The following is a 144,179-nucleotide window of genomic DNA, read 5'->3' on the forward strand; positions in this document are numbered from 1 at the left end:
GAAGCCCTTAATTTTGATTACTGCAAACACTCCAGTCAAAGGCACTCAGCAGGTAGCTATGGCAACCCTGAGATAAGTTGTCTAAAATATACCAGGTAAAATAATGAGGGGATAATAATATGGTTTTAGTTCAAATAAACTATTAAGTGTGAGTAACAGTTTTACATTTAAAAAACACACCGTATTTCTGGGCTACAAATTAGTCATGGTTCAGGGCCCATTGTTCATCTCACTGCTGTAGGTGGTCTCCAAAGAATACTGCTAATATATGCTTCCTGCATTTGTTAACCCAGCACTCAGCAGGAAAAAAAAAATAAATCTTGTAACTCCAAAAAATAAAACCATTAAAGAGAGAAGAGACAGGGGAGAGAACTCTGGTTAGAAAGATTACCCATGCAGAGAGAGCTATAAGCCCTTCTCAGAGTCTGGCCTAGCTAATTTATTGTGAGTGTGCTCTTAATATCCCTTTTTCCTCCAGATCCTCTCTATTGGACCCAAATCAAAACTAGCAATTAGCAGCTGGGTCATAAGTGTTGTGCAACACTCCAGATGGGACAGTCACTACCCAGAGAAAACTTATGATTGAAATAACTTGTTTCAATAACTTGTTAAGATTTCTTAACTTGTGGTAAAGGAAAGGAGAGCTGGTCACACACAGGGCTAAACAGACCTGTCCTAACATGAAGGAAGAATTTGTCTTTCAGACCTGGCAATGGACACAAGGATTTTTGGATCATAAATCCTGCAGCAATCTTTGCAGCTTCTTTAGTTGTTTCACCTTGAAACATCTGGTACATAAAAGATTATGATGTCATTTTTGTACAAACTCCTGGCGCAGTACTGTCTGAAGCAGACATAGTAAACAACAAATTATATATATATATATATATATATATATATATATATATCCCTTTTGGGTATCCTCCAATATTTCAAGCTATATAGAAAACACAGATAATAAGCAAAGGTCCTTTGCTGAGTTAGCTTTCCTTACCAACAACAAAATATAATTCAGTGTGTTTTAGGTCAATGGAGCCAGTCATGTGAGGAAAAACAGAGTTCTCCATAGGGTTGCTTTTCGAAATGCACTTTGTTATTGATTTTTTTGTTTTTCAGAGGCTCTTCCCGACCAATTTAAATTCCTTCTCCAGGAGCTCTAAGTATCTCTGGATGCTTGTTTTTGTCAGGTATTGGCTCTGAAAGAAATTTGCTTTGTATCACAGCAACAGTGTCTTAAATAATGCAGTTTGCCGTGTTTAATCAGCCATTACCCAGGGCAAGATTTTGCAGGTAGGAAAGGGAGGAGAAGATGGAACTCCTTCACCCTCTTCCAGGAGCAGCACAGAGGGGGCAGATACACTTCCAGCCCTCTCCAAAGCCCAGCAATGTTTCCCTTTGGCCTGGTGGGCTTTCCTGCTCTTTCCCATCAGCTGTGCTTCATTAATAATCCTGCAGTGCCTTGGATTTTGCAGCATTCTCCTCCCTATTGGTATTTCCTGGAGTTTCTAAGGCATTTAAAGATGAGGGCTCCTCACAGGAGTGGTCTCAGGAAAGCAGGGTGCTCTGTCAGGCCTGGGGTGAGCTGGAGATCAGTGCTCCTCACCTGTCTGTCAGTCTGGGCTTCAGACTCCCTTTTCTCATCGAGTCTTACCCCTCTGTGTTTGACACAGCACAGTCTGGATGTCAGGCAAGATGATGCTCAGGAGCACAAACAGTTCCTCTCCATCTCCTGCTCTCCTTTATCATTACTTGCCTTTTTTTGTTTTGCTTCCTCTGATTTCCTCCTGTCGCCTCCATGCTGCCCCTTGGGCCACAGTGAGGCTTTCTCAGCCTCTGTCACAGGCTGTTGAAAGGCTGTTCATACAGCCAACAAAGAGAGGCAGAGATGAGGTCTGCTGTTGAATTTTAATTCTCTTGTTGGCTGGAGACAGGGAATTAGCCAGTGAAAGTCGCTGGCATTGACACTTTCCTGCTGCCCAAGTGCTTAACTGGCTGTTTTAACAACAACTGTCCAGCCATGCACTCCAGCCTCCCAAATCTGATTGTGCTCCATCTCTCTCCCCCAGCCCTGGGATGAAAACTGTCTTGGGGTGCTTCCTCTGCCTTTGGGTGCTGACTCTCCTGGCTGTAAGGTGTGCAGGAGGAGACTGGGGCTGGCATGGCTGACCCTACAGGAAATGCTAAAAAAAAACATAATAAGTTTATAGTTATTATAAAAATATAAAAACTTGTAATATAAAAATTAATAATTGTATCAAATATAAAATATTAAAATTCATACTTAATAAAATAATTAATTAAATAAATATATTTACATTTCTAAATATATTTAATTAAATAAATAATAAATTTAACAATTTGAGAATATAGAATTCTTATAAAATACGTAATTTTTATATATAATCAAACTTAAAATTATAAAAACTTATAGTATTATAAGTTTATATGTTTTTATTAAAAAAAAAAGCATAAATAGTTTATGTTTACTGTGGCTATTATTCACAAAGGCTTATTTTTGTGTTCATGTAAACCAAGAGCTACAAAATAAGGGGTAAATGAAAGGAAGGCAGATGGGGTAGTTCTGGAACTCCCCATAACATTATAATATTCAAAGCCATAAGAACACCAGCATAGAAAACTCAGGTGGAAAATCCTGCCCCCAAGGCTCTGGCCAACCCTTCACTGGGACTTGTGGTGAGAGGCTGCAGGTCTGGGAGAGAGGCAGGCTGCAGGACTGTCAGTGAAAGACAAAAAGAACTGTAAACCCCCCACAATCCCATGTCCGCCTTGCTCATTTGTGCTCATTCCTGCAGCTGTCAGGTTCTGAGGAGCAGCCTGATTTAAAGGGGGTGCTGGGAAACTGGCAGGTCCTGGTCCCTTCCCATTTCTGGACTATCAAAAGCATTGAGCTGCTGCACACTGAGAAGTGCAGGACTGGGTTTTATTCTTGACAGCAATGTCTCCCTGCCTCATGTCTTCTGACTTGATCTGGGTTTTGCCTGGTTTCTGTAAGCAGGGTTGTATTGTATCATCCCCTTTTTTTATTTCATGGAAGGATGCTGTCTCACTAAAACCCATCTTCCTATTAACCTGTGTTAGTAAACTCAGTGCCTCCAAATTTTTCTGAAGAAGCCAGGGAGTCATGCTGCTTTCCCAGGACAAATCTGTGCTCATCAACACCAGCAGTCACTGTAATATACTTACTTCTGAGAGAGTTCCTCTCCCATGGGCAGCTCTTTGACTTCTCACAATGCTTAACCTGGGCTTGCTTGTGCAAAACACATTGCAACAAACATACAAATGAAACACAGAAAGGAAGAAAAAAAGTGGAGCAAAAATCTCCTGCCAGCAAGCCCAAAACAGAAATGAGGAAGAGCTGAGCTGCTGGTTTTTCAAGAAGAAAGGCAAGTGAGAGGTGACAGCTTGTATACTCAGATGTGGAGGTGCGCATCTCTGTGGGACAGAGAAGATTGAAAATAAAGGAGTGTTGAGAGACAGGTTGAATTTTCTAGGCTGTAGAGCAGGATATTGCACAGAGACTGTCATTACATCATACATTGGTACTGGATGAGATCAGTGGACCAAATCCAGAGCTGCTTTGGGTGAAGATAGCAAGCCCTGCATGGGTGCTATGCCTCCACACTGTGCTTTGTGCAGCAGAGGGCTTAAAAAGAGAATTGAAAGAACACTGCATGTTTCATCCTTTCCTGCTGAAACACAGCTTGTCCATGTCTGTTGTACTATTCCATGCAACAGTTTATAAAAACCAAGTAAGGTAAACACTGTTGGGTACCTGTGTGAGCACTTCAGAGAGGCAAATTTGGGATTCCCTGTCACCTTGAAATAGGGCAAAAGATTACTCAGTCCAGCCGATGAAAAGGTGTAACATTTTAAATTCTTTTAGATTTTTTTTTGTGATATTGATTTTAAGTAAATGCAAGCTCTGTTTAGCAGGAGGAAATAAAACAAAGTGAGAAGAGGATTTGTAAAAATATCTGAAGCATCTCCATACTGACTGAAATATGAAATGTAGAAGAGTTTTGCCATGGTGTTGTAAATGGCCTGGGCCACTGCCAGCTGATCCAGAGAGGTTGTCCTGATTGCTCTGCCTGGAGTGTCCACCTGGGGTGGATTGTACCAGTTTGTGTGGTAGTGGGTGCTATGAACCACCATGACAGTGGTCTAGTCATCCCTTGAAGCGGCAAGAAGGTTTTGTGTGTTCAAAACGTGTCTGTTCTGCTAAAAACCTGCCCTGCCATGGAGGTGAGGTTTGTGGCCAGTCTGGGGGGTTGTGTAAATGGTTTTCCAAACTCCCTTTCAGGCCTGGGTATCAGCAGTGAGCCTTGTTGTGCTAGAGGATACTGGATTTCATCACAGTGACCGTGGGTCCTGGAGCTCTGCCAAGCAAAAACAGAATTGAATTTTAAGGTGCTTTCTGTGATAAAAGCAATTCTTTTGGTCAGGCATTGCCTGCCATAAATCAAGGCGTCTCTTGTTGCTGCATTCTTCTGGTGCCAGGAATGAGCCAAACCTGTTGCTGCCTTCACTCTCTGCCCAGCAGCCGTGCGTGCACACAAATCTACATGGACTGGGGAGCTCAGTGGAGGTGTCCAATGTCCCCATCTATCAGTGCAGTGGGAGCATTTAAAGGATGCAGTTTCATGTCTCAGAGCACTGTTAACAAAGGAAGTTCCCATAAGATAAGCCACCACCACAGGAACTTGAGGTAAGCACAGACGGCAAAACAGGAAGGCATTAATTCCAGGCCTAACATTCACACAGTGGCAAGTTGTGGGAAGTCTATCCAAGCTGTGGAAGCAGCATCCATGCTCTGTGGAAACCCAGGACTTGGATGTATAAAGTGATGCCCCCAAAGGAATGACTTAGGAACCCCCACTACCAAAGAGCAGGGTGAAGAAGGAGCAGCAGGACTCTGCAGGGATCCACATGATGGTGATATCTTCCTATTTAATCTTTCTGTGTCTCTCTCTTTCTCTTCCCTCCCCACCCCCTTCCTCCTACATCTTTCTATCTCTCCACCTCACATTTACCAGTAAATGAAATCCATACTATTGACTTTGGCATGTGGTCTCTTTTGTACCTTAATTTGGGCAGAGACATCCATTATCACTGGACCATAACATGCAGGTGGGAAGTGTGTACAACATCCAGGCCAAGCAGGATCCTGAGCTAAATCAGGGCCCCAGTGCTGCCCTGGTGCTTCTCAAAAAACTCAAATGTGCTCCATTCTCTAGCAGGCCATGAGCCTTTTGATTCCTTTTGACTTTGAACCCATCTAGGAAATGGGAGAAATGTTGGATAACGGAATTGTAGAGCAGTTTGAGGTAGACTGAAACTTTCAAATGTCATCAGTCCAACTGCTTGGCAGTGGGCAATCTCCAACTACACTGGGTCACTCAGAGCCCTGTACAACACGACCATGAATATTTCCAGTGATCTCTGGGTATTTACACTTCACTGATGTTCCAGAGTTTCACTGCCATCATTGTATATAACTTTCTTACATCTGCTAATTCTATCCTCTCAGTTTGAAACCATGGTAATATAAAAAAGATTCAGATGATATAGGAAGCAGAATGAGGAGGCATTTAATGTTTCCCAAGTGAGAAGTCTCTAGGGAAATGAGGAGAAAACTACTTGAAAATACATGCTGAAGTGTTTGTAGCTAGAGCAAAGCTTAAATCAAGGCGTTCTCCATTTTGGAAGTGTAATGTGGACAGATTTCCAATACTTTAATGAAGAGGAGCCTATTAGCAATAGCCCATGCTAGCAAGGGCAGTGAGTTTTTTGGTAGTGGTGTGAGATGGATAACTTTGCTGCCTACACCTGACCTGACATTGTATAGAGTTCTTAGATGCAGCACTCAGATATTGTTTTCCTGATGGAACTCTGCCCCGTCCAGTGAGGGGCTTGTGTCTGCTGCTTTGTGCTTCCTTTTTTCACTCCTAGCTGATGACAGGTTCCAGCTGACACTCTGTGGATAGTAGAGTAGGAAGAGGTTCCTGGTGCACTTTATGCCCAGGAGCTACATGAGATGATAAATTAAGATGTGCTGTGAAAACCTCATCTGGATCAATCCCAGGTTTCACTTGCCACATTTAGAGGTGTAAGGATTTCTGTGTGAAAAAATAGCTGCTGATTTAGAGGTATTAATGTTATTAAGTGTCTGGTTAATTAAGTCTGCAGGGTGGTAGGTGTAGGTGACTGGGAGATCTTATTTGGCTCTTTTTTCTCTTTTTGCATCTTGGCAAATGTACTTGTTCAGTGTAGAAAAGCAGCATTTCTGTGGCATATCCTGTAGTGAGTGCAGTCAAAATTTTGTTTGAAAGTGTCAGTTGTCGTGTTTCTCTCTGTGTGGCAGGGGAGATTTTGATTGTTTGAAGGAGAACTCTGGTTAGAAAGCAGCAAAGAGGTGCCTTTCAGTTAAACATCAGGAACAAAGATAAATGTTACCCATGCTGGTCTCTTTAAGACATAAAAGTAAATTAAAGCATAAATCTGACCCCATTATGGACCTATAATAAATCTGGTGATAAATCAGAGGCAGCTGATAATGTGAGGGTAATGCCTGTTTGCAATACAATCAGCACATGATAATAAAAGATAAGTGTCCTTTTACAAAGCAATGATGAAGCAGGTCTGGATGCCTTGAAGATCACCTTGTAAAACTGCTGGGTGAAAGGAAAAAAGTGCTTGCTATGGATCCAAGGGAAGTGTCAGTCACACTGGAATATGTGGAAGAAACTGAACTGCCTTGGCATGTTCAGCAAGGCTGGCATGAGGAACAGGGAATCTGAGCTGACCTCCCCAGCTTGCAGTTCTGAATCTGCCTTTGAGAAGAAGAATCCTACCAAGCAAGAAGGACAATGGCTCTCTTGCAATGCTGCCAGATGGAACCCGTGCCTAAAAAGCAACTGTGAAACCCTCATAAAGCGTGTAGGAAACATAAGCATCAGTTGTGAGTGGGATAAGATGAAGTAAAAGCAGTAACTAACAGCCAGGGTTAACAGCCAAAAATTTCCTGTCACTCTATAAACCTTGGTCTGGGCAGTGGAGCAGTGAGCAGGGCTGCACAATTATAGCCAGAGTGTTCTCAGCGTTCTCAGAGCAGCAGAGTCAGATGAATACTGCTGAGCTTGGGAAGCTGCTAATTAGCTTCATTTCTGTAAATTTCCATCCCATAAGCTGTATCCTCAGCTGCTGTTCCCACTTAGCTCAGATATAGTGTATGCAGTGGAGTTCTGAGGACTTGCATCCAAGACATTGTCTGCTGCCAAAACGAAAGCAGGACTCCATCATTCATAGATCTTAAAGCTGGATCAGCTTGTTATGGCTCTGTATCATCCCCTTGAATAATAAATTCAAGCCTTGAAACTTTACCCAGTGATTTCTCTATCTGGACCCCAGCTCCTGATTTAGTTAGGATGGATCCTTTACCACTGTAGACTTAACAGTGGCTGTGATTCTGCTGTGTCCTAAGGGAAGTTCCTGAGTGATTGATTTGTATTCCTTTCAGATATGTTCAGCTTTCAGTGTTGAACTGTATTTTGCTTTTGCTTTTGCTTTTTTTTTTTTGAGATGGGAGAATTCACACTTCTCAGTAACTTTGATAACCTACACTGATGTAATTTAATACAGAGAAGAGCTCTGGAATATATTTCACACTATAAGGCATCTGTTCCAGAGCTCTGAAGGATTTTTCTTTCTTTTCAGAACTTTTCTCCTTTCTTCTCTATCTTGAAACAAAGACGCAGTCTAAAAGCACTGCTTTGTTCCTATTTGTTTTTTTTTAATTTATTTTTTAAATTTGAATTTATTTCTTCTCTTCTGTAGTCAAAAATTCAAATGAAGGTGGCCAAATTTTTTGCTGGGTTCTGTGAATCAGAAATATTCTTTATGAGCTCTTTGCTTTTCTCTGTCTTCTTTTTGTCATGGTTTGCAAGACACTGTCTGTTAGACATCTGGGTCATTGTTTTCCCTGTCCTGATCCATCCATTTTACTATCTGTCTTTGAGGCAGGCTGGCACATTACCAATGAAACCAAATATCTCATTAACAGCTTTGACAACAGGATAATGGCCCTAGGTTCTTCTGGAGCAGATGGAGATTGAATTGCTGCATGAGATCCAGTGATAGTTGTTCTTCATGGCTTTATGCCCTGAGATCCCACTTAGTAGAGAACAGCACCCAAGAGAGATGCTCTGATCAGGGAAAGGTCTTATGCCTGGGTTTCCTTTCAGAGGTTGTCTTCCCTGGTCACCAGGAGTGTTTGGCCTTGTGCTGGGGGCTGTGTTGTGGCCTGATGGTGAGCAAGTGGACATAGGGCTGGAGAGCATCTCCAGTGCCACGGTATCTGCTCCATGCTGAGATCCATCTTGTGTTCACTCTGGAAGGCTGATCCGGAACAGCCTGACATTAAAATTATTGAAAAACCCACAGGAAGAGTTCATGTTTCATTTACAGCTCTGATCAGACAAACTGTTTCTTTCAGTTTCCTCTTGTAAATAATAGGAGTAGTAACTGTCTTCTCCTTGGAAATGTACTGAGAGGGCTGGAAAAGGCTTTAGAAAACATAGACTGTAATGCATGAGGAGTTGACAAGCATCCCTTGATCTGATTAGACATGTTTTGAGCAGATGGATTGGCTAACTGACCTCTGGAGGTCCACTCCAATATAAAGTGTTCTGAAATTCAATGAATATGAGTCATCTGAGGCTGTGTTGCTATTTTAACATGCTTGTCTGTTTTCATTCTAAGACTGGCACTTGTATTTTCTGGATTCACTTAAGCAACCGCACCAACATTTTTAAGAGTTTTGACTTCTTTTTGTCCAAGTGCCAAAGCAAGCCAATAAGGATCAAATTAACAAACAAACAGGTAAGATATGCTCTGGGGCCTCGCTGCCAGCTGATAAAGCTGCCAAGGTGCTCAGTGCTCTGTGCCCTGAACCTAAACACGGCAACAGAGGGAACCTTTGGGAGGTGGGTTGGGAGAGATCAGCCAGCTCTCTTTGCACTATCGAGTGCATCCCACCAGGGCACGTGCTCTTATTGTGTGCCCAGTTGGTTTTGGCATTTTCTGACCTGATCCTCTTCCACCTTGCTCCAGACTTTCCTGTTGGTCTCCAGGGTCTGGCATTTTTGAGATTGATCTTACTAATAAAGGCTGAAGTTAAGAGGGCATTCATTCAACACTTCACTTTTTTCCATGCCCTGGGTGGCCAGGTCCCCCATCCCATTCAGCAGCAGGACCACATTTCCCCTCAGCTTAAACAGTTTCCATACATGAAAGTTTGCATTTCTAATATTTCTTCTTCTTTATTTATTTATTTATTTATTTGTTTGTTTGTTTGTTTGTTTATTAATCCTACGGGTGAAACTTTTCACATTTCATGTTCCCAATGAAAATTAGGTGCTTACCTAGAAGAACAGAAAATTGTTATCTTGGAGTTAGTGGACTTCAAAACAAGGGACTTCAAAAAAGAAAAGCCTGGGAAGTACACATTTGGTCATGAGATGGCAGTCCTGTTTGTGGAGAGTAATTTATGCTATTTTTAAATGGCATTTTGACTCAATTTTGCTTTGATTGTAAAATTCAAATTCTTCTGGGCTTATCCTGAGTTTTAACAGGGAGATAACAGTTTTGAAGGATTTAATCTTCAGTTCCTGTGCACTAATGCAGTGTGTTGGCTGGGGATAGAATATTACAAGGGGGAATGCATCCTGCATGTCCAAATTTCTTACTTTGAACTGTTATACATTTTTCTTGAAAGCTTATTTATAAGTCTTTGGGTCAATAATTTAAATGCAGATGAAGCTATCTCTTTCTAGCACGTCTGATGATCTCCTCTCCTCTGCCTTCTGCCTTCCTTTTTTTTTTTTTTTTTAGCATTCAATGTCTATTACAAATTAGATTCCCCAGTGAATATTTGCTTTATCTTCACTCAGAAAACTTGCTGTTGAAAGAAAGAAACTGTAAATAACTCTCCATCTTGGGCACCCTGGCCAAGTGCCTTATAGCATTTTTCTCTTAGAATTTAATTTGTTCTGTGATTTAAGGTGCAGCATTCACACTGAGCTGAGAAGTCTCTGTGCTTCCTCTCATCACTGTCTTTATCATTGTCAAATGAGCACTTATGGTGTGCAGTGAGACTTCTCCACATTATTAATAACACTTCTGACCTATGGGGATCCTGCTTTTTTCTGGCAGGGGAAATCTGTCTGGGATGGCCTAGGAGGAATTGCAGCTCTTTGTGTTTGCAGGTGAGCATCAGTCAGTTTTATGCACTCCAGAGCTCTGCACAGCCCCTGCCCCCTCAGCCAGCTAAGAACACAAAAGGCAAAATATATTTTCCAGCCTGGCTCAATCTGGAGCCTTCAGGAGGTGTAAGTGGGCCATTGCAGGGAAAACACTGCAGTGCAGCTGCTTTGAGCTGTACCTGATGTTCAGAGGGATAAAAACACTTAATTAGCACTCTACTTTCTTTAGTTTCTGTGAGAATCCTATAAACCAATTTCAAACTGCATCTTTGGGCTGACTCACGGGCCAGCAGACTGACAAACAGCCAGGGAAGATTTGAGGGGTCTTTTCATAAGTCACCAAGCTCAATTTCTATAACTGAAGTGTGCATTCTTTTTGATGTGTGTGAATTTTTTTCATGTTTCATTAATGCAACCTGCTTGCAAGAGAAGAGTACATTAAAATGCTGTTGGAATTCAGAGGTATTTATCATGTTTTCAGGTTTGGTTTTTTGTTTTTTTGAAAGCTGAAAAAATTATCCCAGCCTGCATGAGAGTCTACTGTCGCTGCCTTTTAAGTATAGCAAACTTTTTTTAGGTATTTAAACTCAGCAAGAAATTATTAAAATAAGAAGAGACCTGGGTTACAGTGATGATTATGTTCAAAATTCCTACTGTAAACATTGTGATGAATTTTTAATCAGCATTTTGAAAGCGGAGGACAACAACTAACTTTAGTGTGGTGAGCCGAACATTTTAGATTTCTGAGGGAAGATGTGTGCCATGTGTTTTAGAACTCCAAGGGATTGGCTGTAGGGCAGCTGTTTGTTCTCATGGCAAGTGTGTGAAAAGAAAAATAAGCTTTCAGCCCAGGGATGCTTCAGGTTAAAAGCATGCAGGTTTAGCTTGTGAAATCCCACTATTCAGCTGCCATTTCAACCTTGCTAGCCCATATACGGGAAAAACATCCTGGACAGCTTTTCCCCACCATGTGATTTAAGATCCATCTTCTGGCATATCCCACCCACCTGATGAACAGCCCTGTTCCCTTCCCAGTCCTGATGAAATTCTCTCCTGAATCTTCCAGCCCTTGGGTTCAAGGACAGGTTTTGCTGCCCTTGAGAAGATACAAGAAGACCCAATTGCATGCCAGTCTGTGAGACACATGACTGGTATAAGACCTTTAGGGCCCTTTCAGCATTTTTTAATAAAACCTCTTCATCTCCCACAAAACAGAGAGAGCATTCCTGCATGTGCCCTCAGCGGTGGTGAGGTGTTGTCATTCACCAGAAATGATTGTAATGAAGAGGTGATGCCTGACACTGACTGTGGGGCAGGGAACATGTTTGTTTCTGCACATCCCACTGCAATTTAGCCTTCCCCGAGACAGAAACTCTTGTTGGTGTCTGCTGGAAAACACAGCCTGCATACAGTAATGTTGGCTGCAGTGTGGATGCTGGAGAGGGAAATGAGACTAAGCTTGATAGGAGACAGCTTGATGCTATTGATAGGAGATGCCAAACAGGCAGCTCATGAGACAGGGCCAAACAAGAAATCTCCCTTGGCCCTGGTTGTGATGTCAAATGAGCTGACATAAACTAGGCATGGTCCTCTCAGTACTAAATTCCTTCTGCTCTTTCACCACTTCTCTTGTCCAGCTCTATGCCAAGGTTAATTCTGAAATATTTGAAGAAGAAGCTGCTTGCCTGTATGGTGCCTATTTTTCCTTCCACATGCACTGGTTTTATTCCAGCCTCCTCTGGGCTGCTCCAAGTAATTTTGGGAGTTGGGGGCAGTTGTCAGCAGTAGCTGCTCGTGCTGCTGGAGAGCTCAGTCAGCTCTGTTTGCTGCACCTGTGTTGCATTTGTTGATGAAAGGAGAACTGCAGTGTTATTGCCATGGTGACCTGGATGATCTTGGGGGACCAGCTGGCCCGGAGGAATGACATAGATTCTAGGATTTGTGTGCAATGACCTGTCTTCTATCCTCCAGAAAGCTCCTGCCTGCATTTTTTATCATGGAGATCCTGCTCTCTTAGTGGAAGGCTATAGGTTGCTATTATCCTCCTCTCTCCTTTTTGTAGTTCTTTTTTTCCTTTTTTTTTTCCCCTTTTCCTTAAAAAACAAAACAAAACAAAGAAACAACAAAATCTTCAAAATAATGCTGTCTGGTTGTCTCAAGATAACACTGCTGAACTCACCTTGGCAAGCTTCACATTAAAGGACACTTTTGGCAGCTTCAGAAAAGAAAAGAAAAGAAAAGAAAAGAAAAGAAAAGAAAAGAAAAGAAAAGAAAAGAAAAGAAAAGAAAAGAAAAGAAAAGAAAAGAAAAGAAAAGAAAAGAAAAGAAAAGAAAAGAAAAGCTGCCATTTTTGGTTGGTTAAGCTCCTAAAATGCCCAGGTGAGATTGCAATGCTGTTTTTTAACATTCCCTGAAGGGGCTGGTGCTATTTTTCAGGACATGTACTGCCCATCTTACAATTGGTAGCAGAAAATTAACATGCAAATGTCTCATTTGGGAAAAATTGCACATTACACTGGCTAGGAAGCTGTAAATTAGAAGTAGCACAGCCCATTATTCCCAGGCCTATTTGTGTGTCAGAGTGCACTGCTAAGGCTTGATTATCCTTTCCAATCTCCACTACCTGCAGCAAGGAACTGTGTGTGAGGGCTGGGTCTGGTCTGGATAGTTCCTGTAGCATTTTTCCTCTGTCTTTGACAATTCCATTATTTCTTGATCTCCAGGTGCCAGAAGATTGCAATTTATCCCAGAAGTGATGTCCTCATCACAGCATGAAAAGTCAGCCACATGCCATTGACTGGTAGAGAAGGATTTTTGTCTTTCTGGCAGTTCTTGCCCTGTGAGGCCACATTCAACCCTAGAGCCATTGCAACTCCCACTTTGGGTTGCAGTCCCTGTTCTAGAAGTTTCTCCTTTCTAGACACATAACTATGTATATTTAAGCCAGTTCTGACCCCTCCCACCCTCACTGACCCAGATATCTTGGTATCACAGTCTCATCTCATCAGTCTCTGCTGAGCTGCTGAATTTGCTTCATTTGCCAATTTTATCTACATCAACTCCCAGAGCACGACTGAAAGCAGCAGAGAGTTCTGGGCACAGTCCTGCTCTTCATGCCACCTCACCAGGGCTGTGCTGGTTTCCCCTGACTGGTTTCTTCTTGATATTTGTCAGGTAGGCAGTTCTTAACCTGTTTATTTCATGCTTTATTGATGCTACATAGTAGAACATTTTAAACCCAAATATCATTTCATAGTAAGTCAAAAGCGCTCTGATGATCTAAGCCTATTACATCTGGACAGTTCCCTTTATCAACAAAATTTGTAATCTCATCACAGAGTGAAATCAGGTTTGTTTGACAAGGCCTATTTTCCATGAAAACAGATTGATTTGCCTTGTATTCCCTTTAATTCCTCAGAGAACAGATCCTGTAGGGAGATTTCTACAGCAGTGTCCTGGACTGATGTTATTTATCCCTTTCACTCTGCTTGTGGTTTTACAGTTTTGTCGAACTCTTGCTAGCCTGTACTGTACTGTGCTGTGCTGGGCTCTGCTGCTGTGCTAAGATAGAAGCAGGGATTTCTCAGAAACCAGAGTCCCAGCTGTGCCTCAGAGCAGGGGAGCAGGGGATCCCATGGGAAGCGGCTTGAAGTGAAAAGTGGCTTTTGGGTCTTGAAGAACAGCATCCTCCAGGTGCAAGAATGAGACATCCTGATGTTGATGACCCACAGGGAATCCAACCAACCACATCAGCCAAGACATAGGAATCATGAAGCAGACCAGGAAATTCTCTTTATCTTCATCCCTTAAAGAGAGAAAGTTTATAAATGTCCTCAGTCTCCTGGACTGCGCAAGCCAGAAAAATCCAGATGAAGGATGGGACTTTGATGGGAATCAATGCTTTAAATACAATTTCATACTGTGTCACTTCAGTTTGCTTTTTTTTTTTTCTGAAAGGAATCCAATTTTTACCCAACTTAATTAATGGAATAGTCTGATGTGTTATAACCCTTTCTCTTTGCTGGTGGGCTACCAGAATTTCCACAGCCTGGGGAGGGAGAAAGGCTCAGAGCAGAAGGGACATAAGAGGGGAATGTCTTGCAGCAGTGCTGTGCTGGAGGCTGGGACTGCTGTTCATGCAGGGCTAAAATGCTTTTGCTGTTCAAGTTCACGCGTGGCTTGATCAGGTGGGCTGGGTCAGAACACCTCAGAGTGCTGAGATCCTGCCAAGCTACAGAGGTGGGAATGTGGTAGATGGAGAGGTTCTGCCTCCTACAGGTGGCCTCAAAGTCAAAGGAAGGTTGGAGAACATGAGGGCATTAACAGTATATTTTATTGTGGGTTTTTTTTACAGTGGAGTGGGTTTGACTGGAAATTTTCATGGCACATTGGCTTACGTGTTGCATAGGAGTAGTAAAGCAGAGGAGGAAAATGATGAAAGGTTTCACAGCACAGTCTGAGTGGCTCTGGAGTCTGCATTTTCTGGGTTTCTCAGACTGAAAAGTGGAAACTCAGCATGTCTAAGTGTCAAAGGGGGACATTACAAACTTCTGGAAGTGTCTGCAAGAAGGTTTGCAACCCAGCTAAGCACCTCATCCAAGTAGGCTCTCGAAGGACTTCTTGTGACTCTCAGCACTAAATAAAAACCTGCTGGGGAGGCAACTGCAACAGTAAATCCCCACAGCAATCAGAGCTGGTTATTCTTCATCACAGGAATTGTGACAGAGGCGTGTGGTGTGAGAAGAAATAGATAAAGATGAAAAAACTTCTCTTTTTAAAAAATTTAAATGGTATGTAGAAGGTAACTTTACCATTCCTTTGTCATTCTTTGCTTATTTTATTTGGCATCTACTGTCCATTCATCTTCACTTCAAGCTTTATCCTCAATAGCTTCATTTCCCTGTGTCTTTTTTTTCACCTTTAAGAAACAAAGCATGACAGAACCAAGATGAAACCAAACCTCAGTAACTTTGCAGCCACCAATTTTGGAAAACATGAGTCCTTAATATTCCTTTAGCATTTAAACATAAAATTAAAAACTAACCAAGGGAGTCCAATTTGTAATTTGAAATTAAGTTAGAAAATTAAATGCAACTTTTTTGGCCTAGCTTTTCAGCTGTTCCATCAGAGTCATGTACTAATTAGTAGGAGCTGTAAAACTCTGTTTCTCTATAAAACCATATAGTTCTATTAGCTGAAGTTTTAAATTATACTTATTGCTTCATTTGCTAAAAATACATACATATATATATATATATATGTACACAGATACACAGAAAGTGTGATTATTTCAAGAAAATAAGTTAATTTCTCTGTAGCCTTATATTCCAACACAACTTATGTGTCCTAGGAGATAAAAAGATTGACTCCTGTGAATGGATTTTTACAAAATAATGTAGGTATAGCTAGCCACTGTCTTAAAGAGTAAAAAGAGCACAAGTGAATCAAAAGAAATATTTTAAAGTTGTCTGCAAGTGTGAAATGTTTGAATTTTTGAATTTTCAGCAAAAAAGGATGCTCAGAAGCTCCCTGCAGTTTTCCACACAGAACCGATGGCTGAAGAGATCCAAGCCATCAGGCAAATTGATGTTTCTTTTTTCTACCAGATTGGCAGGTGTTGCTCACACAAATCAGCTTCTCCCCACCTTTTTGCCACAGGAGGGAAGGCTCAACAAACAGAGCTTGTCCTCTGCCCAAAGGTCCATGAGAGCTGGTGGCAATGGATCCTTTTCTGTTCTGCTGTGGTTGGATGGAACCCAAGGAGAGCAGGAGAAAGCCACAAGCTCTCTTGATGAGCAGGACAGACACTGCTTCCCAATGCCTTTCCAGCTAAGTGGAAACTGATCATGGAATATTCTGTTTTCATAAGAGAGGGGCCAATTTTTTTTTCCAAAGGGCTAAAACCTTATTAAAAAAAACCCAAACCCCCAAACCCAAACAAACACAAAAAGTGAAAAACAAAGGACAAAAGGTATCATGGTTTAAACTTTTTCTCACCAGGCACTCGTATCCTGGTTTTGTGGTTTGAGTATTTGGCTATCCAAGCTCCATGCTGGTGTATTCAAAACTTTCTTATGCTGGTGGCATTAAAGGCTTTTTTGTTGATGCAAACCACAACAGTGGAGAAAATCAAAGTAACAGAGGAAGAAAGATAGAAATTAATTCTGAAGAAAGGAGTAAGGCATAGAAAGAAACAGGAGATGCTGGTATTTCAGCTCCTGTCTGTAGCTGAGCATTTCAAATTCATAAGCACTCAGCTGATATTCCACAAACAGAAGTACATTTCCTTTCACTCAATTTTTGAATTCTCCAGAGGTAACAAGTGTTGCAAATAGTCTCTGGGTTTAGTTCTATTGTATGTGGTGAATGCATACAGCACACCCACGATGAAGCAGAGAAACTGAAGTCAAAGCAGTATCTAGTTACACATTCAAGATGTATCTTCTGCTCCCTCCAATATATTCATTACCTGGTATTGTTCCACAGCTGCTTTCATCAAGAGACAGTGTACAATAATAGTAAATTGGCATCTATAGGGTTCTGCAGAGCTGCTAAATCCCTCAGCATCTGCTGAAAGTCCTTTGGAAAGGGTGAGTTTCACCATTTCTCAGCAGACTTGCTGTAGATGGAGCCAGTGTGGTAAAGGCTGTTCCACTCCCAGGAGTAGCTGGAAATGCACTGTAGCTGTTGCTTTGTCCAAAAAGCTGTGGTTAGAAGGGGAAGCACTGACGTGTCCCATTCACCTGTGGGTGACGGCTGCTGGGCCCCCTTGTCCCACACCTGGGTTGGGATGGGAAAGGACACCTAAACCTTGGGAGAACTGGAGTCTGGGACCTCAAAGAAAAAGGATTGCCAGGGAAGATACAGAACTTATAAAGAATAGTGCCTGCCTGGAGTTTGGTAATCAAAAATTTTTGCAAAAAGACATCTTTGTGAGCACCAAATCAGTGAGCTCATGAATCACGTGTGAGGAACTGGGAGAAGACTTCTGCCCCTGGCCAGTTTTGGTTGGAAGGTGAGTGCATGATTTGCAGGGTGGCTGTTTTTAGGTATTTTAAGGGTGCTGTCTGGCCACAGCTCCGCTTTTCATGGCAGAAGGTCTCATTAAGTAACTCCTGGTGGACTGGTGATAGGGGTGAGGCAGACAAACTGTTGGATGCACATTTGGCTTTTCCCAAGTGAGGAGCAGCAGGAGTAACCTGTAAGCCAAGAGAGCCTGGGAGCACCTGCTCTGAGTTTCTGCAGGGTGTTTTGCCAGGAGAAACATCTCCTTACATTTGTCTCACCCCTGACCCAGCACCCAGGCCCATGTCTGCCCCAAATATCACTGAGGGGACACGAAGCTTTCTGCCAGCTCTCTGTACAAGGCTGGGAAGTGAAAGTAAATCCTGCACCTAATCCTGCCCAGAAGTATCCTCATGGAGGGAGCTGTAGAGCTTAAAAAGGTGTTCAGTCACAGCTTTTCTTGTTAGAAATCCTTCCAGAAATAATTCTTCTGACACACCTAGGAGCCGTGACTCCCATTCATTCAACTGAGAGCCCCTCCCCCTTGAAGAATTCCCCATTTTCCAAAGGCTGGAGAAAGAGCTTTTTTTCTCCTCCAAGACAGGCAGATCATACAGCTGAAAATAGAAAATTGGTTCATATTAATATGTGAACATTTTAATTTATGCATCTGATTGATATTATTCCGTAATTAAATTATATTCCCATGGTGCGTATAACATCAGGGTTGTAGTAATACAAATAATTAGTAATTAACTCTAATCAGATCAATTAGCAAATGCCAGATTCCAGATGAATAAGCTGACCAACAGTGTCTGTGGTGAGGAAAGCCAAGAAAGAAGGAAGAAAAGATAATTTGTGTTGATGGATAAGGGAGGAAGTGAAAATAACAGGAAATCCATTTTCAAGTGAACTTTCCTGCCAAACAAAACAAGAATGTAACCTTTAAAGATGCTCTGGGCCATGGCCATGGGCCTGCAGCTCAGCTGTTAGAAGACATTTCACCCTGACCTCTCACACCCTGTCCTGAGTCCCTCCCAAATGCCTCTTACGTTGTTTTGGTGCTGGACTAAAAGAAGGGCCAGTCCAGAAGCAGACACAGGGCACCTTCAGCCAACAGAACATTCCTCAGCTGAAAAGTGATGATGGCATGCCAGTGTCTTCCTCAAAATGCCAGTGGCACCTTGGCCTGGGAATTTAGGAATGGATTCCCACTAATCTCCAGGCAATTGCAAGGGGGCTTAGGACAACTAACACAAGGCCATGGAGAATTTCTCTACACAGAAATGAAATATAAAAATCTGTGAATGGGACTTCCTATCTGAGAGGTTAATACTGCAGTCTGAATAGTTTTTATTGGCTCAAACCAGAAAAATATTGTGTTTTGCCTGTTCTTTCCAAAAAAAAAAAAAAAAAAAGAAAAGGTGTTTTTAACAATTTTAGTTTGGATCTGTCAAACAAAGTCAGTTAGAAAATTCAAGATGTGCTCTTGCCAGCTGAAATGCACTTGGACCAGTATCAAATATTTCAGACAAATAATTTAAAAATAAAGTACCTGGTGTTGCATCTCAAAAAAAGAGAAGAGAAGAGAAGAGAAGAGAAGAGAAGAGAAGAGAAGAGAAGAGAAGAGAAGAGAAGAGAAGAGAAGAGAAGAGAAGAGAAGAGAAGAGAAGAGAAGAGAAGAGAAGAGAAGAGAAGAGAAGAGAAGAGAAGAGAAGAGAAGAGAAGAGAAGAGAAGAGAAGAGAAGAGAAGAGAAGAGAAGAGAAGAGAAGAGAAGAGAAGAATAAAACAGGAGAAAAACACCTCTGCTTGGTCAGGATTGGTCAATGGACTTTTCTCTCTTCCTCTCACAAAGGGATACTTTTAGATGAGATTTTTGCCTCCAACTGCATTGGAACAGACACAGAAATATTTTAATGTATATATCTAATAAATCTCTGTTACTATACCTTCTAGCCAGACACACTCTGTAGTTAGTGCATTTATCACCAACAACCATGGGCTGCTTTCCCTTTGCTATTTGTGAATCTGGGTTCTGGATGTTCTTACAGAATTCAGCCAGACCTATGGTATCAGTAAATCACACTATTCATGAATCTGTCATCATGAAAGTTCTTGTTGAGCAGGTCCAAACTCATAGTGCTGAGTTGGTAATAAATGGAAATAAGGTCCAGCTTTACCTTGTCCCTCAGAGCTCTGAGTGCCACCAAGATTTATTTTATCCCGAGTTTCTGTGTGCTTGATTCAACTGGTGGTTGCTTGGGCTTTTTTTTTTTTTTTTATGTTTCAACAAGCCTGCTTGAAAAGTACTGGTTGGAGTTCACATTTCAGACTGTTCTCAGAAATGACACTGATAGGTGTTATCTTAAAAGAAGTTATCTTCATCTTGTATGTAGATGTTTTGGGTTACTTACTTGTGATTCAGTTTTGTGGGTTGCCACTAGTTACTGGCAATTTAGTAATAATACAAGCTGTTGGTTCATTAAGCACTTTTTGAAAGAAAATCTATACTAGTTAGCCTATCTTGGCTCGTTTGAGCATTTATTTTTTTGTTGTGATCACTCTTGCCTCTTGAGTATGTCTCAAATGAGTAGAAAATAATGAGTACACCAGGACTACGGCAAGCCTTCTAAAAACATGATGGATGAAGCAGTTCTAGGATGGAACAAAGAAATGTAGGTACTCTAAAGTCCTATACACGGAACACCATCTTTAATTTGGAGATTCTAGATGGCAGGATGACTCCAGTGAGATGACAGACAACTTAGATGAGCTCTGAAGGCTTAGCAAAAGATGGTGATTAATTCCATGGCCAAGCTGGATCAAGGCCTGCCTTCCTATGTGTTCTTTCCATTGTAAAACAATGAGGAGAGGCTGCTGAGGATGTGCCACTACCACTTCCATGCACAGCCACCAGTTTGAGCCAACTAAGTGTCAGCAAAAGATCCACTGGGCAAAGGTAGATGGAAGAAAAGAAGCATCAAACAGCTGACTCAAAAATAGAGCAGGGAAGTAGCAAAGTCCAGCTCTCACAGCCTACTGTCCCCTCTGCAGGTGATTATTGAGCAGCATTGTTATTTTTATTGCTGAAAATTGCAGCCTGCTCCTTGATTGAAAACAAAATTGATTTCCCTTTCTCTTTCAGCGTTTCACATATGCCTGAATGTGAGTATGGATGTGTATGTGTACAGGCACCTGTATATATGTGTATGAATGTGTGGATGTGTATCTGTACCTATAGGGCACTAAGAAAGCAGGAGTCTGAAGGAGGGGTCTGAAACACCGCTGAGTGTTCTGGAAGGACAAACTGAATTTGTATGCAAACACCTGATCTTGTTTTGGGGAGGGACGGGTACTGTAACCCATCTGGTGAATCACTTCAGATGCTTTTCCTCTGCTCAAGCTCAGTCTGTTACTTGCAAGGAAATTCTTCAGAGGGAGGGTTTTGATCAAAGCAATACAGAGTTATCAGCCAAGAGAAGGTGGCTTTCTTCCCAGCCACATGGCACTCTGGCTGTGTGCATTCATAAACTGGATGTAGCAAATTACAGATTCTCTCCTACCTCCCACCTCAAAACATCTCTCTCACAGAGCCTTTTCCTCCCCTTCGCTTCCTTCTGCAGATCCTGAAGTGTAGATCAGCTGGTTATGTGGACACTTGGACATGTCCAAAGAGGGAAAAGTGGTGGCACAAAGGAGCACCACCCACCTTCTGACAACTGCTTGGAGCAGGTTCTCCAGAGCTGCCTCATGATTAGTAAATAGCAGACATATGTTGTGCTCACCACACAGCCTTAAGCTTGTAACAGTGTTGGCAGATCCTGCTCTCATTCCTTTGGCACCCCTGTGATCCTGATGTCTGCAGCACTGAGTCACACCATGATGTCTGGAGCAAAACCCAATGTTCTTTTGTGTGCAAGGAAAGCAGGACCACGTGCTCTGGTGATCTGATTGCCTGACCATGCTTTGTTGAGTGTGTCACTACAGCAGCATCTGTGAGCAAAGCCACGAAGCTAGCAAAGAGCATCCTTTGTGCTGGCTGATACTGAGAGATGATGGTGTTGAAATGGGCTGGGTTGATTTTATCGAGAAAACTGACACAGCTCTTGTCATGCATCTCCACCTCTGCCTCCTATCTTGGATTTGAAGCTCTCTAAGCCAAGGATAGGTATTTAGATTGCATCTTGCCCTGAAGAAATCCCTCAGGTGCAGCCCTTCTGCAGATTCTCATCCTGTGGTCTTTCCTTGCTCAGACAAGTGTAATGATCTCTGAGACTGGAGCCACTTCCTGCACAGACAAGGCTTATTGTGCCCTCAGACTGAGGTTCCACCACTGGCTGGGGCTTTCAGCAGCCTGAGTGTGTGTTCTCTGATATGTAAAACACAGGGCACTGTCTCTTTGTGCCCTTTCTCATATCCTCTTTACAGCAAAGTTCATATGCACTTAATTGCATTACATTTTTGGCTGCCTTTGAATTTCCTTTGCAAGTCAGCAGGTGGCATTTCCCAAATTGTGAGAGGTGTGTGGCAGCCAGCCCAGAGAAGGTGGCTGTCACTGCCTCTGCTGTTCCAGCCTTGGTGTACAGTGATGTTCCCAAGCTATGCCCTCTTGTTTCCTCAGCAGGGAGCTCTTGCAAGCTGGCTCTGTGCTGGGAATTGCCTGGATGATGGGAAAAATTAATTTCAGACTGAAGTATAAAAATGCTCAAGGCTAGGAGATTCCCAAATGAAGGCACAAAAAAATCAATGGAGGTACCAGGGAGTTATGAAATCCTGTCAGATGACAGATGCAATATTAGTCTCTGACCCAGCAAATTATTTGCTGAGTGTCTCTGTTCCCTTGAACTGTGAGACTTTCACAAAGACAGATTTTTTTCTTCCCTCTCAGTGAGTTTCCAGCATTCCTCATGTGTCTTTTGAGGTTAATCCACAATGACATGCTACATTATACAGTTAAGTTGGAGCTTTCTGACCCTGGACTTCACAGTTTTGGATTTTTCCTTGCAGCTGATCTTAGGTATCACAACAGCTTGTCATCTGGTTAAATACACCAGTGCCATTTATTTAACACCTCCTCATTGAGCCAATATGGCAAAAAAAGATCTCACTTCAGAAAGGCTTCTCTCCTTTGGCAGAGAGCTATTAAAAACTGAAGAAGATGTCCCTGTACCCAGTCACAAGAGCTCACTGCATGGGGACCTTTCCAGCCCTTCCCCAATTACAAGGAGAGAATGAGTGAGGTAAAGTGATGCTGTCTCAGAGAGAGCAGGTGTTGGTGGCAGTTTCTTGTCTAAGTCTATGCCATAGACTTAGATGATTTTAGGTGATTGTATCTGCTCTGCCAACCAGAGGTGTTGCATGACAGCATCACTTTTCTTGGGAAGACACAGGACCCTGTTCAACTCCTCAGTGACCCACAGCTCAGACAATCAGCAATCTGGACCCCTACTAAGGCACAAAAGCAATCACTGGGAGCTTTATCCCCACTCCCATCTGCACTGAGGCCCAGGTCCCCAGCATGCAAGCCCCCTTTAGCTTCTTTGCTCATCACCCTGGGCTGCCATTCCAAGTGCCAGCTCCATGCCATGCTGTGGGTTGCTCCAGGATGTGAAGCACAAGAGCATCAACTTTTGGCCAGGTGATGTTTCCAGGAGTGCTCCTTCTATGCAGGTCTTTCACACAGTGCTGCTGCTCCTGTTTGCTGTTCACTGGAGGGTCCTGGGGACAAGGAAAGCTGAACTCCCTGTGTTTGGAATACTATTTTTAAAGCTGGGTGCAAAGGCCTCTATGGTATTTTTAAGGCTGCCCTTGTGGGAAAGTTTTTTCTAGCTTCAGAACTGGCTTTTGCCTCTCAGGTTAATATTCAGTTAATATTCAAAGATCATAAGGCAGAGTCCTCAACCATAACATTGGTTTTAAAATTACATTTCTATTATTGTTGTTAGGCTTGCTTAATGACCTTACAGTACATGTATTTGTTTTCTAATTTTTTTGATCTTCAGGTAAACTTCAAATCAAGGCCAGGAAATACTAGCTCCTTTCCCTTTAAGTGAATAATCAGTGGTTTTTTTTATTCAATACCATGTACTCCAAAGCTCAGGCTTTATGAGAAAGACTGGCTGATTTCCCACAAATCATGCATAATACATATGCAGAAGGGACAAGGAGTACATTGCCAGTCTCCAGACTTAGTTTGTAGCCCAACAATTTGCCATCCAATGAGGATGGAATCCCTATCCATGGCAGGGAGGTTAGATCTAAATGATTTTTAAGCTCCTGTCCCACTGAAATAATTGTCTGGTTCTGTGAATTCAATGCCAAAAAAACCTGTCAGTGACTACAACAGGCTTTTGTGTCCAGGGACAGCATGAGATGGTCCATACAAGCACCTCTCGAGGTAGCTGGACTGGGTGTCCTGGGCCAAGTTTCACTCAGGCTAATGCTTCACATCTACCCCCCCAAAAAAAGTGTCACACAAAGCACCAGTAGCTGTATACCATGTATTTTAATAAACAGTATAGCTACCAGAAAAATAGGATTGCATGTGTTTGTTCTCCCCTGCTAAAATGAAAAAGAATTCAAACCAAAATATAGGAAACATAAAACAAGAGAAAAAAACTGTCCCAGAGCAAAGATGGCACACAATACAGATTGGAGGAAAAGGTCTTTGATGACATCCTTGTTTAAAGAAATCATGTTTGTAAAACACGAGGCAGTTGAATAACAAAATGGTCATTGATTTGATTGGTTTTCCCCTCTCTGTGTGTATATATATGTAGCTACATATATATGTCTATGCTGATACACCCTGGGGTGGGACAAAATGGTAAGACAAAAAAATAATTGACTGCAGGGAAATCTGTAAGACAAAAAAACCCAGTTGAGTGTGGGGGGCAAGTAAAGAAGAAAATAAATGTATCATTTCAGTCAGTGAAGTAAGGACAAGGCTCAATTCCCCTACAATTTACCACTGCTCTGCCTTTTGGGGAACAAATTTGTCTCTCCATGGCTATGCTGCGTCCCTGATGCACAGCTGAGCTGTGAGCTTCTGATCTGAGTGGTATTCACTGGTCTGTGTATGAGCAGGACCCCAGAAATGTATGAAGCATTCCTTTCTCTGGTTAATTCCCATGCTTTACTGTGTTTTTTAAATTAAAAACTTATTAGTATTTCAGTTTGCATTTTTCCCCAGGTTTCTTGCACTGACTGCTGTGCAGGTCTCCACAGCAAGGTGGAGCAGCCCAGATGAGCAATAATGCCACAGTAAAGTGCTGTTATCACAATGTGACTGGATGGAGGAATTAATTTTACAATGGGTCTCATGTTACTTCCAAATTGCACTCTGTCTGCAGAGCCGAGTCATGCAGTTGTAACTTCAGCTGTTCTTCACTGAGTGGGCCTGTGGGGCACACCTTAATCCAAAAACAAGGAAAGGAAGTAAAAATGTTTTTCATTTCCTTTTCTCCTTCCATGGAAACCTACCCCCAACAAGAAGAGTAGGCAATACCACTCTACGCTGAGGTGTCTGATTCACTCTTAGGCAAATGAGTCCTGCTTTCAAAAGACAAAACAAGCCATGTTCTTCCTCTTGTTTTTATATTGCTCTTTCAGAGAACCAGTCGCTGTCCATGCTTTCCCAGATCTCAGTGCCGTGCTTAACAAGCAAATTAAGCACAAGCTCATGCTGGCTGCAAAGTTCAGGTGACCAAGAAGGTATTAAGAGAACAGTTCAGTTTGCCAGATGCTTGTAAACACCATATTGAAAAGAAGGCAAAGGCAAAACACCCTTCTCCACACATCCCCCGTCTTCCTTACTTTTATTTTTTTTTCTTTTCTTCATTCTTTGTCTCTCTTTTGCTCTGTCTTTCCCTTTACTGTACAGGGTTTGATGAAGATAAGCAAGACTTGTGCATCACAAATGGTGGAACTTCCCCCAACCCCTCCAGCTTCCCACCCTACAACAATGCACAAGCCCGCCTCATCCTGTACCTGCCCCCAGAAAGTGTTTGTCTCTTTTTGGAAAACCACGCAGTCTGATGTGCTGGGGACTTCTGCAGTGCAGGAGCTGGGCTGGCTGGTTCTTCCCCCTTTCCTGAGGCTCATAGATGGTTGTTTTTTGACAGGTAGGCAATAAGAGCCACAGCTACCCCGACGTAGATGCCAGTTCCGATTGTGATGGACAGGACAGCCAGGAAGAGAGCTCGCCGGGAGCTGGAGCTTGCGTGGTGGAAATCCCCCTTGGCTACTGCTTTGTTTGTCTGCAAGAGATACAACAACATCAATGTCATATATTTATTAGTTTTACCTGGAAATAAAGATGTGACTCTTAATTCCTTGGCTGAAGCAGGATCCTGGGATGTGGCAGGTTAAACTGGTTGTCAATCAGACATTTTTTAGTCAAATGAGGTGATTTGCACAATTGAGATGGTGATGGAACCAGCAGCATCTCAAAGGAGGGTGTCATTTTTATGGACCATGGTGTGGTACCAAGCAGGGACACCTGGCAGGCAGTCAGAGATCTGTCACCTACAAGACAGGTCTTGTATGAGCAAATCAGCTCCGTAAGTTCTGGGACAGACTTTGTTCCCTCATTACAACGAATTGGAATCCTCAACAGTCTAATTGTGTCTCCACAAATGATCTGTTTGCTGGGACATTTTCTTCTTCAGTGCCATCTACTACTCTATTTTGTCTTTGGGTTTTTTGTTGGTTTTTTTGCTACTCAGACCAGTTTGCAGCAGCCAAATGACAAGCTTCCACACACACACAAAAAAAATAAGATCGGCCTTTCTGCCAATGACTTTATTAGGAGAACTGTCTCTTCTCATTCATCAACCTAATTTTTTAAGCATAATGCTTTATGAATTTTTCAGGCAGAAACAATATCAAACAATACAGGCGAGGCTGCAGGCTGGAGGGAGCTGTTTCAAAACATCAAGATAGAAATAACACAGGTTTGCACACCTGCTGTCATGTCCTTTGGTTTATGTGGGGAAGACGTCCTGCTCACTTTGCAAAGCCTCTCAGCAGGGCAACCAAAGATTTCATGATCTTGTCTGGATCCACCAAAGACTCGAAGATCCCTTCTTTAAAAAATGCCAGGGACTGTGCCATTGGGATCGTGTTAGGGTCTCTTAAAAAGTCTCGGCAAGGAAAGCAGAGAAAGCTTTAGAAAGAGCTGGTCCTTCACCTCCCCTCAGAGACTTTCCTCATGCACCTGCTGCCCACCACAGAACCAGTCTTGATTTGGAAGGTTCATGTTTACTGAAGCTAGACTGAGGTAAATGCCCAGCAATGAATATAACAGAACTTCTGGATAAACCGAAGTTCAACCCTGGAAGATGAAGGGAAAGTTTAAAAATGATAGAACATTTTCAAACTGGCATTCCTGAAATGTCACTTTATGTAACGGAAAAATCTGCAACATTTGGGTTGACCTCTTTTAAATGAAACTTTGTAAAGTTTTAAACCAGCATTTCTTCACCTAAAAATAGACGGGAAGTCAAAGGGAAAAGAAACATTTGACATTAGTCAAAATGTCAAATAATCTGAAAACTTGACAGTATATCTTGATTGCTTCAATAGATGAGGTTGGATTTACCAAAAATAATTAGTTGAAAGACCCAAAAGGATTCAGAAGGCTGATTTTTCAAATAATAGTAGCCCTTTTCCTGATCGAATCTTCAGCACAGCAACAACCCTGCTCAAAATGAACAGGGCTTTTTCCCTTGACAAACTCTTTGAGGACAGCCCTGACCTTTGTGAAAGGATTGGATCTATGGTGAAAATCCAGTTTCTTGTTAAAATGTTCACCCAGCCAAAAACAGATGTCTTGTATTAGTCATGTGCTGCCATGAAGTTTTTGAATTATGCAGCTCCAGACATTATGATATAGAGTGATTTTTCTTGGGGAACACACCCGCGCCTTCACAGAAATTCCAGTTTCCAACAAATTACCTAATCTGAGTGCATTTTTTTTCCTCTTAACTTAATGCATATTTTGTGATTTAGGAAAATTAAATCCCTCCTACATGGAATTTAAACTGTAGACTGTATTGGTAAGGGCACACAGGAAGGACAATCTTACAGTTCTTCTTTATTCCAGTCAGAAAGAATTGCATTGAGATGGAGAAACCAACCACACAGAAACCAGCTTTCATCTGTGAAAGAGCAGTCTGAAAGAATTTGCTAAGTAATAAGAAAATTCTTTGATGCTATTTCCTAATTAGCAAAACCCTCACATTACTACTCAATGTCATTATATGAAAATTATAGCATTTCTGCAGGTTTAAGCTAAAAGGATCTGAAAATACTTACCAAACAAAATGCAACTGAAGCCAAAACTAATAGTTTAGCATCTAGCAAATCATGAACAGTTTTTCTTGATCTCCTTCTTTTTTTTTTACAGGGATCAGCTCTTTGGTGGTTTTGATCACTTTGAGAAAGTCCCTTGTTTTTGGGATGAATTCAACCATCCCATTTCATGGCTGACACAAAGCAGTTACTTCCTGCTGACTTTTCCATGGAAGATGTCTGTGGCAAAATCCATGGAGTCAAGAAATGTCTTATGTAGATCAGAGAGCCAAATCTCATCAATATGCACCACCTTTTCCATAGCTTTTTTTCTGCAACATCTGTTTCAGATAACAGTGTAGTCAGGACTGGTGCAAAAATGAAGACCCAAATGCTCTACCAACAGGAGTTTAATTCACTACAGACTCATCAAGCTACATGTCTCAATAACAAGTGTCTCAACTTTTTCTAACATGCTTGGAAGTTGCTGCAAAAATTAGTGGTTTTTCTGACTAAAACTGTGTTGTCTGTGGAGTGTTATAGTGCTTCTGTCCACTCACCACTTCCCTTCCCTGGCAAGGCTGTGGCTGGCAGCCAGACAATGAATGTAACATTTAATGCAGTCTTTGGATAGGGGCAGGGACACAGGCTGTGATGAATGTTGGGTGCTACGAGGCTGAAAACAGGGATTTTTGCAAATACCAGCCACCAAACAATCTTCTCTTTAGGGGCTTTGGAAGTAAGCCAGAAAGGTGAGGAGGGGTGGGGGAAGAAGAGGTAAGGAGATCTGGAAGGATTGTCTTCTTTTGTTTAACTAAAAAAATTAATGTCTTTTTAAGAAACACTTTCAAGGAACTGAAAGTGGAGGTTGAAGTTGAGCTTCTGCAGACCATTTCCAGGGTGTCTCTGGGCTGCATGTTTTACTGGCCAAGAGAAGATGAATAATGTACCTCCAAGCTGCAAGGCTAAAACATTCTGCTGCATCCCACAGTGACTCATATATCATACTCTCAAAATACCTTTTGGTACACAGTATCTGGAAACAAGAAGCACACTGATCACAATTATTAATCTTGCCTCATCTCCCTGAGGCTGGGGAGCAGGATTGGCTCCATGCAGGAGGCGAAGAGATTATCCTGACCCCTTTGGTCAGGTGGTGAAAGGATTTCTTTTCACTTCATGGGAACAAAGAGCCAGAAAGGCCAGGGATGCACAGGCTCCATGCAGCCACTGGCCAGATTCTGAGTTTTACTTCTTCAAGTGATATGCAAAAAAACTGGCACAGAATGAGGAGTAGCTCATATAAATGATGCTTCTGGTCCTGTATCTTCTATCTTTCTTCTAGCCAAACTCTCTGTCTCTTCTTTTCAGCTTGCCTGAACTTGTACTTCTGTTGATTGCAAATTTTTGGACAGTAATTCCACCTTCAGGCTTACACAATTTATTTCCACTGATGGTGAGAAAAAGACTCCAGAGTTTTAGCTGAAGACATGGATGGGTGAAGGGTGAAGTCAAGATCTGGCTCTGGACCTTGACAATGCCAGCAGGAGAGTGCCAGTCAGCTGGGGAAAGCATGGAGCTGACAGACACAGCACAGGGATTGGGACGTGGCAGATTCATTTTTGGTCCTGAGGAGAGCATCAAAGGGACTATGCAGTCCAACCAAACAGCTCCACAGGCAGAAATTAAGAACTAAATAAAGGACAAATTGTTCTTTGCTCTTCCAGGCATTTGAAAATTCCATTATGCCCATGGTATAATGGAAAGTTCAGCCTGTGGTGGCAAAGAGCTCTTCCAGAAGTTTCTGCAATTTCTGCTGGAATGATGGCCCAGGGAATGGACATGAACCTCAAACAGACCTCCATCTGGAACTTACTGAGGAAACAATGGGGAGCAGGTGTCACCTGAAATGCAGGCACTTCCAAACAGAACCAAATAGTTTAAGTCCCTCTGTAGTTTAATCTGACCTCTCCTCATCCAGCTTTTCAAATGGCATTTCCTGCATTGTGAGCATCTCCTTTTCCCTGCAATATCATGTTAACTTCCTGCCTTTACAATTTCCTGCCAGGCTCCTGAACAGTAATGTGGCAAGTGAAAAGCAGTGGCCTGAGAAATGGTACTTCTACTGCCACCAAAGAAAATGATGCTGTGTTTGTGGAAGGAGATATGCTGAGAACAATATTTATCTCTGGAAATCCATGAAAGGTTCAAGAGAATAGAGTGTGAATGGGGGGATGAGGGTGTAAATGAAGACCAGCATGAGTTTGTCTCTTTTGCCTGTTCAACTTTCATATAATCTGGGTTTCAGCCATTGGACCATTTTGGTGTCAAAGTATTCTGCTGGAATTTGAAAACAAGGCATAGGCAAAGATATGATTCAGCCCCTGGCTGGTGCTGCCTGTGGCATTTGATTGTGTCTTTGAGTAGAGATAAAACTATAAATGTCCGAGTGAAAATTCAACACTTGGAAAAAGAGTACAATAATGGGAACAGCAGGCATAAAAGACCTGAATGAACAGAATGCAGAGAGATGTTTTTAGACAAGCTCCACAGCAACAGCTGTTCATTTGATTGCACTGGAGAGAATGAGACCTCAGCCTGAAATACAAAGGCAATTCTTTTTTCCTGGCATATACAGAAATTTGGATGTTTATGGTAAAGAAGATGATTTTGCCCTTCCACTTTGCTTCTAGCTCTCAAGCAGATGTTTTGTGATGAAAGAGAAGAAAATTTGGAAAAGATGACAGCTGGGAAGCCCAGTTTACACATACAAATTCAGAGACTTAAAAGTCCTTGCTGTTGTGCAAAGTTTTGCAAGTTATTCACAATCTGTTATACACAAATATGCCTGAAGAAAGAAAGTCTCCTCTCTGCTTCACAAGGAAAAGCAGGGCTTTTAGAACCCTGTGATGACTTTGTTAGGGCTCTGCTAAAGGCCCTGCTAGAGGGAGGTTCTGGGGAAAGCTGCTTTCATCTCTTTCTACCTCTAACTTTTTACTTAAGGTTTCCGTAGAGAGCAGATTCTCTTTGTCCCGATCCAAACCTACTGCTCCTCCCTGCATTATGTCCACAGTACTAAATGAGAGGGAACCAGCCCTGTCTTTTTACATTCATAACAGGTCTCTTCCCCCCAGCATGAGTCACACAGCATGGGAAAGGGTGGGGGATGCTGCTCACTGCTGCCAGAGAAGATCTCAGTCCTCGATCCTCACCTCCCACCCTTGGAACAGGCAAGACTGATGGGAGTTTCTGCCTTGGGCACCCTGAGCCACATTTTGGGGAAGAATAAGGTAAAGACAATAGGCACAGTTTTAAAAGTGTCTCTGGGCTGGTTTCTCCTCCTGACAGGAGGAGATTTGATCAGAGAATTAGTTCATCAGTTTCCTCACCCACAGGTGTCCCTCCAGAGCTGAAAACTAAATCTCTGGGAATTATAAAGTCCCTCACCATATTAATGATTTTTGAGATAAGACTAAGAACTCTTGAGATGAGATTCACTCATTTGTTGATCACGGTAGTTTTCCCAGCTACTTTTTTTGGTATTACAACCACGCATGATATCCCTATGTGTAATCTGTATCACACTTTTTATCTACTCCCAATTTCATGTGTTGAGGACTTTCAGAACAGCACTTTCTGAACTGTAATTGGCAGAACTGGTTTCCTTAGGAGAGTTTGTTTTTTCCTAGTGCAAGTGGTGAGCACCACACCAGTTATATGGAATTGTCCCTGCAGGGCTGTTCCTGGGAATATCATTTGCCAAACCAGCCTGCAAAGCCTGCAATTCCTCTGGTCCTCATCAATGTGGTTTCATTTTTCTAGGAAGGAGATCCATCCGAAGCTATTTCCTGAGAAACATTTTGTAATTTGATATGTTAACTGTAAGGGTAAGAATTTATCAGGCACTGTGGACTCTGCAGCACCTGACATTGAATGTGAGGTAACTTTTTCATCTCCGTTTCTGTTTACCTTGTATGAACTCAGCTTTTTGAAAGAGTCACCAAAGATCGAATGATGAAGATTATCTCTTTCATGGGAAAGCCTTTTCCCCATTTCCATTCCTCTACTTTCTCAAAGTCTGCAAAAAACCCAGCAATGGGGAAAAAGAAAAAAATGATCAGATTTTTTTTTTCTTGCATTACATTTTTTTTTCTTTAAAACTTAATCCTCTTTTCTCCCTCTCTCTTGAAGACACAGCATAAGTGATGCAACTGGCTTTAGCAGGCAAACACGAGTAGCTTCATGGCCAGAGGGGAGATTAACAGGGAACAATAACCATACTCCATGGATTGTGTTGAGTGGGATATGAGAAAAAATGCCTGACAAACAAATATTGAGAAAAAGTTGTTCATAGGTTCTCAGCACTTTTAATGCATCAGAAAAAAAAAATGCTAAGGACAAGGAGAGCCACAGGCTGTAGGTGTTTTAACCATCTCTTCACTAGGCCAGAATGTTTAGTCAATATGCTTTATAACTGGAGAGGACACCAGATAATTAAGAGCTTGGTGATCCTGCACCAGGCAAACAACAACAGGGATACATCCCACTTAGACTCCTGTCTGAATTAACACTAGCAGGTCACCTTCAACTTCCCTGTGGCCAGCTGTAAGGACTTAACACAGTTCCCTGTCTCCCAGCACTCTCCAAGGCCACGGAAGGAACTTGTCATAAGATAAGTCACCACAGTGGCAACTTGAAATGATCACACGTGGCAGAAATTTGTCACAGGAAATTCCAGGCCTGAAGATGTATCTGATTAGGACAAAACTTCCCCCTGTGGCACGATGTCAGAGAAGAACCAACTGCTGATCCACATATAGCTTTAAATGATGGGAGTGGCATCTGTGCTCCATGGATACACAGAACTGGGAAGGTGAAAAGGTGGAATCCCCTGAAAAACAACTCTCTGGGACCCTCCCCCCCACCAAGAAGGGTGAAGAAGGACCAACAGGATGCTTCTGGATCCACAGGTGATTACCTTTCACCTGATCTCTCTCCCCCTCATCTTTTCTATTTCTTTCTATCTCTCTACCTCATATTTACTATTAATTACAGTCTGTATTATTGACTTTGTCATGTGGTATTATTTACACATTAACTCCAGCAGGGGCATCTCTCACCCACTGGATCACAACACTAGGAAAAGCTGGAAATTTTCTCCAAAGGTCTGAGACCAAATTCCCCTTTGGATACAATGGAAGAATTGTTTTTTTCGAAGTGGCTACAAAATGGGGCTCGAAAATCACATTGTTCCTGAGCTTGCAAGATCCTCTAGAGAGAATCTGTGTCTTTTACACACTTCTCACTGGAAAAATCCTGCAAGGAAAGGTAGAGGCTTCAGCAAACTCAGGCTTCTGTAAGGTATGTGGACTCCACTAAACTTTTATTTTAACATCAGTTAGAGAGAAATCTAAATCACAGGGTCACTAGGACACAGAAAGTGTCTACACAGAATATTTGCTGGTTTAATTGTATTGCTTTAAGATGCAAATCAGTTTGCACTGAGCTTTTTGTATCAGCCAACTCTGCAATACCTCACTTTGCAGGGTATGAACAAGGCTCTTCTTCCTTGCAAAGACTTTGGTTTTGAAAAGGTGCAAGGAGCTTTACTAATGTGTGTCAAGAAGAAAGTGACTCAGTTAATCTGGATCTGGTGTTAGAAGGATGCACTTGACATAGTAGGAAACACTGAAGATAGATGATAATAGGAGAAAAATAAATAGCAGGAAGCCCTAAATTCAACTCCAGAAAACTCCTGGTGATCTAAAGTTCCCAGAGCAAGTAGGAAGTGCCAAAAACTTGGCACCACAAAGCCCAGTCCACAAAAAAAAAGAGTAGGACCCCAGGAGCTTCAGTTCCTTCTGTTTGTATCCACAGACAATCCCTAAGAGGAGCAGCACCTGCCTGCTCTCAGCATTTTCCTGCCTCCTGACCTTGGCTCCCAGCCAGACAACAGCAGCAAACCCAGCTGAATGTCAGAAAATCTGTGTTTCAGGTGTCTCAAAGCTCTGGGATTCCCTCTGAGCAGTGACAGAGGACAACCCTGGACAAAACTCTCTCTTTCTTGCAGACACTTAGGTGTTTGTTTTTTTAATTTAAAAAAAAAATTAATGTGTTCTCTTTCTCTTCTGATGAAAATTATTAACAACTCCTTCCCATATAAAACAAAATATCTAGATTTTCTCAATTAATTTAATTGCATTAAAAATACAACTGTGACATTCCAGAAGATAAAAATGCAGAAGGAAAGTTTTAAAACTTCTAGAAGAGAAGAAAAGAAGAAGAGAGAGACCATTTAATAATTTTTTTAAAGTTTAACTCTACTGAAGATTAATCAGAGATAAAGGCAAGGGACTGAGATGAAAATTTTCATTTCTTTCTGACCAAAAGCAGAAAACACAGTAAAAAATATATTGAACACAAATGAATGCCATCAGAATCCTTTTATAACTATGGAAATTAATTTTTGAAGTTTCCATACAAAATTCTGAACTATTTTTTGCTGCTCTGAGCTTTTCTGTGTTTATATAAATATATGTTAACTAAACCCTGCAGATGATAAGTTTCTTTCCAATTGAAAAAAATGTTTGTTTTGTTCTGCTTGAAAATGTATTGATATGGGATGATAAAATATTTCCAAAATATTTTAGGACACCTTCTGATACAATAAATTTCTCAAAGAAACTCTTTTCTGAAATTATATATATGTGTGTGTGTGTATACAAATATACTAATATATATACAAATCAACAAAAATTTGGTGCATAAATTCCTATTTGGGTGATTCAGCATTCAGTTTTTAATTGCTTTTCAGTAGTCATCATGTTTCTTCTGCATAGATGTGATCCTACTGAGGAATCAACTCCTCTTGATAGGGCTGGGAGGTTTAAGTGAATGAACCCCTGGGAAGAGATGTTCTGGACCTAGGGGATATTCTGTCTCTGCTGCTGCCTGCAGACTTGAGGATGTACTTTGGAAAACACAGAGCTGAGAAGGGAGACACTAAGGAAATTATTCCTGTCCAGGATGCTCATTCTGTGGGGGAGACCTGGTAATTGCATTACTTAGTGTGATCACTGCAGTACAAAGACAATATCTGGCATCCTTCCTGCCTAGTCTCCAAAACCATCCTTGGATGAGGAAAGAAAGAATTAGGAGAAAGAAGTGTTCCGTAAACAGGCACCATACCCAGACACCCATCAGCATCTACCAGCACCAGTAGCACTGGCTGACAAAACTGGAGCACGTGTTCTGGAATCTCTGGATTCAACTCCATACTCAGTCTAGGAAGATTCAACAAGATCCCATTTTTCACAATGGGAAAAGTTCACCAGCTGACCTGGAGCAATTAATTGCGATGCGTCACCACCGCCGTTGGCATGGAAATGGAAAGTCTAACCTTGTGTTAAGCTGTCAGCACCCTGAAATTACTGCTCTGCCTTTTCTATGACTCAGCAACTGCAAGACAAGAACTCCATGTTCTCCAGCAGAAACACATCCCAGAGTTGTCATGCTGGCAGATACCAGCCCCAAATCTCTTGTAAACAAAAGCCCTCCCTCCTACAACTGCAGCACTTAGAGGCAGGCGCTGCTGGGTTTCAATGGGCAGGGTTTGCACGAGTGTGGGTGTCATTCAGGGAGATGTATCTCTTCCCCCACAGAAGAGCTGAGTTGTAGGTGTGCAGAAGACAGTCAGGTGTGCAGCTGCAAGGAGCCCAGCAGCACCAAGAGCCAGCCAGAAAGGCTTTGCCCATCCTTCCACTGCACAGTGAGCAGGGCAGAAAGCTGGTGATAGATAAGTCAGGGCAGTTCTCCAGAAACAATGTTGTTGAAGAATGAGTCACCTGCCCGAGTACAAAGAACAGCTTCTCCCAACTGTTTGTCTGCCTGCATCACAGGGAGACCAGAGAGATCCCTCACTGCAGGGAAATAAGAAAAAGAGTAAATGAGGGAGCCTGGCAGGTCTTGTAGCACAGAGCTGCTGGTTTAAGTTCCATGATTTCAAGAACATCCTGCTAATGTGCCTCCATTGTGCCTGAGTCAGCTTCTATTCTTGACTCCAGAAAGAAAGTAAACTGCCTCGAGGCACGGATCTCCAAGGATTCTCTAACTCCAGTGCTCTTTTTGTCCAGCATCTCATGACAATCTCCAGCAATGCTCATGACATTGTTTTCTCCATGCAGCCTTGCTGCCTGGATCTCCTATTGCTGTACTAAGAGAAAGGAATAGGATGCTCTAGTGCTGCACCACTTCCTACATTGACACTCTGGGACCACTTCATTTTTGCTTCCCAGGGCCCCAAGTCAGAATATTTACTGCTTTGATCATAGCTGGTGGAAGAAAGTGGCCATCCCAGGGGTCTCTTCTCCCTTTAACAAGCTGCTTCACAGGAGCTGGGTTTTTCCTTGGTGGAAATCCATTAGCACACAAACATAAGTCCTCATTGCCCAACAGGGAGAGCAGAAATTGCTAACAAGGATCTTTCTTCATGCCTCTCAGTAGTCATCAACAACCTGCTCAAGTTTTTTAATATAAATTTTTTCCAGTGTTTAAAAACAAAACCGCAAAGTCTGCTTCTTTTCTCTTTCCCTCTCATTCTTTTGCATACATATAGGAAGTGTCTCCTCATCTGTGATTTAATTGGCTTGGATGTTTATGCCAAAAGAAATGAATAACAGGAATCAAGAGCTCTGCTCTCCAGCCTGTTGGCTTGTCTAGCAGCAGGTGGGTCAAGCCTGAGCAGCAGCTGCTGCAGCTCCCTGTGTGCAGGGCTGTTTGTCTGTGTCCCTGCCTGCACATCCTGCACTGAGGGGATGGCTGGGGAGAGGCAGGAATGCACAAACACATTCCCTGCGGGAGCGGCAGATCCATATGGTGCACTGTGTGAAGAGGGATAAAAGCCTCGGCGGGACACCCTGGTTGAACAGAGGACTCATCCTGCCAAATGCAAACCTCGGGAATCAGGGCAGGCCCCCTCCTCAGGTTGAAAGGATTTTGCTTCTCGTTATTCAGTCCCTTTCTTTTAAGGTATGGGGAGCAGGGTGTACTACCCTGGGCATCTGGCAGGATGGCAGCATCTAGGAAGGAAATACACTTCCACACCTAAGTGCCTTTATTTGGGCTGTCTCATGTTCAAGATCACTCCATCACACACAGGCAGGAAAAGGAGTGCTTCAAGTTTGCTTTTGCTTTTCCTGCAAAACCCAGCTGAAGACTCTCATTCCTTGTTAAATACAGGATGTCACTTTTCCTGACAGTGATCACATGCCAAACTACCACACAGAAACGTCCATCTATCAGCTGAGACACTGAAGGCACACGAGTCACGGGCTTCACCTCAGCCTGGAAAAGCCTGGGAAAGCTAGGAACCAGAGTGCCTTAGGATCTGACAGCTCCAAGGATACATATCTTGGATTTTCTTGTGCCAGGGTTTTCCCAGGACCTCAGCCAGCTGGGAACAGATGGAAGGGGCAGGCAATGCCAAGCTGCTTTTAAAATCCGCCTCCTGTGTGGGTTCCTAAGTAAGAGTAGTGAAGGAAGATCTGCTCTGCCTCTGGGGACCAATTTCTCAGAAGTTGTTCAGAGCGATTTTTACTTCTTGTGGAGATAAACAGACCCATCTGATTCACTCAGTTGCAGTTTTACACAAAAGGCTATGGAATATGGTGGGCCCCATCCACAGGTGGCAGCAAGTCAAGCAAGGTGAGAGTCTGGATGCAAAGATATAAACATTGTGGATGCTAAAGTATCTTACACAGTGCAGAGGTGGAGTCACTCAGTGAAGCCCAAAACCTGTCCTGGTCTGATGAAACTGTTGCATTCATCCACCAGAGGATTTCAGCAGGGAGTCAAGCAAGTGGAAAAGGATTTGATGATTAATTATTTCAGAGTTTGCTTGTTTGCTTCTCCTTCCCCTTCCCTCTGTCTTTCCCTGTCACGTCTCCATCTCACTGGGCTAATACAAGTTTCATGACTGAAACACATCCTCTCCAAAGATATTCCACTGAAATATTCAGGAACAACAATTTTAATTATTTGCTCAGTGCTTAATGACTTCATGGCAGCTACTCTGCCAGAGGCCTAAAACAACTGTCTGCCTTGGTGACCGGCACTTTCCCATTTTCCCCTTCTTCTCCCTCTCTGCATCTCACTTTTTTAAAATTGTAAGTCCTCAGGGATAGGCTGAGGCATTTTTCTTAATATTTCCAAGGTCTTTGATTTGTGGAGCTCCTAGGAAAACAGGGACCCTTTTCCTGGACAAGTGCTGGTGGCAGTAAAAGAGACACAGGTTTTATCAAGAGCATCCTAGTGACACAAAGTTAACTGTCCACACTTCTCTCTTCCACTGGAAAATAGCAGAAGGCCCCAGCACTTTTTGGAACAAGATGCAAATGTTATTACAGTGTGGACCTCTGAGACCCTCTGTTGCCCTTCAGTTCAGAGAGGAGATTCTAGCAGTGGCAAGGCTGCCAACCCCAAAAATACTCTAAGGTAAAGATACATTGCACTTGTAATTACATTTCTATCTCCCTCTACAGAAAAGCTGTCTGCTGCTGGAGGAGGTATTTCTGTGTTGCAAAAGTAGTTATTCCTGATCATTCAGAGCGACTCCTTGGTTTATTGTGCCAACAGCAGCATCATAACTAAAACACGCAGAGATATGAAATCACTCTCCCAGGACACAGCTCCGCCACTCCTGATGGCAATGGTTCTGCAGGACTCTGTCCCTGACTCCCTCAGCAAATGTCTCTGTGACATTTCAAACCTGCTGCTGAGACAGATTTAAGACGTGCTCTGAGGTGTCTGTGTGCTGGTGGCTGAAGAAAAGTATCCACTTGATGATACCCTTTCAGGGAATGTCAGCAAATATGTCCCACAGGCAAGCACCAGCCAGAAAGAGGGCCTTCAAATGTCCAGAGACATCTGGGGTGATGGGGAAGAAGTGGAGTGACAGGAAAGGGGAAGCCTTGAAGCCAGAAAGCCTCCTGACATCTCTGGGAGGTGGTGTGGAACAGCCACGGCTGCAGGTGATTTTGGCAGCCCTGGGCAGCAGGACAGATTGGCAGTGGTGGGCACTAAAGCTCTGTGTGGGACTCCAGAGTAAGCTGGATGTGGTGCTCCATCTTTTCTCTGTGCTGTCTCCCCTTTTGGGCAGGACTGCAGGCTGAAACTTCCTTCACCAGCTCAGTATAAGGGAACATGCCAAAGAGCACTGGGACAGGGAAAGAGGATGATAAGGTGAAAGATAAGAGACCCTGCTGCAATGAAGAGTCAAGAACAAATAGTTGGAGAACTCAAAGTGCAATCTTTAGTGGCCTTTAACTTCTCTGGAATTTGAAATTTCTTGTCATTTTTATGTTTTATTCAAAAATCTCCTCTTGGCAAATTCAACATAATGTGAAGGTCTTTTCACAACACAGAGTGGGCTGGCAAGGGTGCTTTGATCCAGAAAAGCACTGAGAACTTGGTCAGATCTGACTTCTACCCCATTCTGCAGCAACCTTCCCAAACCCATGGGAATGTCAGCACTGAGCCTTTCTCTGCAGCACCAGGGGCTGGTGGTAGGTGTGGTATCCTGCCCTTGCCTTGATCCTGATTAATTGACCTATGTTTTGAGCCAAATAATTTTTGCTTCAGAAGAACTGAAAATAATGGCAAGAGCATTTGAAGAAGTGGCGCTGCTCCTGCCAGTGTCAGCTGATCCCCGTGCGGAGCGGAGGTGGCATTCCTGCTTTGCAAATGGGCCGGAGCTGCAGCTCTTCTCACTGCTAAGCTGCTTCAGAAACTTTCTGCAACAGCTTTTTTACACCCACCCACGCAGGGAATGACACGCTCCCAGGGCTGCATGGGGAACTTAGCAACACTTTTCTGCTAGAAAGACGCACAGGTAGCAACAGCAGCCAGATCTGACGCACCTCTCCGTGCCTGCGCCAGCTCTCCTCCCCACCTTCCGCTCCACAACTGCAGAACACCTTGTCAGGGGTCTTGCTTCAAAGAATATGATCAGCCCTATGCATCCTTCATCTCAGAGTTCATGTCAAGGGCCAAAGCACCATCTCAGGTCACACAGCAGGGCCAAGCTCTGGGTCCCCCCAGCCCCAGCCTTGAGCCTGGGTTACCTGCTCTTCCTGTGGTTGGTATTCCACCATAAATGGGTGGAAAGGAAGCTCTTCAGAGCAAGGACACTTGGTGACAAGGCACAACTACAGCTGGGAAAGGATACAGATGTGGTAAAGCACCAGCCTATCCTGCACTGGGGTTTGTCCATGTCCTTAGTGTGCAGTGGCACAGAGAGACTTTCTCAAGTTCCTCCCATGAACACAGAGGTGAGGACATCCTCCCACAGCAGACAAAGGGAGAGGCAGAAACAATGTGCACCAACTCTTTTAAGAGGTCTGGGTAAGTGTGGCTCACAAAATCCATAGAATTCCCCATTATGGACTCTTCTGAGAGGCAGCAGGAATAAGATATCCTTGTGGGATAACATAAAAAATAGCAAGAAGTTTGAGGAAGAGGAGGGAAAGGCAGACTTTGCATTTGTAGCAGGTGTTACAGACCTCAGTGGGACATACCTGAGGTGGTCTAAGGACAGAACACCTCCAGACAAGTTTGTTTCTGTGGTTCCATTTTATGACACAAAATCCTGTGTTCAAGCTACTTTGCTGGTATTGAAGTAAGGATTGACCAGAGTATTCTCATGACAGATGTCTTGCTATGAATCCTTGGAAATATAATCTCTAATGCTGCCAGGCTTGGAGGAGAGACCTCTCTTTGGCATCCAAAAAGGCTGAAGATCACTGCTTGCTCCATTAGCAGTACTGCTGCTCCTCAGCAAGTCTGAGGCTGGAAAAATGAGCTTCCATAACATCTAAGAATGGACACTTGAAGGGACAGTAAGTTTTCATCAGTGGGAAACATACCCTGGGAAGTGTAAAAGGGATGAGAAAGTACACCAAGCTATTTCCTCCAAACAGTCTTCTAGTCTTCAAGGAAGGTTGCCATGGAAAAAGAACAATTTAGAGATCTCAGACCCCTTTTGTTTGTTTTGTTACTTTGTTCATGCCTATGTGCAGAGAAGATCCCAGCAGAACCATCAGGCTGGGTGACATAGTCAGTGACAGATCTTAAATATTAATAAACAGATCTGCCTTCTGTAATTTGGAGCAACCTTCCAGATAGGGGTGCTCTGAAAGCAGCTGTCTGCTTGCATGATCTGGTTGAAGAGGATGTCAAAACGATGTGCAGGATCCAGAATTGGCAAAAGAGGGTGATTAAAATAGCTGTGACTGCTGGCAGAGCACAGACTGAAAGTGCTCCTGTTCTAAGTGGGTAAGTTTCAATGGAGGAAATAGCTGTCAGCTGACATAGATATAGAGCCCCAGCATCCCAGGAATACTGAATCCAGGGGGAAATTTTCACAGCCCTTTCCTCACCAGTAAACTTGCGAGGCAGAACCTGACATTTACAGAAACAACCAGCAGGGCCTGGCTGGGAATTTTTTTCTCCATGTTTTATGTTTGTTTGCCTGCATTATGACATTTGACGGAATGGGACAGCTCCCTGTGAAAATTTTCTTGGGAATGTGTAAAACTGTTCTGAGAAAAGGAGAATATTTTGGTTCCAATTCTCCACTGTGTCTCAAAGGCAGCTTCACCAGGATGCTCCATGGCCAGGAAGTTCTAGGATACTCCTGCAGGGACTCCTACCACCACTAAAGAATACAAATAAAAGCCAGGCTAGCAATTCTGTGTGGAGACATGGGGTCTTTTAGTTGAAGACTCGGGTTTCCTTTTGTTTACCTTTGAATAGTGTGTTCTCGTTGAGGTGTTGTTTGTTGGGTTTAAGTTCTTTTTTTCTGCAGGGAGGGGAAAAAAAAGGAAACATTCTGCTTTCAGACCAGTCAGAGCCTTTTTGATTGCCAGAAATGTATCAACACAGCCTCTTAGAATGAATTTGTAACTATTCTTGGACAGTCACTTTAGGTTTACTGAGTATTAAGAAACCCCTGAAAGTCTTCTTCCTTCTGGAGGAGACTACTGATTATTTTCAGAGTATAGGGGGTGTTAATAACATAAAGCAAAAAATAACTAAATATCAGTCTAAAAATATGCAGACCTAAAAATGCAATCCTAAAAAGCAGTAGGGTCACCATCTAGGAAACTCACCAAAACATTATAAACATGACATCAGACAAAGTGAACACAAACACAATACAAATTGTGACAGAGATCTCATGTGACTTCACCAGCTAAAGGACACGAAAGTTGCATGAAAAAGTGAGAAATCATACAAAATGGACATTATACCTATATTATACTATTATACCTATAAATTATATTTTAATATGAATTATATTATTAAATTATATTTTAATAATATGAATTATATTATTATACCTATATTATACTATTATACTATTATACATATATTTGCTTTCGCAAAGCATGCATACAATGTTTCATGGATATCAAGAATAATTCAGAAGGAACCAGCCTGGAGTCTTGATCTGTCCCATTACTCAGAAACAAAGTATAGACCTTAAGTAGAAAATTAAATCCTAGAGTCTTAAATGAACCCATTTATGGGAAATGGAGACCTCTTATCTCATAATGCAGGTTTTCCAGAGCTGCAAAGTGATTTCCAATCATCAGTCCCACCTCTTTCCCATTTCTTCATAAAAAAAGCATAGAAATGTCAGAAGTGGAATTTAATCCTAAGGAATATCTCTGAAGTTTGGACAGACTTCCTTTCTAGGGTTGAAAAATTAGTTGTTTTGGTTTTTTTTTTCTCTCATGTTGAAGAAGAAATTAATGGTGGGAGAAAAGAAGCTCCAGGTATTTGCTGCCAACACTTTTCTGCTCTTTGAAGAAATGAGCTACTATTCAAGTCAGAAAAGCAGGCCTACTCACCTGCCTCTGTGCCTTGAAAGAATGTTGGTGCTACATCTTCTAATAAAGTTGTCTAGGAGACACAGACAGGACAGTACTCACCAACCCCAAGATCTGTAAATAAGATCATTGGGAAAAGACTGCAAATGCACCAGATATCAAAGTAGCTGGTAAACTAATTTAAGAAGGAGATTGATTGCTGCTGTGTGAAATTAAAAATTACTATGCTTTTTTTCCCACTGAAATTAGTCACAGAGAAGAGGCATGTTAATAAAACAGTTCTGGTGCATAGCAAACAGGCATAAGGAAAAGTAATTAAAAGCTTGTAGAGATCTTCATCTGTGTCTACAAAAGCTGAAAAGCCATACCTGGCTGATCATCTAAACCTTTTGCTCATCTCTGCCCAGGTGAAGTGATACTGCATTTCAACTTCTTTACCTCTAGAAAGCTTTTTCTGAAATCAAACCCATCTTCCTGGACTGAGGGTGTTTTAGTCATCCTGAAGTGTATGGAGAAGAATATAAATACTTCCTGCCCTTCCCATGCTTGGAGAGCATTCCTGAATTTCTCACTGTTCAGCTCTTCTCCAGCCTTTTTCCCTGCTCTGCTCTGCAGCATCAAGGAGCCTCAGCTGCCCTTCAGACATTGAATTTAATGATCCTGGTAACTGTGCCACACAATAGAAGTGTGGGCAAAAGGAGCAAGGAAGAGTTGGCACAGGCAGAGATGTATCGTGCTGAATTTTACGTCAGGACCAGAAGGTTTTTTTATTAGATGATTTTCTTCTTTATGGCTCCCAGCAGAGCAGCCAGGGCACAGATTAGGTTGTAAACCCATACAGTGCAGCCTGTATAAATCACAAATATAAAGCCTTGTGATATTCCCTCATGGTGATCCAGCACCATCAGCCCTGTCAAAGCCATGGGAGCCCATTATTGCTTTTGGTGGCATGTCTCTACAGAGATAAAAGAATGAAGAGGGGGCACAGCTAGTGGAAGGGACCAAGGGTACTGGGCATTCCAAATACAAGACTAATACATCCCAAATATAAAGATACTAACTCAATAAATTTTATTAGGCCATGGCAAAATGGGTTTAAGAACTCAAGACCTTTATTCCTAGCTGGGATCTTGCACTAGAAATGAGATCCCTGCTCCTAAAAGTACAAAAATGAGCCTTCCACATACATCCTGACACTCAAGGAAGCAGATTCAATGGCTATGAAAGATGCTGTTTGAAGATGTTTCACTAGGGAAAAAAACCCCCTGTTTTGTGAACTAATGAGCAGCCCAGGCAGCTGAAATGATCAGTGGCACATAATTTCATGTCAAGAGATGTCTGCCTCCTCAGAGCCGTATTAATGGAGTCCAACTGGGTGTTGATATGGTTATCCTTTGCTGGTAGGTAAAGAGAGATTTTCCACAGGCAGACAGGCTGCAGGCTAATGATCCTTCCTTGCTGGGGCTCAGAGGCAGGGAGCTCTCCCAGAGATCCCTGTCACAGACAGCTAATCAGGGAAGTCAGGGAATCCACGTGGAGGGGGGGAGCAGCTGTCCCAGTCCCTTCTGCTCCAGAGGGAAGGATTAGTGCATACCCACAAGCTGCTGAGGCCACAGTGAAAGTGTTCCTGGGAGCTGAGCAGGCACATGTTATTGGAGATGGATTGGGTTTTCACGTGCTGCCCTGTGGATAATGATTTCCTGTGGGTTCTCACCATGTTAGACAACACATGGGCCATAAAACAAGTTGAAAAAGTAGCTGTCCAGCAGCGTAGGTGATGGTGTTTGCTCATGCAAAGCTACACTGCCAGCTCTGACAGAACTGCTCTCAGGACAGGCAGAGCACGCAGGGTTTTCAGTCAGCAGTGGCAGCAGAGACGTGACAACAGCAGTAATGAATGTGCAAGGAGAGGCAGAGAGGATGGCTGGCTTGTGTGTGACTGCAGCTCCTGAGAAGTCACTGATGTGTGTCCCTCAGACTTTTCTTAGCGGTTTCAGGGTTGGAGGATGTCAGGTTCTGTAAAAGGGTGTGATACCAGACCCCTTCTCTTCCACCAGCTTTTGTTCTAAGGCCTGCCTTTCATGTTCTGAATTTCCAGCAGATCACCCTTATTTCCAGCAGTATTTTTTACCCCTCTACCTGATGTCCCCAGCCATAGATGTCTCCCATCAGGGATGCTCTAGGGCTTTATTGCTCACAGTGACTCATGAAAGCCATTAGCTCTGAAAAGTAGCGCACTAAATGTGAAAGGAAATCAGCAAAACAACACATGACAAAGCAGTTGTGAGAAGTGATGTAAGACTTACTCGGTGCTACATGGCATTGAATTCATTCACATTGACTTCATGGGCTCTGCTTTCACACCCAGGGTGATGTACAAAAATGAGTAAAGTGTTTTTTAGTACTCCCCACTGCTTAAGAGGACATTGTGTCTCTCTCCAACGTAGTTTCCTGTTTACCATTCTGAATAAGAACTCGGTGGTGACAGACAGATGGACAAAATTAACTTAAAGTCCTTGCCATGTGTATGATGTCTATGATTTCATGAGTCATTTCAGTCAGAAAAAGAAGTGATGAAGCATTCGGATGGAGCTAAAAAGACATGACATCATGGTTCTCTTTCCTTTCTTTGGAATTAGTAGTAAATTAAATTAAGCTCAGCCATTTATCATCAACAAAAAAACCCTTTAATTTGCTTTCTACTAAATACATGTCCCCTCTCTCTGAAATCAATCCACTAGAGAAAAGTGAGAGGCTTTCTCCTGCCTATGCAAAGCAGAACAATGTGGTCTTTGAGCCATTTATAGAACTTCCATCATCAAACACAAATCAGCAATATCTCCACCATATCTTCATCCAAACACCAACTGAAATACTTAACTGCAGCCTTTAGCAGCAGATCTTGTTCTGGCTGCTTAACTGAGCATCCCTTCCATCTGGGTTGGCTGAAATGCCCTGGTGAGATTCCCTGGGCATAGCCTGTTTATGCCTTTCAGAGTACTGCTGTCTCTGGCTTGTTTCTTTTTACCGCTAGACGTCGGGATTTTCCTTGGCACATTGTAACTAACAGTGACACAGTTTTACAGGATTCACCAAAGGGCCCTTGAGCTGATAAAAGTACTCCCTATGATTTGGGTGGGTTACAGGGACAAGGTTCAAGCCCCCTCCCTGCAGGCCTCTCCTTTTTCCACTTTTGACTTTTCTCCTTTATTTTCTCCTAGAATAGACTCCATGATTCTGCTGTGCATGTGGTGAACAGAATAAATAGAAAGCCACCTTGACAGAGTTTACAAGTGGTGGTATTTCTACATTTTACCATTGATCCTCAGGTTGCAAATTGCTAGGAAGAAAGATCTTACTTGACACAATTAGAATCACAATATCTGAAGCTTTCAAACAAGGCTGATTGAAGAAAAATTGCTCAAGTTTCGACAGAACAAAGTCAGATATGGTAAAAATAAGAGACAATGCCCTTGGGATTTAAATATGGATTTTGACTGTGGGGGATACTGAATGTGCTGAGAAACAAGAAATTTGTGCACTCAGCTACACAGAGAGAGACACTGATTGTCACAGGACAACGTGGTCTGCACCACATTTAATAAAGTGAATCTTTCAAGCATGTATGACATCCTGAGGACACATCAGGAAAGGCCCAGGCGACGCTCAGGTGAACATGCTGAATCCTTAGCACAGATAATTTGGACAGTCTTGGGACCAACACTGTGACAAGGTCCCATAAGATCACAGTAGTTCTTGCTTTACAGTAGCTTCTGTGTAAACCAGGGCTCCTAATTAATTGCTTAATTAGCTACAGCCTGTAGAAACCTGCTCAGAACATTGCCATCTGTGTGACAAGGTCAAGGAATGAGGACACTTTTGGGACAGTGACTGAGTGTGGTGTCTTGAATTAAATTCAGAAATCTCAGGCTGGGACAGTTACTATTTAAGTTAGTACAAAGTCCCACATGTCTCTGGACCAAATCCCACTTCCTGGGTTATCACACCTGTGAGGATTTGGAGTGTGCTCTCTGCCATTATCAGCCCTAGGACCACTGCCAGCTTCTGCAGCATATCCTCGTTAGAGCAAAGGGAACTGCTGGGAGAAGCTACTTGGTTTGGATCTGTGGAAAGTGAACTCTCCACAATCTCTTCATCAGATCAATGAGCCACAAAAAGTCCAAATCCAAGTCAGACATGGCTCTCTGAACAGAACTGGGAAGAAAAACTACCTTTCTTGCTCCCACTACTAGATTTCTACCTCTCTTGGTAGAGACAGTAGTTGTAAGTAAAGATCCCTCATGGTGATACAGCTCATAATTTTGGGACAGACAGAAACATCCGCTGGCCACCATTGGAAATGAGAATTCCAGGTAACACCTGGTTAGAATTGCACCCTTTCTCCTGGATTTCATGATGATAGCAGGATGAAGAATGGGGTCAAGTAGACACTGACAAGCCCATCTTTCCTAGAGGACGCTGTAAGACCTTTTGCCTTTGGTCTTTGCCTCTTGGAGGAAGCTGAGTCCTCCTGCAGACGTGTGGACTGCCAGGAGCAACGCTGACTCTTCCACTCTACTTAGAAATGCAAGAATCAGCAATAATGCAGCATGTGGGAATCTCCTTGATAACATCTTGTTTTTATCACAACCCATAATGAGTGTATTTAATACCAAACTGGCATGGGGGAAAGTTTTCCCAGCATGAAAAAGCTGATTTTTTTTCACCCCAAGCACATGAAATTGTAGACTGGCTTTATTACCAAGAGTAACAATTTTATCACCAACATGACAAAGATTTCTTGATAGGTATATTTGAATATTTTAGATGCAAACTTCATAGATGCAGGTAGGTCCTAGTCCATTTCTTTTTAGCTGGTTCTTGTAGTTTGTCCCAAAATAAATATATAAAAATTTTATCTCTTTCCTACTGCTGGGAAATCAGTCAATGCAATGAAGAATTACCATTGTCTGGGAGGCATCTTTTGGTGCCTAGGTCGCTAGATTCAAATCTTCAGAGAGTTACTCTGCAGCCTATTTGAAAGAGATGTGTAGATGGAAATCAGAAGTGATCAATTTCCTTTGCTGTGCATTCAAACAAAGTAGTAATTCAGAAGCCCTCACTAAAAGATATGCTGAGAGATAGCAAGCTGAATATTCAAGATTAGAATATAGCCCTGGGTCTCTGGTACATGATGTTAGTCTTTGATAAGAATATAAAAACTCTGAGTATGTTGCAGATAAAATGTTAACCTTAATCCTCGAAAACATCCTCATCCATTTACTGCTGCATACACTGAACTTCAAGTGAGAGGGCCTCCTTTCACTAATCTTGTTTTTTAAAGGGTGCTGCCACAGCATGAGATGAAAGGAAGGTGTATTCTGTAAACAGCACACAATGAACTTCTCTAGATGAACATGCTGTTCTCCTCGCCACAGCAGACTTCAAAGCAGATCATTCACCACCTTGCACATGAAGACCTTCAGCAAATCACAAAGCACCCAAAACCTTTTGGCCTTCCTGACAATGGAACCAGACATTGGGATGGCCAGAAGGAAGGGACCACGTTCCATTCCCAGACCAGCAAAAAAAGTCTCTTCTTTTTTTTTCTCATGCCTCTTTCAGCAGGGCACGCTTTGGGAGGTACAAAATAATGTGCACTGTTTCTGCCCTCAGACTGTGAACATGCTCCTTCTGTCTCCTCTCCTGAAATATAATTCTTCCTGGAAAATCTACCTTTGCAGATGTAGAAAAAAAATTAGGTACTTAGCTGAGATAAGTGAGAATTACTAACAAAAGTCCCAAGTCCATTTCCATAATCCTGCTAACAGCATCCCTGCTCTCTAAATTTAAAAAAAAAAAGCAAAACACTAAAACCCCAGTGCCTAAGACTAAAAAGCTCTTTAAACTTAGTCAGACGTGCCTAAATGTCAGGGAGACTGAAATCCTGATAAACTCCTGTGGAATACTTATTGCCCTACTCTTCTTCAGATGACTCCACCAGACAGGACTCAGAATGAATTTGTGACCACTCCAGGCACTTCCAGCTTAGTGGCAGCTGTGGACTGAAACTATTCTCACATTCTCATAAAACTGTGACATAACAAGTCAATCACAAAGCAACAAAAAGTAACAGCAGGATGAAGACAGTGCCCTCCTGGCATCAGGATATTTTATACCCTTGCAGTGTGACTATATTGACATATCTCTGGGGCTGTATCTGGCTTAGCGAAATGCGTGAGGCATAAATAACCAGCAAAGAAAAATTCATGTACAATATTTGTTATTGTGCAGGATACTCTTGAAAACAAAAAAAAAAAAAGATCCCTCATCTCCTCAAATACTTCAAGTTGGTCTCTCTCCTATCTCAAAACTTCCTTGTAATTAAACACCTGCATAATGAATTAAACTCTCCAGGGAATGCTATTTGCCAGCTACTTTTTCAATTATTTAAAATTAGCTTAAGGGCTAAAGCAATCAGGTCATTCATTAATTTAATTCCTTTTTGTAGCTGTACTTCGTGACTTGGAAATAAAACTACAAGATCAAAAGGACAAAGAGGAATGAAGAGGAAATTATACAAGACACTTATAAAGTTCCCTGGCCCATGACCTCACCCAGGATGCACAGTCTCTGCTGGTACACAACACATTCTGAATAGCCATTTTCTTGTGCAGACAAGCACTCCTCTGGGGACATCTACCCAAAGGGAAAAGCTGGCAGGAGCAGTGTCCATGCACACGCAAAGCACTGGCTGGCAGCCATCTCCCACTTGGAAAGATGAGAATTGGAGATGCTGGTAATCCATCAGCCCCACTTCAGAGTGGCTACCTTTGTCTGTGGAATTGCCTGGGGGAAGAAGGGAAGAGATCCTCTTTTACCCAATCCAGGATTAAGCTTTCCTCTCTTCTCCCAAAGGACCAGAAGTTGCAAACTTCATGAATGTGTTAAACCACACCATAAGCTTTTTGCAGAGGCAAAGGATGTCACCCAAATGCCCTTAATCAGAGACCCTTAGTCTATTTCTCAGCTGCTTTTCCAAGCACAGGAAAGCCAGCACTCTCACAGGGTGATATATGCACCTGGCTCCTTCAGCAGGCAGCTTCTCTCTGTGTTGTGGCTGGGAACAGAAGCCTTGCTATTTTATCTTCTGCCCGGCAAATCTGTCACCTGCCCGATGGGAAGTAAGGGGAAGAGTGTGGGCCAGCAGCCAGCTGTGACCTTCTGCAAGAAGTCCATGGCCTGGTGACCTCCCAGGGCCAGGGCTCTCATGTGAATACAGTGGCCACACCATCAGCACTCTGCCATCTCAGCAAGACAGTGGCACAGAGCTCTTCTAGAACAACTTCTGCTGCAAAAGACCTTTGTGAGGAGGAGCTCAACCTATTTTCACTCATTCCTTGCACAAATGGGTTTAATTGTTTTAATCACCATCACCAAACCAACATCACCTTTTGCAGCAGAAAAACCACAACAGTTCAGAAGGGTAAAAGAGCATCTGGGTGTGCCTGTACTCACATGCACAGAGCTGGACAAAGAACTCAGGGATTTGCTTCCTGAGTGAGCAGCACAGAGAGCTCAAACCTTCGTGTGACAGTCAGCAGAGACTGGGCTGGGCAGCCCCAGAGTACACCCAGTGTCCTTTACCCAATCTGTGTGACTCAAAGCAACAGCCCTGCTTAAGCAAAAGAATTGTGTGGCTTGGTATCTGGTCCAAGACAGCAAAACAAAGGCCTTTTATTTCCATTAAAGCTCATCATCTTTAGACAGTTCTTTTGTCCAAGTATTACTTGGACCAAGAAATAATGCAGTGTTGAAAAATCTCATGAAAATGCAAAAGCCTCCTGTCTGCTTCGATAGCATTGCTTCAGCTTTGCTGACCAGCATATCCTGCAAGTATAGATCTTGGCATGTCACTGCCAAGTAAAGAAAAATATCACATTTTTTGGTTTTCTTTTGCCTTTTCTTCTTTGATATAAGAGGTTGCTGCATCCCCTGTACAAAAATATGCTCCTGGCTGTGTGTCAAGCTCTTTATAATAGACCATATTCATTTTTTTGATGCAGTAAAGTGAGACAGAGAGGAAAAAAAGCAGGGTGGATGGAAAAGAGCAGGGCATCACCAGCCAGTCTGGTGGAGTGTGGCACATCATCCTGCTGTTCTGTCTCCTTGTTTTCCCTGTTGATACGAGGACTATGAGCCACCTTTCTAAGGAATAAACAGCAGATAACACTTGGCTGCTATTTCTCTATCCTCTTCTTTTGAAGCTGTATGTCAAAACCTTATGCCAGAAAAGCAAGGACAGGGAAATCCATAAATGTATGCTGAGCACTGAAACTCTGATAAAAGCTAGAATTCACATTGTTTGCTACCTTCCAGTGGGAACATGAACATTCTTTCCTTCTTTTCCCCGGTGACTACTAAAATATGTCAAAATACATATTTATTTTTTTTTCCAAAGCCCCTGTCTCTGAAAACCAGATGAAAAGTAACCAAATATTTCAGGAGTCATCACCAAGAAAGACAAGTCACTCTTTTTTTCCCAGTCACGTATGCTTTGTTTCCTTGTGAAAACTGTAAAAAATCCTTTACCCGGTGAGACAATGCGAGCAAATAATTACAAAGCTTTGCCTCCCCGCATCCCCCTGCGAGGGAGGTAATTACAGCAGGGAGTCAGCGCAGCAGACGGGGAGCGATTGCTCCCTTGTGCTCGGAGTGCAGCCTGCTGCCTGGCAGGTCTCACCTGCTGCCGGGGGGAACGGAGGGCCTGGAGGCTCTCTGAGAACCTGAGCACTTGGAGAAGTGTGCAGAGGGAATTTTTTCAGGTGTGTGTGTCTATGTCAGTGACACAGGGCCTTGGAGGGAGGTGTTCTGCGCGCTCCTGTTTCTGCCTGTAAGGGAGCAGGCATAATGTGAAGCTCATTCATGCCATCAAAGGCTCTGCTCCCTCATAATGAATTTCTGTTTACAGTAGAGAGGGAAATGTGTGACGTGGTATTGCTCTCTTTCCTAAAAATAAAACCAGGGAGAAAAAGAGGACTCATGCAAGACCTTTCAAAATTGTTACCACCACCCCCAGCCCAAGCAGAAAGCCTGACAGCCCCTGAGAAATCATCTGACAAGTTCAGTGGTAAACTTGACAAGACAAAAAGGATATATTTTTAAAGTTCTTTCTTTGATTTATGAGGCTTCACACTTGCCTACAATCTACAAGGCTAAAAATATCTTTGGAAATAAAAACTGAGGAACTTGTAAGACTCCAGAGGGTGGAGATTTATAAAAAAATAAACATAATGAGGTGGTTTTTTTGATCACACACTGTTTGTGAGGAAGAATTTTTGGTGAAAGACAATTTACTTTCCTCTTCCCAAAAATTTCCTTGCAAAATGCACAAAAAACTCCTTTGATTGAGCTCTTCAGTTCAATCTCAGCTCATTGACTAATGGGACAATTCTGGAGAAGCAAATGTGAAAGAAGACAGGACACAGGGCCCCATCCTGGGAGTGGAGCTGAGAGGAGCACAGGACTGGGCAGCTACAGGAAGTGTGGGAAAGACTCTCGTGGGAAGGAAAATACAAATAAAACCAGAAAGGAAATAATTGAACAAGTGGAAAGCACACTGATGGCCTCAAGGCTCTCCATTTTTCTGAGGGAAGACGAAAAGCAGAAAGTCTCAACATTGCTCAGGGTAAGATCACCAGATGACATCCTGCTTGGAAAACTGGAAAAAAAAACATTTTGGACTTCCATAAAGTGCATTTCTGAATCCACTGCTCCTCCCTGCTGGCTCACCTGTGGATGCACATCTTCATTTCCACCACAGAGGCAGACCCTGAACAGCTGCACCCCTCAATACTGAGGCTCTGCAAGAAGCCCCAGGTCAGCAGCACATTGGCAAGAGTCTTGGTGGAGAAAATAAGTCCCACACAGAGCAGAAACATCACCTGCAGGAAAAACTTGGCTTTCATGGAGCACAAACTCCCCCAAATTCAATCATTCTGCCAGTAAACAGTACCCCTGCTGTCTTACAGCATCCAACATTGTGTAATTGTTTTGCAGCATGACACAGGCGTATGCATCATGAATGTGCTGGCAGGTGATGCAGGAATAAACAGAGCACCTATGCCTTTGGAATGAGCTGTAGTGCAGATACATCTGCTGCAAACAAAGGCTTAAACTTCAAAGGCATCCCACACCTAGAGCAGACCAGATTTTTAAAAGAAAATTCACTGCCAGTGCTGTATACTGCATCAAAGAATCCATTCCCCATCTCTGAATTTCCTATGTGTCACAGTTTATTCCCAGATGGCCTTTTTGGTAGAACTGCTCAGAAGACTTCAGAAAACACACAATTTTCAAGAGCTCAAGCAACTGCAAAAAAAGAGGTTTGATCATGAGTACCAAGAGTTGATCTTTAGCTATACTTCTGGCTTTTGATAAAGAAGGGGGAAGGTTAAGACTATTCTTTTGAAATAACAAGTGATCAGAAATGTCATCGAGGAGTTTAAGTTGAACAACCTATATAAATAGAAAGCACAAATATGGTTTATGTGTGGAAGTGTGAGCTGATATCACTGTCAATATTAGCTTAGCAAGGTGCACGGTTTTGATGGTTTTTGCCAACTATCTCAGCAAGTTCTCAGCCACAGGAGATTTGGGCTTAATGTCTGTTCCATTTTTCCCCCAGAAAATGCCAGTTTGTTGGACGTGGGGTTTTGCGGAAGAACCACTTTTTTCTCGTGTTTTCTCAGGGCTGTGATGGACCTGCTGAATGGGAAAGCAGGGAGAGAAAGGAGCTCCCTGGGAGCTCAGGGAGACGACAGAGAGATGTGTCTCTGCTGGACTGGAACAAGCTGGACCATCTTTCTGCAAGAGATTTGAAAACTGAGTTTAAGCATCCACATTCAGCTATTCTTCATCATTATACTAAATCAAAAAAACCCCAAGCTTTTGTTTTCAAATGCCAAAATTCTCCAGCATAGTACTAACATTTTTCCCTGTATTTATGCCTTTTCCACCTTGTGTATTCTCCCATGGAAGTCAGAGGTTCTTACAGATGCATGCTGGACCCTGGGATCGATTCACAGATGGATGCCCTGGCCGTTATGCACTGGTTCTGAGCACATTTAGCTTCTCAGCATTATTGCTTTTTAGTATTAATTACATTGGGGGTTTTTGTATTCGTTGGACCATGCCTTGCTTTCTTTGCTCAGATAAAACTATCTCACAAACAATCAAAACTCAAACAATCAGAACTTGTTATTTTCCACTGGACAAACACTAATTGTCTCACAGGTTTCCCAGCTCAAAGACAGACTGTTCATTTGAAGGAAAAAAAAAACAAAAAAAAAGCAGTTCTTTATCTCTTCTTGGGTTTTTTTTTTGATCTTGAAGAGTAGGATCCTTCAGATCTGAAGAGCCTGCTCTGGTTTGACAAATCAGCAGGGCTGGTAGATGTTTAGTGCAGGCAGATTAGAAAGACAGCTGAGAGGGTGAATGTGAAGGGTGCTGTGGAGCAGAGACTGCAGTTTGCAATAGGCACTAGAGAGAAATATAATCAAATGTTTCCTCGCAGTCACTGATGAGGCTGCCAGTGTGGCGCCTTCTCTGTCACCCCGCATTATCTGCCATGCTGGGAAGCTCAGTAATTACATTGCAGACACTTATGGAGACATACTTGTCGAAACAAATGATGGGCACGAGGTGATTGCAAGTTAAGCAATGTTAAGACTGTCTCGTGAAGGAAACAAACCAAAACACAGCCACTTCTTTGGTAAAAAGATATTTGCATATTGAAATTTGAAAGGAAGAACTGACTGAGCAATTTTTTTCCGTGGGAAAGGAAATGGTTTCTGGAAAGCAAATTCACATCTGCAGAATGGAAATTATTTTTCTACTCCTGGAATGATATTCTAAATTATCAGCTTGGGACAAGCAGATCTGTTTTCCTAACGGGAAAGCCAAGTGTTTGAGCTATCAAGGGTGTTTTTTATTCAAAAGCCATGTCCACTGAGGATTTTTAGCTGGGCCTATAACCTGACATGGAACGTGACCACTGCCAACTAAAAGCTAAAATATTTTGCAGACGCCTTCCTCAGCAAAGTATCTCAAAAGGCAGCCACCACTACCACAGGGACATATCCAGGTGGGGAAGATGCCACCCCCTTGAACTGCCTTCCACTGTCCTTGAGAATGGCTGGCAGGAGATGTTTTAACATTACCTCATGGGACAGGTAAAAGGCAGCAATTCCCAGTGGCCAGAAGCAGCAGAGCATGGAGAACACAGTGAGGCCAAGATGATCCCTTGGGGGCATCATCAGGAAGTTGTCTTCACTCTCAGTGTCACTGGAGTAATCGCTCTGGAGCAGCAAAAGAGAGAAACACAGGTGTGCTGTTAATAACATTATTCCTTTTCCTCTGCCATGAGCCAATCCCCTGATCATTTGCCCATTTCTCCTACTCCATCACATCAATGGCCAGCAGGTCTCCTCTTCCTCACCCACTGTGTCACAAACTCCATCACTGTTGCATGAGCTTGAAATCAAGAAAAGACAAATGTAAAGATATCATTGCAAGGAACTGAAAAGGGACCATGAAAGGGAGGGGCTCTCTAGTCAGATGAACGAGGGTGAATATTTCCTTTCAAAAATAGAGGAGAAGGAGAGGGAGAAAATCCACAGTATTGCTGAGACTTGAAATTGTGCACTCACTGGAACAGGTGAGATACAAAACCAAAAAACTACTTTTGATTTTCAGGTTTTTGGCTGAGTTGTGTGCTGGCATAGTATCTGCAAGACCACCTCACTGATAATTCAAATTGCCTTTTCTTTCACATAAAGATGAAATGGGGAAAAGATTCCTCAAGTAACTTTGATCATGTGCTGAACTACAAAATTATCAGTGATGCTGCCTCCCAAAGGCCAAGTTACCTTACTAAGTTAAATTATCAGTGATGCTGCCTATGAGTTCCCAAGAGTGAGAGAATAATCCTAATCATAAAATCCTGACCATGCAGACCAGAAGGTTATGAACCAGAAGGGTGAAAAAGAAAAGTTAAAAATCACAGAAAGAAATCCAACAGCAAATGGTACCTCTTAACTCTTCCAGCTAAACACTCTTTTCTCCTAGCAAACCTTCCTTTCTAACATTCCCTCTTATAACAGGACACCTGATCCTGAGCTTACCAAGACATCTCCTCTATTCAGAACCCTCCTTGACACTGGGATAATTGATATTTTGGCTACCTAGTTCTCTGTCTTCACTTATTCCTGGATCTGCAAGAGCTGCACCCTGACACTGAAGAAGCTGAATATTAGTGTTGTTGAGAAGTCAGAATTACATTCATCAGTTAGCCTTCCCTTCCCTTCCCTTCCCTTCCCTTCCCTTCCCTTCCCTTCCCTTCCCTTCCCTTCCCTTCCCTTCCCTTCCCTTCCCTTCCCTTCCCTCCCCTTCCCTTCCCTTCCCTTCCCTTCCCTTCCCTTCCCTTCCCTTCCCTTCCCTTCCCTTCCCTTCCCTTCCCTTCCCTTCCCTTCCCTTCCCTTCCCTTCCCTTCCCTTCCCTTCCCTTCCCTTCCCTTCCCTTCCCTTCCCTTCCCTTCCCTTCCCTTCCTTCCCTTCCCTTCCCTTCCCTTCCCTTCCCTTCCCTTCCCTTCCCTTCCCTTCCCTTCCCTTCCCTTCCCTTCCCTTCCCTTCCCTTCCCATCCCTTCCCATCCCATCCCATCCCATCCCATCCCATCCCATCCCATCCCTTCCCATCAGCTCTTTGGCACCATTTCCCAAGTTTGTTGGAGAAATCAGGCATTGGAAGGCAGAATGCCACAGGAAAACATCTACACAGGAAGAAACAAGAGAAGCCAACCACTCATAAGATGCATTTAAGATGCAGTTTCATCACAGCCTGTAAGTGCCTGAGTAGATAATTTCTGATCAGAGGCAGCTCTTTCATTCTGTAGAAAAGCTGAAGTGACTGAAAGAAGAATAGAGGAAGAGCAGACACAAGGTGCAGATTTTTCACAGAGATGGTGATGAACACTTTTATGCAGTTGTAATGGATTTTCTATTAAAAAAAGCCTTTTCTTAAATCAAGACCATAAAAGCTATGTGCTTTACCTCAGCAGAGACATTACAGTTGCTCTGCAGACAGCCTGGCAAGCACACTGGAGATGTCAGACAGCAGGGTCTGCTCTGAGCTACAGCTGCCAGTAACCTCTGATGGATAATCAGGAAACAGCCCTTTTCCCTTTTCCCTTCAAGGCAACCAGTTCAGCAACATGCACACGCTGCATACAAAACTAATTCCTCATATGGCCCTGTGGGATCTGCCTTCAAATCCAGATGGTCCAGTGGTCTGGTTTGACAAAGACAAACACAATGCTGCTCCAAGTTAATATGTGCTCTGTTTCCCTCCACACAATGCCTGTTCCAGTAACGTAGTTAAACATCATGACCTGCTCTGACCAGCACTCTGCATCCTTCTGCTCTCCTGCAAGTGTTTTGAGTTCACCTCCATGCAGCAGATGCTGAAGGCAGCAGCTGGATTGGAGCTCTTCCACCAAAGGCTGTAGTTTATCACTGCTATGCCTCCACATACTCACTCATCCCTGAGCAGCATCTTGCTGATAATTTCTTAAGAGGTGATGTCTCTAAAGCCTGTTATTTATTTAATTTTCTCTGTCCATTTATTTCTTTTTACAACTTTGAGTTTTGCAGTTGATTCCCTTTCAGTTTTAAAGGAATTTAAAAGATCCATAATCCCCTATCACTGACCTGCTGAAGCTCCTCTTGTTTCCCCAACTCCCAGTCTAAAAATTGCCCTGTCAGTCAGACAGCCAGCCTTGCAGAATGGGCTCACAGAGGACTCTCCTTGCTTGGAAAACTTTTCACATGTAACTTTGCAACACCAAAATGCAATGGGCAAAAAACCCTGGATGTAGCTGCCCAATCTATTCTTCCTCCTTGAGCCCAGGACTTTGTGATCACCCTTGTGATGTTTTCTAGACACCCACAGCCAGCTTGCTGTAGCTCCTCAGGAACTGGCAACCATTCATTGCAGACAGCAGTGAATGGATCCACACTAAAACAAGCTGGGGCAAGTGGAGTGACCCTTCATGACTGTCCCCTTTCTGCTTCACAGCTGACACAGCAGTCCTCAAAAAAGTGTGCCAAATATCCCTCTACAAATGACAGCATGCAGCTCATCCAGATCTCCTGCCACTCACAGGCTGGATCCCAGAGACATCGATGCAGAGCTTCAGTCTGAAAATTCAGGGAAGTGATGATGAGAAAAGGAATTGCCACAGGACCTGGCTACTATTAACAAGAAGGTGACTTCCCAACCATGCTCTCTTCATCTGGAGCTGGCTAATAGAGGTTAATATCCCTTGTCAGGGCTCAGTATCTCCAGACTTGAGTGGCTTCTCCTTCAAAGGAGAAAAACAAATCAAATGCAAAGCGTAATCATGCTTGTAATCTGTTAATAATGTGCCTTTGAAGGAGCTCAGAGATATAAAATGTGTCCTATGGGTAGGATGACTCAGTGCTGTGACTGCATACCTGAGTGCCACACCTCTTAGGAGCTCACACCTGGGCACCACACCTCTGACAGCACATCTGTGCTCTTCTGAGCATATGCCATGGGACAAAACCACAGATAATTACTTTCCCATATTCTCAACACAGCCCTAGACGAGCTTGGGCAAGGTATTTATGGTGCTGTTTTCCTCCATTGCCCAGGTGCAAAACAGAAAAAACACTGTGCACCCAATTCAGAGGAGAGCTGTGGTGGCCAGTGAATTCATCAGTAAAACCAGGCTGCAAGACCCTCTCTTTGCCCTTGTTGCAGAGCTCTCTGAAAAGGGAACTCTGCCATACTCAGCCCCACAAGGGGTGTTCAAACACGCTTTCTGGATAACTACAGCCAGGGAGGGCTGAGGACACAGCCCAGTGCAGGACCACAGGCTGGAAGCATTGACAGAAAGCATGAATGATGTCATGGGGCTTGATGGGCATAAATCTCCTCAGGGTCTTCTCTTCATGTTACAGAAAAAAAGTGCCAGGAGGTGCTTGGGAATGTCAAGAAGAGTATTTGGATGGAACAGGATCCAAATTCTGTCTCTACAATTTCATGCTCAGGTCCAAAGGATGAGTTTTCACAACAGAATCCAGCAATTTCTAGTGGAAGAAAAAGAAGAAATTTATACCTTAAAAGCACTACATTTCTTTTCTTCTTTCACTCACAGAACATTCTATTTATTTTGCATTTAGAGATTGTTTCAGACATTGCTGGGTGCTGGGAAAAAAGTGAGAGGGTTTTAAGAGAGAGCTCCAAGGTATTCTTTTATGTGACGTATATGAATAATTTAATTTGCTGCCATGAATAGCTTGGGTTTCTCTAAATAAGCAATCTACCTAGTGGCTAGGAGGGAAACTAGCAGGAGTATAATATGACAAATGCTATTTTTGGATGAAAGATGGCACATGATCTCTAACAGGAGGGTATTTCATCTTGTAACTCATTTCATATTTCACTGCCGCCACATTTGACAAGTTGTCTGTCTATTAGTTGTGGCATAAAGAACTCATAAGATATTTATAAATTTTCCAGAGATACCTAAATAGGGAATCATTTGATTTCAGGGATGGGCATGGAAGAGAGAAGTTTAAAGCCCTGACAGAATGTGCAGCCTTCTGTTTTCATGCCTGGTAATTGCTGGAGCAAAGCAGGGCTCTATATGCTAATGAGAGCTGTTTCTGAGATGTTTTTCCCTCCAGACAATTATGATTTTTTTAGGCAGACTGAACAACACTCCACCAGGACCTGAGAAGCACTGCTAGTAAAAAAATCCCAACAAGTAAGTTGGTTAAATGTTGCTGCAGGGTACAACCCATGATTTGGGTGTCTCCTGCTCCTCTGGTGCATCTCCCATGCTCTTCAGAGTCCTCAAGCTTGGGAAGGGAAGGTGTCTCCTTGCCAGAAACTTGTCCTAGACATCTTGAGTTGGATAGACCCATCCTGAGGAAGCTGACAGCTAGCAAACCGTGAAGCTTGGCTTGGTCAATTCTTCAAACCAAATCAATCCAAATCCCTGTTATTTTTCAGAACCTTTCTCTGCTGGAGAGTTTTCTGCCAGAGAACAGCTACCTTTCTGGTTATCAAGAGCCCAACTCTTTTCAAAAAGACAATCATGTCAGAAGCAGTCTGACCTGCAATAAAACTACTTTTTCCATGTGTCTTTCCTGAAAGCACTGCATTGAGATGGGGGGGGACACTAAAAAGGAGAAGACTGATTTTTTGGCATTTCTAAGAAATTAAATATCTGTCCTGAAAAACCCTAGGCAGGCATTCTGGTATGAGGCAGGCAGTGCCAGGGAGACATGGGGGAAGTGCAATGACTCACAACCCCATGGCTGGTGTGTCTCCCAGAAGGCATTTTACAGAGATGCTCAAGCTGGGAGTCCACTTGCCTTGCAGTGGCATGTGGAGAACAGGAGGTAGCCCTCAGTTCGCAGGAGAAAATAGCTCTTCTGCACAAAGCTCCCCTCTTCGTCAATGTTTCCAAAAAGGGCCTAGTTTATAGAGTTTTCTCCCAGAAAGAAGTGCTGAAACAGACACGAGCCCTGGTCTACTCTGACACTCTGCAGCTTCCATGCCTTGATGAGCTGTGGCTTGACAGTCAACATGACAAGATACACAGCAACGTCCTGTGCCACCCTCAGTGGCAGACTCAAACCCTTGAGGACTCTCACAGGGGGCCAGCAAAATTTGCACCTCTGTTGTGTCACCCTCTTCCATCTAACTTCTGCTCCCAGTCCTGGTACTCACTCTTTCCCATCCCATCTATTAGTAACCTAAAAAAGCATTTGATTCTTGATAGCAACTGGCAGGGAAAAAATTCCTTCTAGTGGGGCACACTTGTGCTGTGTGATTCAGGCGCTGTTTTTGTATAGTTAACAGTCTGGAATGGTTCATCACCTACTCAGTGACTGCTTGTCCTTAGGTAGTGTTCTTCCATTCCAAGAGTCTCCACACATGAATTCAGGTCTCTAATGAAGCTGTGCTCTAGCCAAGCCCAGGAGGCCCTCAGGCATCTGGCCACACAGACACAGCCTCTGCCCACCAGCCTCTGTGAACCAGAAGAGTAAAACACAGCAGACAAGGCTTTTTTTTCTGTCTGGTGCTGTCAAATTCATCTCTCCTCTCCTCCACAACCAGCTGCATCTGCAGAATTTGGACCTTCCTGGAATGGAAGCTACTTGCCATGCTGAGCTACTTCTTGCTGAAAACAGCTGCTCAGCTGGTTGATCCTTTGGGATCATGGAAAAGTTCATGGAAAAGTATGAAAATCATGGTGCTGGTGCACAGGGCTGGCCAGGGAACACAGCAATGGAGACAGACCCTGGTCTCAAAGCAGAGGCTTAAAGCAAAGCAAGCATTTCCAGATAAGGAGGTCCTTATCCAAAAATGTCTGTTTTTCTCCTCCCCTGTTCCTAGTGGAGGAGAAATTTTGATGGAGAGGAAAATCTGTGGGTGGTGTGTACTTTGTGAACATCTTATTCTGAGCACTTTGTACACATAGGTCAAGATGGTTGTCCATACACCTGTGTTTGCTAGCACAGTGTCATCCCAAAGGGTCAAATGAGACAGGGAATCTGTGATTCCAGATGCTCTATAGCCCTCCAAGAGCTGCCACGCTTCCCCTCAGGAGGTCTGTTTCCAGAGAAACAGGTCAGAAAGAAGAAGCCAGGGAAAAGGGTGCACACACTGTCAGAGCGAGTTACCAAAATTTACAGTCTTGTTTCTCCCCTTAAGATCAGGGGAGGATGAAGTTCTACAGCTGGTTTTTAAGACACAAATGTTCTCTGTGAAAAGCTGATCAAGTTCCTCCAGTACCACTTTGAAGAGGTTTTTTTCCTTATGCTGCTCATTTTCCCAGCCTTTTTTTATCTCGTTCTCCAAAAGTTGGCTTAAGAATGTTCTTCTTGACTTGAATTGACAAGAGGGAGAATTTTTTTTTTTGCTGCCCGAATGTCAAGCCAGATGTGTCAATAACACCATGTGTGCTGCAGTCTACTACTGCATGAGAGAAACTGAGGGCAAAAAGACAGCAACCAGGAATTTTGTTTTGATTGAGGAAATTATACTTCCCACGGTCAATTCTGAAATTCTGTGGAAGGGTGTGATTTGAGCTAATATTCTCACATGCTTCAGAGAGAAGCTTTCTGTCTCCCTGTGGAGGCATTGAATACTGCATTAATGGCATGCACTGGGAAAAACACTTCCCTCTTCCCACCTTATCGACACAGGGAGAAAAGAGAATAAAAGGGAAGTCAGGTTCTTGCTGAATTTCCCCTGTGCTGATCACAGGGTGAGACACTGGTATTACAGGAGGTGAAAATAGAAAATTTAGGGCTTGTTAGGTCTCAGTTCTAACCAAAAATCACAGCAATGGAGAAGCACAACCAGTGTCCCTATCTCAGCTGGGACATTCATGCTTGAAGGTATGGCTTTGCTCTAGACAGCCAGAGGGTCTTTGCTAGGTTAGGAGTCTCTGACCAATGGTGAAGTTTTCAGATCACTGGCATTATGTTCACCCTCCATTCCCACAAACACTGTCAAACACAAATCCCTGCTACACTTGGGCTTCTGGTTAAAATTTTAAAAATTGCATCATTTAAGAAAGAATGAAGTTGTTTCCATAGTCTTCCCTGTTACTTTACATTGAGCAATCAATGAGGCATGGGACTCCAGAAGAAAACATTGTATTTGTGTCTAAAAAGTGTTTTGCTCCATCAGAAAAATATCATTTATTTCAGAGACATGGATTCACTGCAGCTTGAAACCCAGAGACTTCTGTTTCTGCGTTCACTCCAAGACAGAAATGTTTTGTGTTTGAGCCAGTAATTTAAAACATTCTGCTCAAGTCAGGTGAAGGCAAGAGATGATGTTGGCCTGCTGAGTAAATGGGCTCCATGCAGATAGACAGATGCTCCCAGCCCCAACCTTACACAGCATTTAAGCACATGGCTCTTCTGTTTCTGACCATCCCCTTCAGAGGCAGAAGGGAAATGCTAAACTCCATTAGGGCCAGTGGGAATTTTGCCATTGGTATCCACAGATCTGGGACCTTACCCAACAAATAAAGATGAGCAATCATTTATTGTCCTAGTTGGAGGAGAAAGTGATACAGCTGACCCAAAAAGCAGCTGATCCCCTGCTGTTCAGCTCTAGGGGGTTGTACACTTAATTTCAAACATGCCCTCCTCCTCCCAGCCTTCCCTAAATATCCCAAGTGATGTCTGACCTCTAGTTCCTGGAAATCCTCCTCTTCCTCCACCTCATAGGAGAGGGTGTGGATCTTGATGTCATCCGCGGAGAGGTCGATGAATTTGCTGTCAGGGTACTCCAGGCTGTCTTTGGTGGGCGAGCGCTCCTCGATGAAGGTCGTCTCACAGCACTCTGAGCCCAGGCTCTCGCCCCACGAGCGCAGCACATTCTCGGAGTAGAGGATGATGTTGGGCCTGTAGTGAGACTCCACTGTCTGCTGCAGCATGCTGGGGTCCAGGAGCTGCTGCACGGGGTCGCTCCTGCCGTTCTCCGGGCATCTGGGAGAGGACAGGCTGCCCGCTCTGTGGCTCTGGTACTGCGGGGTGGGGTACACAGAGACCAGACCATCTCGGCTCTCTGCCACTAAGTTCCTTGTGTTAATTAAACCATTCCTTTTCCCAGCCTCAGTGATCTTACTGTGCATCAGCACGCTGTTCTGCTCAACCAAGCCATCCATGCTGGGAGGTGTCCAAGGCAGTGGGACCAGTGGCCTTTATTTTTCTGTGCCTTAGAGCTCACGCTGGCTGAGTGGCTCCCATTTTCCTGATGTAGAAAGGAAACAGAAACAAAGGTAAGGACAAAGGCAATGAGTTGAGGGACTCAAGTCAGCTTGTCTTCCCTGTAGTCTCAAGAGAAAACAGAGCCCCATAAATGTGCGTACCCTGACTTAGGTCCCCAAATATACCCCCACTCAGAGAGGCAAAGAACACCTGCCCCATATCCATGGGATGTAGAGAAGCAGAGGAGGTGAAAGGTCTTGGTAGTGACCCCATCAAAGAATGGCTTTGGTGCCTGCTCCAGCCTCCCATGGGTACACAGCTGTCATCCTGGGGACTACATCCCTTTCCTCTAAACACTTTGATAAGAGATAAGGAAATAAAAAAAAAAAGACCAAACCACCACCACCAAAAATATTTCCTAAAAGAACCATTTTCAGTTCTCAGAAGTCTGCAACTGCAAAAAAAGATGGGCAGGTGCTGCACTCATCTGTCGGTGTCTGCAGCCACCCTTTGCCCTTGGCAAGTGCTTTACTATCCTTTGAAAACCCATTTTTTCCAACCCAAACACTTTCTCACAAGGCTGCTCATTTTTCTCAGGTGTAGCCAAAGGAAAATGCCTTTTGAAATACTGATGTATTGGCCGCAGCAACAGTAAATTCAGGAGTTTGTTTCTGGGCATGAGCATAAAAATTACAGACATGCTACTGGCTTCAAAGTTCTTCATATTAGATCCTCTAAGATCAAGTTAAGATCCCATTAATGTAGGATTTCCGTCCCCATTGTGCTGTCTGGAGGAAACCAAGAATGAAATACACAAACACATAAACATATGTAATTTTTTTACTCAACGCTTTCTCTCTGTTTCCCTTTTATGTCAGACAACCTCTAACAGAGGAACGCCTAGCAAAAACCTCATATTATTTCCTCTTCAGACTTCAAATACCTTCAGTGTCTCTTTTGGATGCAAGAGGTATTTAAACCACTTCTAAGAGCTGTTCTAACACTGCCAATTAAGCAAGAAACCTGTTTAACATACAAGAGAGCTTGACCCAGAGTGTTGACATGTTTACATTCACAGCACTTGGTTTAACATGCAGAAGCCTCATTTTATTGTGTTGTTGAGTAGTTCAGTGCTTCTCTTAAGTGAACCAGCAAAAAAGCTACAGAAGAGAGAATCCATCATGGTGGGATCCCATGGTGGTTACACGTGTAATCCAGGCAGCAGGAGCATCCTGCTGGGCCTCCAGCTGTTTGACCACAAACCTTCCACTTCTTCCTCCCACTTCTCCCAAAGAAACTATACAGAAGTACATCCCCACAGGCTGAAGATGAAAAATGCTCATCAACTAGAGAGTAAATTTTCAGGCTTTGCTCAATTTCTCCTGACCCAGCTTGGAAAACGTAAGAGGCCCCATGATGTGTAACATCAATCACCAATCCCAAAGCCAGAGAGACTTCAGCAAAAAACTGCAAACCCCCTTGCAAGCATTCTTATCCCTGCCACCTGTCAAGCAAAGTGAAATAGTCAGGAGGAATATGCTACAGATGTAGCAGAAATTGGAAGAAGACTCACAAATCAAACAAATGCCCCCCTGAGAAATGCATGAAGAGGTCAACACTTCATCACTGCATCAGTGGCTGGAAAAGTTGGGTCAGGCCTTGCACCTCCATGTGGTCACATCATTTCAGCAAAGTCTGGCTTAAGCAGCACTCGGGAAAATGCCATTTTAGGCCAGTTTTACTGAATGCCTTGGAGCTGCATTGTTGCTCATTCCTACCACAGATCTAAACATCTACATGGTAGGTCCTTACCTTCTGTGCATTTAAACCACTCTTGTAAACCAATATTGCAGACTCTGAGTGACACTTTCCCCTTGGCAATGGGCAAAAAGTGGGGAAAAACATCCAAAATGAGGCAAGGACAAGACAGGGAGCATCCTTCCTTTACAGAGCTCCTCTGGTAACAGGGATAATCCATTGCTCAGGACATCCTCCCTGGAGTCCCACATAGCAGTGCAGGCAGCATGCCTCAGAGAAGGTCAGCAGGGAGACGTGGATGGCAGCATGCAATCAAGGAAAATGGTTTAACCCCAGGTGCATTTTAATCTGTAGCTGGCTGCCTGCCTTACCAGAGCCTGACCCAATGTTCTTGGCCCTGCAAGAGTATTGCTTAATGGGAAGAGGCTGATGAGACTCAGGCCTTTCCAGTATAATATATTAAGAAGGGAGAAATGAGAAAATAAATAATTATATTAGTAATACTCCTGAAATGGAATCCCCCAGGTTGAGATGGAGGTTTGACAGAGAGTGGTATATGGTCACGAGTGATACTTAGGGTCAAGAGGCAGCTGTGCTTCTGCAGTGGCTCAGAGTCTTTGTCCTGCCTGCAGGGACCCTTTGGACATGGATCTGGCCACTCTACTTTCAATAGGGGCTTTCATGGACATGGCCTGGGCCAGGTTCACGTGCCTGTGACTCACAGGTACATCCTAAAATTAAGATTGTTCCAGGTTTCCAGGTTTCCTGCAGCCCAGAATCCCCAGATGGCAGTGCCAGAGGAGGTAACCTCTGACAGACCACCTGAGGAAACTGGAGGGTGCCTTCTCTGCAGGGAGCCAACAATCAAAAGAGAAAAAAGTTCTCATTACCTATGACCACAATGAGGTTTCAGAATGATGTTGACAGGAAAATTAAATGCATCAGAGCTCTTGAAATAAGAAAGCCTTTCAGTCTGCTCCAAAATGCATAGTTAATTTTAATTGGTTAGATTCAGGTTTCTTCTGTCTTTGCATGGTTTTAATTGTCCCACAAATCACTCACTGGCACTGAGGCCAACCAGAAATAATTCTCCATTTTCACACTTGAGACTGGAACCAGAAGGAAAAGCTAAGTTCAACTTATTAACAGATAGATATATATAATCAATGTACCAGCCTTCAATCTAATGTTTACTTTCAGGTTAGACATTTTTACCCCTAGTCTACCCCATCCTACTATAAAAGGTGAGCCCATTAATTATTTTAACCTTCACTCTTTCCAAATTCTTGGATTCCCCCCTCCCCCTTTCTTATTTTAATAAGAAGCTGCAAGCAGTGCCAAGATCTTTAGTCTGCAATGCTGTGGTTTATTAAGCTATCACTCGTGTTACAGCAGAGCCCAGCTACAATGAGGAGCTGCACTGAGAGCCACGCTCTGCTGCGTGTTCTGCAGCCTCCTGCTATGATGACAGTGCCTGACAAACTAATTAAGCAGAGGGTGTGAGACAGAGAAATGCCAGCTGTAGGGAGGGCAGGGAGAGAACAGCTAAATGCTGTGCCCCAGGCTCTAGCAGACAAGGAGCAGAAGCCAGCTCTGTTACTGCCCACCGTCCCAAAACTCCTTTGCTCTCCCAGGACCTGGCAGGATGCTGTTTTCCTCCTTTTTCTGGGGGCCTTTGCACAGCTTAATGGCTCTTTAGCCTTCTGGAGACCCTTGCCAGGTGCCCAATGTCCTGTGTGAATAAGCAGTTGGGAAACTGAATACAAACCCGGTGAATTCTGAACAAGCCATACAGTTGAAACTTGGGGCTATGGCTGAAAAGCCCCAGCGGTCTCCTCAGAGCAGACCAGAAGGACACTCATCCACACAGACCAAGCATCACCAGCCCAGCAAATTGGCTTATTGGCAAGAAAACTGGAAGATGAAGGCAAGTGAGGCTGAAGGCAGAGTCTCCATCTGCTGTCAAAGCCTGAGGCTGTACCCTCTGCCATTTCTGCAGATCTGGCAGGTCATCAACCAGGAAAAAAGGCTCAAAACTCATGTGCTTCTGCATGGGAGTACTGGATATCAGCAAAAATCTTTTCCCCATGAAGACAGTCAAGCACAGGAAAAAACTGCCCAGGGAGGTTTTGCAGTCACCATCATTGGATATTTTGAAGATCCAACTGAATGAAGCTCTGAGGATTGTGGTGTAATCCCAGAGCTGACCTCTCTTTGAACATGAAATAGCACTGCCTACCTTCTGAGATTCCATCACCTTGATTATTCATGATTTGAATCCCTCTGATCCTTATAGATTCCCACCTGTCTCCCATGCTCCCCAAAAGATATGTGCTGCTCCCAAATCCCTGTCATTCTAAATCTCCAGAATGGCAAGAAGTAGCAATAGGGACCCTTTGAGCCACCAGCAGAAGCTGATTCAGGCCCAGGATTATCAGATTCAACAAAATGCCCCTGGGTTTGAAGCTGGTTTCCCCTCTGCCAGTGCAGAGAAGGCACAGGGGAGAAAGCTCTTTTGAAGAGAAGTCAAGCTCCACAAGCTCAAGAAGCCCCACATCAAGAAAGGAAGTTGTAGATTTCCTGGCATGAGCTCTCAGGTAAGAGGGAGTTTCTAAAGCACAATGCAATAGGCTTCCCATTGCTTTGAGGCATCCCAGACATTTAGAAACTGCGACAACAAATACAGACCTTACACATGAGAGAAATCACAGGCAATGTATGGATCTGGAGTGTTGATTACAAAGTGAAATATTTAACAAAATGAAGGAAAAAAAATTATTTTCCACTTGTATTTTTCTTCTTTGATTTAGCTGGGCTTATTAAAGTGTTTTAAGGGAATGCTGTATTTCAGCAGTTGGAATTCCTTTTACCCTATTAAGTAAACTACAGGGAGTTTCGTAAGGCAGTGCAAGTAAGTCACACTGGGAAAATTAGGAATGCATGCATTAGTGATAGCTAAATGTTTCATTGCTAATAGTGGAATTAAAAAGACCTCCATGCTATTTTAGTATTACCAATATGCAGCAAATCTGCTGTGAGATGTGATCTGTCCTCTTAAAAACGAGGAACTTGGAGAATGGTGAAATGCCCAAGGTCATGTCAAGACAGAGCTGGAAATAAAATCCAGGTCTCTTGATTGCCTGTGCAGAGATATATGTTAAAACAATTACCATCTGCATATCTGCCTGAATAATTGATTGCTTAATTCAGTATCTGAACTAAAGAATAGAGTGGGGAAGAAAGAAGGAATTACCTTGCATTGACCTAATATATAATAATGTTATTCCTGCAACAAAGTATTTCCTTTTGACCAGATGGAAGCATTTTGCCTGAGCTAAAATGAAATGCAAGGTTTCATTTATTTATTTATAATTGAACAAGCTGGCTTGTAATTCACTATGCCTCAAGTTGCCTCCAATAAAAAAAAAAAGAAGACACAATTCAGACTTTTCTAGCAATTCTCCTTGACATCTTAAAATTTTTCAGCCTTAATTCTTAGTGGGGTTCAGTCTGAAGTCAAAACTTTTTTTCATTCACTGCACTTTCCAGATAATAAATAACTGACCTGACTAACAGAATCTTGCTGTGGTGTAAATAACACTGGCTGTTGTGGAAGGCACCAGTGTAAAAACACCTTGACACCTGTACCACTTCTGGCAATTACTCTGCAGAGTGAAAGCAATCAGAAGGTCTGACTGTGTTTTTATTACTGTGTTTTCAAGAGGATCCCCAATACTGCAAACCAGGAGCATCATACAACCCCAAGCGTACCCAGCATCACCTGTGGGCTCCCCACACCCATTTTAAAATGGGGAGATTTGAGCCATGAGGAGCAATTCTTAAAGACCTTCCAAAAGAACCTTGAGAGTCTCTCCCACAAATACCAACATCACAGCATTCCCTGGCCCTCTTGGTCTGCCTGCTGGCTGAATCCTGTGCCTCCCCTTGAACATAGAATCCCTGTTTGACTGTGTTTGTGACCAGGCTGGTCCACAGGCAGGAACATCCAAATGTGGATCCAGGACTGGCCCTACTACCTCACTCCAGTGTCATTCCTGATGGGCAGCCAAGCCCCTAGAGAGCCCAATTCTTGCCCACACCCTGCTCATCTGGCTCCACTTGTTTTCCCACACTGCATGCAGGAAGCAAAGCAGGAAAAGACATTGCCTCACACTTGCTCTGTGTGTAAACCCCCAGTGCTGTGCTCCAGGCTGGACTTGAGGTGTTCCTGAAGCACAGATGGAAAATAAAGAGATGACAGAACAGGAAGACAGTGTGGTGGTGCAGACTTGGTGCAAAATGGGAATTTCTGTACCTCCTGCCCCAAGAAAAGCACCCTAGGGCTGTAAGCTACTTTGCTAGAAAAACACTGTAAAATTACTAGAGCCAGTTTATCTGGGCAAGGACGATTAGAGTAAACAGATGCTTCTGGGGCCATAAAATCAGCTGTGCTCTATAAGACCTATAAAAATTGCAGAGGCAGGGCTATACTGTGGGACAAAAGCTTTACAGAGTAAGTGATTTAGCCATGGTAAGAGTGGTAGCTGGAGGCAGACAGGGCAGGCAGGGGCAGACGAAGCAGTAGCATAAGTGGGGCATAGTTTGACCTTCACAGACCTTTCTTAACCCTACACTCACCCCTCCATGCAGAAAGAAAAATTGAAGTGAGTAATGCTGATGCCTATTAGACTCAGGGCATTGTCTGAACATGAAGAAAAATCCTGCCCTCTCTGTTCTCTGGGAGGAGAAGGGATATAGGACCTCAGGGACTTCTGGATGGGAGACACAAGCTTTGGGCTGGCAGCATATGCACACCACAACCTTGCCTCCATGATCTTGTGAGCCACATGCAGGTGGAAGAAGGGAGATTGTTCTGCTGCAAAGAGCACAAGGATAGGAGCTGGAAGATGGGTGGGTGACATGGGGACACCACCAGCTGGAAGAGGACTGGAGAAGTCATTGCATGTTGCAGGCAGCTGCTGTGGGAGATGTCCTGAAGCAGCACACGGAGCACAGCTGTCCTGCAGGACCAGGCTGGATGCCTTTCCTAGGTCCTTGCTCTAGGAGCTGAACTGTTTGATTATGCCCCATCCCTGGAAATTTTCAGGTTGGATGGCCCCTGAGCAACCTGAGCTAGTGGAATGTATCCCTGTCCATGGCATGTCATGTAGTTTGGAACTACATGATCTTAACATCCTTTGCAACCCAAACCATTTTATGATTCTGTCCTTTAACAAATACCATGTCAGAGTGCTTTGCTCTCCGTGGGGAGTTTTAAGGTATCTGAGCAGTCAATCAAAGCACACAAACCCCAACAAAATTCCACTAGAATTATGCAAACTTGGAGTGAAGAGTCAGCTCATTCTTCTTGTGCCTCAGTGAAGCCTCAAAGCGTAAGGACAGAAATACAGCACAGATTTGGAGAGTTATTGGTAAATGAGGGAACTTTGCACATTCAGTTTTTATAGAGACACACAAATACACATCCACAGGGATGCCAGGTATAAAACTGGCACTGCTAAAGGCATGCATGGACACACACCACTCATGCACTGCACCACTGCTTCAAAATGCAGTCTTTGCTTGTGCAGTGAAAACAAACAGTTTGTCACTCTTCTGATTTTACACCACCAAATTCAAATCACAGAATCTTTTGATTATTAGGTGCTACAGGTTAGACCAGCTCCATGTGAATCCTCAGGGTCACAGGCACCTACATCTGAAGAGGAGCATTTTGCTGCGATCCCCTTACTCAAAGTAGTTTCCAGCTTTTTGCCAGAGAAAGGGTATTCAGAAACAATTGACATGATAGCTGGGGGATATGTATTCAGACACTTACACACAGCCACTATTCATGTTTGTCAAAGCAAAGCCAATGAACACACAGAGTATTTTTCTCCTGTGCGCACCTCTGCAGTTATTTTCCATTTTTTTCCCCAACTGCACCATGCAAACCATAACCTGTAAAAATTCAAGTCTTCAAAGAGAAGACAACAAAATTTGAACTCTTAATAACCACATATGTAATCTGCAATCTTAATAACCACATAGTGCTAAAAAACTCTACTGGAAGCATTTTACGGCTGTCTGCAGATATGGATTTGCTGTAGAAAGACAGACAAAAAAAACCTTATCCAAACACATTGCACATTTTCTCTAACACTGTCCTGATAAGGAAAAGCGTTTTTAATCCTGAGAGCATCCTTCCCCAAGTTAAATGTGTTGTGGTGGTGCCTGTGTATACCAGTACTGCATTACATCTGCATTTGTATAAGGAAGAGCCCTGCTCCGTGTGTGAGATTTATTCTAGAGAGTGTGGCACCAATGGTGTGAGACATCTGCCTGCCTGCTTAATGAGAGGAGACTTCATTTAATTGCTACAAATGCATTTATCCTACACACACCCTGGCATGACCTGTAGTTACCAAAACTGCCAATAAAATGTCACCTTGTCCAGTAAAATCTGTCTTTGTCTTAAGAGTGAGGCAATTTGAAATTAATACAGACCATCTACCTGCAGCTACTTTAAAAGATGACAGTTAATTAACTATAATTAAAACTAAGTAATTTAAATGCATGAATGTAGGAAAGTGTGTTCTCTGCTCTGACTGCCTTTTAAAATACACAAATATCCCTCTCTATGTGCCAGTTAATGCATCATCTTGAATTTAAGACGATCACAGCATCTTTTAATTGTTGCAAATGCTCTATTTACACCAGATTAATATCGAATTAATTGTAATTTGAATATTTAATCTATCTGGAAAGTTTAGATTTTTTTTCTTTCTTTCTTTCTCTTTCATTACACACAGAGGCTACAGCTTCCCTCCAGTGATTTTGAGGACACAGTTCAACAGATTGCTCTCTGGAGCAACTCCTGCCAGTCCTGCTCCATGTTTTATCCGGTGGGGAGGGGGTTATACCCCCCCCCCCCACCAGTCCCACACAGACCCTTGCACCTTTCCCCCTACAGCACTCTCCTGACTGGGGAGCGCTACCAGTCCTGTCCCAGGAAGGCTTGTACTCCTGGAGTGTCAATTCCAGAAAGCTCTCAGTGCATTGCCAGCCTCTTCCTACTGAAGACCTGACCCCTTGCGGGATGCTTTAGTGATACCCGGATACCCCATCCAGAAGGACGTGGCAGGTACGGGGGACTTACCCAGTGTCACCCCACTGCCACCGAGAGCGGGGACCACTGCTGTCCCCCTGCCTCAACCATCCCTTTCTTCAACTTATCTGTCACTGCTCTCAAGCTAGAGGATGGGAAGGAAAAGAAATTCAGTCCGGCTCCTCTCCGGAGCAGGATAGCGAGGGGAGCGGGCATCTGCGGCTGCCAGGAGCTCAGCATCTCCGCTGCGTGCCCCCGGCTCGGGCTCTGCCCCCGCATACCCCTGCACAACCCCTCTCCCCCTTCCCTGGACTGGCAGGGCGGACGGGAGCTGGGAGGAAAGGCTCTTCTGCCACAGTGCGCTAGATGGGATTCCTCACGGGGAAGAGGAGGGAAGGGAAAAGGAGAGCCCCGCGCGCACTTTCCCTTCCAATGCTCCCAGTCTCTGGAAAAGCCTCTCCTGCCCCCAGACCCAGCCGGGTAAGACGGGGCATGGTAATTTGGGCTCTCCGCAGGGCATCGGGGAAGCACCTCTGCGGGCGGCCCCGCTCAGCCCCCGCGCTCCCCTGCGCTCCCCCGGAGTCCCTCCGCCGCGGCGGCTGCGGGAGCCGCGGTGCCCCCGCCTCCGCTGCCTGCTCCGGAGGATGCTCCGGAGGCTGCGGCCGAGCGTTTATTTGGCGCATCGCTGCCCGGAGGGGACGGGACCGGGTGGGCTGGGGGGTCACTCACCTCCCTGCAAGGTGACCCGCGGCGCGGCGCTCCCGCTGGCCGGAGGGGCGGCTCAGCGCCCGGGCGCCCCCCCCGGCAGCATCCCCGCGGCGCGGAGCGGGCCCGGGGCTGCACAGCGCCAGCCGAGACGGGGCTGCGCCGCCTGCACCGCCTCGGCGGCACTGTGGGCTCGGGAGGAGGAGGAGGAGGAGGAGGAAAAGGAGGAGGGAGGGAGGGAGAGAGAGAGAGAGAGAGGGAGGCAGGCGGAGGGAGAGAGGCAGGAGAACGAGCCCTGCGCGGCAGCGCGGCCAACTTTCCTTCTGCAGCGCAGCAAGAGCAGGCTCCCGTCCCTCAGTGTGTAACCCCCGCCCCGGGTGAGTATGGCAAAACCCTCCCCTCTCTGACCCCCCTCTCCTCCTCCTCCTCCTCCTCTCTAGGCCTTCTTCCCAGCCGGATCTCCTCTGTTCCCCACACATCGGAGCTCAGCGGGCACCGCTCCTCTCGCCCCAGCCCGGCTGCCCCCACACCTTGCCCTGCCGCCGAGGCACTCCGGGACTGCTCCCCCAGCCACAAGGGCACTGCCAGCACCCCGGGACAGCTCCTCAAGAAGATGGGGAAGCTCCAGCAGATCTGGAGAACTTTAAATGTGTTTTATTTTTTAGCGTAATGATGAGAGTACTGGGCTGCATCCCACGGCATTGAGGGGTGTTCCCCGCTTTCCTAATAATCCTGCGTAATAAGGGTAAGCAGTGTTCATTCACTCCTCTTTCCATTCCCAACAGGCCTGCTAGCCAAGTCATTTGCCTAAAAGCTTCTCAGTCACCACTTTCTAGATGCTTCAACATCCACAGCTCAAAATGCTGTTGGGAAATCACATGTCCCGTTTAGATCATTGCTTCCCTTTGCCTCTACAGGGAGAGAGACACCAAGATGAAAAACCCTGGTGCATTCTTGTTGCCTCTGCATCTCTGGGTTACAGCTTTTTTCTCACACTGCTTGTTTATCATTTGTTATTCATACTCCCAAAAGAAGGCATGCCAAATCTTCACTGAAGGAGAATGTTCAAGGTTTAAAGCACACGTTAACTAACTTGAGCCCATCTTAGGGTCTTTCTGCAGCCCTGTTTTCTGCTCTTCCACAGAATTTTATTTGTGTTCCAAACTCACTTTTTGATTAGTATATCCTAGTGGTATTCACAGAAGATTTTTCCTTCTAAATATCTGGCTCCTTGTTCATTCCTGAGTTGATCAGGACTGCAGGGATATTTTATATGTTAGAGAAAACAGTTTCTTCTTTAATGTAATAGTCACTGGGAGACAATTCATACATTATCAGCAGAAAGAAATAGCCCCAAATTATGATCACCCTGATTCTCCAGAGTGTTTTTCACCTTTACTTTCTTGAGAATAGAAGTCTCTAAATCACTGTCATTATGCCTTTACCAAGTAACACTTTTAGGCCTTTCCATTCTACTTGTAAAGGGACATAACTTTAAGGGGCCTTGGCTTGCAGCCAAAGGTATTTCAGCTCCTATAGTGCAAATTCATCAGTCATCACTGCTACTGGTTGGAGATACCAGCTGGTTTGGATGTATGGTGAATTCCCGCTGAAATACAATTTTTTGTGACCAAATGTATTTGTGAAAAAGGGGGAAATCCAGATTTGTTGGGATTTATTTTTTTTAAGAAAAAATGTCATTTATGCAGAATGGACTGGGGAAGGGATTTCTGGATCATCCAATCAAATTTTCATGCTTCCAGGCAGTTTGTTTCCTTGTGACACTTCCAAAATATGAGTTTTTTTTCATGATATTATCAAAGTGAGATTCAGTGACATCAGGGAGCTAATAATTTCCTCCAACACTGTTCTTCTGCCTTTACCATTCTCCCTGCACCAAATTAAGCAAATTCTTCCCTCAGTCTGGGAAGACCATGGGACTTTGTGTCCATGAGGAAATTTGGCCTTATTTGGTTTACTTGAATTTTGAAGCAGAACCAAGAAAATCTAAGTAGAGGAACATCACAATCCAACAATGACAGGGATTGTAACTGTTGCTACAGACCAGGACATACTTCTCCCTTTTTTATTGTCAGCCTCTTCTCTTTCCCAAAACCATCAAAGAACTTACCAATACACTAATTAGCTCATAATTAGCTAGTGTTAATTATGCCACTTTCCTATGACCTGTAGTCCTGTTCCTTTAGATGGAAAGCTGATGATGGTGCCTGATTTGATTTTGATATTTGCAGCTCACTAGTACCCTGCTGACCTTTGGAGAAAGTTCTTCAAATAGCAACAGAAGGGGGCTTGTGGTGGGGCAGGTGAACTGCAGCAGGCTCGTTTGTCATTTGGTGGTTTCTCTTCAGGTGCAGCAGCATCACTGAGAGTCCTCTTCAATACCAGGTTGTGCAATGCATCCTTAATGCATTGTGCCGGCACATTTCACAGCTCTTGTGGCAAGAAACTGGGGGGGTTCATGCTATGTGTCTAGCAGTGGTAACTAACCCTTTCTTTTTGTTTCTAAAGGTGCTTTCCTCCTCAGCTGATGGAGATGCATCTCGGCAGGAAAACTCGTGTGCAGACAGAAGCACAAAGTGCTGCTCTGACAGGGAGCAGCACAAAGAGATATTTGAAAGGGGCAAAGGTGGGGAGGAAGAAAGTCCACCTCCCTGATGGCTCTTGGAGCAGGGCAGCCCATGATGGCTTGTGAGCCCCCATGGACCCTCAGCTTCTGTCTGTGAGGAGCTAGGGTTTTGGGAGCCATCAAGGCAGGATGTCAAAATGGAAATGCCACCTGGAAGCAGAAATGATCAGAGATGTACAAACAGCTTTTCTTACAAAATGGAGGTTTGTAGGAGTCAAGGAAGGGATGAGACTTTTCAGGCACATATCACTATAGCTTTAGGGAAATCATTTCACCACAAGTCGCTCTGAGCAGAGCCATTACAGGGCTAGTGCTGACCCAACAATTGGCCAGTGCCTTCAGTGGGAGCACCCTAAGGAAAAGCACCTGCCTGAGGAGTCACACAGTCCTGATCTTTGGTCCCCTGGGTGTTCTGCACCACAGTCTGGCAGAGCTTTTGGAGACAGAGCTGCTCTGAAAGCCTCAGGGCCAAACCACATGGGAACCAGCACAGTGTGAGAGCAGGAGAAAGTCCTGGTCTGGAAGCCACACATCCAATGCTGCAGGAACAGAGCTTTGTGGTAGCCAGCAGGATTTGAAGAGAATCATTAACTGGTGCATCTACTGATGTACTAAAATACTCATGGGAGCATCACATTACACCGTGGTCCTCAGCTGTCCAAAGCCAGAATCTAGGATATGATGCATGCTCAGGACACCACGAGTAAGAAAGTGGAAAGGCAGTGCCTTTTAAGTGCATGGGTGGTCTGTAGGAAGAGCAGCAGCACCACCTATCACTGGAGAGGGAAGGAGAGAGGATAGACCAAGTGCTGCTCCTCCTGCCTGTTCTCAGTACAAGACTGGAGTCCAGGTTTTCTACATCACTGCAGAAAAACTTCCTTCTTCTAGCAGAAGAACCCAGCTTAAATCTTTCACTGCACTCCTTCTGCTAAATCTTTTGTGGTGCACAGCTAGCAGAAGGAGATGGAGGGAAAGGAAAGGTGAAGGTTTTGGAGAGGGGTTGAGAGCTGGAATTTACAGTGGTAATGAACCAGAATAAAAATAATAACCATCAGGTCTACAATACTCAAAGAATTTCTCATCACTCAGAGGGTACATCTAAGCCCCGGGACCCTGTGCTCCAGGTTGTGCTTTTGTCTTGTGGGTTCTGTCAGTCAAAAATCCTGGCACCAGAATTATTGGTATGGTCTGAACCATATGTAGCTTGACTATAATTCAGAGTGGTGGAACAGAGCAATCAAGAAGTAGCCCAAAATCTGTAATTTCTTCTTGCCAAAAGCAAAAAGAATCTCTCCATGTAATTGGATCCAACCCCAAAGGCATAGCCAGGAGTGCTTTTAACTTTCTGAGAAAGAAAAATTGGTTAGTTGAAATGGCTGAGCTGTGTGGGTGCTGAGGTTCATGTTGATTTGTTTGCTGGTAGTTCTGAAACCAGAATAAAAATGAGAGTTTGGATTAAGCCAAGCTGAGCACGTTTTTTTCTTATTCTGTATTCACAGCAAATCGACAAGCAAACGATACAATTTTTTGGCTGAGTGAATGATGTAGCTTACCTCAAGATCAAATATTTCATTGCTTTGAACTCTTCTTTATAAACTGGATATGCATACTTACTTGCAACAGAGGAAAAATCTTAACACCATCTCTGTCTGCCTAATTAAACCAGAAGTGGTGGCTAGATATCATCTGCCAGGAGGATGAAGGAGGTCTTTGCATCTGGTACTAAATTAATTTGGAGAGACCTGTTAGGAAAAGTGGGACAGCACTAACCCTTTATATATTCCAGTCTCTAGAAGGGGTTGTCTGTATCTCCTTTGCCTTACAAGCTGCTTGAATTCAGCCAAAGCAGCCCAGTTTCTCGTATGTCCAGAAACTGAGAGACGCAGAGGCTCAGAAAAAAACCTGCACTGCTTTTATTTTGCCATCTGTGCTTTGCCTCACTGCGTACAGCTCTTGTGTTTGAACTTTTTGGGATTCTTCCAGGAAGGCTTACAGCAAGTTCTGGCACCAATGCCTTCCTGTCCAAAAGGTGTCTCTTTGACCAGTATGGGCACCTCCAAAGGAGAGGGAACTGTGTCATTTTTGTGCTGCCTTGCACTGGCCTTTGGAGGTGGACAGGAAAGGCACAGGTTAGTGCTAATTGAGATGTGGCCATCTGTCAGACAGAAAACATGCCAAGGCCACCTTGTGACTTTTTTATAAAAGAAGGAACCAGCCACTGGTGAAATATTTATGCTACAGACGTTGAACCAAGTCAGCCAAATATCTGAGATGATAAAGTTCCTCTTGGGCGTGATTGAGGATCTCCTGAGTTATCTAGCATCTCAGCTTAAATGCCTTTTCATCCACAGTAAAACTGCTTCGTTGAAATCAGACACTTTACTGGAGCTGAGTGCCATGAAATTTGACCCATTATGGATTGTTCAGGCACACAGTATGTAGGGACCTGTCTATAAACATGATAAGAGACACTACTTTCCCCAAAAATCTCATACTTTAGGTAGCCAGGACAGTAAAAGCAGGGGTTCGAGGCACTTAGTCCTGTAGGGGACCTCAGTCCTGGATTTATATCTGGGCATGCCGATGGGTTAAGTTGATTGCTGATGGGTAAAGTTAAATTGAATGGATTTCAGATTGTCACATTGAGTTGGTTCACACCCTTAAAGAAAGATCATTAGGCATTGGAGAAGCTCTGGATCATCCAGGCAGTGCCAAGGGACTCAACACAAGTCATCTGGGGGAGATACGACACTCTGGGGCAGCAGCTGGAAGCCGGAGGATGCTGAGCTGAGCCTTCTGTGTGTGATTCCCACCTTGGCAATTATGATTTAAGGAGAATGCCAGGCTCTTTTCTTGCTGCCTGCAGCCTACACTGTGTGGGTGAAGCCCCACAGCTTAGAAGCCTCAACAGCAGCTGTGCACAAAGGACATGATGGGCTCCAAATTCTCCATCATCCTTCAGATTTAAACTAGACAGTGCCTGTCCTGTAACATTAGAAAAATGCTTTGGTGTTGGCAAAACCGAAAGAAAATGCCTTTTACTTTCTGCACTAACAGGCTGGGAAAATAAAGAGGAGTTCAAATTTCTACTTCCAGTCTCCTGCTGCATCTCCCCTGGTAAGGACACAGTCCCACTGCTCCTCAGGATGCCTGACAAGAGCCTGTAGACCTGTTAAGGTATGGAGGCAGTGACAAGACCTGGCCTCAGTGTTTTCTACGTGGACAGACCATGGAAAACCACCAGGCACAACAGGAGAAGGTCCTGAACATAAGAACAAGAGTGGGAAGCTGATGAGAGTTACAGATAGCTCCATGAGAAACAATCTGATTTCACAGGTGGGGAGAAGAAAGATACTGACATGAAAACTTGTGGAAGGGCAAAGGTGAGGGGGCAGGTCAGAAGAATAGCACATCATGGTTTGTAAGTACTGTAGCCAAGGAAAAATTGTTTGAATACTCTCCAGTGGCCCTACAGCATTTCACTAGATCCACTAAAAGAATTAATCCATCTGGCTGAAAAATACCTAGCTGCCAGGAATGCTCATTGAATTAACTGATTGAACTGCAGAGGGGAACATAAATTTATCTTTCTTATTAATTTCCCTGTGTTTACCTGTCTTTTAGATATGATGAGTGTTTGTTTATTTTTTCACATGGAGTAACTTAAGACAGAGGACAGTTTTTTCCCAAAGCAAATACCCTAGAGGTACTCTGGAGAGTTTCTGCATGCCCTGTGTGATGCAGAGAGCGCAGGAGCTTGTGTTCCTAGTGCATGAACTCCCAAGATGGCATTCTGCTTTGACTATGGAGATGTTTGGAGGCAGGCATGCCTGCCTTTTCCTAACCTAGCCAGAATTTCCAGGCTCAGAGCACCAGAGCATGGGTTGGAATGTGTACAGAAAAGTTCCTCAGGAGGTCTGGAGCCTCAAAGACCCTTATCATTCTAGGGAAGTATAAACAAACAAACAAACAAACAAACAAATAAATAAAAGCATGATCTTGAAAAGAGGGTAGCTTTTTGTCTCTTGTCCTGCCTGTTCACGGGAATAAGTCTGGATCCCAAACTCATTTTCCTTTTCACCTTACTCATCAGTGTCCCAACAATTCAGATCTGTTTTTCCCTACAACAAAGGGATCACCTACATCTCGTGGTTCTCTGCTGGTCTCTTTGTATATTAAAATATATATTTGTATATATATCAGAGTTTTGAAACACCTTCTCAGGAAAGAGATCTGTAGTGGAAAAGGAAGATGTTTTCCACGTAGAGACAATATTAAAGGTAGACAGGAACACGTCGGGGCTCTGGTGTTCAAGAAAAATCTCCCAGCTGAAATCAGTCAAGGGTTGTGCTTCCAAATTAATTGCATGCTTCTGTCCTTAGCATCTGGGCATGGAATCAAAACTGATGAGCCAACAAAGCAGCACTGAGCTGCTCCTGAGAGCAGTCACCATCAATAATGAGAAATACTAGGAGAAGTACTCTTTGGAATTCAAATCACAAGGGGCATCTTTTAAAAGGGAATGCAGGAGGAGCAGAAATACCATGCACCATACATTAAGTGTCATGCATGTGACAAAATCTTCAGTATTGCTCTTAGCATCATAAAATTTATTCCCAGATTATTAATACCATACCAGGGATGAAGTAATTAAACTGGCAGCCCATTTCCTCTGAACTGGAGGCCAGGCCTTCAGCTGGTGTAAATCTACAGCTACACTGCAGTGACTTGGTTTTACAACCAGTTGGGAAACACAAAGAGAGAGCTGAAAAAGAAGTAGAACCCTTCATCACTCCGTGTTGTCGCTTCTGCCCCAGAGCGAGGGTAAGCAAGCAGGGCTCACCTGGAACCGCTCCCAGAGCACACTGCAAACAATCTGGAAACAGCTCCCAGCAGATTTAACAAATTAAATTTGGAAGGTTAAATATTTAATAACATGCAGTGGTTTCTTCCAAATGGGCACACCCTGAATCCTATTCCTTTTATACCCAAACCTACCAGAAATACTCACAGATCTGTTATGGCAGAAACGCTGCATTATGTGGGCAAGAAAAAGCTGATTTAGAGTTCATCACCCTGTCCTCCCTTTTCAATCCCTCTAGCTGCCTTCCTGGCCACATTTGAACACATTCCTTCAGTCTTACCCAAATTCTTAAGTTCCTGTGGTATCCCAAACTGCCAGAGATACCAGACATACATCATCTTATTGTATGGTTGCAGAAAATGTGTACATGTTCAACAGCCACCTCTTCCAGATGAACTTTTTTGGCCTTTTTTTATTTTTTTCATTTCTTACATAGAGGTTTGTACTCTTCTTTAGTCAAGGCTGAGTTTCGCAGGCACCATCTGGCCCTGAATTTTTCCATTAAAATTGCTTTTCAGCAGAAATTCTTTGAGGTTTTGAGGGGTTTTGTGGTTTTGCTCTGTCTTTCTTTTCAGAAGGTGTTTGTTCTCATTGAGAACTTTGGTGGCTTCCAAAATTAAAATTTAACCTTTCTTTACAACATTTAGGTGTTGCAACTCCTCACTTTTTCATTTATGGAAAACTGCAGTGTTTAAGGGTGTGTTTTGGTTTGGGGCATATTTTTGGAAGAAATATCACAACTTCTGATTAAGAACCCTTCCATATTTCACAGCTCTTTCCACATTCCACATGGGGCTATCCAATTAAAGATACTTTGGATGAATAACCCAATATTTTGGAGTCCAAATATCTGTATTTTTAGTGCTAGATCATTGCCAATCTTCTTCTTTCTTTGTCTATTGACAAAATATCACTAGGTTACACCAGTTTTTATGGCTGTCTTGGAAATTTGTCTTTGCTTGATTAGTACTAATTCTCTTTTACAATAACTTGTCTCCATTTTAAATGCCTCTAACCTGCAAGCAATTCATCTACCAGCTTTATCCACCTCTTGTAACCTGCCTGTTTAATAAATCACTGGAATCACTGGGACAGGAACCTTCCTCTCCCTTACATTTCTGTGTAACCCTTACAAGGGAGGCAGAGAAAATTTAAGTTTTGGGATTTATACCAGTCACTGCTTCATAACTGATGAATGATAATGGTATTGAAAAGTGGCTTTTCCCTCATTTTTCAGTCCAAAAATTTCATTTTCTCCAGGGAAATAGAGAGCAGGGTCCCATAGGGGAATTGTCTACTGATCATCAAGAGGAAAACTTACAGCAAATTATGCTGAGCATATAAAATGCAGAAATCAGCCCAGGCTGCTCAAGATAGTTGACAAGGCAGAGCTACTGGACCCAAATTGCTATGTCCAGCATGGTTCTAACCTCAGAGATGGTCAGTCAAAGCTTTGGGTGATAATTCCAGTCACTTCAAACTATTGGAATTTCCATCTACAACATACCTACAGAAAAGGCAAGGAAGGAGATGTTTGCATTTTATGTAAAACAGCTTCAGCTGGGCTGAATTGGCATGGCTGATATGATTAGACTGATATTCATTAGGTAAAACCCTAAGGATCCTATGGCCCATGATCCTATCCTAGCTCTACTTTTGAAAAGTATAAATCATATGAACAGTTGGCTTTACACTTAACAAAAACAGAAGTGTGCCTACAATCTCAGTTTTTCGTATGCCAGAAGACTTGGTTGCAAACTGCAGAGGCTGTGATTTCAGGTGGTTTAGTAAGGGTTTATGTTTGGTACATCTTTCTTCTCTGTCTGAACACATCTTCTCTCATCATTATCATTACTTCATATTTTTGTGGACAAGGCTAAGGAATTTCAGTGGAATAGTCCTCTGGTATGCAGTGAAACCCTAATGTCTCATTTTTAGGGCCAGTTAAACAGGTGGGATAAGAAAGTATTCAAGCATCTTGGAAAAAATCCTGAGCAGATTGTTTTCTTTGATCCCTGAAATCTGAACCTTCAAGGAAAATGTTCATTGCAAAGCAAATTTAAAGAATGCTGAGGTGCTTTGATGGACTGTGTGCCTTGGCCTTTCTCCTCCCACCACTGCTTTGCTGCTAGACAATGTTATGCCTTGGCTTTTTCAAACACAGATTTTCCAAGAGTCTCAAGCATTACCTGGATTATTCTCCTAAAAATTACTCCCTAACACTTCTGTCTTGGGTAGGACACAATACTTCTCTCATTGAAGGATCATGAATTTCTCTAATTCCCTTGGACTTGTGGTCTGCAGTTTGCTCCACAATGACCCTTGAGCACAGTTTTGCTCCAAATGTAGTCATTGGGGAAGACTACTGTGTTCATCTCCAGCCTAATCCAGTTGGTCCTCTGGCATTTCAGTGTTAAAGCAAACTTCACCAAAGGAGGTAAGTTAATTTTCAACTGTATGTTTCAGTATTTCCAGCTCTTGGCTGACATCAGAATTTCAAAGAATCACAGAAGAGTTAGTCTTTGAAGGGACCCATAAAGGCCCCATCCAACCTGACTTCAAAAGTTTTCAGGGATGGAGCATTTGCCATCTCTCTGAGCAACCTGTTCAATTTATTCCTCATACCTAATGAGAATCTCTCTTAGGGCAGATTTATTCAGAGCTTTATATTTTCTAAGGGAGAGTAAAAATCACCTCAGTGACAACACAGGCTTGATGTGTGCAGAGAGGCTTCAGAGGAGCCTCAGGTCCAGCTGAGATGCTGCTGATGGACATCAGAGGTAAAGGCATTACTCCAGGAATTAATTTGGCCCCTGAGCAGACTGTAGTATGCTGGCACCAGCCCATTCCAGGCTGGGAGATGGTTTCCACCGGGACACTGAGAGCTGTAGCTCCCAGCTGACCCTGCGTTTGGGCCCAGCAAGAAATGCAGGGCCTCAGAGAAGCAGCAGCTAGAGCACTGTAACCACAGCCACAGCGCTCTGTCAGAGGTACAGACTTGTCCCCACTGCTGGCTGAAGTTGAGCTGCAAGCTGAGGGTGAGGGCCCTGCTGTTCCCTGGAGTCAGGACAGCTCTGCCCAGGGATGGGAGGCTGTGCCAGAGCAGCTGCCTTCTCTTCCTCGTCCTTCCCACAGGTCCTGTCTGTCCCAGGATGGATGCTGAGCAGGGGTAAGTGGAAACACTCAGCCAAGTGCTAAGTATTTCATGCTGTTGCCTGATTGATTTTAAACCATGCTTACTTGGCAGCACCCCTCAGAACCCGTCACGTAAGACTGGACGTGTTTGTTCCTAACGCGGCGCTGGGGCTTCCAAACCCCTCAAGTGCTGGTAACAGCTGAAGGGCCTGCACATAAAACCAGTGCTGCAGCACTGCTTGGTTCACGCCAGCTCTGCCCTCCAGCCCTGGGGCCCATGGTGAGACAGCAGTGCCACTGTCCCCACAGGGAGACACCGCGGTGGCCAAACCTGAACTGCTCAGCTGCCGTCCTTCCCCTCCAAGGCTGCTCGAGCAAGGGACTTCTGTGTGTCCATACTTGTGTTTGTGGCCTCTCAATGCCTTCTTGGGTGTTTCCCCACCTCAGGGAGCTGGTGCTCGTTTGCTTTTCAAGTGGCAGGTACTCCACTCCACTAGGACTGGGTGAGTAAGAGCATTGCAGGACTCCTCTTGGGATTGCAGAGACCTGCTGTTGCAGGAATCTTAAAAATCACCTTCACATGTGATAAGGAGTGTTTCAAGCCTGTTTGTACTCAAAATTATGTTCATTTGGGGAAAAAAGGCCAAGTGAAGAAAAAACCTCCGAATATCCCTTGTCAATACCACACAACTTCATTGTTTTAAGTTTCTCCTAATTATCTACAATAACACAGAAGGAGAGAGACAAGCTATGCAACCCTGGTGAGATCAGTTGTTGTCTTGCCAGATTTTCAGAAAGAGCCTCTGAGGAGTCTGAGAAAAGAGAAAGGATGGCATAGCAAACACGGCTGAGTTTCAAAACAGCAGCTTTGATGTGTGAGAAGGGAAAAGCTTATTTCTGGGGGGAAAACAATGTACTTTTTGTTGCACTTTTTTCACAGTCCATTCAAAAGGTGAAGGGCCAACCATTACAGCCAGCAGCACGGGCCAGCATCTCAGCTGCAGTGGATGACAGAGTTTATCAATCAGTCCTTGGGGTACAGCTGCTTACACTTCCCAGCATTCTGCCAGGAGAAGTGCCCTGGCCAAACAGAGATGTTGGCAGCCCTCAGCCCTTTGCACAGCTGCAAGGAGGAAACAACAGAGCTTTCCCATCCCCTGGAGCAGTCCACAGCACTCTCTGTGCATTTCTTTTAGGTTTCTAGTCACAGTCCCATCAGAGCTATGGAGAAACCTGGAGCTGCTGCAGGCAGGGGAAGTTTTGCTCTTGACCTGCCCATCTGCCTGTTGTCATTACTGGTCTGCTTGTAGCCTGGAAAGAAGAACTCCAAAGAACAACTGTTTCCTGCTGGTGACATGAGATGCCATTAATTTGTGCCATGCTGGAGGTTGAAGCTCCCTGGCACACTGTAAATTTGTAATTGGCTGATATCTCTAAGGGAAGCCAGACTGGGCAGCTACAATCTGATGGCACTGCCTAAAGGGAGATGGGGAAGGGCCAGGACTTTCTCTTGGTGAGAGAGCTTTGACTGCTTAGAAGATGATGAGGAGCATGGGGAGGCTTCTTAAACTTTTCTCAACAGCTCATTTAGGTAATTGAGACTGGTGCTAGCTGCATGCTTAAGCAGACCATCAATCTCAGCTCTGTGTGCCACCAAATTACTGGCAAAAGGGGAGAAGATGGGCTAGGCTGCAATAATAAATCTGCCCTAATCATCACATTAAGGGTTATCTTCATGGTATTGCTGTTATAAATCTGGTTATAAAGAAGAAACTAAATAAGGAGCATTCTTGTCCATGTCAGGAAGTATTTTCTGAGTTTTCTCAGTATGCAAAGAAAGGCTGGGCTAAATGTATCCATTGAAACATTTCAGTAGGCAGAAAAGTAATTTTTTGACAAGATGAAAATTTTCCCACCTCATTTGTGTTCCTTTTTATTTTTACTTCGTATGCTGTATTTAGCAATAAAGATTTTCAGTCAATTTATTTCCAAATCAGTTCTTCCTAATGTTTGCTCTTTGGGGGGCTCAGTCTTCTGGCCCTCTTGGTCCTCAGCTGGTGGCTGAGGGTCAAGGGATAGCAGAGTCTTCAGCACTTCTCTGGGAGGGGATTAACCCCAAGCAAAAAAAAAAAAGTATCATTTAAAAGCAAAGGGAACCAAGAATAAAATGAATTCATATTTAAATATCTGAGTTGTACTGACTGGTGATGCCCTTCTGCTCCCCAGGGGCCACGTTAGAGACCTGGCCATGTCCATCTCTGTGTGGTAGTCCAGTGAACAGAACCCAAGATGTCTCTTTGGGCCCTGCAGACAGGGGGATGGCAACTGCTGTCAGCCCAAAACTTGCTCTGAATTATCTTCCAGGTGCACCAAGCTGGGTTTGGCTTGGGTCCCTCAGTAGCAGCCTAAGAAAGTGCTTCCAGCTCTTTTCCAACTCCTGGTCCTTCTACCCTCTGGAGCGACTTGGAGGAGAAATGAGGGAAAACTATTAGCTTCATAAAGCTGTTCCCTTCACATTATTATTATTATTTTTTTAGACATACACTGTTGGATTTTTTTATTAAGGGTGTTTGAAAAGCTATCCTCACAAAAGAAAGAATGTGGAATAAGAACAGCTCCAAAGAATGCATTTTGCATGCTTTCCACTAAGACAGCAGGGTTTGTGCTTAGCTGCAGGACCTGTCTGGCATTGCCTCCAGCAGCATCTGCCGCAGGTAGATGCCTGGAGCAAGAGCTGCTGACTGACTGAAGCGGCCAGGAGAGCTGGAGAGGATGCTGTGACTGCAGAGGGCTGATGAGAGTCACCTCATAGAGGGGTCAGATAGATAAATATCCGAATTTGATTAATATTCTGTTTGGTTAGTAATTAAATAGAATAGCTATTCCCATTGAGTATGAAGAGGCAACTTACTTTTAATTTTTTTTTCATACTTTAGGCAATAGATATGCCAGGAAAAGTAGCCTGATTGCATGAACTGGACTCATCCCAGAGGAATGGAAGGGGCAAAAGAGGTTTATTGTATTGTGGGGTGGAAGTAGTAAACACAAGGGCAAGTGGGATATGTCAGAGAAAAATCAACAGAACATCATAAAGTAATGTTCTTGGGAGGATTCTGGGTAACAGGGAGTTTTACTTGGCCTATGGTTTTTTGGAAATACAGTAAACAAGGACCCTCTACAAAGATCCCTCGTAAAATCAAGAAATGTTTTGACTCCCTAGCACAAAACTCCCCCTATCATGGCTTTGACATATTCCCAACAGCAGCATGAGGGATGAAAAGAGAATTTAGTGGGGCCAGGGCACTGCCATTTACCCTCTGGGCATGGCCCCTGCTTATCTATTGTCCCCTTGCATTTATGAACATCCTTGCATCTGCTAAAATTGTTCAGATCTGCCCATTTTTTCTTACAATCCTGTGTGCCCCATGGGACAGGTTCTTCAAAAGGCAAAAGAAAGACCAGGGGTAAGCATCATCCTGCCTCTTATCAAAACCTTTCTTTTATGTGGGATTCTTGTATATACCTCCTGAACAACGTGGAATTAAACATCCCATCTTACAGGCTGGCTTTAATTTTCATTTAATTTACTTGTGATCCTACAGCTTCTCTTTTATTTCCAGTGCAGTGTGTCCTGAATACATCTGTTTTATTAGTATGTCCTGCTCACATAATCCCACAGTCTCCTGATCACCTTTGTCCTAAAGAATTTCACGTTCACAGCCTGTTTCTTGTGGTACCAATAAAAAACCATCTTCATCCTTTCTTTGAGAAAGCACATTTTGTTTTCCACCTTCTTCTTAAAAATTAAAGAAAAAAAAAAAAAAAGGAGAAAGGGGAGAAAAATACAAATTCTCTTTATGACATTTTCTTTTTCCAACAGTTCCATCGCCGTGTGCCACATCGGTTGTCTTTCTAATGTATCCCTGCAGCAGGATTATGCTGCTTCACCAAAGTCTGGGCCTGTCAGTTCCCCACTGTTTATACAGTTATCATTAAACGTTCCTGTCATATCCAAACCTTGTTGTTTTTTTTATTCTCTTCATCTTTGCCAGCACTGTGTAACCCACTCTCACCTCGGCACATGGCCATTAACACACAGAGCACGGCGGCTGCTGTTGTTCTTCTCATTATTGCCATAATGGCTCAGGGAAGAGGAGAGAAGCAGCTTTAGGCACTGTGCAAATAACAGACAATCCCTGACAAAAAAGAGAAAGCTCTAGTGTTGTTCAAAATAATCGTGAAATCATTCCTGTGAGTATCCCCACTCTTCCTTTAAAATATTAATTTCTAGCCATTGGAAAGCTGCTATTAAATGCAATGTGTTATCCCTCTGTTTTTTTGACAGAGTGTCCTAGGTACAAAGGGGTGGAGCTTTTAGCCCTGTCTATTCTATACCAAGCACTCTCTTCAGGAAGTGTTTTCATTTGTTTGGTGGTGAAGACCCACCTCTTGTGGGTAAAAATATCTCTCTCTTTTGTACACTCTTTTATGAATATTGTGGTTATTGTGATTTTTTCAGTAAACTTGGGCTCCAACCTATAATTTCTCCCAGTGTTCCTACACTATCAGAAGGGGTGGAGGGAAAGGGGAGCAGCCTTGAGTGGGTTTAATTTCTCAGCTGGGTTTTAAACCAGCCCACAGAGCAGACTGTTGTGCACCATTCCTAACTCAACACCTCACTTTGCAGCCACTTCTAGTAATGGCATTGGAGCCACAGCAGGTGAATCCCCACAGCACTTCCCTTGCACTCTTTCCTTTCTCCTTAATTCATTTGGGGACTTTCCCATATGGAGCCATTTTACAGAAGTTTGGATTGACCACTGTGGCACAGAGGAGCAAGATCTGGGGCCTTGGATGGTAGCATAACAATGGGCTGGCACCCAGGACAGACCTACAGGATCAGTAGTAAATCATTAAAGAGGAGGGAGCATAGCAGGGGGCTGGAACCAGATGTCTTTAAGGTCCCTTCCAGCCCAGACCGTCTTTTACCATGGTTCTGTGATTTCTCAGTGTGGGAGCTGGAGGACAGAAGTGGAGGTGAGATCTCCCTGGCTCTCAGAGGGGCAGACACCAGAGCAGGATCTCCTAGTCTTGGACAGCAGGAATTTGCTTCCCCCATGCCCCCTCACATCCCTGCTTCATCGTCCTTCTGCAACACATCACCTACCTACAGAGCAGGCCAAAGTCTTAAGTCTTTTCCACCCTAAACAATTCCATGACTGTGATTGTATGACAATGGACATTCAGGAAGGTCCCCAGTCTCTCCTTTCCCCTGCTAATAATTCTGAGAGGTTATTGCATTAAGGCTGTTTGAGTTTCGTGTCTTGAAAAATAATATTTCTTTGAATAGGGATGGAAGAAAGGGAGGGACACCATGGTGAGGGAACTTCAGGATGTGGAATTTTCAAACCCTGGCCTCTGTCCCTGGTTCAGGAGGTATTCCCTGGCCAAGACAGCACTCTTCATGTCTTTGGGATGACAACTCTAAATAATATAATAAAAATAATAAATGTATAAATAATATAATAATATATAACAATATATAATAAATAATTAATAAATAATAAAAATAATTGGCTGGTAGTGGAACCCTTAATTGATCAATATATAGAAGACACTGCATTAATGCAAAGTTATTGTCCCCAGAAAATAAAGAAAAGCTAAAAATAGCATAGTACATTTTGACAGAGCTTTTGTTACTTTCTTTTTATGTTCAGTTCCTTTGAGTCTGTCTTTTTTCTCGTTAGGAAAGCTTAATTACCATTTTCACTGTCATTTCATTACTGGGGCCAGGATTTGGTGCTCTGTAGGCAGCCACTAATTGTTCAGTCCCCACATGAGATGAAGGCTTCTTGGTGCAAGGAGCACTGCAGGTATGGATGGAACAGACTCTGGATGAAGGCAGGGAATTAGAAAACTTTCCATGGCAAAACAGAGCTCCAGGATCCCAACCATAAAGAGAGACAAAGGCGTTCTGAGGTAGCTTTCCCCACTTTTTAATGCTATCAATTTGGACCAAAGCTCTTAAACTGATTTTCTACCAAAGTAATCCTGGGGTTGAAGAAGTGGCCTTAGGTCTGTGCCCCCAAGCTGCTGGATGCCCATTTCCATAGGTTCCCATTAGTGTGCCCAGTAGAGAGGCTGTATGGAGGCAGGGAAGAAGCTGACTAAGCAAATTCAACCACCAGGTGCTCCTCAGTGGAGCACGAAAATGACCAGCTGAGGGTAAACAGAAAACATCAAGCTCTCCCTCCTGCCCCCCACTTTTTTTTCTTAAAGTATATAAATTTTATATTAAATTATATTCAAATATTTTTGTACAGTTAATATCAAAATTGTATAAATAAATTTTATCCTATTTTTATAATGTTATATGAATTTTACATACAAAATTTCTGTGAAGGTTTCTGGGGCAGAGGAGGTATTTGGGGAACAGGGCTGGAGGAGGAGATTCACAAAATAGTGAACAGGAGGAAGAGGAAGAACTGAAACAGGAGCAGGAAGAGCAGAAGGGCTACTACCCCTTCCTCCTGCCAGCTTGTTTTCCATGTTCCCTCTCACCAGATAGGCTCCAAATGTGGGGCACACCTGGTACCTTGCTAACACTGCCTCTGTCAGCAGCAGATTCAGAAGTAAGGTAACAGGCTTGAGATTTATGAGGCTGAACACATGGCTTGGCTCCCCTCCTCTGGCTGGGAAGGTAAATCCAGCCTGATGAGTGGAGTTACCTGTTAAATCTAAGTAAGTAATGCTGGGAGGGAAGCTCAAGCTCTATCCACTAGATATCAGCATTAACACTTCCATATCATGGCCCTTATTCCCAAACAGCAGCATGAGGGATGAAAAGAGAATTGAGTCCAGGGCAGTGCCATTTACCCTTTGGGCATGGCTCCTGCTTATTTACACAGTTCTGGGGTCTGCCAGGAGCATAAAGACAGTGAGACCCAGAAGACAACCTTTATTTCAGCATTTGAGACAATCTCTGCCAAGTTTGTTGCAGCAAGCACCTCTTGACTTGGAAGCACCAAACAGCTTTGGGAAAGATCTGATATAAAGGAGGTTTTGAGGGTGTGATGTGCCTTCCTTTCATTTCCTTCTCAACATTGCCCCACGGCAGTGTTGGCAGCAGAAGCTGTGAGGAGTGGGATGGATGACCTGTCTTCATCTGACAAACAACACCATGAAAGTTTTAACATGCATGTGCTGATTACTCTGTGCTGAAGAAGCTGTGTGGGGCAGGATTGTCTGCATGTGAATTACTCATGGTGTGAATCTCTGTGGCTGAGCATTGTTCTGCACACAGAAATGCTGAACACTTTGCTCCCTCCAAGCCCCTGCAAGTGGTTTGGTGATAAGGGAGCATATTAATGCTGTCACCTGGTATTCCTGACACATCTGAGGGCTCATATTGCAGTACAGAACTCCCTGGGGAGGGAATGGACGAATGGGCAGATAAAAATCATCAAGGAATCTGTAATTCACGTTTGAAGCAGGGTTCTCATTTTGCTCACTTTGTTCTCTGCTAGACATTTGTAAAGATAATTCTTTCTGAAAATGAAACCTCTTTTGACATTTCTGAAAGCTCCCACACCCAGAGCTTGCTCTATTCCTTGGCTTTCAGAGGCAACCACAACTATGCTACAAATGAATGAAACCCCGCAGATCTTTAGATCTCTCCAGCAACAAGAGCTTTAAACCTAAAAGCCCCTTGGTCTAGATATAAATGCTTTTGCCTAATCCCAAAATTGGTTTCTGCAAGAACAAAAGATGAAGTGTTTACCCAAGCACTGGTGCATCTTATAGTGATGATATAAATTAGTTTCTAGCACACGTGATGTCGCACTGTATTTCAAACAGCAATAGTGACGACGCAGACTCTCAGCTTAGTTGCAAAAAGAGAGCTTTTTTATTCTTACAGGTCTTCTTTTATAGACATTCTGAGAAGGTCTGAAAAGGTAAAACTCTCATTGGTCATTAAACCAACACATCAGCATCATTGGATAGTTAGGAACAACACCCCTTGACTGTTTCTTGCAAGTAAACAACAAGGTGACAAACAACACCTGCAAAGATTGATTTCCTTCTCTAAGGACTGTTTGAATTCCTCCTTATGATTTCTCATGCCAGAGTGAGAATGTTGTGTATTTGACTTTCCCACAGGCTCAAGCTAGTGTCTGAAACCTAAAAATCTCTTATTTGACCACTGTCAGTTCCCACAAGGCGTGGCTCTGATACCCACTGAAGCTCAGACAGCAGCTGGGTGCAGTCCGCCTGAAACAGATGGAGAATTTCTCAGCTCCTAACTCTTCAGAGACAAGTAGCAGTGCTTCTCTCGGTGCCTTTAGCTGTGTGAATCCCAGTACTAGGCTTGAGTCTGATTTTTCCCTCAGCTCAGGGGTGAAACCAGCTAATCTGCTCAGTACTTCCAGAGCATAAATCCAGAAACGTGGTTTGGAACACCTCTGTAATTGCAGTGTCAGTTTTTGAAAAGAAGAAATTCTTCTGGTGGGTTTTCCCTTTTCTGCCTATGTGTCTTGTTTGCTGTTTTTTGGCTTTTGCTTTGTTTTCTGATTTTTTCTATTAGATATCTAAGGAACTCTTTGAACTACTGCCCTCAATATGGCTTTCCAAAACTGAAACATGGACTAGGTTCTGGAGTGTGGTTTTGACCCTTGACCCTCAGAGCAGCTCTTAACCACCTCTGGCAGCATTTGCTTTGACTTAGATATGCTCAGGATCAGACCCAGAAGCAAGATAAATAAGATTTAGACTGTCTTTTGGGAAGTAGAGCCTTCTAGAACACCTCCCTCCCAATAGCCTGGGTGTTTTGTAACAGAGGTGAACCGAATCAGGACTGAAGTTGGAATTGGAGGAAGTGAATGTGGATTTTCCAAGCCTCTGGCAGTGGAAGCAGCAGGTTCTGCATATCTATCGATTACCTTGTGCTGTACATCCTAGGAGGGGCTGTTCAGAGCTTCAGGTGGGCGTATTTATTGTGTCTGGTTCAGAAGTCAGCATGAATAAATATGAAGCAGCAGAATGCAACTGGACTGCTGACAAGTTATTTTGACTTGCTTACATGCAAGAGGAGGAAGAGAAGAAGGGAGGGAGGGAGCCAGGCTGGGCTGTGAGCTCTGCACAGGAACAGAGGGGCTGAGGACTTGGTCAAGAGCACATTGGAAGAGACACAGAAGGATCTTCAAGTCCAGCTCTGAAGTGAATGGCCCATATGGGATTGAACCCAAGACCTTGGCATTATTAGAGCCCTGCTCTGACAAACTGAGCCAATCTCAGGGTCATTTGTCACTCTAATGAATAAATCAGGCTCTGGATCCATGGGAAGCTTTGGTAATTATTTTTACTAGTTTCTGTTTGTTTTCTTTTGGCATCTTTTTGGCATGGAAACAAATTATTAAACACCTGTCAATACAGGAAAATTGTAAAAGAGTAATTTATTTTTTTTTAGTATTTTGTATAACATGAAGAAAAAGAGTCCTTCCTTTTGGATTACACACACAATGTATAGTCTTTCATTCTGCTCCGGTTGCTTGGGGAATACAAAATATTACATACCAATTGCTTGTGATAAATTTAATTCTCTCCCCAGCAGCAGCATTAGGGGCCTAATTTGGATTTACAGCAAAGCCTAGATAGCAATTTTTTTTTAGTAGAGCAGCATAAACAGCCCCTCATGTGAATGAGAATCAGGACCATTGCGTCCACAAAGGTATCAGAGGATGTTTGTGAGAGCTAAGAATTTAATTCACTAGCATCTTCCTTTACTTAAGGATGTGTGGGGGTGTTCTTGTCAAATCTGAAATTGGACAAAAGAGCCCCAAACCACTCCAAAACCGTGATTGGGAAGATGAGTGGGGGTATCTGGAGTCGTAGGGCTCTTTAAGGGAGTAAGAGGCAGTGACTTTTCTCCAGGATTCCTGCCCCATGCTCAACTGCCTTTAGTGGATCCCAAAGACAAGGTCTGTGGGAAGCTGCAGCTTCCAGGAAGAAATGAACTTTGGCACGATGTAAAGCAGCATCTCCATGGGATTTGCCGCATCCTTTCTAAATGTGTGTGCAAACCCCTCAGGCCACCACCTCCCTGGTCCTACCTGTGTCAGGCTCCAGTGGCTGCAGGACCGAGCCCCGAGCTCTGCTCTGCTGTGCTGGGAGTAGCCGGGCTCTGAGGGTGTTCTGGAGGCAAGACTTGTCAGGAAAGGCAATATTTTTTATGGGAGCAATTCACAGAGGTGAATAAAAGGGACAAGCTTTTAGAGCTCCCAGGTCCTTCTTCATGTCTGAAATAGAAGCAGCAAGAAACAAGCCAGGGAACTGCAACTCATAACTCTGGACACTGAACATCAGGGCCTCGATGGAGATATTGTTTTTACTGCACTTTATAATTCTTATCCCCTCCTCTCAGCTTACAGCTTCTTGTTAAACCAGCAATAAATTACCTGCTGCTCTCGTTTTCTCTCTCCCTCTCTTTCCCAGAGGACTGAATGACTTCTTTACTTCTCCTCATGCTAAAAATGTTCCTCCTCCACTTCCTGGGTACCAAATACCTTTCCTCATCCAAGGTGTCACCAAGTTAATGAATCAAATTAAAGCCTCAAATTAAATTGAGCAGTTATTCTCAGTTTATACTTAGTGCTGCAGCTTGCATTTATAACCTAGAGCCAAAGACAGGGAGGTGTGTGTGACTGAAAATCAGCTTGTTTCACACTGAATACATCAATTGCTTTAATAAAATGTACCATGCTTAAATTGACTTTGTTCCACCCAAATAAAGCAGGCAGAATTCCCATGGTGATGGAGAACTGGCAGCCACACTTGGAACTTTTTCTGGCATACATTGCTGCTCTGTGATTTTTGAGGCTGTGGGGTTTTAGTGAGGGTGATCAACCCCTGGGGGCTCTGGGTTAGTCCTGCACTGCCAACAACACATGCAGAGGGTCTCATTTCCAAACTTGGTCACTTTTTACCACAAATTTTAATACCCATGGCTGGATCCATCCCACTGTCTCTTCAAGGGCTTAATCACTGGGCACCGGTGAGTGAAGTGCAGAGCATCCCTTGGCTCCTCCCAGAGAGCAGCCTGGGGATGGCAGAGGGAGGCTCAGGTTTGAGCCAGCCTGTCTGGAGAGATCTGTTTCTCTTCATTAGGCCAGAACTGTTAATTTGGATACTTCGTTCAAGAGATCTGTTTTGCTGGGTTTTTCTTCCTTCAGAGCAATCTTTTAGGGATTAAAAATTTAATTTAAAAATTTAGCTCTGTGTGTTTGAAATAAATAATGAGCATTCAATGAGAAGAGTCACCACCTTATTTCAGTTAAATCAAATATTTCTGCTCACTGAAAATGGAGGGAGCCTGAAGTTTCATTTCAGAAACCTTAGAAATATTTCTACAATTATTATTTTGGTTTAGCTACAGAACTGGAAAAATTATTTATTTGCACAGCTCTGATTAAGGCAGAAAGAAACTTATTTAAGTACTTTGATTAATTATGCCTGTATTCCCAGCTGAACAGAAGTGGGAATTCCAAGTCAAAGGAAAGAATTGCTTCTCTTTTCTTCACCACTTTGGTAAAAGACTTTGAATATGCATGTATTCCCTTCCACTAGGGTAAGGCTTCTGCACGCTACTGGGAGCTGCTTCGTGACATAAAAATCATTTACATTTTGTCTGTCCCATGCCTACTAGCCAGGTTTCAGTAGTGTATTAATATTAAACAAAAATAATTGCACTGATTTTCCATGCTCACCCTGTGGTTTTCCACGCGTCTTGCCCTCATTCCTAAAAGTTTCATTGGTGTTGGCGTGCCTGGGATTCTGGAGCAAGAGAGGGGGAAATAAAGGGTGCAGATTTGAGTACTGGTAACAGTTCAGCTGAAAATGACAATGTTTTGGTTAATAACAGAAGTGATTCTACTTGGAAACGTGCCCTGTGCTTCTCTTTCCCCTGCTGCACCCTCCTTTCCCCTCTGGCGGAGGGGCAGGAGGGAATCTCTCAGAGATGTGCAGCACACATGGCATGGGGAGACGGGAGAAGGGGGGCCTGGATCAAGGAAGCTTTTGGAAGCTTTTTGGGGATCGGCAGGAGGAATCAAAATTCAAGAAATGTAGAAGGAAGAGCTCTGGCCAGCTGTTGGCACAGCTGGCTCTGCTGCCGTCGCTTTGCCTGCAGGCACTGGGGCTCGTCAGGGGTACAAGAGTCCATCTCTCATGCAGGAATGCTAAAGCTCCGCTTGCCTCCTCCACTTTCTTTAAAACACATCTCAAATGACAAATGCCCAATCGATACAGGTATGGCTTTCTATTTATTTTTGCTCAAAACATTGATCAATAGATGTTGCGTCTGTCTTCTGTCAAAGATGTGATTCACTGTGACTCTAACAAAAGCTGAACCGTTCTGAAGTCGTTTCTGTTCTCCTTGTATAGCATTTGAATTTCCCCTGAAGCAGCTGCTCAATGCTGGAACATTTCTCACAATTAGGGTTTTTTCACACAGTAAAGTGTCTTGAAGCCCTGCACTGCCTTCTGGGCCCAGTCTCAGTGATATTCCTGCACGTGCAAAATTCTACGTTTTTAGTGACTGCATCCAGAGGAGCTGTGGTCACAGAGATCCGAGGCAGAACAGAGAGCTGTCATGGAAAGAGACACATTATTATGGCTTTTGTTTTCATCATTGAGTAGCCAGAACTTTTTGGGTGTCATGAAAGAGCATCACCAGCTGCTTACACCCCTCAGTGCCTGTGGAACCTTGTCAGGAGAGCAAATTCCCTGCTTAGCGTCAAGCAGTTCTGCTGCTTTAACACTTAGAGGGGCAGGAATTGCATCATTTTCCTTGAGATGGTTGAAAATAGGCATTGATAAGTACTTTGCAAGGAGCATGCCACTTTATTTTCTGGACATGATTGATAGAGGGTGACTGCAACAAGCCTTGGCTCTCCTCAAAGAGAGATGTCCCTCCAGGAGAGAAATGAAGTGAAACAGAGGTAAGAAGATGACAGGCAGAGGTGGACGTCCTGTGTGAGCAGCTCACAAATCCTCCTGATCCACCCTTTTCAACTGGCAGACAAATTGTCAGGCACCAGGCAAATATGACATTTTGTGACACAGAGCACCTGTAGCCTCCCTCTCACACAAGAGGTGACAAGAAAACCACAGACTTACAGTGGTTCATTGCATCCCTTGCAGGGATTTGGCCCCACACTCCTGTCTTCCTTTCCAGAAAAAAACCAAAACAAAACCATGAGGTACTGTGGTTTTATATGAGAAGCCCAAGAAACAGGCCACTAATATCCCATAGGGAAAGAGGATCTCTAATTCACAATAAAAAACTCACCACTAGAACCCATACCCTCACCACTCCCTCAGTGCAGGGAGGCACAGGAGGAAATGCTGATGGGATCAGATGGAGCAAGTGGCTGGGTGTAAATGCACACATGCTTTAAGCAGTTGAGGAAATGGGCCCATGTGGTACCTTTTTTTAATGCATAGTGGCCCTGCACATCATTAAACCAGTATATTTTAACAATTCCACTGTACATTTTGAAGGCTCCAACAACTGCAGCTCTAACAATTGGTAGCATTTTACACCACTCAGGAGCAGGCTGACCCAGCCTGAGATGTACTTCACATTTCTGCTGGTCTCCTTCCTATCTCAGAGATGGGAAAGTAAACAGGCTGAAGAGTGAATAGACAAATAATTCTGAATTTGGTACTGATCCCTCTGGGTCTTTGTGCTGGTGAGGCACAGATGGGCTGACAGACAATTTCAGGTTCAGTACTGATCTTTGCAGACCTCCATAAGCCACGCAGCTAGATAAATAATTTCAGTTTCTCTGCTGATACCCCTGAGTAAACAGATAGATTCACTTTCTGGCCAGTCCCTCCAGCAGGCCAGGGGATAAGCAAACAGAGGGAAAATTCAGGTCCTGCTGTGAACTCTCCTGTCCTTCCAAATTTAGATTTTGGATGTGAGCAGATCCTGCTCTTCACTCCCTCCCTTTGCTGAAGTGGGGTTACAGCTTCAGCTGTCAAGTTTGATTTTAAAAACCAAACTTTGTCCTGTCTTGTACTAATGTAAATCAACCACGCTGAGAATTATTATCTTTATTTTAAGAACTGCTGGTTTTTGAAAGGTCTGGTTGAAAATGGAACCACATCTCCTCTCCTACTTCTGGCTCTCATTTAAGAAAGCTTTGAAACAATAAAATGGTGTACCTGCAGCAATACCCTCTTTTCTGTAACACCCAAATAATGGTGATGCTAATAATACAAGACATCAGATTCAGTTTCCTATTTTGGGGTTTCATTCTGTTTTGTATTTTTATTACCCTCCTCCCTTTGGTGCTGGGGAGGAAATCCCTGACTCTTGCTCCAGTCCTGGCCCATCTTTACAGTCCTAGATGTAAAGTCCCAGATCTGAATCTGCCTCCTTGTCCCTCAGAGCTTGGCTCAGGACAGTTTATAGCTGAGGAGTCACAACAGCCTCCCAGGAGCTGTGATCTGCTCCTACTGACCCATTCTTTTTTCTTTTATGTTTTCTTAAAGAAAATCTGCCCTCTTTTAAAATAGCTAGTGAAAAACATTTCATTAAGTAAAAAAAAAATCCAGATTATTTTAGCCTAGGTCTGTGGGATCTGTGGTGACCATTGCACACCGCAATTTGACCTCATGCCCCCTCCTTTTTTATTTTTATTTTTTCTGTGAGGAATTCCCTGCATACATTTATCTGTCTCTCTTTTGGGAGAGAGAATAATGATTAAGACAGAATTGAAGTACACAGTACCTTCTGGAATATTTCCCGAGATCCTGACTCAGAAGGATTCAAGAGGTTAATTTGGCCAGTTATGAATTAAGAGATTAATTTAAGCAGTTATGAATTGAAAAATAAATATCTAGAAAGGGTGAGGTCTTTTCTGGATCTTCTGGATTTGTGGCATCCAAGGAACCTCCTTTTCCTGCCTGGTTCCCAAGGCTTAGCTCTGTCCTGTCTTGACTCTAGGGACTGGGTCTTTATGAGAGAGACTAACAATCAGATTAGTTTATTACATGCCAGTGATGCAGTGAAATTCAATTAATTTGTGTGCTCTGCTTCCCAGAATGACAAATAGACATGGCATAAATGTGAATGATGCCGCTGCTCTGGTTCCCTGTCAGCAGATAAACGCAATCTGATGATGTTTCCAAGTCACACCGTCCTTCCTTGCACACCCCTGGGTTCTGTGATGTGGCAGAAGATGGGAGGACACTCCACAAACACACCTTCCCTGGCAGAGTGCTGCTGGGTTTGCACAGCTTGGATGGAGAGGATCTTCGTGTCCTGAGGAAACCTGCAGGAGGGACCATGCATGGAAAGCCAGAAATCTGCTCTGTCTTTGGTTGAGGACTGGCAAGTTTAGCAGGATGAGACCCTGCCTGGCACCGTGGCACTGGTGTGTTACTCCTGTGACAGGGCAGGGCAAGGGAAAGTTCAAAAAGAAAATCCCAGGAGGAGTAGGGTGGGAAAGGTCATCACTGAAATGGTTTTGCTCCAGCTGTCAAATTCTTCTCAATAAAGAGTATCTGATAGCTTTTTCCCAGAGGAGTGGGAATCTCTGTCCTTTTAATCATCCTAAAGAGGACAACTTGATAGCTTTGAGAATTGGCAGGCTATGACTTGAAGATATTTGGTACAATTGAAACACTAAGTCCATCTGCAGTCCATTAAGTGCCACAAATGCTAGAAGTCAGTCCAGTGTAAAAGTTATTTTTCTCTTTTGTTCAGGATCTTTTGTAAGAGAGAAAGTGGTGCCGGCACCAGGAATTTCCTTCAGTTCTCTAGCTTTCCATTACATTTGCTGTTTTGTCTGGTGTTTGCTCCTTCTCTGTCCCACACATCACAGACTTTTTTCTGCTCATCAGTGTTCCCTCATCCTTCTCCCTGGCCCCCTGGCATAACTTTCTCCTCATAACAGGGCATAGCCAGTGTGATGCACATCTGAGCTCACTTTCTGGACTGTCCACAACCCTTGACATGTCCCATCTATATTAAATAGGACACAGACTGATTTTCCACTGGCTCATCCACTGAAGGGGCGTTTTTCTGTGCATCAGGGGCTTGCTCCTCCACTTTTTCTCCTGAAATAGCAGTAGCACTACAGGCTCTGGAGCTTTTGGAGCAGAGTGTGAGATTTGGTGGCTGAGGAAGAGGACAGAGAGAGTGAGAGATGACTGGCAGGTCATGGAAGTGTGGGTAGGGATTGCCTGAATTTCCCTTCATTTTCATATTGCAAAAGAAGCAACACTTGATTCCAAAAGGAGGTAGATGCAAAAACTATCAGGACATAAACCTCACCCAGCAGAGGTGGTGAAGCTCAAGCTGCAGAATGTTGTGAAAGCCATGTGCTTATATGGTTTTCAAGGGAAGAAGGGGATGGATGGAGGTGAAATCCTTCCAGGGTAAGTAAATATGCAGAAAATATTTATGGGCCAGGAGCCAGGCTTAAAGGGGCCTGAGACAGAGCCTCAGTAAAACTGCAGCAGTTTGGAATATAATGAAATCTTTGGGTGTTGTCTGCTGGTACAGGGCTCACCTCCCAGGAGAGGGAAGAAGTTTGCAGGAAAATGGGTGGTTCCTGGAAGATATTCCAGCACTGGCTCCAGACAAGCCTTTTGTGGCTGTTAAGCCATAGCAAAAATTTAACAGTGTAATAGAGTAGTGGGGGAGAGGAGTGAACTGCTGTGATTTCAGCTGTCCAAGAATTTAACTAAGAGTAGACACTACAGCTCCAGGAAAGCTGTCAGCAAGCAGTGAAAGCAAATAGGGATTTTGGTTTTTTTTTTAAAAAAAGTTATCTTATATCTGAGAGAGGAAATGCAATCAGTTGAGAAGAGAATGACAGGTCTTTTTTATATCTGACCTCTAAAAGCCCTGGAGTACATTGGCTAAGGAAGATTTAATTGTGTGCCAGCAGCACTGCTGGTAGAGAGTTAAGAAATTTCACCTGGAGCTGGGGGAACTTCTATAGCAGATTAAAGATAAAGGGATAAAAAAAAAAAAAGCAAGCAAGCAAAAAAATCCATCAACTAAATCACCAGAATAAAACCCCACTTTTCTGACACTGTGTTTCTGGAACAGATTTTAACAGCATCATAACAGAAAATAAAGCACCCCCACAAACCTCCTGTGCTTTAATGAAATTACAAGAAATGGTAATCAAGGTATAGAGTAAATAGATAGGAGTGGGGACTGCCTAAACTGCTGGAGCTAGAAAGCTATGTTTTATTGCCCATGAACAGAGTATAAACTATTAGTAGTGACAATCTGAAGAGCAGCATGAAAAATGAAATTTTCTTGAATTAATTTCAATTTTGAAATTAAACCCCAAAGTGTTGTGAGCAAGCTGCTATGCTAGCCTGGAAGCAGAATAGTTTTGTGAGGGTTTTAAAAGTGATGAGTGAGTGTGACAGGATGCTTCAAACCAAAGGCCTTTGGCAGGTTGTAGTCCAGCAGTGGATTTTAGACTGAATCTTGGGCATTACTTATTGAGGGAAAACTGATACGGAGTTGTTGATGCCAAGATACATCTTGAGGTCTTTGTTTCACAAGATACACAGCCAAATGCTGGCATCTGTTCTCCAGAAGACTGCAAGCACCAGCTTCCTGCCCAAAGTTCTTGGTTTGGGCCAGAAAATAGTACCTATCAAAAGAAAAAAATAAAAAAAAAGATATAAAAAAAGCTGAATCTATCCTCAATAAATAATTTTTCTAAAGAATAAGGAAAAAAAATTACCTGTTATTGATGAGATGGAGGAACAATCTCTGTATGGGGAGGAAATGCTGGCTGGATGATGGTGCTGAACTTTCTTGCAAGGCAATCATCCTTAAAGGAAATCCAGTGAAAGAGATGGCATGGGAGCAAAAGGCAATCCAACTCTGGTGCAATTACAGGTGCAAAATTGTGACTTGGCACATTAAAAGCATGCTAAGACCACACAGGTGTCCAAGGCAGCTGGAATGGGGCAACCACAGAGAACAGAGTGTGAAAGGTGCATGAGGTCTGGTGATGGTGGCATTTGTGCATATGGCCTTGGATATGAGAAGGGAAGATCACAGCAGTCCCTCCAGCAGGGAGAAGGAAAAGAGAAAGATGGGAGCTCTGCAAATGCTGTGCTGGTTTTTGTCATTTGAACGGGAAATGAGAGTAGGTAACTTAGCTGGAAAAAGAAGTTTGGCGTTCCGTTTTCTCAGTAAAATAAAAGCTTATGGCTTTCCACCCACAAAGCACAGTAACAAGGGGTTTGTGGTCTTTAATCATGGTATTCACTGGCCAACAGGGGCAGTTGCAGGGAATAAAGGATGTGCTTGATCTTAGAGCTGTCACTGAAGTGCAAACCCCTTGGCAAAGGATGGAGGAGAGTCCAGGTTCCAGTAAATAAAAATGGTGATGTCTTGGACGTCCCCACATGCATGCAGCCTCATAAAGAACTGGATCATTAGCTGTGATATTACTGAGGAAAGCTGAACACCACTATAGTGTTCTCTTATCAGGATAGAGATATTTCAGCTCGTTTAACAGTGGGATGTGTACTTTTTATTACTGTTGTGGCAAAAGTGGAAGTGCTCATTAACTTTCCTGGGAATCAGATGCTTCTTCTGGATAAATATGTCTGTCACAGCTTTACCAGATCATTTTGTTATAAGGGGATGAGCTGTCCTGGAAAATTTGCAGCAGATTAAATTTGAAATTAGGCTGGATAATCAAGAGATAAAACCTTAACAAGTGAAAGAATTGTGGAAAGCAAGGCACAGTGGCTGAAGGTTCACAGACGGGACAGGATCTGTGAGCAAAAAGGATGTTCTGCACGTCTTGGAGCCATGATGAACCATTTGTCAAACAAAGGAGGTCACCTGGCAGGCACTCAGAAGATGGAAATGCAGAACAGATCTCTCATCTCTGCATGGTTTTTTAGCAAAATTGACCAAAATGTTTTTTAGCAGTCAATCCAGACCGAAGTGTTGGCATCTTAATATTAAAACCTTCATGGAGAGAGGAACAGAGATTACCTGCAGTTTACAAACACAGCACAAGTGGTTGACTGAACTGAGATCTCCACACAGCAGATTGTCTAGGGAAGGAGCAGCAGTCTGCATCCAGACACAGAACTGGAGGAAAATGGAAAAAAGTCCTGAGCAGCAGCTGTGCCTGGATTCTGAGTAAACCAGGTTTGGGTTTCTACCCTTGGAGGAGAGGGAGCTGCTGCTGTCATGGAGCCATGGCTGAAGGCATTTGCAGCATTCTGTCAGCGTGTCATGAGATTTTTACAGATGGGTTATTTTATTAGGTCTGGGAGGGTGCTGTGGAGAAACCTGGAGGCAGCTGGAGATACTAGCAGAGAGAGAGAGAGAGAGAGATACCATGCAGCTCTGGGAGAGAACTATTCATCCTTCTGCAAAGAAGCCACAGAGCTCTAGTGGGTAACCTGGCTCCGTCTGCTAGAATTTCTTACATCTGGGGCTTCCCTGAAATAACAGGGTCATTCTCTGAGGGAATGACTGTCAATAGCAAATGGATATATTGGATTTCAGAAAATAAAATCAAAAGATGGGGTCAGGACTCTGGGCAGACTGCATTTTAAGAGTTGGTTATTTTTTTTGCAATGCTGTTAGATGTCTTTGGCAAGCTCATGACCTCCAGGTAGAGTCACAAATCAGAATTAATTTGTTTCCTCTTTCCCTTTCTATTTATCATGCGTGTAAATCTTCTGTTAAGAGACAAGGCTTATTTCTGCACCCAGTGACAAATATGAAAATTGTAGCAGCTGATAAGTCATGAGGAGTCCAATACTTGAAAGCATTCCTGGCATTGCCCAGAAAACTGGAGTTTTTAGCTTTGAAGGGATTATAATTGGCCAAATGTCATGATTAATTTTGTTTTGTGGAATCCTTTGTGCTTTGTAGGTATTGCAGTGTATGAACTGGTGCCTTCAAGTCTGCAGAGGTTGATGTCATAGTGCACTGCAATTAACTGATGTTTTCAAAAGAAAGAAATTCCCATTTAAAGAAAATGGAAGCGGAGGTGGAAGAAGTGGAAGTGTGAGTTAATTGGAATACTTACAATAAAACAGCAGAATTAACTGAACTTGTTCAAGACTCCTTTTAAAAATCACTGTATAGGTACTGTTGGTTTTGAAAAGTGGCAGCAAAGATTTTTGTGAGAGTAGCTATTGACCTCAAATCTTTGGCCACGTGGACATTAAATGTAAAGCTTGTTTCTTGACAAGAGCCATCCATATATAAAAAAAGACTTTACAATTAAATTATTTTTTTTTTAAGTGCTACACAAAAAATTTAAACAATACATATTTGTTCCATCTCGGTTAAGATGCCAGCTCAAATGCAATTATCGTAATTTAATAAAAATAGAAGCTGAGGCTTAGTCTGAAAATACCCAGAAATGTGCCCATTAAGGGCTGTATGAAGAGATGGGAGGTGAAATCTTGAAGGCACTGCAACACTGTTGTGTCCCTGCGTGGATCTGTAGGGAAACAGGAGTGCTTCATCTCCAGCACTGATGAGTTTTTACAGAACAGCTCTGCCAGGGTTTGTCCTGTCCAAGCTGGCTCCTGGCTTCTGCAGGGAATGTGCTCAGTGCCAGGCCACAGCAATTTCACACTGGTCTGTGCATCCTGGCACGTGTGGACAGGCGGGTGTGGGTCAGCAACCGTGTGCACCCACATTCCCTGTTTTTACAGGAGAAAAATAGAGCTGGGGCAGGAAACACAAACTCCTTCATGAACAGGGCGGGAGCTTGCTCGTGTTTTTCTCAGGTGAAACACTGATTTAGACAAAGGTGTTCTTTTTGTTTACAACAATGGCTCTACGCAGAGGATCTCTGCTGCTGCCTGAATCCCACTGGAGGATGCAGAGGAGCCCGTTCATCCTGTTTCTATGGAAACTCGTGCGGGGGGTGGGGGCTGCGGGACGACAAGGGAGGAACAGAGAGAAGCAAAATAAGAACTAGAACAAGTCGTTAACAAAGTACTCTAATTCTGTGCCATTTGTTGACGTTTGTCATTGAAGATTTTTGTATCACTGAGATGACTGCAAGGCAGTGTCCCTAAATCCAGAGGCAAAGAAGAATTTAATAATGCAATACTGGGCTAGTAGGGACAGCCTAGTGCTAATTGTCCTCTCTCCAGTGACTTCAGGAGCAGCAGATTGGAGTCTATAATTTCTGACATGTCCATAAGAATAAATGTTATTAAATTTCTGGGATGGAGTCTGCTACCAAGTGCAACTTCACTTTTCTTGGCTCTGCTGGGGAGATCTTTGTAGCTGAGCAATTCTGAGAATTGGTGCAAGGATCTGGAACTGTAAATAATGCATTTTTGAACCTCTGCATCTTGTGTAGAAATCCTGGTTTGCAGAGCAGCTTTACCATCAGGTCTGAAGATGGCCAAGCCTCTATTTCAGGAATTAGCTAAGGCTCTGGTCAGCTGGAGTTTGGATCATTAAGGATGCTGTAAGATGCGGGAAAGCTCTTGAGATATCCAAAAGGCACCCATAGATTAGATACCAATTGTTTCATCTGATCCTTCTGGGCACCCCAAAAGCCTAAGGATGCAGATCTATCTGCACCTTTAGACATTTACAAAATCTTTTCAGCTTTGTTCTAAGATCAGTTCAAAAATGGGACATGGACACTAATATTCCATTTCAAAAATCTTGCAGGCCCTCCTAGACAAACCAAGCAGGAGAAGAGCAAAGAAATTCCCCACATTTTTTTCCATCTCCCAGTTAAATGCACACTGCAGCACATCGTGCTTTGCCTGTGGGTCCGTGTGATGAAATAAAGCAATCAAAAGCAAAGTATAATAATGATAGCTGTTTCCAGAACTGTCAGAGCTCTGCGGTGTCCAGGCCAAACATCTCCAAAAACCTTTATTCAGCTATTTTTTTCCCATACACTGCACAGATTTATTACCTTTGTTGACTTTCCAAATGTTTATACTTGGAACATTCATTTGTCAAGGCTGCTTGCTGCATCTGCAATCAATCTCAGTGGTTTCAGTGCCATGGACAGCAGTGTGAAAGCCTTGTTTTAAAGATCACCTAAACCTTGCATTAGTCATTGCTGCAGAGTAAGGGAAGCTGGAATAATCTACCCCAAGTGCTTGTTCAGAATTGTGTCAGGGAAGTTGATTTGTGTAAGTTGTTGTCACAGCAGCTCAGGCTTTCTGGACAGACAAGTTTCTCTGCACCTTTATTCCGACATGGTGAATTGCTGGCACAAAGGACAGATGCAACTTTGCTTCCCACAGTGCCTCCAAGAAGGCTTGAAACTCTTCAGAGTGGGGAAACTGAGGCTCAGCTTGCTGAGTATTGCCCCAGATCATCTACCAATCCCGTCAGCACTTATCCTACAGCATCGGCATCACTCCCAGCCTCTTGGCAAATTTCCCCAAGTCTTAAGACCCAAACTGCAAAGCAATTGACTCTTAGCTGAGCGAAGGCAGGCCCTCTTTTGGCTGTGAATACCTCTGGAAATAAGCCAATTTACATGTGTATTCAGCTGGACCGAGGGGCTCTGACCTGGATGGACGGGCCAGCAGTCATTGTCTTTCCAGCGAGTTCATAAACTGCAATCCCATCTGCAGAAAAATCCATTCTGCTTTCCTGGTGAGCCTGAGTGAAGTCTGCTTGTTTTTGTTTTGGAAAGCCTCTGGGCTATTTTTGGCATTCTCATGCATTTATACATCTTCCCCAAGTGCCAGAGGAGCTCCCAACTTCCTACAAATCTCCTTTCAGAAATCCTTTCAAGGAGCAGCATAAGCAACTTTGACTTATGGATGTCCCAGACTTAGGCTGCCAAATTTCCATTGGTATGACAGGCATTTTGTTTCCTCCTGGCTATTCCCAAGACACCACAAGATAATGAGAAGCACAAGAGCTTGGGTGGATTTTAGGTTTTGTGGTCCCTTCAGCCCTTAATCATGGCCCATCTCATCCCCAGGGTTGGTACCCTTCCTGTCCAGGCTGCCAGGTGATCTCAGCCTGCTTTGCACAAGTGGCAGAGCAAGGAATTGGACTGATATCCCGATGGAAGATGGCCAGCTGCCATCCATTTCAACAGCAAATCCAGAAATCCAGGGGCTGACAGACCCTCTGCATCCTCAGCCTGGCAGCCCTCTCCCTGCTAGAACAGGAAATTCTGACCTCCTGCCTCGCCCAGCCAGAGGTACAGCACACCTTGAGTTTGCTGCTGTTGGGGGGGTTGCAGATTAAAGTTACTTCTCATCCACTAAACCCACTCAGCTGTGATGAAGAAATGTCTCCAATCTGTGCATTCCCTGCTCCATGGTTCATATCTATTTATGCACCTTGCATTAACACTCCCACCCAGTTCTTTTGGGGCACTCTGAGGACAAGTTTCCATGGATAAAACACCTGCTAGTTTGAGACTAGATTGGCTTTGCCCATCCCCATATCCATCCACCTGCTCACTTATCTCCTCCTTCTCTTATAATATATTTTTCACATATCTGAGGATCTTCAGCCCCAGCCATCCCAGCAGGTGACTGGAAAATAGAATTGTTTAAAAAGAAATGGCATTACCAAACAATTTTCCTCCCCATTAGCTCACTTTCCAAGGAATTTGTCACTCTGGCTGCTGTTCAGCTGGCCCTTCCTGGGTATTTTTGGCACAAGGTGCTGTTGCAAGCCCTTTGTGAATGTCCAGCATCCTCGTGCTGCTTCCTTCTCTAAGGAAGAAGAACAGAGAACCACACTTACAGCAAGAAAAGGTGGGTGCCAAAAGGGTAAAAATAGCCTTTGAAGATCTTTTCCTGCCCACTCCACACCACCCAAGCTTTAGTTCATTTTTCACCTTCAGCTTTGCTCCCTTCTATATCTGGGTCAAAGAAAACCTGCATTATCTAATGCCAAGCTTCTTTTGGGAGAAGAAAGTTCTTCCTTTCTTTGGAAATATAAAGTTACTGCATTGGTTCTGTCGCCCACAGAGCCATGGAAAGAACTAACTTCTCCAACCAACTACCTAATCCTGAGCACTGTAGAAAAAGATGTCCAGAATCGTTCACTCAAGCCCCAGGCTGAGCCCTGTCTTTGATGTCATTGGACTTCACAACAGAGATTGTTGTTTTTTTCTCAGAGAAAACACCTGCTGCCTGGATTTCTTCTTCCCTGCATGTTCCCACTACAGCTCAGTCTTGACCCAGATGTTCCTGGTGTATGGCCCAGAGATGTTTCTCCTGCCTTTGGGACTGATTTTTGCAGACACCTCCTCAATGCCAGGAATGTTCAGAGATGGTTCTTTTCTGGAGCTCTTGGAGAGCTTTTTATAAAAGCTTAAGCCAGACTTTCAGCTTTTTGCTCACTGGGCAATCTGAGACAAACCAGAACAGCCCTAAATTTACAAAAACTAGACATGTCATCCTTACCCCTCTCCTTTTCCCATCAAAAAAGCCTTTGAAACTGGCCATTAGGAGATACTATTAATGCCAAGAATGTAATAGGAGACAAGCCCACATTAGCTGCTTTTACGGCTAAGGAGAAAGTGCTGACTTTCAGCAAAGAAAATTTAGATAACAGCTCTTTGGAAAGGTTAGAAATCCACAGCTCCCAGCCTTACAGCATCTACTTGTTGATGAAAGTCGGGAAATAATTTTGTTTTGGACAGATTGCTGTTTCCTAGGGGGTGTTTATGCCTTCCCAGTAGCAAAACAGTTAGGAGCAGTTATTCAATCCTGTCCAGCAATTCTGCTTTCATTAGCATTTCATGCTCTGCACTGATTTCCAGCAGCAATCACCTGTGTCCTGGGGAATCCTGCTGCTTAATCGCCTGGCATTATGCTAAAGCCCCTATTTGATCCAACAGGTACCTTATACAAAAGCAAAGATCATTTCTCTTTCCAGGACCTTTCCTGATGTGCCGATGACTTGAGCAGTTGCAATCTCTCTGCTCCTCTTTGGTGACAGTGCTCCTCATGGCCAGGACAAATCCATTTTGTTTGGCTGCCTGTCACAGAGTGCTCTCCCTGGCAGGCAGCTTGGAGAAGAGTTATTTGGCTTGAACTAATGAATCTTTGCTTTAGATCCCGTGGGATATGTTTTCATGGATGCTTTGTTTTGCAGTGTAATTAATGTTATCAGTGTTAATGGATTCTTCAAATCCCTGCATATCCTGCTGCCACTGTCCCCCCAGTGTGTCTTACATGGAATATGTACACAAGGGAAGCAATAATCAGAGGGGGATGATACACCTGCACAGGGAAATCCCTGCTCAGACTGGGGTCTCACTTGGGGAAACCTTACTGGGAGACCCAAGGCTTTATTCCTAAATGTGATTGCATCCATCAGGAAATGCTTTCTTCTGTGTGTCTTTCTGAAGGTGTGAATATGGAGATAAGGAGATAGACAGCTCTTGACAGAGCTCTGTACCCTGCATCCCTCTGCACTATTTTCACTGTGAATCTTTCCTCACCTCGATGCCCATGAAATAAGAAGAGTGGCAGCCCTTACTTCACCTCCTGGGCCCAGCATTAAGCTCTCCCTGCATTCCCAGAATGTTCTGAGGGGTGCCATTCTGCATCCTATGGATCTACCCTCACCAGTCTTCCCGTTCTCATTGAGTTCACCAAGAGCTACCAGAGCTGGAGCAGCAGAGGCACCCAGAATCAGAATCCACAGGCACACTCTATGGTCTCTTCCTGCTGCTTCCCCCTCTGCCTGAGTCTCTTTGGCATTTCTGGGATCCAGAGATGGTCTGGTGGAGTCAGAGCCCTTGGTGTCACATCACTAAATGTGCATCCCACAGATCCTTGCATTGCAGCCCTCCCCCTTCAGGCACTGCAGTCCCATCTGGGGTGGCACATGTTTGGTTAGGGTTTGGGATGGGAGGCTGAGTGCTGCCACGAGCAGCTCCACCAGGCCTGCAGAGACAGAGCAGGGCAGCACCAGCAGATGGCCTGAAGCCCCTCTGCACTCAGCTGGACACAGCTCATCCTGCCTGAGGCCAGCAGGAGACATTTGTCCCCTTGTCCAGAACTGATTTTTAGGATTACCTCTGAGTCTCACTCTTGCTGTCCAACTCCAAGACACACCTGCAGGGAACATCAGATGAGAGACAAGCAAAAATTCCCTAACTTGTGTACAGACCTATTTCTTATGATTAATTGAAGAAAGAAGCTATGAATGAGACATTCAGCTTAGCGGCTAAAACAAAAGATGCACAAAAAAAATAAGCTTGAATTTTTCTTGAATTTATTTTGTTTGATCTCAGATGGAAGGACTTAACAGCTTTTCAGCCCAGCTCATTTCTCCTCTGTTCTTTTTCCTTCCTTCCTTCCTCAAAGACAATTCCAAACTACAAATACAATTCAGAAATGATCAGCATTTGATGCAGCTGAAATGATACTGGGAAATGAAAGTGTTTTCATGACTTAAAATGTTTTCCTACATTTTCCGCTGAAGTAAATTCATAAGCAGTTTTTTTTTGTCCCCTGAAAGTTTCATTTTTTTGTTCAAACTGTTTTGGGTTTTTTCTTAACAAAACAAAAGCTCCTCTGCCAGCTCGCTTAGTTCTAGTTCAGTGGGTGTGCTGTTTGTTGTGAGCATAGGGAATGTCAAAACAAATTTGTTCATTTGAGATTTCTTAAAACAAACATACAGAGGAGGCTGAAAACTCTAAGTGGGCATCTGCATTAAAGAGCCCACCCAGTTAAATATTGAGGAAAATTATCTTGCTTAGCAAAAGGACATTCTCATAAAGCCAGTACTGGCTTTTCCTAGGGGAAATGTGCTGGTACATGAATAGGAACCCATGTGGGAAAACGAATTTATTTATGTGAAAGCAGGAGAAAATTTTTTCTCAATTAAAACCTCACAGTTTACATATTTAAATATTCACTAGACTAACCTTTTACCTTCAGGAAAGCCTTACCAAAGCATCAGATCAGAAGCAGCATTCCCAAGTCAGCCCCACTCTGCATTAACCTCTGCAGGAAAGGTTTGTGTAAGACAAACCCTGACGTGCTCCAGAGAGAAACCCAGCAGTGCTCTCCAGGGAGGAACGTGAAATAGTTGGAAGCCCTGGAGCTTGCCCAGCTTTTTTCATCATAGCCTGGAGCAAATCAGGGATTGACTCACCTCCAAGGCTGTCCCCACCGAGCTGCAAGTCGCAGGGCTGAGTTTTGATATAAACTAAATCCCTACTTTCCATAATTTTTTAAGGGGCCAGGAGGAAATTTGCAGCTCCTGGAAGGATGTGATTCACGTGGATCCCCTCCTCACCCAATACCTTGCACCTGGGTGACGGCCAAAGTACTTCCAGCTCTATCTATTACTGTCCCAGCTGGCCAAGAAGCAAAAGAAATGGTCCCCACTCTGGCCAGAAGGGAGGCAAATCCAGTCCAATGGGCTGACCAAGAGTACAGATAGTTCAAGGTTGTATTTTCAGTATGTGCTTCTGAATTTTGGGTTGGCAAAAAGACAGTTTTGCCTTCTGAGAACCTCTTCAAGTTCAAAAATGCCCTTTTTTTCTTTTTTTTTTTTCACAGAATAGTGCAAAGATAACTTAATTGTTTGGAACTCTGCATCCATCCCTTAGAAGGAGTGGAGCAGGTGCTTTCACAAGAAATAAGTGTCTCACTGCCATCGGCACAGGCATTTTACAAGAGGGGCTTGCATAAGAAAGTTAATTTGCTGGTCTTAAAATTCAGGCAACTTATCACAGCCAGCTGTGCAGTAAGCACTGAGCAGGGAAGATAAATTTCTTCATTTTTACAGAGTTAAATCTTGCTAATTAAGACCACATTGCTGCTTGCTAGATAGAATTTGCATTGATATCTAATATTTCCTACACGTACTTAGCAGAAATGGATGTCGCAGCCTGTCTGAAGCACAGGCATTAACTTCCTCTGTTTCCCCAGAGCATTGTTTTTGGGGAAAGGGCCTTTTATTAGTGTGAAGGGCTGTGCCTCTGTAGATCTCCTTTTTGGAGGAACACCCCTCCAGTGGTGTTATTTGTATTCATACTTGTGCCCCCCCTCCCCATCTGAGAGTGAGGATTTCATGGGAGTGCAGGGAGAGAGAATATAGGGGTCTTTTCCTAAGACATGTAACTAATGCTTACATGGGATGAAATCCTCTCGTCCAACTAGTCCAAAAGGACAAGAGATGTTTTCCAGTGTAGAGACTTAAAAAGTCCAAGGGTGGGGTTGCAGATTTCTTTTGTATCCGCTGTGTGACACCTCCCTAGCTGGTGTTTCAGAAGGGCTTTGCATCTTTGGTTGTGAGAGACCTTTCTTACAGCGTCGAGCTGGTGACTCAGCACAGGGCTTGGCAAAGGGAAGAAAGGCAAGAAAGGGAAAATGCTCTCCCCTAAATGACTCCCTGAGCTGGATACCCTGGTGCTGCCTGCCACCCAGGACATGGAGCAGGATGAGCCATGCATCTCCCATGTGACACTTTCCAGCTGGGCAGGAGGCTGATATAGAGAAAGGAAGGGTCTTTTCCTGTGAGGAAGGGAGGTGACCCCGCCAGACTGAAGGAGCTGAGGAATGAAACATGGCTCTGGGAGCAGTACTCAGCAGTGAGCTCAGGAGGGGATCAGGCTGAAGGAGGCAAAGGAAGGCTTGGACAGCAGAACTGGGACAGGCTAAAAATCTTTGCTAAATTAGCACCAATATGCTAATTTGTTGAAGACTTTTGGATGCCAAACCACATGTTGGTGCTTGCAACTGAAGGGACATGAAAGAAGGATCTTCCATCACCCTGCAAGTTCTATTGTTTCCAAGCTGTCTTTAATTCATAAATTGAACAAATAGTTAAAAAGGCTGAGTTTTTATTGTAAAAATCCCTCTTTTACAAACTCTTAGTACAGCCCAGTGTTGGACAAACCTGGTGATAATATTGATGGTTGTTTGCATCCAACAATGCCAAAGCAACCCATATAAGTAGGCAGCACGCATTTGGCTTTAAAAATGCTGAAGCCAAAACACTAATGCTGCAAATTGCAAGGTCCATTTAAATGAAAATTAATGTTAATATGTTTGTGTAAAGCCAAAATGGAATTTAACAGAGAAAGCTGTGAAGCAGGATATTTTGTCACTGGAACAAATCATCAGGAGGACTGAAACGCACTGGCTTGACATTATCAGAACGACCTGGGCAAGGTGAAAAGATTTGTCTTGACATTTATTTGTGGATGGATAATTTTGCTGAACAGATTTTCTGAGGGGAAACCATTTTTGACTGTTTTGTGAGAGTTCTACCTAATGAGCCAGCAGGAAAGACCAGTGAAGGGCACGAGAGCAAGCCCTGAGCTGCTGAACCTTCCCTACTCTCCTGTCACTGGCAGCAAGAGTGGTATTAGTGCTAATTCTTTCCATTCAATTATGGGCCTTGTTGGTTTTCAGCTTGCTTTGTTGGTTTTTTTCTTTTCCTTAAATTATCTGGTTTGAGAGTTTTCACGGGCCAGGAGATGCAAGATGCTGCTGCACACAAAGAAATCCATGACTAAAAACAGATAGGTGGCTCCTTCCTCAGAACATTCCATCTTTTTCCATGGAAGGTGAATTTCCCAGCAACAGTATGCATGGTTTTCCATCCCCTGGGATATTCTGTAATAATTGATAACTTTGATAGTTACAGTGTGGGGCTGCTGCACTCCTGCAGAGACAGGTGGTTAGCAGCCCTGTAGCCTCAAGTCAGGCAAAGCAGCCCCTTCCATGTGTAGTTCTGCACAGGTTGGTCATGAGAGCTGCTGCACCCAGAGCAGGGACATGTGGGTCCAAACCTGGTGTCTGCAAGCAGGACAGTGCTGGATAAATGTACTTTTCCTTCTCCTGGGAGAGCAGTGCTCACCAGTGACCTGGGTGAGGCAGGTCAGGTGCCATCACGTAACTGCTCTCAGAGGTGGCTGGAAAAGAGAAAAAAAGGGAAACCAGAGAGCAAGGAGAGGTGTGGAAATGTACAGGAGTAAAGTATCCTAGAGAAGGGCAGAGAAAAAAAAAAACCTGGAGGTCAGCCTGGACAAACGATGAAATACAAATCCTCCGAGCAGGCAACTAGCAACAAATCTTCAGGCTGATAAGTTTTTCAGCCTTGCTCAGTGCAGACGTGGTGAGGAGAGAACCAGGGTATTGTAATTGGTCTGGGATGTGCAGATGATGAAGTGACCCTCTTCTGGAGGAAGGTGCACCATAACTCCTGTGTCTCAGGGCCTTGCACTTACTTGGAGCTACAGATAAATCACCCTAGAGAAGGTCAGGACCACATCATCACAGCAGTGGTGAAGAACAGAAAAGGAGTTTTGTGTCAGTCACCCTCAGAATCCAAAACTTTTGGACTTTTGCCCTGAACTTTGGACTAGGAATAAGCAATAAGTAAAGCCAGAAGGTAAATGCAGACCTTGTGTTGTGTAGAGATGTGGTAATTAATAAAGTGAGACTGCAGCTGCAGTCTTTCAACAGAGCTGAGAGTAGACAAATCTGTCCTGAACTCCTCCTCCAACACAAGTCTGCAGAGTTCTGCAGGGGCCACTCAACTCGGGGGCCGCTGCAACCTGGCAGCAGGAAAACAGGTGGGATCCCTGAAAAAGGGTCTCAGAAAAATCTGCTTTCAGCCCCTCCAGAGACCTCTGCTTCCTGCTTCCACTACTCCACGTTTACCAGCAGTTTTTCCCAGGCGGTTTCTCACCTGCTCAGCTCTTTTGTAAGTCTGCAGGGGAACTCAGCTCTTTCAGAAAATCTGCAATGAAAAGAGTGGAATGAAAGCATGTTGACTCCCATGGGAAGGTTGTTTCTGTTTCCAGCAAGCTTTGGCTCTTACCAATTCCTTTCTCTTCCCTATTCTCAGAAAATAAGAGAGGTTCAAAAGATCAGGGTAAAACAGGGTTATACACTTCACCACTGATGTAGCACAAAGAAAATACATGCTGTCCAAAGAATAAATGAAGTCACACTCTGAGTTCTTAACTTACTTTAATTGAGTATATAAAAGAAGACTAAATTTCATTATCAGACTCAGCAGGAAAAGCTAAGCTGGAGGGAGGCAGTTCTTTATTAATTCACAGGGCTGTACATCACACATTATGTCTGGCAGAAAATAAAGTGTTTTAACTTGGAGGGAAATATTAATTTTAGCTGGAAAGAAACAGTGTCTAATGTGAGCACACCAATCCTCAGCAATAGGGATTACAATCTTAAGGTAAATGCTCTAATTTTCAACTTTCTGTAATGCCTGATGTTTTCAGTAGCCACAATCGACAGTGGCACGGAGCTCCACAGTGCAGCCACATGCTCTGTGAGAAGGCAGCAGAAGCAGGATTTCTTCTTTCTTTTGTCTCCCCATCCAAAAAAGCACCTTTTGATGTGGAAAAAGCTTTCAGGTGTTGAATTCCATCTGAAAGCCAGAAACTCTCCTTTCTTCCACTGTCCTGGTACACCAGTGCTGCTGCTGCAATTCAAAGCAACCTTTCAACACCTGTGAATTATCTTTTTCCTCTTCCCATTTTTGGTTTTTTTTTTTTTTTCTCACTTTCTCATTTCTCTATTTCCCCTTGCAGGAGGAGGACTGGCAGGCTCTACCTGGACTGCCACCATGTGTTACTTAGGTGACTCCTTAGAGGTGCCAGAGCTATAAAGCAATCTGTATTCATTATGCCTCTCCAAAAAAAAGCAGGTAATTTGAGGGAAGATTGAAGCTGTGGACAATTCATTAGATGCTCATCTCAAAGGGAAGTGTGTCAGACAAGAGAATCTGATATGCTTCTGAATACCTGGAATTGATGCAGTGTTCAGTGTTAAAAATACCTCTCGGTTATATATTTTGGAAAATTTGCCTTTGACTGTGGGGAATTATCAGCTTGTCTGAATCATGGTGGATCTGAGGTTCCCACAGATGAGTTAGCATGGATGCATTAGGAAATGACAATCAAAGCCCTGTTCCCACCAAGGCATGGGAAAGTTGGAATAAATCTTCTAATTGAAAACTAATTGGTGTTATACGAGAAATGCCAAACAAGATGGTGCCACTTCTGATCATTCCCTTTCTCAAGCACCAAGGACAGATCCAGGTTCTCAACAGCATTACACAGTGAGATGAACCTGCCTCTGGCATTGAGAAAAGAATGCCCACTCTGGAAACTGTGTAGGCAGCTTCTCTTCAGGGCTGTTCTACCACTTCTTGCAGTAGCAAACACAGAGTTCCACAAAGACTTAGACCTCTGAGGTGTCCTTACCGCCCTCACACATTACAGCACCTCTCTGATTTAGGAGAGGGCTTGTGCACATCTTTGCAGACTCCTGGCACACCAGGACAAACTTGTCACCTCCAGGTAATCTGGCACTCTGATCCACACTCAGCTCTGACACCATTCCAACAGGAATGTGAGCTGGAAGCAAACCAGAACTGCATTGCTGCAGATTCACAAAGGTAACCCACTCTGTGGGATCAGCACTCCTCTTTGAGGTCATCTGGTTAGGACAAGAGAAATTGCAAGAAGTTCTTGTGAAAATGAGATGTTCCTGCTGTTTTTTCCATTCTACCTCTCCTAGGCCCAACAAAGAGAGCAGTTAGCCTCTTACCTCTTCACCACCACCTTTTAGCTACTAAAAAATAATTGAAAGTCTCTGCCCATCTCTTATTTTCTTGGATAACCAGTTCTTTCCTCTCTTAATGTGTGTTACAGATGGCCCCTCTGTCTTGCTCTTGCTCCTTTCTCTGCACTGGCATTTTGGCAGTGCCCCTGCACCATTCTTGGATCACAGCTTCACCATCAGGCACAACACTTTGATTCAAGACCCTCCCATCCCTAAGGTGACCAGAGCAAAAGCACTGTCTTTCAAGTTGCAATCCCATTTTCACTGTTCCAAATCAGCTCTTCCTTTTTGCTAGAGCATCCTGCACCCCCAAGAGTGTCTGTCCTTTGCATCTCACTTCTTCTCAGTGTCATAATCCGTGCCCTCATCTCAGACCGCTGAATTCTCCTGCCCTGTGTGTCACACCAAGTGTGTCTTTAGCCAATGCCACCTGAGGGGCTGCAGACCATTTTCCTACTTAGCCCAGGCAAGTCTGACCAAATCCTGTCTCTGAGTCACCCCAAATCTCTCAGATTTTTTCTGGGACATGCCAGTTAAACATTTCTGTATTTGATAAATCTACTGATTAGAATCAGGCATCATTTGCATCTCCTGGTGACTTCACCCACACTGTGTATTAACTTGCTTTGCCGGAGGCAGCATGGGAAGACCTCAGTCATATCAGCTGATACACTCACTGATATCCACCACTTCCCCTTCCCCTTCAGGCAGGTTCCCCAGGAAAACAAACACCACCATTGGCACTGCCACTGTTCTTGACGTGACTTGATAAATGCGAGCTGACTGCTTTTAACCCTCCAATTAGTCTTCGTTAAGGACTTGTGAAAGAAATGAGTGGATGTCAGTGTCATTCTGGGCATCACAACTAGACTGATGAGTTTATGGGTGTCTACCTCCTTCCTTTCAAAAAAAAAAAAAGTGCCATCTCCAGTGCTGTGGGCTTGCAGCCATGCCCCAGGAGATCTCACAGATAACAAGTTTAGAAAGGAACATTTGAATTTTTTTTTCTTCCAGCCTCGTTTCAAAGAACAAATTTTCTTTTCTATTACTGTGCTCAGAATTAGCCTATTTTGATGAAATACCATCTTCAAGGAGAAATATGTTCTGTCACACAATTTTTAATCAGCTCTCTCCCTAACTCATTTGAGGAATAATGTAATATTTTTCATTTTGTTTTGTTTGGTAAAGCTGAGGTGAAGATTGCTTGTATTTCCCCTAATCATGCTGTCTGATTTGTTGATGAAGTTCTGTTCTCTGTCTGTGAAGGAGTTTGGTCTCAATAGATCTTAAAATACTAAACACAGAACCTTAACTGATCTTGGGTAGAACTAAACACAAGGGTGATTTCATCATTGTCTTTTCTGAGAGCAGTTAGACTACAAAATGTTTGAACTTATCATAAATCAAGTGAATCAAGAGCCTTTCAGTACTTGGTGATAAAATCTGAATACACGATCAGCACAGAAAGCCTCAGCTGTGCCATCTCCTTCCAAGGGCTGGGACTAAGATGTTTAATGTAAAAAGTTCTTGTTAAATGGCAGCCTTTAGGTCAGTGCTCAAGTTAATATGTGTTAATAAACATATCTGGCTGGTGTTTGCCATCTCAACTCTTGTGCTGGGTGATTAACCAGATCTTCAGGGAAGTGTTTGCCTGCCCACCCTTCATGGCTGTGTCAATTTTTACAACCATTTTTTCTTACCCTGTCAGTTTTCATCCTGCCAAAGCACTGGGGCTGCCCCTGCCAAGCCATCAAGGGCAGGCTCAGTGTCAGTGCACACATCCAGAGTTAGCAAAGGTGGGGAAAGTTCACCCTTCTGCCTCACTCCCCAGCAGAGGAAGCCTTGACAAAGCTTTTCAGTGGATGTGTGTCTGTCTCTCACTCCCAACTCCTTGTGCTGTGACCCAGTTTCCCATCCTTTTGACCCACTGCAAACACCATCGTCATTAATGCCATTTCACAGTGACACAGAGCTTCCAGCTGGAGGATGGCACTGCAGTCTGACTGCTGCTGGTGTGGAAAGGATCCTTTACCAGGCTGAAGCTCCTCTGTACAGCTTTCTGGGACAAGGTCCCTGGCCACACCTCCTCAGACACAGTTTTCAGGAAAAGAGACAATTAGTTCTGTGTTGGGTGAGCTGCTGTATGAAGTTGTGTGAACTGCTTCCTGTACAGAAGGTGCTTCACTCTGTAGAATTTCCCCATGTGGAGGGGTTTCTGCAAGGGCTTCTCACAGAATCACAGAAGGCACCCCCTAGGGACATTGTCCCCAACTCCTGGCCCTGCACAGGACCATCCCCAAGGGTCACACTGTGTGCCAAGTTGTCCAAACACTTCTTGGACTGTCAGGCTTGGTGCTGTGACCACTGCCCTGGGGAGCCTGTTCAGTGCCTGACCATGGTCTGGATGAAAAACCTGTTCCTGATATCCAACCTAAACACCTGTTCCAGAATGTGTTTATTCATCTGGGGGATGGCCATTTTGCCTAGAAGGATCCTGTGAGTGGCAGTAGGGAAAGCGTTACTGAAATCCATAAAAATCTCATCCATTGGCTTCCTTTGTCTCAGGGTCTGTCTACCCAGCAGATTGGTCTACTAAAAAAACCCAAAAACAATTTCTCAGCTAATTCAGCCTAACAGGCCCCCAGGACCTAAACACCCTGATAATCACCCAGGCACTCTGGTTTTATGGGAAAAGCCCAGGGTGATAGAATCTGTTGTATTGACATGCTACAACTTTCTACACCCCTGCTACATGGAGTTCTGAAAACTCAAAAGTATTCAAGATATTGAAATAAAATATTTACCTTCCCTTTCCTTAATGGAGATTGTTTGCTGGACCAGCCTGTTGTCAGACTCTGTTACCTGCTTCAGTTCACTTTACTGCTAACTGTGACTTACACAGGATTTATGATTCGAGTCAAGAGCTTGATTACATTTAGTTTTCTGGTGACAGAATCAATTCATTCCAGGTAGGAAGAGTGATGCATTGCTTGTCAGCCCCTCACTGGCCCACAGATTATTGAGAAGCCTAGTGAGTGTCTTTTTGTCTTTTGGAGTCATGGTGTTTTTTTCGTAAATAACTTCATAATTACTGAAATTCAATATTATTCTCTTCAGTGGAGGTTCCAGAGCAAGGAAAGCCCTGGACAAAGTTCTTGGTAAGTTTCTTTTGATACCAAATGGTCTCACCCTGGTGAGGTAAATTAATTCCTATTTCAATTCACTCATTTCCATTAATTTCACTTGAACTTCTAGGATAGTATCAAACATAAATTTTAATATTATATTTTAGTTGTGTAATTAATAATTGCTGGTATAATGCTTTGTTATAGAATAGCAATGTGTACCCCTTATGGAAATGGAGCATTTAGACATTGTTGAAACAAAATTATTTTATGTTTTCAAGACCATTCAATTTGATTATTCTCATTAGTCATTTCTGGAGGAGGGAGAGGGAAGAGCATTTTATGTTGAAATTTGATTTAAAACAAAAATGACATCTGAAACGTTGGGATTTTATCACTGGCTAAAAATGTTGGTATCTGGCAGGTATTTCTGCCAAGAAACAAAGAAGCTGACAAAATTAGGCACAAAATGAAGAAGGAAAGGGTGGTTGCTGATGGTCCTGTCTGAGGGCTGCAGAGGTTTCCTTGAAGGTCAATAGATGAAGCAGAGCTGCTGTAGTGTGTCAGAAAATAAGGGTACTCAGCTCTACAAATTAGACGTCACAGCTTTTCTCTCAACATCTTATTGCCATTTTTTTGTCCCTCCCTGTGCCAATGGCATTGCTTGAGTTCTTCTTGCTGCCCTGAGAATGAGACTGGGAGAGTGTCCTCTCCTTCACACTTGCTATAGGCTCTCCAATATTTTGCACACTGCTGAGAAGGTCGAGGTGAAGGACAGGCTTCTCCAGCCAAACCTTGTGTCCACATAAACAGCCAAATTCCCTGGGCACGCAGCACTGAGACATCAGGCTGGAACTGAGCAGGCCTGAAGTGCTTCATGGAGTCCTGTAAATATCTAGGCCAAGGCTGTCTGACCTAAGGCTGTGCTTGACAAGTTACCTACCAGAGAAAGTTAATTCCTGTCTTTCTGGCACAACTCACTTATATATTCCCAGTGAAGACACAACCCAAAAGAAATGTAACCTAGAAGTGCCTTAAAGAGGAGAGCTGGATGCAATTGTCATGTGGGTGAGGGGAACTGGATGACCTTCACTCCCTGATGGATTCACTCCTGAGCTAAACACATCTAAGGCTCTGGCTGTATCTATTCATCACACTAATGGTGTGATGGTAGTTGTGCTTATTGGATTAAATCCTCACTGACCTATGGGCTTATGCTAACAAGCAGCAAGCTCCTCAAGGTCCTTGAAGAGTGTTATGTGTGCTGGTTGCTCCTCCAAGAGCAATGGACATTGTGTCAGAAGATGCACCACGGAGTGTAACAAAGACTTTTTAGCATATCGTAAAGAAGCCAGATCAAAAGTTTACTAATGCTGGCCTTGCCTGAGTAAATGAATGCCAAAGTCTCAGATGTGATGGCTCCTTGCTCCTCAGGAGACCCCATAAGCTGTAGGACTGTTGATGTGGCAGCATTTTACACTGGCCTGCTCAAGTCCACTCTTTTTCTCCCAGTGGTGGGAAACAGGGCAGGAAGGTGTCCATGCACTGGAAAAATATGGATAAGTGATAAGTGTGGCATTTTGCAAATCCTATAATGGCAATTACTCAAACCATCCTGGCACTTGAGCTTCACTCTTTTGCTAACAGAGGTTTGGGCTGAGGCATTCCCAGGCACTATTGTCCATTAAATTTCACCTCCCCAAAAAGTCCCTCCAAGGTTCTTCTTTCTTATTCTTTATCAGTGACATCTAGTGACCAGCCAGAGGCATGCAGCAAATGAATAAAATCATAATTAATAAGTTAGACTGAGCTTACATGACAAGAAACTACCTGGACTATTAGTTCAACGAGTACTTCTCACTGCTGCCAGTAGAGAAATCCATCAGGTTCTTGTGTTTGAAATTATCCTTTGCTCCTCAGCCTTTTGCAGAATGCCAAGGGCTGCCCTAGCTCCTGCAGGAGGTCCTATGAAGAAGGCCCTCAGCTGAAAATTTCCAGAATATTTCATGATCCACATAACAGTCTTGGGGTTTTGAATTTTGAAGTGCTTTAAAGGTTCTGATTTTCAGGCACTGAATTTTCAGCTTTTCTCATAAATCAGGTTTCCTCAGGATATCTCAGCTGGGTGTCTAAAGACTTGGCAATTTGTAACACCTCCTTTCAACCTGCTTTTCTGATAAAAGAAGAATATTTTATTTCATTGCCACTATTTAACTGAGTCTCTACTCCCTATCACCTTGCAGCCTAAGCAACACAGTAGCAGATGTCTCTGAGGTCATTATGTTCCTCCCGTGCTTCATGCAAATAGGAAACCATGTCAGGCAAAGTCCCTGGGATGGCTGTACAAGCACTAAAATCTTAAGTAAATTTTTTAAAAAATGCATTTGGGAAAGAAGGCAAGTAGGAGAGACACTTTATAGTGCAGCTACAGCAAAAAACACTTGAAGTTCTTGTCTTCTAGTACACAAATCTGATTTGAGATTCAAATCTAGGGGGAAATGGGCTTGGCTTGGTCTGGTGTTTACTAGATTAATTTGTAAAAATAACCTGAGAAAGAGGCCTCTTTTTCCAAAGCAATGCTTCACTGGGTGAACAACAGTGCCCAGGTGCAGAGCAGCCCAGGGGTGAGGCTGTTAGGATCCATGCCTCTGCTCAAATTCAGGTGTAAATCAGACCATGGGCCAAACTCAATTGCACGGATTTTAATTAGCACTAAATGTGAGTTAGAGAGATAAAAAAGAGGAGAGAGGGAGAGAGAGGGAGAGAGAAAGAAAGATCAGTGAGAAGATAATCATTACCCCTGGATCCAGTGGCATCCCATTGGTGCTTCTTCACTCTGGGCTTCTGGGCACCCTGAAGCCTTTCTGGAAGTGCCACCTTTTTATAGCCTTAGTTCAGGGTGTCCACGAGGTGGTCACAAATGTTCCCAAAACCTGAGGTGGCACGTGCATAAGCAGTTTGCTTCCTTTCCCACAGTTTGACACAGTGGTAGTTTTTGACTGGATGCATTAGCCAGGATGTGCTCACCAGACAGCTCAGCTAGGCCTGGAATTAGTACCTTCCTGCTGTGAATTTCTGCCATCTGTACTTAGCTCAAGGTGCCTCTCTGGTGGCTCATCTTATGGCAAGTTCCTTCTGTGGCTTTGACAGTGTTTTCAGACAGGTAGCTCTATTTTTTTAAGTCCTTTTAAAAGGCACAACAGGGAGATTGAGATGTGAATGCCCCACGGTTTCTATTCGTTCTTGCCTCTTGGGGAGATGGGGAAATACCAACCTGGTCTTTGCCAAGTGGTCCAGCTGAGGAATCCAGCTCCCCAGCAAGATTTCAGGAAGGTTTCTCAGCAACCAAGCCTCCACACTGAGTGGAGATTGTACCTCAGATCAAAGGCATTTAAAAGGGAGCTGAATCAACATTGGGTTTTGGTTTGTACGCTCACCAGGGCGCCGTGCAGGACACAAACTGTGTCGTGCCTGGCCCGCTCCTGATACTCCCAGTGAATGGTGTGGGATGGGACAGCAGAACGGGAGAGACACCCAGGGCATACATCTCCATCCAGGGCACACTGCTGGTGCACCTCTGCTGCTGAGGGAATCTGAGTGTGAAATGCCAGCCCATCCTGCAGAATCTGCAGAGCTGACCTGAGCTGCAAGCAAAGCACAGGGAGGGAGGGGGAGCAGGGCAGCCACGGGGCAGCAGCAAGACTTGGAGCTCTCTCTGTGCCTCTGCTGTGCTTGTGAGACCAGTCCTGGGTCCACACGAGTCCCCAGGGGTGCCTAAGGGCTGTGGGCTCTGCAGGCTGAGCATGCTCCAGCCCACAGGCTGGGGAGGGGAATGTCTCATCATCATTCCTCTGAGAGATGCTGCAAACGATAGGACTGGTGACAGACTGAATACGAAAAGTGCTGCAGCCTCCAGCAAAGCCACAGCCAAAAGGGCCACACCATTATGCCATTAGTCAGAGCAGATGCTTGTGATAGCAGCAGTGACCTGAAACTGCTCATCTTGCTACTCAGGGAGGGCTTCAGCCATGGGGCTGGCAAGTGTGGAAAAAATAAACCAGGCTCTTCTTTCCTTCCTGAGCTGCCTGCCACATTCAGCTCTCACTTAAGGCGAAGAGAACAGTGGAGCAATGGTGACAGCTGACACAATGCCCTTTACAGCCAAACCACTGCTGGAAACAGCTGCTGAAACAAATTTGGACAAAGATGGCTTAGTCAAGAGCTTGTAGCTTTTATCTCCTTTGCTCAGACTCTATTCCTCTGCCTTTTTCTGAGATTTCGTTCTACCTTTACACCACCAAGCACCTTAGGGCAGCGATCCCGGGTTGCCACTGGCATTTCCTCCCTCACATGCACTTGAAGAAAAAGTTAACACCTTTCCTCCTTGATCCCCAGCACGCTGACTCAGGGGACAAGCATCCCATAGGAGTCAGGGGCCCGTGTTCTTTCCTTTAGGGCCCCTCTCTGCTCCAGGTCTGACACATCTACTGGAGTAGGTGCAAACATCTGGAGCAGCTGCTGCAAAAGCAGGCTCGGCTTCCACACTCAGAGAAAGAGCAGCTGGAGAAGTTTTGCTTTCTCTCCTTGAAGAGGTGGAGAAAGGCGTGTGATCTACAGCTTGTGCAGTAGAGTCCACTGCAGAAATTCTCCAAGCTCCTCCCCAGGCCATCCATCTTGTCTTGCATAGGGCACATCAGAATCTCCTGTTTAATATAAATTATGCCCATCTCCTAGGAGGTGACTCTCCCTCTCACAAGTCCCACTCTTCACAGTGACTGTCACTCTACCACAGCCTTGCTGAAAAACAAGACATCTGCCACAGTGCTTTGCTGTGTACATAAATGTTTGGTGGGTGATGGAATTTAAGGATGTGGAAGGCCTCAGACAGCACCAGGCTTTGCTTTCTGCCCTCAAGATGTCTGAGAAACATACTGGGAAAAATGAATGTACTGTACTTTAGTAGCACACCAGGTTAAATGCCATGGTCAATGTACCATAGCTGGGCAAGAAAAAACATGGGGATTTAATTTTTATACAATTTTTCCCACTTTTAATTTGGAGCATTTCCTTATCTTCAGAAGCAAAATAGCAAATGAGCTGTGTGGAAACTTCCAGCAGTTCTCAAAGGAAATGACAACACCTGCACAACCAGTGTGCCCCTGCCTTTGGAAAGTGTATAGGCAACTGTAGGCACTAAGAAAAATCATCTTGGATGAAAATTGAATGCATTTTTTTTTACCATCACCTCACTGCCTCTCTGGCAATGCTGCAGGCAGAAACTTACTGGAAGCTCCAAGCAAAGCCATGAAACACTTGGCTGCAGCTGTCAGCATCAGAATGCCTTTGCAATTTTCATTTAATCAGCTGGCAGCTGTAATGAGAGAGATGGGTCTGCAAAGGCATCTCTGTCTGAGGAGCTGTGACACACAGCTCCTGGCAGGCACAGGCACCTTGCTCCCAGACAGACTGCAACAGGAGGTGGGGCTGGGACAGGCTGGAAAGGCTTTGGCAGCACCTGGAACACAAACCTGAGGCAGGAGAAGTAGCTAGTAGGTGTTCAAGAAGAGAAGGTAGCCTTGGATCACCCCCTGAAATGCTCCACAGACCTGTCACCTTATTGTGGAAGTCTGTATCCATAACCACCTCCCTCCTGATCCCTGCCGGATCACGTTGATAATGGTCCCTGCTTGCCTTCCTCTCTGTAATTTGTCTCCACTTTAAAATCCTAATTTAAACAGGCAAACCTTTAAAAGCTACTGATGCAACCATGTCAAATTACACAGTGTTTATCACTAGCTTAATTATTCTTAATTGCCTTTCTTACTACTGGCAGGATCTCATTAACATGGCTAAAAAAACAATCAGACCAAAAAGCTCCCTGTATTTTACTGTGTATATCAAGAAAATAACAAAGAATGCATGAGGGCAGATTTTTGCCCAGTTTTCCCAAGGAAACACTTCTGTGTCTGACAGCAGACACTCTTGTGCCATTTTCCCTCCTTTAATATTTTTCCTGTGTTGTGTCCCAAGCTGGTTTGACATGAAAGAAACAAAAATGCTGATTTCTGTCAAACACCACGAATATAGGTTAGAGAGGAGAAAATAAAACAACATGGCAAATATTATTAGCCTTGATTTCATATGAGCCTTGATATTTACCTTAAAACTTTAGTGAGAATATAAAAGTGTTTTGGGCATCAGACTGATCCTCTAAGCTCCTATTTTATGACATCCAACACCACTTTCCCCTAAGATGTTCCAATTCAGCTTAGAGTGTACTTTTTAGTCCATGTTCTCCTTTGTTCTGCTCTATTCAGAAGCCCATATGAGGCGAAAAAACAGCATTTCTATGATAAGACCTATTTTCCATAAAACCATAGTGGCTGTCATTAAACCTTATTTTCATTCTCTCATTATTTACCCCCTCAATGCTGCATTCCTTTTCTTCTGCATTGCTTTATGCTGGGGGCTTCAGTATTCCTTGGATCACCAACAGCATCACTGGGAATTGCTCAGGGTACCCTGAGATGAGTGAAGCTCCTTTCCTGATAGTTTTCCCTCCTGGGACTCCTCAACCTGGTACGTCTCAGCAAGACCAGACAGTGGCAGGAAGGACCCAGGAGAGGTTCACAAACAGCCCTCTTCTGCCAGAAAGGAGATATTCCTCCCCACCTTACAGCCTTTGCAGCAAACAAAATGTGTGTTCTCCCTTTGGCTTTTCTCAGCAAGTGCTGATCCCTCTCTGTTGGACATCCACAACCCTTCACCCATTCTGCCTTATTCCTCTCCTCAAATGACTGGCAATGCTGCCCAGAGCAGGGCGGACACAAAACTGCCCACTTGTAAAGAAAGGTGTGAAAAACACCAAAAAAATGTTGCCTTCCTTTAAAAATCACAGGTGAAAAGCTCTGTCCTCTTCCCAGAAATGAAGATGGTTCCTGTGGAGAGCAGCTGGATGGTCAGCAGGGAAAATATTCACCAATTTGTATCCATCCAGGTGCCAAAATCAATTGCAGCACGCATGTGAATTTCCAGTTTGATGTTTTCTACAAACTGGATTGACCTTCAGGAGCTACTAAAAACCTTTTTCCTCCTCAGCCTGAAAGATCCAGCCAGAGCATCTGGGGAACTCCAAAAAGGTTTTTAGAAACACCAGGCAAGAGGAGGCAAATTCTCAGTCTGCTAAGCATTATGTCCCCATTGGCATCAACAGGCTCTGGCCATTCACAGCAGCTGATGCCAGGTCTGACACCAGAAATTCTCCAGCTTTACTGTTATGAGATCTTGAGATGTACTTACGGCACACAGCAGAGCTCTGTGCCAATGCTGCCGCGCAAAAAAACCCTGATGTGTTAGTTTAACATTATTAGTAAATATTTAGCTCTGCTGCAGCAGCACTTTGTGGTTATTTAATACCTCCAGGGACAACTTTCTTGAAATAATAGGTGAAGTGCTGGGACTTGAGAGAGCTGAGTGTAATTCTCTGCTGTTGCAGACTCAGATCCTTGGCAGATCAAAGAGCAGTGCTGTGCTGTGATAGGGTATCTGTGTACATCCCAAACCCTTGGGAGAGGGGGTGCAGAGTAATGGAATGATGGCTATACAGTTATTTTGTGTGAAAGCATAGAAAGCAGCTCAAATGTGAACTGGGTGATAAAACCTAAGAGTTTCCAGGAAAGCCCAGGCAACCCCAAAACACAAAAAAGGGCATTAAGTTGCCTTGTCTCAAATGTGAACACAAGAATATTTTTCCAATCAGCAAAACCAGTTATCCCAGCACTCAAGTGAGGCCTGTGTGGTTGTAAAAAAGGAGTCAATATTTGGGTTCTAAGGAGAAGCATATTCAGATCCTGTTCTGCAGATTTGAAAGGTCTATGAGCAAATAGCCAGTAATTCCCACACATGTGGAATTATCTGGCTGGTAAATGTATGTACCTTATAAAGTGTTGGATTTGTTTGTTCTCTTCTGCTATCAAAAATCCCCTAGGGAATATTTATCCTGCCTTTGCATGGAGATAGTGAGAAGAACAAATTTTTAGTTCTAGAATATCACCATGAGCTGGGCTTCAGGCAGACAAAGATGTCAGGTCTAGAGTCAAAACACAAAACATGGTGTCCTGATGCAGTATTTGAATCTGTCTCCAGCCTTGTGGAGAGGTATCCAAGAAAATTCCTGTCTCCTCTAAAACAATTTCATCAGAATTGAGAGAAAATGGTGACATGGTTTGGGTGGCCAGTAACTCTGAACCAGGAATGTCACTTTTCAGGCTGACTTCTCCAGTACTCCCAGCTTTCATGTTTAGCCTGCAAAATAAAAAAAAAACCATCACAAACAACCAAACAGCTACAGGGAGAGGGAGAGGGGAGGAAACTCTAGGTTGGTGGTGAGTGGTCCATGAGAGTAAGAACATACTCAACCCCGCTGCAGCGCCACGGTTCCTTCAGCTGTGCATGCAGAGCCTCTCTCCTCGGCAGGAAAAGGGATTAATTATCTAGTTAATTAGCTAACATGTAGCAATGTGAGGGTGGGGAAAGTCTGCAAGATAATCATTACCATTATTATCAAAACCACACAGCAGCTTCTCATAAATACCTTCTTTATTTCTCATGTAAAGGATGTTGTCAGTGCCAGAAGAATTTTTCATCTCAAAAATTTCTATTAAACAACTTGGTACTGGGCTCCAATTTGAAACATATTCTAACTAGCAGACAGTATGAAACAATGCCTAAATTATTTACCACAGAGATTTAAAGCACAAAAACCATGAGAAACCCATCTGACTTTAATGGATCAATGCAGAGCACGCTGCTTCCAATTTCATAAATACCTTTGTATCCCAGCCTTTCTTTGCCCTTCCTATAAAATGTTTTTATGATGACAACTTTATTGGTGCTGAAATTGCTCCTTTCCTGATGTTCAGATCACAAGAACTTTGTTTGCCTTTTGTGTATTACCCATTATTTTTTTGTCTCCTTATCATAATGTTATCCATTATTTCCCTTTTTCTATACAGATTATTTTCCCACACTCATGTCTCCCCTGTTGAGTGGAGGAGCATGGCTGGGCTGGCTGTGCAGTAGCAAATATAAGACCAACACACCTCAGCCTCATCCTCGAGGGAGAGGTGATGATCTGCAGGGACCATTCCTTCCAGGACCTTTGTCTCATATCAGTTGATATAAAAGGTCTGTTTGTGTTGGGGCAGCTCCATAGTGCCACCAGCAATACATCAGTGAAGCTGCTTTTTTGTCCAAAGTGTTTCTTTTTTCCTTCCTGACCTTTCCTTTGGAACCGTTGTATTGGAAATCAATGGCAAGTTTTATGCTCTGGTTTTTTAGCTTTGCTGTTACAGCCCAAAATTGGCAAGAGAGAGAAAATAGACAAAAGCCTTAAGAGGTATTTGGCAGGCAAAAAAAAAAAAAAACAACAAAAACCCAGGGGCTGTTTTTTTAAAAAATCTCAGAAGCCATTCTGTGGCAGAAGTCTGGGCTGACATCACAGCTCTGGAAGTTCACTAAATTGCCCCTGTAAGCAGTGTGCATCCCTCTGTATTCAGTGTGACGTGGTTGAAATCACAGAACAGAAATCAAGCAGAGGTGATGCTCCAGACCTGTGTGTATGTGTTGCTAATAGAGCTCGAGCACTTCTGAGAAGTTGGATGTTGCTCATGTTTGGCAGGTAAGCAGAAAGGCACTTCCTGAGCCATTGTCTGCCAAGCTGCTGGGCTCACATAAACCAATTTTCTGTAGTTACATCTGCCAGCAGTTTTGGCATCTCTTTCCTGTCTCCAACATATCTCCTTGATCATGTCTTTAAGAGACCCAAGGAATGCCTAAAAAGGGAATGGGCCTTTGTCTCATCTCAGATTTTGGGCATCTTTCTGCTCAAATCATTAGCAGATAAGGAAGATGTTTGCATCCCTTTTGGCAGTGAGAGATCAGTCTTTTCCAGCAGCTCCTAGTTGAAAGGTTGGAAGATAATCATTCCTATTTAGAGCAATATGGGTGCTTAGTGCACATTTTCCAAAGAAATGGCACTGCAAACCAAAATAAGAAAAGATCTGGTTATAGAATATTTAGAGAAGTTATGAAATCCTGAGGAACAGCTGAAGTTTTCCTCCTGCGCTTCATAGTCGGGTGAGAAGATCCCTACACCTTTAGAGGTTATCTCTGTAAATTCCCTGTGCCTGAGGAATTGAGGAAGGCAAGCAGAGGAGTTCATCTTTCATGAGAGAATGAAGAACCAAGGAAATTGCAGTAATCTAATACGCAGAAAGACAGAAGATAAAATTATTAAACAATATCTTAGTAGTCATCTAGGGAATAAAGTGATAAAAACAGCCAGCATAGATTATTCAAGAACCTACTTTCTCAAACCATTTCTAATTTCATTCCTTGTCAGAGCAACCAGCCAAGTGGATAAAGAGAAGGCAGCAGATGAGATATGTCTTGAATTTATTAAGAGCATGACATTGTCTTGCATGACATTCTCTTAAGCAAAGAGAGAAATATGGCCCAGTGGGTGCACTCATAAAACTTGTGGATGGCTCTGTGTTGAGAACAGCACCAAGAGCTTTGGAGGACAGGATTAGCAAAGGCTGGGTTAGCTGGAAAAATAGCAGAAATCAGTGTAGATGACTTCAGAAAAGATAAGAGCAAAGGAATTCAGGCAGCTGGGAATTTTTTCATCTGGGGTATCTGCCCCCTCAACACGAGAGGTTTTTGCTGTAGGAGTTTCATGTAGGAAATGTTTGCCCTTCATCAAAATGAGTCGTCTACTTTCTTTCCATGAAGGGTCACTGGAAAAGCTCAAAGCAGTCAGACTTCATTTCTCCAAAGAAATCTCTGTTAAATTCTCCATGCAGGTTTGCTCCTCAGTTATTCCAGCCCCAAACTGACCATTGACCAATTCTTAGTTTAGATGGTGTATTCTAATATCTAGGTCTGTTATTTTTCAGCTAGACAGACTTCATGGAAAAAAGCATTACTAACAAAACAGAGAAAAAGCAAAGCAAATTACTAACAAAGCAGAGGAAAAGATGTTCCCTTGGGATGAGACTTTTGGAGTAATTAATTAATTAGCCATGGCTTTCTTCAGTGCTGACTCCCCAGTTCTGATTGAAAAGTAGAGGAAAGGGCATTGCTGTGGAGTTAAATGCTTTGGCTTTATATTGCAGTGGATATTACCTTTACCTTTTTCATTTTTGAAGGATGCAGCTGAACTGTACTGCTGGAATAAAGGCTGTTGTGAAAACAAACACAGCAGACAATAACAAATCACTTGGATTGAGTGGTATGTGCCAAAGCATATGCCAAAGACTTTTCATGCCAAGAACACTAAGCTGCTACCAAAGCTGTATAAACTCGTATTAAAATGTGCTACAAGACTCTAGGATATCTAAAAAAAAAAAACCCAAACCCAATCTGTTAGAGTTGGTTATCAGTAATATCAGGACTGTTTCAGCAGCAGGAGTCACCACAGCACAAAGTGAGCCCAGGGTCAGGACCAGGCAACAATAGTCACAGACACATCCTTTTCTTCACTTCATATATATGTGACATAGCTCACACAGAAATACACCACTGATGTTAACAGAGATAGAAGATAAAAAATAGAATTGATTGGAGAATTATACTTTTTGAGGAAACTTTAGGTGGAATTTCAATCTATCATTTCAATGCTATCCAATGCAGACATGCATTTTGGTCTCTGCACTACCACCTGCTCTTAGCTTTTCTTTTGCACAGAAGGTAAGAGCCCTGAAAATTGATAGTACAGCAGTATAGACACCCCCTGCAATCCAAGGAAGAGATGTTCTGTGCTAACCACTTACAGTCTGAAGAGCATGAAAATCAAGTTGTGTTTCAAGACAACATATTTAGATATAAATCCTGGGAGCACATTTATGCATTTCCAAGAAATGTATATCCTGGAGCTCAGGTTAAACATACACAGACTTTGCCTGTTATTTCTAGTATAAATTATAAACTTGCTTTTGCCTTTTTCCCTTGAGGGCCTTTGCAAAGTTAATTGTCCCTGACTCCTTGCCAGTATTACCTCAGTAAATACAATATATGTGCATTGGCAAATGCCTTGCACTGTGCACATGTCAATTTTAATAGATCAATAAATTATTTTCCTGTAATCTCCAATCTAAGATATATTCTAGGGAGTTTGCAGAGAGCATATCACTTTGTGGAGGTGCTGGTGTATCACCACATCTATAAACATACTAAAATATTCAGAAAGATGTAAAAATATTTTTAGCTGGATGGACTTCTGCATTGGGTGTCTCTGGCAAAGCTGGATGACTTCTTTCCTTAGGAGCTCTGCCCAAAGCATGGCTAGTTGTGCCTAGAGGTGGGCTTAACAGATGGAGGAAGAACACTTCATCAGCTTAGCACATTTGTTTCCTCTGGATCTTGAGGTGCCCTGACTCTCCCAGGCAGAAATTCCACTGTACAGCCCAAGCTACACAGCCATTTGTTTCTGGACTTCCAGCTGGGAGCCCATACCATCACACTCCACCCCCTGTCAGGAGTGTCCCGGGGTCTCCAGCTGCTTTCCCATAGTGGGTTAGAGCAGTAACATCCTTCAAGTCTTTAATCTCAGTGCCTGCATCGTCACAGGCTCACTCCAATGCAAGTCAGAGGACAACTTGATCCATTGCAAAATTATGGCTGAGTTAGATCATCATTTCCTCCTTTCACGGCTGCATTCATTGCTCCTTCCCATTTGTCAGTTTTGCAATTTCTTTGTCAAAATCCTCCTCTACCCATTTCGAGGTCAAAATTTTCCCAGTACCGTGGCAGTTTTTTTGGGTCCAATTAGAGATGAATTGTTCATCAGAAAGATGTCAGAATTACTGAAGCACAATTAACCCTTATTGTTTCCAGTGTCAGGACAAGTCTAACCAGCCCCAGGTGAAATCCCTTTGCTCTATAAATCCCAGTTATGCTCACATTTGCTGTTATCAATATGTGCAGCCTGACAGATGCATTTTTCTTAGCCTGTGTGCAATCACCATTTGCATGGTAATGAGGCCTTCCAAAGGCATTCAGCAGGTGAGACAGGAGATGAACTCCTTCCATCAGCACCCATGGCTGGTCAGCAGCAGAGGTTTCCAGGAACAGGAGAAGCTCCAAGGGAGCTGTGCCTGAGCCTAAAGCTAAGGCTTGCCACCACCAGTGTTGGGACAAGCTGCTGCCAAATCCACTCATGATATAACCAGCCATATTTTAAGATGCACTAATTTATATACACCCTTACCATAATATTGGATTAAAAGAGTGGACAGGAGATGATGAATAATAATTTGACCAAGTTCTGGTGAGCTCTAACCCAAATTTCCTAATCAGGGTTATTCCTAACACTGCATAGCACCATTCATCTCCTCTCTACCTTTTGATGACTAACACAGAAGCTGCTGTCCAATTTAAACCTCATCAGACTCAACTTGAGCTCTGGACGATAATTAAATTCCCTAGGTATTGCCCCATCTCCAGCTGCTTTTTCCTGGTGTATCCTTGCCATAGTTCACATCGTGCATTCATGTGTCCTGCTCTTCTCCAGCCCCCCCTTAACTCCTAAATTTTCTCCATCACTGTATTTCCAGGCTGATCAGTCCTAATCTGTTTATCCATGGTTTCCTTGCCCAAAGGCTGTGACAGACTCCCACTGTCCCCACTGGAATTTGCTGAAGCATCTCCTAAAGACCCTCCTGAGGTGAGCAGACAGGAGACAGATTTGTTCCACCTGTCCAAGGTGTGGGACAGTGTGTATGACAGTAGCCTCCTTCCACAGCCACCACAATGATATTCTCCAGCCCTTCTCTAATGACTGCAAACAACAGATTTGTTTTTCCAGCACAGGTGGTATTTATCCAGGCACCCACCATCTGTCTTCACAACTTTTCTGGCACAGGTGCTGTTCACTGGGTAAGCTGTTTCCTCCTGCTTGGGATGGTGCAGAAAACCAGATGCCAGCTGTTCTCTTCCTGCTGCCTGGTGTTTTGTCTGGGCTCACTATTCCCAGGCATTCCCACTATTTCATTGCATTATCTTGTGAGTTATATGAAGGTAACGTTGTACAGAAACCCCTTTCCCCAGACAGTGATTGAATTTTGCTGATGTTGTTAAAGGATTTGTTCCTCTGTTGTTTTCTATAACAGTGAGTAATTCCCATTAAATATTAAGTAATTGATTTGCCATATTTATCTGGGGGCTTTGTTGTTGTTGTTGTTTTAAAGTAATTGATTGATTTAGTCATTGCAATTACAGTAAATCAGCTAACTAAAAATAATGCCAAATAATTAATTAACTTAGTATTTAAATATTACAAATTGTCATAAATGACTGCAAATTACTTGCATACAGGGTAAATTTTCTTATCACTTGCAGGAAATGGAATGATTAATTTCCAAATGTTACTTATGTGTGCTGTTTTTTGGTGCATTGCCATTCCACCTAGCGAGCAATGCACAGGAAAATCCAGTTACTGAGGCTGATCCCAAAGCACTGAGATCTCTGACATTCCTCTTCTCAGCTAAACAAGGCACTGTAAAGAGAGGTAAAAAAACCCTAATGATACTTATGTGGGAGTCTGAGCAACTTGCTAACAGATTTAATCTCTCATCTGAGGATTTTCTTTTGTCTACTGAGGCTTAAGTTCACATTTCTGTTGCTTCACTCAGGTGAAACATGAATGTTCTGGCACTACCTTATGTGACCACCTCTTTGAGGAAGGGAAAAACCCTGTATAAACATATAATCTTTGCAATCTCTCAACTACTGGTAAATCTGGTGGAAACTACCAAAAACAGAAAAAAGGAATGGAGGGAAGAGTCAGGGAGACAGATACTGGCTAAAAGAAAAAATCACAGTACTCTTGTTTCTATAGGAAACCATGTGAATAAATAGGTTTCATGCCTTTCATCCACTAAGATGCCAAAGTATCTCTGTGCTGCTGAAGATGGGATGAAGCCAGAACCCCTCCAGTCTCTGCTGCAACAGAGCTTTTTTCCTCTGAAAACTCAGTGCTAAGAATGGTAAAAAATCAGCCTAATTAGATTCAAAAGGACAGAGTAGTGGGCTGTATTTGGAGTCCCATTTCTCGCAGTCCTTTATGTGTTTATTTTGAAGCATTAGTGAAATGTCCTTGTCTCCTTGTCACAGCCCCTGTGGGAGCAAAGCAAGTACAGAGAGGAAGTGGCTTGTGAGAGCCCCAGATCAGATTTTACTAGCCCACCCCTGAAAAGCACTCAGGAGTTTGCTCAGTTATAAAGCATGTGGTCAAAGAACCCTGGAACTGCCTGGATTGGAAAGGACTTTAAAGATGGGTGGGCAGGGAAGGCCCTCACTGGGTCAGGTTTCTGAGGGTCACATCCATCCTGCCTTGCATACTACCTAGAGGGGAAATGGTGCAGCTGATTTTGAATGTGCACACAGGGATACAATCCCAGGCCTTCACATCTGATGAAGTCCCCCTGCTATCCCTCTCACTGAACTTGGGTCACATCTGGAGCCTGCAAGAGAGATGCTTTTCATACAAACCTGGACAGAAGGTGTGCTCCAGGAGCATAACTCATGGTGACTATGGTGTCATCATTCTGTCAAGGACTTGAAGCCCTCAGGGCCAAATGCTTCACAGCATGGGACCAAAATCTTGTTTGTATCTCAATTTCTTCTTCTGTTAGGCTGCGTTTCTTCATTCAGTCAGTGGTTAAACTTGAAAACAGACATTTAGAGACATGAGAGAATTTCTTCATTGGAAATATTAAAAACTTGAACAGATTCAGCCATGAATCCTGCTCCTCCTGGCCTTGCTCTGAGCAGAGGAAACAGACCAGAATCCTCCAGAGGTCCTCTCCAGTCTGAATTATTCAGTGCTTCCCTTGCTTGTGTCACATATTAAATACAATCTGTCTAAAACAGGCTGTAGTCAGTGTCTAAATGATGTCTCTCAAAACTTCCTATCACACACATGATAGACCTGCAGGACTTCTTCCTCTTCATTTCAACCTTGGTGTACTTATGTGGGCGTTGAAAATCGCTTCAGAATGTTTAACTAATTCTAACTGAACCATTCTCATTTTCTCACTGGTCTCACTCACTCCATAAATTGGCCATCCCTGAAATTTTGCTTCAAGCTCAGTCTCAGCTTTGAGAGGGATTGCCAGAGCACGAACAAATACCTAATAATGCCATAATATTTACTCTTGCATTGCTGGCACTTGAAATTTAGAAGTGTATACAGACCCCTCCTTATTCAGAATAGTCTTAATATTTCCAGTAAATACCAAAATGTTTCTCTAAGTTCAGTGAAGCACTGAAGAGATGGGGAAGAAATTATTTATTTTGCACAATCTTTATTTTCCTTGCATTTTTTATAAAAAAGGAATGATGTTTGCAATGAATCTTTCATTTCCAAATACCAAGGGGGAAATTCTCTTCTTATCTTGTTTGTTTTGCTTCTGATATGGTTAATTTGGCAGAAACAAAAGGAGTCCAATGGCAGCATTGAGGAATTTACTTTTCACCCTGGAGGAAGAAAGTTCCAGCTGCAAAGCTGTGGCAGAGCTTTACTCCAAAAAGCCCCCCCAGTGGCTTCTGTTCCTACTTCCCCTGCATCCCTATACTTCATTTATAATCCACAGGACACTCCTCCAAAAGCTTCCCAGACCATCTTCCATCTGTCTTCTCACCAGGTGGTCATAAATCAGCAGCTTCTTTACCTTCTCCTTGGCATTCCCTGCTCCAGTGGGTCTCTCCATCACCATGCTTGCCATATTTCTCTGCTCCTCCTTGGCTTGCCTTCAAGTAAATTTCCCTTCATCATAGTCCAATTTTCAGTCCTGTAGGAGACAAGAGAAAAAAAAGAAAACTGCTAAGTGAAAAGAGTTCAATGGACTGTACAATTGTAAGCATATTTGCCAGGATAGACCAGGAATGAGTTGTTAATGAAAATGAAGGATAAAATTGTAACAAATGCAGGGTATGCTTTTTTTTTCAGTTGAAAATCTTTCTAGCTTGGAGGTAAGAACAATCATTTCATTATTTCTGAAAAGACCTGGCAGGAGTCCAGGCCCAGAATTTGATAGTGTTGAGAACTGAGGTAGGCATAAAAGAGTTATTTCTGTCTCAATGAGATTTGATGTTCCACTTAAAATCAGCAGATCCCCTGCTGGTGTTAATTGGTGTCAGAGAACTGTTTCTTCTGGAGCAGCTCAAAGAGACGCCAGCAGAGAAACTGCTTTGCTCTATTTCCATGTTTCCCTTCCTTCCCTTGACTTCTCAAGGGGAAAAAAAAAGCCCATCTGAAATATGAATGCAGATGAGAAGCCCTGAATTTACTGCGCCTTAACTTTTGTAGGGACCGAAGTGAGAAGAAATTGCTCCAAAGGCCCCAGTCTTCAGGACATTTAGGTACCTGTGCTCATTCAAGCGTTCCCTTTCCTGAATTGAGCCTGGAGTGTTCCCATCCCTTCAGCTGACAGCCCAGGGAGGGCTCAGCCACAGGAATTTTAAATGCTGCAGGGTAATGCTCCCCTCCCTCAGAGATTTCTGTGGGTGAAATGTTTTTCACAAGTCAGACAAAAGATGTGGGGTTTTTGCAGGGTGGCTCATTACTATGGCAACCAGCAGAGTGACCTCCCCTTGCCCTGCAGCACTGATTTCAGAGATCAGGGAGACATTTCTGCTGAGTGTGCACATCACTTCCCACTCAGATGTAGTGGCTGTGCAGACAATCCTAAAAGAGGAGCTAAAAGAAAATTCAATTAATCAAAGTGCCCCACAAAGCTGAACATCTGGATGTAGCAGCTACTGTGCTGTCTAATAACTAGGAGGTGATAAGGGTCTGGAAGAGGTTTTTCATCTCTGTATGGGTGATGGCAAACAACTGGCCTTTGACAGAAGCTAGAGTTCAGTCATGTGCAGTGTAGAGAACCAGGGGAAGTTTGCACCTTTTCAGTCTGGGGAGGGGCAGAGAAAACGAGAGGCTGAGCTTGGAGAACGTCGTGTTTCCCGGGCTGCACTTTTTCTAAATGGAAAGTTTAACTTTCCATTCAGGGCAAGATAAGCTTCTAAGAAAAATTACTTTCTTCCATATCTGTAAGAATGCAATTTGATCTGTTTTTAAGAGAGAAAAGGATTTTCTTCCTCATTTCCAGTAATTGCCCTACAGTTGCCAGGCAAAACAAACAGAAGGCAGAGAAACAGTTTCAGTCTAGGCAATCACAGCCACAGCAGCATTTAGCTTTTGCAAAGTGTGCTGCAGTCTTAACCTGCCCATTTTCCTACAAGAGCAGTCACAAAGGAACCATTTGCTCACTCTTTCATCCTGTTCTTAGAGGGCTGATGTTGGTCCACCAGCACCAGCAGCTTCTGCACTTGGAGAAACAGCCTGGACACCTGTTCATTTTCCTGTATGTGCTGACAGTCCCTCCCCACAAAACCTGCAAGGTGATTACCTCCCACAGATGCTCCTTGTGCCTATCTTGACACTACTTATTCCTTGCACCACTTTTCCCAGAGACCTCTTATTCCCTGGATACCAAGAGAAGACAGCCTTACGGCAGGGATGGTGCTGTCAGCGAGAATGGTGGGACAACCACAGAGCCAGGAAATACAAGTGCTGAAACACAGAAATCTTAGCTGATATAAAGGATTATTCAACCCAGTCAGACTGTTCTATCACAAGCTGCCTTCACCTTGTCACTCTCCAGGCTCTTGCCACGGCCCACAACAGGCATTAGCCTTCAGAAAGCACAAGGCAAAATAAGTTGCACCAAACCATTGAAGTCAGTTCCTAATTTCAAACCCGCTGCAGCCAGAGGACAAATTCTGTGCACTCGCCAATCTTGCCAAAAATGGGTAAGGGGGGATTTTGGCAAGCTTTGCACTGTCCTTTCTGTCTCCTCCTGTGGCACACACGTGCCTCATCCTCTTGCTACACGTTCTGATGGCTTCAGCAGATGCACAGTCCTCTGTGCAGAGCCCATCTGCATCACCTTGGCACTGCCAGGGGACTGGGCATGGCCTTGCAGTTACAATCCAGCAGTAACAGGTGGGAAAACACCACACAGCCCCTGGAAACTCTGCTTTTCCATTGCCAAATTGACTGCAACTCACTCCCTTCAGACGTCCCAGATGAGGACTGTGCTTTTGCAACAAAGAGAGCTGCATTCAGATTGGATGTGAAAGGATGTGATTTTTGTCGTGCTGGAGGACATTTCCATCTGGCAGGTGTCAGCATGCCAGAATTGCTGGGACCATCCTGGTATCTATCCATCTGTCTGTATGGGTCATCACGCTTGAAATACCACCGATGAATAAAGCAAAAATCAAAATTCTTCTGCTCAACAGCCGCACGCTCTGCTGATTTCCTAAAAGGAAGGGAGGGGTGGAGGAGTCTGTCTTCACGTGGTCACTCAACCTGTTAGTGTGGCTGTCTACAGCTCCACCATCTCCTTCCAGCTTTTGAACCCATCAGCTCAAGGCCTCGGGACACAGAGGAGGAGTGGTTAAGTTGGGCATCACTCCTTTTCCCTGCTCCTAGTGTGTCAGATCTCCTGGCTGCTGCCAGCACAATGCACACATCTCCAGGCAGAGACAGAGTTAGAGCCCCATCCCTCTATACCATTAGGATGGAAGAGACCCTGACCCTCAGCATCCAACACCCCAGTGAAAATAGAGAGTCTGGACTCAGGTCAGTTCAGGGGAGAAGTGAAACCTCACTGCAGTCTGCATCAATCCAGCTGGGGACAAAGAGGGACTGGGTGACAGCTGGGAATATAAGGTGTACAAGCACAGGTAAATGGGTGAGAAAAGGCAGGGAGGAAAGAGGAAGGCCTCAGCACTGAAAAACAAATGAACAGTGTTTAATTTCAGCCCTGCTCTCTGTACTCAAAATACAGGCTACCTCACAGAAAACAGTGTTTGATTAACAAACACTGCAGCCTGGAAAATTTATCTCCTGAGAAGCTCCATGCCTGGCACTTGCTAAATGCACCAATATTTTGTGCAGGGTGACTCATTGGCCAGTGTTTGGCTAGCACAAGTCCCACTGATGGCTACCACGTGGCAGATGAACATGCTATGGGCAGGGCTGAGACACTTCCAGGCAATACAGTAGCTACTGTGGTGCTTCGGATCTCTAACAATCTGCTTGGTCAGAGCAAGACTGACCCCTGACCATCACTACCTTGTGTGCACAGTTCAAGTTCCCAACACGCTTCAGCACTTAGAATCACCAGGGTTTAGGATTACTGTTAAAAAATGTTGAGGGTCACGTCTCTACATGCACCTTCCTTGGATGTTCTTATGAGATTTTTACAAATCACAAGCACATCCTGGTTACACCTACAACAATATCAACCCAGTGCAGCTGGTGTCCAAACCCAGTCACAGCCAGAGATTTCTGAGTCAGAGAAAGATTCTGTCAACACCCATTCCTCTATTGCCTTTTCCAGTCTCTGCTGTCCCACTTTGATTCAGTGGTTCAGACCTTTCTCCACTTCTGTCCTTTCATGACAGATCTTCAGCCACAAACAGGTGAGAGAAGGAACATGTTACAGGGACTAGCATTTGGAAAAGCCTTCCTTTCCTCATCCCACACTGGACTGGGGTGTATTGAAGTTCTGCCAGGGTTCCTTTGGAAGGATTTCATGAGAGAGCAAATGCTCTCTAACTTATAGTACTCAGACACCACAGTAAGCATAAATCACATCTGCATATGCCCAAAATCCTTCCTAAGCAACAATTCATTCTGCAGCAGTGATTCCTTTTCTCTTCATGCCATCTGATCTGTGCTGGGGACAGAGCTGGTAATCCTGCATTTTCAGCCTCAGAACCCAGAGGGCAAATAAGAGGAATGCCAATTTATCACCTTCTACAAGACAACAAGCTTTGTGCCCATCTTGCAAGTTTGGGGAATTGTCTCCCAATCTTGAACTCACAAGTTTGACAGTGTTACAGTAGAAGCAAGTCGATTTTAAAAATTCAGTGGTCCAGGCTCTTTCCAGAATCTATCAGTCATTCCTTCCCTAGAGAGTCAAGAAACAGAGATGAATGTCTCTGCTGCAGTTGTGCCACAAGGATTAGTGAAGTGGGACTTTTCCCCTGTGTGCAGATTGACTTCAATTCACCCTGGCTCTGTTTCAATGAGCCTTGTCCAAAGGCAGCCGCCTGGGAAGGAGGAAGGGTAATTAACTGATGCTTTTGGGAACAGTCCTGCCATGAAGGTACAAAAAATGAGCCAAGGGCAAGGAGACGTGCTGCTTTCATATATGCATATTTGTGTGTGTGTTTTGGCAGGCAAACTTCAAACAGTGGCTGTCATCAGGGCTTTGCAGAAGAAGAAAGCAAACAGCAGTAAATCTAGGAAGCAGCTGTTTGACAGTCTGCCTTCAGATAGTTTCTTCCAGACCTGAGTCCAGCCCTGGGCTTCCCAGTACCCAGGCTCCTCATCTGTCCAGCTTTGACTCTTTAAATATGTCAAAAACATGGTAGGAGCTAGAAAAATATGTGGTTTCATTCAGATCCTATAGCAATGAATTGGCTGTGATTTTTAAGGAGAAAAAAACCAATGCTCTGTGGACAGGATAGGAACCAGAGCTGCTCCCCCACTACCACTCTGTTTGAAACTTTCAAACTTCAGATCTGGTCTGCCTTTGAAATCAGAGATTCCCATATTTAGTTTTTTCTTTTTCTTCATGGATGTCTCACTTGCAAGCAGAGGCAGGTGTTTGCCTCTGCACAGCAGGTACCAGGATATACCCTTCAAGCCATGTGTGCAGCCAGACTTAGGAAGTGAAAAAAATGAGCCTGTAGGTCAAAGGCTGCAGCAAAACCCCTGAAGGGCTGCTGAAGCCCTGGCAGGAGCTCTGGTGAGCAGCACTTCCCCCAGAAGGCAAATTTGCAGCCCTAGGTCTCCCAAGCTTTTTATTTTTTCTGTTTTTCTGACAACCACATTCTGTCCCCTCTCCCTACGCTGGCTACTTTTCTTCATAAAGATCAGTGCTAAAAATAAAATGGGGGAATGACTTTAATGGCTTTTAAACACCTAAAAATCACTACACCCCAGAGGAACCCCTGGCAGAGTTTAGCTCCCTTCATCTGTTCTGACCTCCACTGAAGACTTAATTCATGAGTTTCCACGGCATGGGGTGATCAGAAGCCAATGCTATTATTATTCATTGCATTTGCACTTTGTCTGAAGCACTTGCAGGTGAGATGAAAATGCTTATTCAAATGCAGGCTCTAAAACGCTGTTCACAAATCCATCTGGGCACCAATTAACTTACAACATGAATCCAAGATGTAGCAACTTCTTTTATCTGGAGACAACCAGAACAATGCCCGGGTGAGGAATTTTGAAAGCACACAGCTTCTGGTTGCAACTTGATGCTTTCATTAGGGAAAGATTTCACTTGGCCCTTCTTTAGTGTTTTTCTCATCTTTTGCTGGAAGTCCTTGAATCATTCTTTCTCATGAATGATACTGACAGCTCTTTTTAAAACATGACTGATGGCCCATTGTCAATAGCCTTCATGCTCCTGTCAGAGAAGTGGGAGACATTAAATAATTTGGTTTTCAATAATTCAAGCCATGTTGCTAAATTTGGGAAGCAGACACTGGGAGGAATGAGGGCACAACAGAACCTTTTTGGGGGAAAATAATTAAGGACTTGTCACTGAGTTTTAATTTGATCAAGAGTGTAGTGGCATCAATAGACCAATAGATTTTTATTCCAAACATTGCTCTACTACCAGTTTGAGTAATAATCACCCAGAGAAAATAATCACCCAGAGAACACATAACACACAATCTGATATCTTTTCCACAAGAGTTTTAGGTATATTTAGTCTTTTAGTTCAATTCCGTTGTTCCTGAGTCCTGAGTGCACGTTAGACTGCTGGGAACAGAGCAGACATCAGCCCATGAACATATCCACAAGGTTCCTCCCAGGACTGATTCCCTCCCTGCACAGAGATGTGCTCTGCACCCAGGGGGCAATGGAAACAGACTTCATGCTGCAATTCCCTTCCCTGCCCATCAATAACATTTTACCTTCCAGCTGGTACCTGCTGAGTCCTGCACTGCAGGGCCAAGTCCAGCATTTGAACGGACTACTGATAGATGTTTTAAAACCAGTGGAGGTAGGAAGTAAACTTTGACAGATGGAAAAAGACCCCAAAAATCCATTAGCATGTCTTTCTCAGTTGAATTTAATAGTCTCTTACCAGCTGACATTGTCCCTCCTGGAGGTAATTACACAATGTAATCAAGCCACCAAATAACCTCCTTGTGCACCATTTATGTGTTACAACTCACTAATGTCACTGCTTGGCTCTTCCCTGCTCATCCTCTCCAACATTCTGCTCCACGGGAGGGCAGGACACCATACCTGCAGCAAGTGACAGCTGAGCACCAAAGACTAGAAAGGCAATCCATCTCTGTCTCAAAATTTCACCTGATTCACCTGTGAACACCTAGAAAAACTCTTTCTGCATCTGAGAGATGAGTAATTTTTTATCGCAGAATCACAGAATGGCCTGGACTGGAAGTGACCTCAAAGATTATAACCATGGACAGGGTCACCTTGCACTAGATCAGGTTGCTCAGACCTCCATCCACCTTGAACACTTCCAGGGATGGGGCATCCATAAGTTCTCTGAGCAACCTGCAGTGGCTCACCATTCTCACAGTAAACAATTTTTTTTTTGCTCTTCTTCAGCCTAATACCTTGGAACTCTCTACTGCTCTGCCAAATTCTGCTGAAGTGAGGCTCAGAGTCTGAGACACACTGCTCTGTTTGTGCCAGTACACAAATACATCATCACAAGCTAGCTCTCATTCCGTAGGAAACCAACCTAACCTTCTCATTAAACCCTAGAGCCGTGTCCTGGCCTTGGAAGACAGAGCCATGCAAGTGTGGCAAGAGTTTCATCAAGATCACACACCTCTAGCTGAGGTTCAGGTCTCCAAATGGGTACCTTAGGGAAGGAAGGAACAGGCCTTCTCCTGCTGTCCTAACTTGTGCAGGGCCATGTTAGCACGGAGCAATCCAAACAGCATCCATATAATTGGAAAAAAGTGATCTCATCTATCATGGGGAGTCAAAGCAGGTGCCCGATGGCTTCTCTGTTACAGGTCATGCCTAAATATGGGATTAGAAACAAGAAAAAAGAAAAAAAAAGAAAAAGAAAGATCAATACAATAAATTTACTCTTCATGGTTCCCTGCTCTCCTTCCACTTTGGTGACGGACAGAAGAATCAGCAACAAAGTGACTGGAATTTCAAGTGGCAACACGAAAACACAAAAATGTAGCCAGCTGTCTCCTCTTCATATCCCACTTTTCTCCCACTATTTTGTCTCCTTCTTCCCCAGTTTTAGAAGTTCCTTTCCCAAGAGGGTACTTCCCAGGGGCTTGAGAGAGCCTGGAAGGTCCCCTAGTCCCCACCCTGTACAGGAACCCCCTTGCAAGCCAGACTCCCTCTTCCCAAGCCACTCTCCCAACAGCTCCAGGGAGTTTGGCTCCTGGAGAAAAGCATCTCTATGTTTAATAGCCCACAATTAATTTTTCTTCTTCCACATTGCCTGAGCACTTTTTGAACCCAAGCATGCACATGTTGGCTGCCACACCAAGCAGCAAGAGGAAAAAAAAGGTGATTTTTTGAGAAAATTGTGACCACCATGTGGTGCCTGGGAGTGACTGTCAAGAACACCATCGGCACTTCCTGCTTCAAACAGATCTAAGAATGAGTAGACCACGATGCTTGCAGAGCACCACCATCCTCAACCTGCCCAGAAGAGAGCTGCCAATTAGAAGCTGGGGGCACCCTGCTGGGAAGAAAGCCCAAATCTGTAAAAAGCAATTTTTTAAATTTTTTTTTTTTTGAGTGAAATTCTGAATATTACTGTAATGACAAAGT

At 43.7% G+C, this 144,179-nt stretch overlaps 1 protein-coding gene across 1 annotated transcript; it reads right to left on the minus strand.

Annotated features, from left to right (window-relative positions):
- Positions 1-23,845: 23,845 nt before the first annotated feature.
- Positions 23,846-72,997, minus strand: SYNDIG1 (synapse differentiation inducing 1). The gene is made up of 4 exons (XM_005523235.3): positions 72,886-72,997; positions 62,768-63,333; positions 54,689-54,826; positions 23,846-25,544 (listed from the first exon to the last, which is right to left on the minus strand). The coding sequence occupies exons 2-4, from the start codon at positions 63,245-63,247 to the stop codon at positions 25,386-25,388; spliced, it is 777 nt and encodes a 258-aa protein (XP_005523292.1). The 5' UTR covers positions 63,248-63,333; positions 72,886-72,997; the 3' UTR covers positions 23,846-25,385.
- Positions 72,998-144,179: the final 71,182 nt, after the last annotated feature.

Source organism: Pseudopodoces humilis, chromosome 3 (genome assembly GCF_049639895.1).
Source record: "Pseudopodoces humilis isolate 2021_Gansu_Grassland_sample_001 chromosome 3, ASM4963989v1, whole genome shotgun sequence".
In the NCBI taxonomy this organism is placed as follows: domain Eukaryota; kingdom Metazoa; phylum Chordata; class Aves; order Passeriformes; family Paridae; genus Pseudopodoces; species Pseudopodoces humilis.

What these genes read in the sequence shown, in the direction of transcription:
- SYNDIG1 (XM_005523235.3), bottom strand. Translation starts at nt 63,247, where the DNA reads ATGGATGGCTTGGTTGAGCAGAACAGCGTGCTGATGCACAGTAAGATC. An exon ending in AGGATTTCCAGGAACTAGAG is followed by an intron (nt 54,827 to 62,767) that starts GTCAGACATCAC and finishes TTGCTGCTCCAG; the next exon opens with AGCGATTACTCCAGTGACAC. An exon ending in CCTTTTACCTGTCCCATGAG is followed by an intron (nt 25,545 to 54,688) that starts GTAATGTTAAAA and finishes TATCTCTTGCAG; the next exon opens with ACAAACAAAGCAGTAGCCAA.